The following is a 142,463-nucleotide window of genomic DNA, read 5'->3' as shown; positions in this document are numbered from 1 at the left end:
TATGAAACCACCCTGGCTTGTTCTATAACAACTCTCTTTATGCTGTGATCACCTCCAGACTGGCGACTCATCCCTCCCATAGTACCTCCATTTGGAAGGTTTCCATAGAGGCCTCTCTAAACACAAGCACAAGTAGCCGACGTTCGCTGTGTTGTGGGTTTTCAGACTTCACTTTTCATCCTACTAGTCACCGTTAAACAAGACATCAAGCTTATCTTTCACCTGCTCCGTCTTTCAAATCATTCTTTCTAACCACAGCTCCTCTTTGTGCATCACTTGCGCGGTCTGTTAGAGCTTTTGATGTAGTCATCTTACAGCAACTTTATCACTTCCTCCCCACTGACTCGACTGAAAAAGGAAAAAAGAAGCTGTCATGTTCACAGCCAGCTTGAAAGGCTGCTTTTTCAGGTGTAGAATTACTGTTGTTGCCAGTGTTGATGATCCAGCCCAGATGACATCACCGACTTGACAGGAAAGCACACGTCACATAGCAGCCTTTATTCTTCAAGGGAAAAACTTTGTGACATTCTGGCCCCTGTGATCGACACACTGCATCATGCTGTACAGCACAGATATCGTTTTGGCTTTGCATCTGATGGATAGTTACGTTCTATCCTTGCAGCCCAGTGAGTTACAGTGTTTAGCTAGATACACGTAGGACATTGTCGACACGTTTTTGTTCAAATGACTCCGCTGTGCCAGTTTTGATGAGTCACTTGTGACGTTTTCTGAGCCTACAGCCATGCTAGTGGCTCTGCACTCAGGCCCAGTGGTGCTTTGAGCAAAATGGTAACACCAGCATGCTACCATTTGCTAATTAGCACACACCACAAAGTACATGTGAGTCTGATAGTAATGTCATTAGTTTTGCAGGTATCTGGTCAAAAACCAAAATACTGGACAAATTCAATTTTAACTTGATGATAGCGCTAGATGAAAAAAGAATTACAATTTATCCTCAGTTGTAAATGTCCGAACCAAACAGAGACATTTCGCACAAAACCACAAATGTGAACCTCATGGCTGCGTTAGGGGAAAAGTCAGAGGATCACCAAAGTCATTAGGATACATTTTCAGGGGACCATAATTCTTTGCATAAAATGTCATGGTAATCCATCCAGTACCTTTTCAGATATTTCAGTTTGGACCAAAATCAACCAACCGACGGATCAACATTGCCCTCCGTACAGCCATGCCGTGACCTTGGAAATGTAAAATGAATTGACTATATAAACATTTTCTGCTTTCTGAAAGTGTAATTCTTCAGTTCTTTTGTGATTCTCTTTGTCTTGGCTCTTTTTCTGTGTTCAAAAACTTTGCAGAGTTGAAATACTGTCCCACAAATCACTCTGTACTGTAGTGACCTCCAGCACAGCCAGCTTATCGACCTGTCCTCATTTCACTCGTGTTTGGGGGAAGGATTTGGCCTCTTTCAAATAAATGCACTTATGTAACAGAACTTGTGTTTTCCTCTTTTATATACTGTGAAATATGCTTTGACAAGGTTAATGAAACAAAGAAATGTGGCCACAACGCAGTACTGTACTCCCAGTGATCTGCTTCATGCTTTCATTGTCTTCTTGCTTTGTAGTGGCTGTTGGCCAGACAGTGAATTCAAGGGCAATAGCTATTTTAACACATTATCGAAATCTGTGAAGAACTCCAGAGTTTTTACACTATCAGTCTTATCTTCCTTAAACTCTACACTGTGACTTGTGGAAAGTTATGAACAGAGAAGTTGGAAAGAAATTCAGAGATGTTGATGTACAGATGAGTACAACTCTCACTCATAATTATTGTTTGTGCTTGTAATTTGTTCCTGTAAGCTTTGTTGCTCATTTTTTTGCTGTATGTCCTGTAACAAATACTTTCATTAACACAACTTTCAGTCAACTTAACAAACAGCAGCATATTGTTAGAAGTACAAGCTTCTATTAAATCATTTCCCGTGTGCTGTAGGTCCCATTAATTGAACTGTAGTCTAAATAAAAATGAGAAAAGCCTGAACTTGAGCGTAGTTAGAGCAACACTTTGCAGGAAGACTCGCTGTGACCAAAATGCCCTTACAATTCAGTTAGACTTGCTGAATGGTTTCCTCAGAGACCTCAACCACACATTTTAAATCAGATTTTGATGGCAGCTAGAAGAATACATGACATTCAGATGGCTTTCCTCACAGGATTAGCAGAAGCCCACACACGTCACAGCCTTTTGTCTTAAAGGTTAACACAACTTTGAGCTGTGTGACAGGGAATACAGCTCAACCTCTCACCACTGCTGACTCACTAGTGGCCCGGCCAGGTGCGAAACAGACAATTGTGCGATCCCACACACACACACACACACACACACACACACACACTCCCACAAGTGCGTGCACACAGACGCACACACACATGCAAATGCACTTAAATGTGCAGACACACGCCATGCCCAAATGAGCATACATGCATGCACGTGTAGACACAGCACCTCATTCCCTCTGACCTGCAGACAGAGATACCTCCTGGTTGTGTGTGTGTGTGTGTGTGTGTGTGTGTGTGTGTGTGTGTGTGTGTGTGTGTGTTTACTCCCACTTTCCCCACTTGGCTTTCCTCTCATGCCACATAGCTATTGTCCTCCTCCCTCTCGCTCGGCTGATTGACTTCCTCTTCCTCTGAGTTGTCGCTAATGTCACCTTCCCTGCTGGCGCCCACACACTCATGTTATCAACAGCTTCTCATCCGGGTTACAAAAATACAGGAAGTTCCCCCGGGGGTCTCCTGCATGGAAAAGAAATGTCCATCTCTCCCTGTCACACACTCACGTGCATTCCACGCTACAAACAGAGACACGCTGCATGATAAGGGGTCCGTGAATGAGTTCAGGGATAAATTACACAGTAGGTGTTCGAAGATGATAACAGTAACTTTGGGAATCGGAGATAACATCTGCACTGGGATGTTCACACCTCCATATTCAACACCAACATAGACTTGAGCTTTGCCACAGGTTGAGTGACAAATGAAACAAGGTTATGCAGAATAAAAAAACTAGCAGATCAGATTTCACTGATTAATAAATTCTTCCAAGCGTTGAAAAGATAAGTGCTGTAATTTACTACAAAATTGTTTCATGGCAGTTAATCAATGAGCAGCAGAGAGAGGAGAGTCTTTCTGCCCAGACCTTGCTGCAGTTCAGTCATGGACGCTCTGTACTGCAATTTTTGGACACACAGTCCAGTTTGCTTTTTCTGCATGGGATAAAGCTCATTAATCCACATTGGCGATGGCTTACTTATGTAAGAAAAAAAAGGGGGCTTCCTTTGGAGTGCAGCTACCGAGAGATGGAATGAAAATCCTGCAATGGTCGTCTAATCCCAGACTTCCCAGTAAAAACATTCCACTTCCTCCCAGGCGAGATCCGGACTTGTTCGCATGCAGAGCTGAGGCAGGCAGAGGGTGGGCTGCGCCGACCAGGGGACAAGCTGGAGACAGACGGGGTCAGGCAGATGGGAGGAGTGGTCAGGTGCAACTTACAGGCCTGGGGAGACCACTGACATGAGGAGCTGCGCTGTTCTACCATGGACAGAAAGAAATGTGAGCAGATTCCTTCTGCTGCTGTCAGCTGAAGAATATTTTCAATACTTCATAAACACTGCTGTATACGACGCACAGCAACATTCACTTACCTGCTCTAGCTTTCAGGGTGAATAGTTTCGCTTATTGAAGAAGGCCAGAGGCTGTGCTACCATCACAGAAACCCTGCTTTGTTAGATTTTATGACTGAAGGAAACCATGTCCATACTTTCATGCATCACTTTACAGGCATCAAGAAAGGGTTTAGTGGCTTGACAAGCGGTAAGACCTGTTTAACCCCCTGTGAGAAACATTGTGGTCTGGTGTCCTTGGCGGGCTCCTGGTTGGCTGTTCTAAAATGTAGAGTTGGAAGATCCATGTGTATCTTCTTTTTAGCATCAAATTAAGCTGATGTGTTCTTACACTTTTACACTTTGGTAGTAATGTGGTTTTATTCACTGTTTTGCACATTCCCATTGCTTCTGCTTTTGATTATTTAATTAATTCATGTACTGGGAAAGGCTTTTGTACAGTATACCCTTCACCGATGAAGATTATTAAAACCTCTGTCTGTATCATCACATGTGAATAATCCTACATGATTATTGATTATGAAGTCTACAGCTTTGCTACTGGCTCTGTGATACTGTGCATCATCATGCGAACATTCTGATGTTTAGCAGGTGTTACACCTGTTCATATGTTCATCATCTTAGTTTAGTGTGTTAGCATGCTAATGTCTAACTAAACACAAAGTACAGCTGGGGCTAAAGGTAATGTCATTAGTTTTGCAGGGATTTGGTCATAAACAAAAGTATTGGACAGACCAAAATTCTGATCTTTGAAATTCTGATGATGGTGCTGGAGGAAGTTCATCCAAGTTATTACAATTTATCCTGAGGGGGACACAAATGTTAATACCAAATTTCATGGCAATCCATCCAACAGTTGTTGAGATATTTCAGCCTGGACTAAAGCCGACTCACCAACATCGTCATCCATGGCTAAAAAGCAATGGTCTGGTTTGGTTGTCTTGGAAACTAACATCAGTATAGATACAATTACATTGCTAATTGTGTGAAGACAATATCTCACAACAAATTAAACAGAAATATTGGTTGATAAATAGTCAATATATAGCTGTACATGTGGACCGCTTCATGTGCTGGTTTGACTGGTTCATGTGAGAGCACATTCAGACCTTTTGTCCCATCCTGAGGTTAGCCCTTTGCTGCCCACACAGCGCAAGCTCACTTTGCTCGCCTCTGCTCCCAAGGCACCGTGTCCTGAAAAACTGTACTCATGAAACAAACTATTACAATTTGTTCTGCCAAAACATGTTCACCTAAGCCAAAAGCAACCAAATTTAGATTTAAGACCTTGTACTTTCTGCCATGTAATTTACAAAATTGGGGAAGCCAATATTGTTAATTTCCGCAGTGGGCTTAATGCAAAACATATAAATAGATGCTTGCCAAATGTGCTTGTTCAGTATTTTCATGGATAAAATTAGTTTCTGAGAACTAGAATATTTTTCATTGCAAAAATCAGGAAACCCCAAAAATATTGTTCCAGCTCTTGGAACATCTTATGTGGTGTCATCTGGATTACTACTGTGGAGCGCAAATATGCAGTAGTAGAGCAAAAAGTTATTTCTAATTTCTGTTGCGTAATTTTATAATCTAGTCTGTTGCTATATAATCAAATAATTGAGCTTATTTTAAACAATCTGAGAGAGCCTTTGTGCTCAGATCATATCTATATTACCCATTATATACAGAGCTGACAGGACCACAGTGAACAAAGTGGACAAGTCTGGTAGAGGGAAAAAAAATGTTTGGGAGTGCAAAAATCCAGATTCAACCTCAGTTGCCTGACCAAAAAATGACATTTTGTTTACTAAAATAAATTGGCGTACAATTTTTCAAACATCAAGTGGCACCTTGGCATTTACATTTATTTTCATTCGTATTTATTCATTCTCATTTGCATGTCAGTAACCTGCAGGAGTTTCATTCTGGCTTCCCATTTCTAGTCTCCATCTTCCTTCCATCGTCTGCAGCATCGCATGCTGCTGCTTATTACTTACTCTCCGTTAAATGAAACCTTTCTTCAAAAATAATTCAGTAAAATGATTCTCTCCTGTGTCAAGACAGTGTGTCTGGCCAGAGCTAATTCAATAACTTTAAAAAGGCTTGATTGTAAAAATTAGTTGACAAATTACAGTGTTTGGCATTTTCTCCTTTGAGACGTACAGTATATTGAAATCAGCTGTGCAAGCAGCAACAGAGAGTGAAGAGTGTTTTTTGGCAAAACAGCACGTACACACACACACACAGATACACACACACACACACAGAGGAAGTAAATCCCCCACAGTAGGGGCCGAATCTTCACTTTTCAACACCAGTCTCTAAGCAAGAGAAGTCTATAAAAAGTAATTACCCAGAACAGACTGTGGTAACACTGCAGTTCACTGTGACCCGTTCAACACATCCAAATATTCAAGATTACTGTAGTCACATGAAATTAATATGATGTGACCCGATAGTACAAATCATATCAAGTATTGAAAAACTATGAACTATGAAACCAAGAATGGATATCATGCTGGTGTTGTGAAACCTGAAGATGCTCCAATAACACTTGATGTAAAACAAATTTGTACAGTTTTACACATGAATAACTATCAGATCAATGGCAGAAAACTCTTAGCATAAGGTCCACTTAGTCAAACATTTCCGGATCTGTTGCTGCATCTTGTGGCCTTTATCAACGTGTAAAGTTTGCTTATCGTGGAGATGGTTCAGTTATTATCACATGGGCCAAGTATGAGATTTCAGTCACGTGATAGCATATGTTTGGGGGGGAAGACATGATGTAACATCCTCATCTGCTGATGAAGGCCACAAGATGCGACTGAAAGTATACAAAAATGTCCTGTTAGTAGAGCTTTGTACTTTGTACTGTCAAATCTCCTTGTATTCTGTCTTTTTGTTATTACTGCATTTTATTGTATCATATCTCTTCTGTTCTTCTGTACATATATATCGATGTATGTATGCCATTTAATGCTAAGCACACTGAGTTCACTTGTAATGAAATGAATTAAATTGCCTTGCCTTGTCCTGAAAATGGAAACTGTGACAGTATCTCTGTTAACACACAACTTAAAATCAATCATCATTCAAATCATTTTTCAGAAATAAAAAAACTGGGACCATGAAAATAACAAAACTCTGAAATGAACTTGGCATTTCCCTTCAATAAACCCAGCAATGACCAGCATCCCGAGGAGAAAATCCTCATGTACAGAGGGATAGATTAATGTTCATCCTCCAGCATGAAATGATTTGTCAAGAGGAGCGAAACATAAAAAACAACAGGACATTGTGTCCCCGTGCAGTCCCAGTATACAGCAGTGTGAAAGGCAGATGTACTTTTATTGAGCTGATTATCCTCGAGCACATTGTCCCGCTGTGAGGGATGCTTGTGCCTCAGTTCCACTAAAGAGTGTCAGCACTGTAGCAGGATCCTGAGTGATGTCTATGAGGTTCAGTGACTTTTTGCCTCCCTCTTAGTTCAGCACATACTGCATCATGTACTAGTGGAGTGGTGAGTTTGAGGCCGGCTGACGACCTTTGTTACATCTTTTTGTGCATCGGCTGCAGAAATGCTGCAAAATTAATCTTTAAAAATGTGAGGATTTGTGTGATAAATAAAACACATAAAAGAAATACAGTTTATTCTAACCCTTCGTTAAAGATGAGCTCAAAAGCACAAGCAACCATGATAAATGTGTTTCTAAGCCCCCTTAGCTCCAAGGAATTTCCACAAAGCACTTAAAAATCACTGAGATTCAAACAGACGTAATGGCTGCATGTTTTCCTTATGAACAGAAAAAAGTCTGGAAAATGTAGCTGTTTCTTCACAAAAACAAATGAAATCCATACCTGCGTGTTTGAAGAGAGATCTGAGAAATGAGCCAAATTATTAAAAAGTCGAGGTCCTCTCTGGATAATGGGGCAGGATGCTCTGGCTGTGTAGTCCTCACCTGCTGGCCTGGCACCAAGCAGACCCAGAAGAAATTATCACGCAGCAGCTCGAATTAAACGGTCTCATGCAGGCAAGCTTGTTCCATTAACAGAGGACCACGGAGACAGGCATGTTCCACCGTGCTCCTGTTGTGTCTGAAGTTTTAGGGTACAAAGCTGGATGCCAATTAGAGGCTTTGTAATGTGATTTAGGTGGGAAGAATCTGACGTTTGAGTGTGAGTGTGGCGCCGCATAGAGCGGCATAAAACTTGTCAAAAGTAATGGAAATGATATGCCCTGGTTTCAACTCGGAAGAAAAAAGTTATTTTTTAGTTATTATAACATAAATCTTAGCTTTCTTTGCCAACTTCTACATTAGCTTTATTTCCCACAATGCATCAAGAAAACTGCTGGAGAAACAGGGTGTGAACTGGCAAAGCTGCATAGAATATCATCAATCATAGCATAATGACCACAAGGTAGAGCTTTTCTAGTTTGAAAAAGTCAAACTCTATATGCAAAATACCAGTCCACATTGTCTTGCACAAGTTTTACCTGGAACGTTGGCTATCAGCTGTAGCATGCTTGTCGTTTGTTTAATACTGACGTGATAACGGATTCAGAACATTCCACATCAGCGGCAGCCATCTTGGTTGTTTCCGAAAATGCCTCAATGGCGCTTAAACCTGCCCCATATTAGACAAATGGTTGTGATTGGCCAGACCTGAATCAGGCCGGATCGAAATCTGTCTCAACGGGAGGGGGGCTGGATGAATCTGCCAGAGCAAATAAAACATGAGCTCGGTTCTCAGGCTAGTTTCCCCTAAAAATATCTGGCTCTGCCATTTGGTGCTGTTGGTGTACAGTGGGGTAAGAGCTGCTGCCCGCTGTGGCTGGAAATAGTGCAGATGAGAGCGGAGAAAGTGATTCAAAGCAGAAACGTCAAAAGACACTAAAAGTTGACACCAACTGCATAGTCAGATGATAACTCTCTGTGTATTCACATAGTTATCTGATCTATTGTCAATATAAAATGATACAAAAAACAACAAAATGGGCAAAAAATTGAGGTGATACTGTCACTGTACAGTATGTATTTAACACTGTTGGAAAGGAAATCCAAGCAGCCCACCGAGCACTGAAAAGTGGTTATCCCCTACTTTCCTCTCACATTGTGGATACTTTCCACTTTTTCTGCCTAATGTGAGCCATGAGAGCATCAGACAATACAAGTGTGAGATAAAACCCAGACCCTGAGGAGCCAGTCCAGGTATATACAGCTCAGACAAGTGCCAACATGTAAAAGCAGCAATGTCTAGTGTGATGATTAAGTTCTTGAGGACGACATGATGGACCATGTTTGTCACTTTTTCATGTAACGAAACTCCATTTGCATATCACCAGATTACATTCAAAGATTGAACTAAATACAAATACAAATCAATCAATCCCGTAGGGGAGTTAAAATAGATGCTGAAAGATTTGACACAAAGCACGAGTGTATAGGTCTCTAAAAACCTGAGACCTTGGAGATAATCGTCATGATAAAACACTATTCTCATTTGTCAGTCACTTTCAGCGGTATGTAGACATATGACTGGGTTTTTGTATTCATGTCGCAGCTGATGTCGAAGAGTAAGATAGAAGGCTATTAAATCTCTCAAGGGAAAATAATGCAAGTAAAAAGTCTGCAGCACCGAGGGAGCTGATAGCATTTTTCCTGTGGATAGGAAAATGGAGCAGCTCTGTCCTACACCGCTGGTGGGAACGTCTGTCAGAAAGCCACAGCCGAGTCACATTAACTACCAGTTTTCCCACAATCTGGCCTTTATTAGAAGGCCTAATAGCAACCCTTGAATCAGGTAGATCTGAACTGCCCCACAGAGAGAACACTGAACACTGCCTAATTCATACAGGGCGGCCTAAAAATATCTCCCTGTGCATGACATGATGCCAAGGAAAGCAGTCAGTTCCTCAGCTATCACAAAGGATCTTGTTGATCTTGACAGTGGCAGAGCAACAATCTCCAGTTAATGTCAGACAGGTTAATAAAAGGTTGCTGGTTTGAATTCTTTATTCTTTAAAATGGAAGCATTGATCCAGACCTTTGAATCTCATTTGTACAGCAGTTCTAAGATGTAATGTGGCCTCAGTCCAGTTTGGTTTGGAAAAGGATCTGTGACTCAACAAGAACACACACCAAACTCTTGCACTCGTAACCCAGAGGAAAGCACCGTTCCCCGTTGCCTCGTACCACTTCCACCTTATTCATGTTGAGTCACAAAGCAGCAACAGCGAAGGATATTTCCCACCTTACAAAAAACACATTGTGGTTTTCTTGGAAGCAATGTTTGACTAAGATAAAGTAAACTCCAAACTGTATCACTTCCACACTTTCTTTACATAAGGCGCCAGTTCAAGTGAGTGAGTGCTCAGATTAAGTAAGTGAAATGTTTTATTTTCTGCATCAGTGTGGCAGCAAGGGTCCTGGTGACTTTATCATCCCACCACCACGCAGACCAACATGTGTGAATATGTGTGTATCTGGGCTGTCCACGTCCGTTATTGGATTTTATCTGACCCTGTTTTACTGTCCCAAATTCAACATTTACGGGGAAAATCAAGATGAAGATTGTAACATTTATATTTAGCTTTAATATTGAGATTCAGTTTTTGTATTCAAATTTAAAATGTACATTATTATTTATTTGAGAATACATTTTCACTATACAAAAAGATCATTAAGTGCTTTTTGATGGTTTTTTGGAACTAAATGTGGCAAAATGGAGCTTTATTTCAGCATTCAGGACTTTTACAATAAGGTGCACAAAGTACTGAGTGGCTACTTGGGAACGAGTGAGGAACACATCAGAAACAATCAGATTACTGGCTTGAATTTTTAAAATTCAAAACCTACTGACATGTTTATTAGTCATTACAAAACCTCAAAACCAGTTCTGAGATTCAAGAATTGCACCGTCATGCAACTGATCCTTTTGGCTTTCAGTATATTAAAAGGCTTGATTTGTGAGTTTTGATTATTTTAGAAGACTTATCACGGTCACCTTATATTTCTCACGGATCTCATTCCTTCCCTGCAGTCTCTCTACACCCATCGAGCCACTGTGCAGGCAGAACAGTGTTATCCTTCATCTTTGAGGGAATCCTCCGCCTCTTACACTGGCGGCCTGTAACCGTGACTCTCAGCCACCAGGGACCCTGACTGCTCCACGTACAATGGTTCAGTTTTCAGCATTGAGTAAACAGGGGATGTAACTAATATCATCAGCACAAAAATAGACTTTCCAACAAGTGGAGCGCAGAAAAGCAGCTGTGCATCCTGGGAAGACTGGAGAGACAAGTCTCTGGGATGCTGATGAGTCCCAGTATGAGCAAGTGAGGATTGAACTGCTTTCCAAACACATGGGAACCAACTTAAGTGTGAAAGGGAAAGACTATTGAGTGCAGACTGAGGGGCAAGTCGTTTGAAGTGCCCATGATGGATAGACTCGTAGAGGAAAAAACACAGGATAAACAATACGGTAACAGCAACAGACGGAAACGAAGTCAAGTGAACAGGAAGCGGTGCAGCTTCCCGTTCAAGATGTGAATAATTGGCGTTAATGATTCCGAGTGCTGAGAGGACAGTCGTTCACTGCTTCTTGGTATTTGCGCGTATTTATCAGTAATGCCCACAAACGTGACAACGTAATACTTTGTCATTTAATTGACATGTTGACTGTTTCACAAGAAAGGTTGCATTGCTGCTACGTCCTCTGCTATTGGATCTTTGCGAGAATCATCTTGCTTGATTATGCTTGATCATAAAAGCCAGACTTTCCACAGAACACAAATAAAGTGTATTAGAGGCACTAAAGTGAGTAACAGCAGGCCTCATATTTAGCAAAATAACCAATACTTTCCAGGGAGGTTAACTTGAAAACCTCTGGCACCACACATGGCGATGGGGGGAACAGAAAATGAATGCCAGACTTTTGCACCCAATTAAAGGTATAAAAAAAACGAAATAAAATATAGCACAAGAAAATGTCAACTAGAGTAAGTAATTACTCTAGTGCAGACCTGTTTTGGATCCAGAGTATGACCTTGTGTTATCATGCTTTATAGAGCTATATTCTAATGGACCAACATGACATTTGTTAGTAATCACATTCAGTAGAGACTATGAGAACATGGTAAGACCTACTTAGGCTTTTTAATGGACAGCTATTCTTGTTCATTTGCTTCTTTGAGTTGTATGTTTAATTAGCACTGACCATGGTAATTATTCTCCACCTGAATCAAGATTCGAATGGCCTTATTTTATGTTTCAAACTTTAAATCTATCGCGTGAGAGCCGAGAAGACGTCATCCACAGATGAGGGGGATTTTTGTTTTTTCACTGTAATGTTAGCATCAGTCGCGGTGTTCAGTGTCACCTCAAAGAGCTCAGGCCAAAGAAGAAGACATGAGAAATGCGAGCAGAGCATGGCAAAAATGATGTGACTCAGCTCGCACACGGTTGGCACAATGGCAGCTTTATGGCTGCTCACAGGTGGGCCTTTAAAGTTTACAAACATCCTCTATAAAGCTAAAGTGACTTTGTACTGACTCATCTTCACCAGAACTGTGCTCTGTGTGCACCTGCATGCTCACACGCTGGCAGAGGTTGCTAAGCACTGAAAGAAAGGCAGCTGTGAACATGCACACACACACACACAGACACAGACACAGACACAGACACAGACACAGACACAGTAACACTCACTTAATCTATAATCTACTGACAGACGTTTTTTTTTTTTAAATGTAAAAAACGTTGGAGCGGAGGTGAAGACTGGGCCAGGAGCCTCTACAGAGTTTCCTACAGGATTAGTGTCGGGCTTAGTGCAAAGTGAGCCGGGAGCTGTTCTTGTACAGAAAAACAGAAAAGGGTATGTCAATGAAAACAAAACAAGTAGTATTTCTCCAAACAGGCAGTTATCATCCCAGATGTAACAATGCTTCCCAGGACCCGAGCTGTTTACAAGCTCATGAATTTCTTAATGGAAAATATTTGCCCCCAACAAAGTCACCGCTAGTGCTGTTGGATGTGTTACTAAACGCCCGCCTCTCCTTTCCCACATAAAACCGCTGTCTCTTAATTGTGTCGTTTTCTGTTAAACCTCCTTGGATTATCATGTCTCCTCCACAGTCAGGTAGTACGGAGTAGAGGGGAAAAAAACAGGAGAATAATCTAGTGCTCTTCTTTGAAATGAACAAAAAACAAACAAACATTAGATTCTTGACTTCATTTTATACCTGCATTTTGCTGTTTGAGTGCCACAGACAAGGCTTTTAAATGCTTTTTCTAAAAGAAATAAGGTTTTTAACAACAGTATCATTAAATGTTTTAGCAGTGGATTGAACATCAAGAGGGTAATTCTCTTGTGCAATAAGAAAAGTTTTGTGGGACCGACAGACTGAAGTTCAAAAGTCTCTTTTCCTTTGCTTTGCAGTCGATTCAACAGAGTTGCAACCACTAAAGAGAAGGCCAAGCTGAAACAACTGCACCACTAATTTGCCTGGGCTGCTAATCAAAAGCGTATTATATGCTATTTGAATTAAATACTTTCACATTAGCCTCTACAAGGTCCTTTTTCACTGCGATACAATACGGCATTTCAAAAGAGACACGGATGAATATTCTCCTCTGACACTGTCAGTCTGTTTTTTTCCCTCTTCTTATTCAGATTATGTGACATCAGCTAACATAATATTTGCTTTCAGACCCATCTAAGCTTTTATAATGAATACAAATTCAAGCATTTTATAATATCTATATTAACCCCCACACTACTGAAAATGAGGAATCAGATTTATGATCTAAAAATCTGTTTGCTCACTTATATGCTAATAAAACATAATAAAAAGTTTCACCAACACGAATAATGTGGGAAGAAGAAGTGTCCCACATGCGGCACGGTGAACTTAGTGACAACTGAGTGAAGGTATAAATGTTTGACAGTCCTGATATTTAGTATGGTTTTATAAACCCTTGTTGTCAAAAATCTGAAAGAAAAGTAAGGAGATTAATATCATTATACCATAAAAACCAAAGCCTCCAACCAACCACAGCCAAGTATAAATAACAGGAAGAAAATCCACTCGTTTTAAATCAAATATAACTATGACTGATGGACCGTCGCGCTGCCAGCTGTGCATGTAAACCATTACATGTTGAAACTGCAGGGACCCGAAAGACCTCATCGGGGTCCAGTGAGGACATTTGCAGACACTGTGGTTTACGAATTCCCCACTGTGCACAAAGCCATCCTTCAATTCTGCTTTCCATGCAAGCAAAGCTGGTTTATCTGTCATCCTAGACAAGAATGCAAACACACGCGCTAACAAATACCAGGAGAGAACGCCATGAACATTACTGGTGGAGACTGTTGAACTCTTAATAATTAACCGAGGATTTTGAATGCACTCCGATGTTTGGTCAGAGTTAAGATCATCAATTTCACTGTGAGGTGAAACCAACTTATCAAACCCCTTTCTGGACACTTCTGGTATGTAAGGAGCAAAGAAAGGACACACACTTGCCTATTTCTATCTCAAACATACCTAACCCTACCAAATCTATTATTACGGCTATTAAAGTACACTGAAGTTAGCGCTACCCACGTGTTCCTGAGCAATATGTGTGCCAATTAATGCATCATAGCCCCAGCTCTTTCAAGAGCTCTCCAACTGGGCAGCTGAAATTTTAAATGTCTCAGGGAAGTGAACATGGATTTGCCAAGAATGCTCACATGAAAGGTTACAAGGACCCCTCTTGTTTTCGCTATCCGTCCCACTCACTGTGAGTGTTCGATGTGGTTTATACTGCAAAGTTATATAAACCCACGGGACCAAAGTGCTACAGAAAAGGAGTCATAAAAACAGCACTCATTTACTTTCCCTTTGACTCACACATATACACCAGCCACGCAAGAAAATACCTTTAGCAAGACTTTCTTGTCCCCTTTCTTCTAAATCTAATGATTGTGGACAGTAAGGAGTAAACTGGTCTCAAACTTTCCAAAACAGGTCTAATGAAAAGACTGAAAGATGTTGTGAATATGTGCCAAAGCCACTGCACTCGTGGTTTTAACTCCCTGATCAGGCACGTCCGCTGGACACAGTACGTCCAACTGAAAGATGATAAATCTCTAAACAATGAACCATTCACTAATTGTGACTGTATGTGCTTCATTTCCCTCTGCCTCACTCTTACCTTCCACCATTCAACATAAGATCCTGCATGTTGGTATGTGTCTTAACACCAGCTCTTACACTTTGAAGCTGCACTAATCAGTACTTCCAAGGATGGCAATGTTCTCATTTTTCAAAGTTCTTCACATGTCCACTCAGGTGGACAGCATGCGTTTGAGTTTTCAACTGAAGAAATATGTATTTAACACACCAATGAATAAAATGGAAATTTTAACAATTGTATTACTCCTTAGTTGTTACTTGATGTTACCAAATTTTATTTACCTGCTATTTACCTACTTTTCTCCTACTATAGAAGGATTGGCAAGGTATTCCTGCCTTCCTTTGGCCATCTTGGTTTTGAGACATTTGTGTTGCGCTTACAACGGCTGGCCAGTGGGTGGCAGTGTATGGTATGATGCACTAGCGTCCACTGTGATGGTTGATGTGCAACTATACCATTAAAACACATGCATATACAAGAAAACAGCTTTTGAATAGCTGTCCACCATAGAGACCACTATGCGTGAAAGGGTTAAATATCTCAACAGCTGTTGGACTATTGGCACATGCGTTCATGTCCACCTCAGAATTAATTGTAATGATCTGCTGACCTTTCCTCTAGCGCAGGTCAAAATTATAATTGTTCTAATACTCAGGTAGCTGTATTCAGCAAAATAGCACAAACCTGCTGTACTTTGCCTCCCCAACACCAAACAGGCTAAACGGGCTAATTAGCGACTAGCTAGTGAACATAGTGGAGCATTTAGCTGCTAAACAGCCAGATATTCCACTCAGGAGTTGATGGAGAACCAAACAGAGCTGAAAAGAGAGTGAATATTGGGTCAAATGAATACGAATGTTCCTCTGTGTGTGCTGGATGTATATATTGACTATAAACTGACTCTAGATGAGCAGTGATATGCGCTTAAACAACTTTTATCACTGCATGGAATAATGTGCGGAGAAGATGAATCATTGTTCTCCGGAAAATATTACGCCGCTTCAACAATGGTTATTAACCTCATTTAAGAGTAATTGTTTTGTCGGAGATGAGTGATAAGAGACAAAGTGACTGAGCGTGTCCTTGCTGAACGCATCTTTTCTCTTCATGTCACCTTTTAATTTATCTGCCTTATCTCCTATTTGTGGGTTAATATCCGCCCTCCTGCTAACAGAGACAAAGAAGAGAGGCTGTGGCCCAGCCTCGCCTTGTTTGCACTTCCCTGGCTCTCACAGTTTGATTCAGTTCTTGATGGATCTGTGGAAAATGCACGGCAACTTCACCAACTGCATAGAGATGCAGGAGGATATATTTGGAAGTTGTGAATGGCCTCTCTGTCTGTAGAGTCGACACTGAGTAGACTGAAGAAAACTCCCCATTCTGTCCACAGACAGCAACCATTACATTTTAGGCTTTTCAGCTGACTTAGCATATGCAGAGGGATTCACAAAGAGTGAAAAAGCACTGTCTGGCTCTTAAATATAGTTTGACAGGACACATGGAAGATGATGGACACAGTGTTGGCTCTTGCAGGGATTAAGCATACACCTTTTTGGATTTAGTCCGTCAAATTCACCCATTTACAAGAGGACACTCTTCCTAATATCTTCTTCCCATATGACTATAACGATTAACAGATGTTATGTTGAACATTGCTTACACACTGTGCCTTTGAGACAATGAACAACTGTCCCTCCCATGAACCGCAAATTCAGAAACTGAATAAGAGCCACCGGTCGTGTGACGTGAAATACACATTGAACTTGTGTACATGAGTGTGTTGGTGGTGTGAAGGATGGTAGATTTAAAGAGTATGTATTTACAATTCTGGGAACACTTCATACTCATACTTCATACCCATACTTCACAGTACAGATTTCATAATATAATTCAGGTGAAACCATACAGGCTTGTGCTTTCTAGAAAAATAAAATACATGGAAATAAATGGATGGTGAGGTAAGTTGAGGAGCTAGACATCTGTCAAAGGGAGACAGCAGAAGAGCAGTGAATAGGTGGCATTGTACACCCGAGCCTTGGAGAAGATAACTTCATTGGGAAGGTTGCTCTCACGCTGTGGAGAGGGGAAAATGGCTTCTATTGAAAGACTTTATTTATAGTCTCAGGAATGAAAGTCGATGAGAAAAGGATAAAAAAAACTTTAAATCAAGTATATGAAATTAAAAGGCGGTTGCCCGGGACTTATAGATGTTAGTTCATTTTCCTTTTCCACTGAATAAGATCTTTATCTAGGACTGTAAATCAAAATGATTTAACCCTCAAAGTCCAACTGAAATTAAATAACTTTTTTCTGCCACAGAGTACATATCCGCTCTGTAAATCATTTGTCCTGTGTTCTCTTTTGAGAAAAATCAGAAACCAAACTGGTCAAATGAATATTTGAGATTTTTTGGTTTCATGATGGTGCCCCCTAGTTTTGCATTAATTCGACGGAATAGTATCGGTATACATAAAAGGCTATTAAATTTGTACAAACTGTAAACTTCTGCATCTTATAACTCCAAGTATAATGAGAGTTAAATACAAGGATTTTTATACATGTAATAAGCTGCATATGTTGTAGCTGCGGCTAAAATACTCGGAATTATTATCTGTTATTCTGAAAAATTTAAATGAATATTTCCTGGCAGAAGTCAACTTTTCAAAGTCAACAGCGATTCAAAGTGCTTTAAGGCACAACACCAAAAAGACAAATATGAGGGAGATAAAATACATTAAAGCCGTAATAACTTCTATTTCTATTAATCTTATTTTTTTCAGCCACTTGTGGGCAACTCATGAAGCTGATATGGCAAACGTGCTAGCAAACAGCTGCCTATTCACACACGGAGCAATGTTAGCATTCATTCAAGGTCGTGTTTCTAACGTATGTCCTGTATTCACTCTCTCTGTTTTGGTCTCCACGAACTTTGACTTGATTTAAGCTGTTTAATGTTCCACTATGTTCACCTGCTAGTTGCATAATTAGCCCGTCTGATGTTGGTGCTGGGCGGATAACGTAAAGTTGATTCATCAGAGCGAAACATTGTCGATGAGGGCTGAGGCTGAACCAAAAACCAAAACAAGGAGGTGAAAGATGTTAAACAGCTCCCTAGTGTTGAGAGGAACTACAGAGTCTGTAATAATTCTCGGTGGGATCACTATGACCCATTGTTAATGTACAAACATTGATAACTGCAGCTTTAAAATTACACAAATCTCTTGAGATGAGGCATCCAACTGTTAGGTGGCGGTAAAACATCCAACTCAAGCATGAATTACAGTAAAAGTCTGGAGGCATTATCTTTGAAATAAAAAGAAAATAAATATCAGGCGACAATTGCACGCAACCTTGAACAGCTGGGAAATATATCTGTTAGCTGAAATGTATTTACTGAACAGCTGACTGCGGACATCAGTCGTGCAACTCTAAAAAAAAACCCCAACTGTTGTGTCTATTCTGTTGCAACAATTAAAACATGAGTCTTCAGAGCTTTTTCTTCTCCTGACACTGTCAAGGACATTGAATGCAGATGCAACTCCATCCGTGAAAGACAGGCTTGGGCCGCTGCCATTCTCAACTAAGCATCTAATTTTCCTGATATGGTACTTAGTTCCTCAGGGCCCAACCTGTAACATGGCATAGCTTTCTGGCTGCTCCCAGGCGGGGCTGCATGGCGAGGGAGTGGACTGCCGTGAGCCCACAGAGGGCCAACAGAGCTCCTGGATCTAGGCAAGCTTCCAGCCCCCAGCACGCACACCAGCCCATCTTCCTACCCCCGGGGCATTCTCACTGATGGCTTAGACTGGCTTTTCACTGTGCCATGATGCTTTCATTATGCTAGTTTATTCCCCGTTTTCCACTGCTGGGCATCTCTCCCATCTGCGTTCACTCACAGCGATCGGCCAAGCTGCTGAGGCTCTGGAAGACAAGGCAGGAAGGCTGTGTTTCAGTGAGGATGCACAGCGCTTTTACTACAAATCCCATTGCTTTCTCCATTATCCATCGCGGTGGTTGTGTGGTTAGGGTGTCTGCCATGAAACTAGTGGGCTGCGGTAAGACGCGTCTTGCCTTTCTTTTTTCTTCGAGCTCAACTTTGCAAAGGCAGGTCAAGGCTGTGCTGTACAGACCTCGATCACTGTATGAAAGTAGTTCATGTTGCCAGTGAGCGAATCATTTTGTAATTACCAGCATTGTTACTATCAAATTCTCCTCTCATAAGCACTTTGCATAATCCAAAACAAGTTATGTAATCAATCTTAATTGAGCATTGGGAAAGTGAAACCCACACATTTAGCTCAAGCAACTCAAATACACAAACAGAACAATGAAAAGAAAATTGATAAAGGCCACAGCTAATGATAAACAACTGGGTGCAGAGGCGGCTGCAGAGTCAGTTACAGAGGGTGCAAGATTGTAGATGCTGGTTTTGGAGTTGCATGTTCCTTGTGTTCTGTGTCCAGCTTATTTGTCCATCGCAGTATTAGTAAAATGTTTGGTTTTGTTGATTGTTTTATGTATTGATCAACACAGCCTCTCAAATATTTACAGATTACATGAAATCACATGACATTTGTGGTTGTCATGGTGGTTTTCATCAAACACACTTGATAACGTCATAGTAATTTACACAACAGGCTGTACGCAGTATATTGTAATAATTTGTATTAAACTAAAACATATTATTTTTGGGCGACATACATACATAAATGGAGTTGCATCGGAAGGTGAACAGAAGGATTGCAGTGAAGATGTGTGTTTCTGAAAAGGAGAAGGTTACTGCGTCTTTGACGTTGTCTACACTATCAACAATATCCACAGGCATCAGAAACTTGTGGGAGAAAACATAAGCAGAAAGTCACAGTTTTTGGATCCTCACACGCTGTCTCAGTTGACGCCCTTGTTCTGACTTACATTTTTGAGGAGGCCCTTTCCACCCTGCTAAATGAAGGACACTACTTCCTGCATTGCCACTGAACGTTGGTATTGGACATATATCATGACAATATGTACGTTCCTACATATTATCATTGTAGTGTCTTCGTAGCGTGTTGGGCCACCAGGAGCTTCCAGAGCAGCGTTGGTGTTCCTCGACACAGATTGTACAACACTCTACTGAACACCATTCTTCCGAAAGATACTTGATGATCAGATGTTTCCTTTCATTTGTCTGTAGAAGACACCAATAGACACATTTCTCACATAGTCATGTTTTCTTTGCCAGCATTTGACACAGTGCAGTAATTCATGTACATGATGCATATCACTGCTAACACCAAGCTCATTACTATACATTACTCAAGATGTTTTTGACCATAAGGATGCACTGGCCATGGAAAATTCGGCTGCAGCGAGAGACAGAGGTTGTGTACACTGCTGCCCGCAAAGCAACAACGCCATAAACATCCTGGCATCTGGCTTATGTTCCCATCATAAGCTACGCTCCAATTCAATTACCAAGTCCACATTCTGTGAGCGATGTTGAAGGGCTCTTGATGGAGTGCTATGTACATAACCCTGATTAGGGATTACGCATAGATGTGATGAATACCGCAAGACCATTGAGAAACACTCCAGCATCATAAATCAAAACCACAACGATCCACCAGATTTCAAGCTCTGTTCAGTTCTGGTCATTGGAATAAAAGCTGTATATAAAACACATTTTACAACATGGGAATTAGTGTAATGGTGAGAATTATGGCTTGTTGGTGTATGTGGGTATTTTTAAGACTTTATTTACTTTTCAGCAACACACACACTCAAGTAGACAACAAGAACTCCACAAAGAATTTCTATAACTTTCAACCTTATGCGTTAACTTTATCTTATCTTTAATTTCCACTGAACTGCTGGGCTTAAATGGAAATCAAGTGAAGCGACAGACTGAGGTCAAGGTTCATATGAACTATGAAAATATATTCTAAGATTTTACCTGTTTCCAACTGTATTTCCTATCCAAGTCTGAAATGACACATCTTCTTGGCCATATTGTATGACACAATAAAAATATGAACACATTAATTAGTAGGAAATATAAATAAAAAAGTAATATAAATATAGATAAACATTTATATGTCTACCATCTTTGTTTGGAATAGGGAACAGAGTCGCAACTTGGGAATTGGGGTAGATTTCTTTTTTATTGTGCAGCAGACTTAATATTTTTGGAGTCTAGATTCTGGAAATACTTTCAGAATTATATATGTAGACAAACGTTCAGTCGGTTCCCTTTGGTTCAGACTGAAATAGTTCAACTATTGAATGGACTGCTATGAAACATTCATGGTTCCCCTACGATGAATCCTAATGACTTTGGTGATCCCCAGACTTTTCTTCTAGCGCCACAATGAGGTCGACATTTGTGGTTTGGAGTGAAACGTCTCAACAACTATTGGATGGGTTGCCATGCCATTTGGCAGAGACATTCATGTCTCCCTAATGAGGAATTGTAAAAACTTTGATGACCCCTTAACTTTTCCTCTAGCACCATCATCAGGTCAAAAGTTTCATTTGTCCAATAACCTGCAAAACACATGACATTCCCATTAGCCTTTGTGTTTACTAATTAACAAATGTTATGCATGCCAACATGCTAAATAAGACGGTAAACATTGTAAATATTATACCTGCTGAACATCAATATGTTAGCATTGTCTTTTTGAGCATGTTAGCATTTAGTTCAAATCACCTCTGCCTAAATACAGCTTCAAAGAGCTAGCAAGCCTTGGAAGTGCTTAACAAGCAGTCGCTTGTTTGTATTTGATTGGCCAACAAAGTGCATTGCTGGATGCTGTCGCACTGCGCTCACAAAAGTTTCCCCCCTGGTCTACTTCTTTTTTTTCTTTTCTTTTTTAGCAGGCTACTAACGCATTAATCTCATTGAAATGAATGAGGAGGCTACATTTTTGACGCAGTGCTGTTGTCAGACTGAAGGAGGTCTTACAACATTTGACAAAGAAAAGGATGCTGGGAGCTGCTGCCGGACTAATGCAAGATAGATGTGAACGACGGGGACTGGATGCCTGATGGGGAACTTATATGAGGGCTACCACTGTGCAGCTCATATCAGATTAAATCTGCAATGGTATTAGCATGCAAATTGAAAAAAGGGGCAGTATTTCCTTTGGATTAACTGACACTGCCTGTGACAATGTATAAGTGCTACACTATAGACCTTATCATGCAGCCATGTGAAATACTGTAGCTGCATGAGTACATGCCTGTGGGCATCCTGAAGAAGGTCTCCACTGATTTAGTCATAGAAGTCATTAAAATGTGCTGTTGGTCACAATTTAAAATAGATTCAGGTACAAGCGTCACTCTGACACAGCAGAATTAACGTGTGAGAATGTGTCTCACACACACACACACACACACACACACACACACACACACACACACACACACACACACACACACACACACACACACACACACACACACACACACACACACACACACACACACACACACACACACACACACACACACACACACACAGAAATGGGAAAGTTATAGAAAATGCAGCTGGCTAAGATGCATACAAATTGACCTTTGGTTTTGTTTGTTTATTTGCTATCATTCTGTCCTCTTTCTGTACATTGTCAACACAAACGTGTCAGATAATATTAGAAAATATATCAGAAGAATTGTGCAACATATTTGAAACTACAAGCAGAAGAATCCAAAACATCCTTTATCAAATTTCTGATTTGTAGTAATGCAGCAGATTGGAATACGCAATGGCCATAAATTATCATTAATTTAATTGGTAACTGATGTAACATACATCAGAAATCCATCAATATCAATTAATGTGCCCGTATGAAGTTGATAAACTGGTATGAACCTAAAATCTCCTCTGTTTTTCATGATACAAACCTCAACTACACATAAAGCTAACTCGTTCCTTTTGGTGTGGGAGCTTGTGGAAATCATCCTGTCAGTTACAATATGAGATGAGCTCTTTGCATGGTTCTCATCACTTCTCGCCTCTCTAGTTGCTTCATGTTGGCCGAGAGGATATTTGCGGTAGCCCTGAAATCAGCAAACAAGTATGTGTTGTGATCCTGGAGCCTGTTAGCTGTGGCTGTGCTTCGGTTTTGAGCGGCGACATGCTCCTGCCAGTCATCAAGGTGTAACTCAGTCGATGTCGTACGTGCTGGTCAGCCATCTCGCTTTGAAGCAGCTCTTTCAAAGTAGTGTTTACCACCACTGCTGCCTCAAAAAAAAAGCTCAATCACTTGGGTTTTAGAGACATTTAAAATTGAGTAATTGAAAACACTTGTCTGTGTGAACGGATGTGGGCACCCCTCCAAAATGTATTCCTGAGATGCCTGGGCTGGAGACAGATCCAGATGGGTCTGAACTGAAACCAGATGGCTGGGTGAAGGGAACATAGCCTAGGTACTACTGCATGCTGCATACAGACGGACTCCATCTAAAGGTACAGGCACGGGGATTTTGCTGTGTGTGTGTGTGTTGGAAGCGTTGCTGCACGAATGCGAGTGTGTCCTTGGGAGGAAAAAATTGATTTGACAACATTTTTGGGGGGTTTTACAGAACGTCTATTGCCATCTCGTCTCAGTGTTGGAAACACGAATGACAAACGCTATACTGTAACTTACTTAGATAGTTTTATGAGACTGCATACGAGCAAGAAAATCCACCATGTAACTGTGGTGCTTGAAAGTTACACTCTGCTATTCTTAGTCAGATAACTTTGGCTGCAGCAGACACTTTGGCATTTAAACATTGGACTGATCCACAAGCATTAGATGTTCGACGGAGGAGCCGTGACATTGGATTTAAAAGGTCTGACAAAAAGAATAAATCATTGAAAAAGTTGCAAATCTCAAAATGTGCTTTTAATATTTCATTGGGTTCTTGAAGCGCACATTCCAGAGGTCATTTGCCAGACACATCTGTACTGTCTGTAGTACTGTGATACTATAAGTTTCCTTGGATTTTCTGTTGCTGAAGTTGTATTTAAAGGTGTCCGTCATCTTCATCTACGGTGGACGTTGCTCAAGCAAAATACAAAGTAAATCCCCAGTTACATTACATTGAAATAATTGTGGCTGCTGCAAACACACCTGTGCACCAGAGGATATTACCCACAGGCAGGTGTTTCAAACAGCCAATGCAAAAAAGCGATGAAGCTCTGGGAATGATATTGTACAGTTAGTGATTCACGGAGTTCTGTGAATGGCTCAGCCCTTTGGGAAATTGTGTGGGTCTGATGAATTAATGCATTTCAAATGCATCTTCAACAGCATGGCTCACGCATGTAGATACTTATTTCCACCATCTTACTTCAAAAGCATTCCCATTAAAAAATGTTTCCAATCAGACAGAAAACTGGAGCAAAACACACACAAGCAGCACACACAATAACAAAACCACACTTTCTTTGTCCTTGTTTCTGGTCTGCGTGAGCAACATCCTTTTAAATACCCTGAGGAGAAATTTGTCATTTCAGTTGTCTTACAGGGAGGCAAAAGTGCAGGAACAGAGCTGAGATTCTTGCTCAGGGACACTTCAGCAGGAGCAAAAATCAATGTAACTAAAAATGTTTTTAATGTGAATATAATCATTCTATATGTGGTATTAATATCTGCGGGTATTTGTAAACACTTCAAGTCAAGCAGGCGTGTATAGATTTAAGGTTGTATAAATAAGTTAAATTTCTGGGTTTGTTTTAATGGGTATGTCGTTCACTGAGGACTGGTAAGGTAAAAACAATGCCGGGCTCTCACACCAACTTTAACAAGTATGTGGATCCTGTACTTGACGAGAAGACAAGCTTGTCCTGTCACCATATCAAACCTCGGCAGTTGGATTCAAATGAAGACAGTGATAGGTGTAAGGGTTTTTCTTTTCAGTATAAAATATCCTGTAGATGATGTATATATAGAAAACATTTTAAAAAGAAAAGTGCTCTTCCACTCCTTATTCTTTAAACATGATCATTATGTTTCCACATTCTCTTGATTCTTACTCCCTTTGCAGAGCAGTGACTTAAGTAAACCATCTGCAGCTACTGTATACCTCACACCGGCGCTTGGAAAAATGTGAAAACATTTGTAGTAATTGACTTTTCTAATGTAATGTTTTGGTCCTAATGTGTCATGCTGCAGAGCTGCAGAGTGTTTTCATTCCAGCCTCCAGATGTATATGCCTGCTATGCTACTCGTATTGGATACACGTTCAGGAATGCAGATCCCCAGAGTTTTTGCGTTATGTTCAAGTCATGCAGACATCTGTTTGAGGAAAAACACCATCCATTCAGATACTACCGAGGAAGAAATTAATTTAACGCTCTTTAGAAAATAAACTGGAACATTACACCCTCCATTCTGGTGATGTGTCAATGAGTTTTTTTGTCAGTCTAAATCATACTTTTTCCAAGAATTGTGAATACCACAGGGCCACAATAAAATGAGTGCTCTATACACAGCGCTGTCTGCTAATTTCAGCCTTTCTGAGTGGTGAATACCACTTACAATGGTAAATGGGTTTAGCTGTTCAGAGTGCCCACAGAAACCAAATCTCTGTTTGGTTGCTCCACTTTCTGCTAACAATACAGATTATAACTGTGGTTTCAACAACATTGGACAGGATCATTTGATTTATGGAAGCAGTTTTAAAATATATTTTATGATTAATCATATTTCTCAGCACCCTGGGAATTTTTGTGTATTTATTTTAAGTTTGTCTCTCTTTTACCGGGGGAGGGAGGGGGAGGGGGGGTCCCTCTCGGCTGATGGCACCGCTGGGTGCTGTGTCTGATGGACAGATCCTGGTTCTCTCTGTCATTACTGTGCAGAGCTGCTGCTGCCCACAGCTCACCTCCTGTTTAAAATTTTTCCTCAACAATGAAGTGTTATTCTCATGTGAACACCACAAGCATCTGCCGCTAGAAAGCAAAACGCATTATCCCCCTGACCAAACATCACACATCGAAGCGCACACAGGAAATTCTAAATGTGGGTGCAAACACATCACCATTGACTGGTTTAACATGTGGATAACTTGGTTGTAATTATAATCCTACAGGAGTGTCTTGCATCATTTCCACTTCTCAAATCAGACAAATAACAAGGTTTCCCCTGCATCCCTCCAATACACTAGAAACACCAGAGGGTTTGAAGGTGTTGCTTTACAGTAATAGCTCATGTGAGCCAGTAACATCTGACAAAAGTCCCTCTTGTGGACACAGGTAGACTAGCACTGTCCTTCAGGTGACATCTTGCAAGTGCTTTTATATAACTCATTATATAAACTCGTTAAAAAGCTTTCGTGCAATATTTGAGATTAATTTGCTTGTGCTTGATAAAAGATCAACCTCCCATTTATTACACTAATTTCAAATTTCTTGCTCATAATGAGCTATCTCGTAATCCTATAATTAAAGAGGAAGTTGCTGTTAGGCAAACAGCAATAAGCTTAAGGCAAAATTCAACTTAGATGCAAAGTGACCTCTAATCAGAGAATCAGTTCATCCACCTCAATGTAAATGAATGCAAAACTCTCAAGCTGCAGCAGGCCGTTTTTTTTTTACTGTATGTTCTTTCTCTGTAACAGATTTGTCCTTTCAGTGAACTCTGCCCTCTATCTCCAGCACCATGCCAGTGCTGTCTGTTATATTTCTGAAAACAAGGTGAATCACCGTCTTCTACCTGACAATGGAATTCATTATCCTTTCCCCCCGAGAGGACGCAGAAGTGGTCTTCTCAAATGTGTTTGTGGTATGGCTACGCTCCAAAAAGGAAGAGTCTGCAGTGATGTGCTAACAAGGACGAGACCGACTTCCAAAACTCATGAATAAACTCTCAATTCACGTCTTCAGTTTCAGCTGAGACATACTGAAAAACCCCACCCACTTGAGTGAAAAAGCATAGGAAAGCAATAAATGCAAGAGCAGCGGTGCGTTCATGGCAAGCATGAATATCAGCTCAACATCTGACTCAAATCTTACATTGTTCAGATTGTTGTTTTTTTTAGGAGTGCTGACATAACCAATAAGCAAACAGGCTGGTCTTTGACATATTGTTTTCCACACCTCATTTGCAGGGGGGAGAACCAGCCATCACTCTGGAAACTCCTTCACAGAAACAGAGAGATGCTATATGTACAAATCTTGCGTTGGACAGTAAAACCCTGAAGGAATTAAATAAATGCACTCACAGTTCTCTGGTGTCTTTTGAAAGAGTCATCAAGCTGAGTTTCAACTTTCTAGATCCTCAAAAATCACATGTCCAACATGTAACTTCTGCACTTCAGGGACTGAGATGTGGATAATGATTGTGACAGTAGATAATAGCTCATTCATTAGGCGGTGACATTCATATTATCTTTCCATTGCAAAAGCTATTGGCACAGCTGGCAGAGGCCCACATTTGGATTCCCAAGCCAGAGTACAAGATACAGTAAGGTGCCAACAGCTTGACATCGTGCCCAACTGACAACGCTCTCGGAGGAATCAGGGTTATAGCACAATGATTGCCAAAGACAAACACAGAACACAGAAGAGAGACACAAAGAGGCCATTTCTGCTCTCTGAAACAGGAAAAGAGAAGTGATTTGTCATAACATGCAAGGAAAATATCACAAATCTTTTACTAATTGGAAAACTAATGGGGTGATTTGTGCTTGGCACACACTGACACCTGTAATGAACCGCATATCTGATGGCAAGAGGACAAGCTTGACGTTCGCCTGTTCACTTGATTCTGTAACTGAATATTTAAAAGCTATTTACACACACAAAAAAAAGGACAATTCAGCTTCCTAGCGTCTGATTCTGTCTGTAATAGTCGAGCATTGCACTGGGTGAAGAGGCGTGAGGCCTCCATGATTAATGATAGCTTAGAGTCCCACACATCATCCTCTGTATGCCGGCACGTGCAGCTGCAAGTTAGTGGACTCTGAGCCAACATTTCACTGACTTGGTAAGAAGAGAATGGGGAATTAGGTCACCAGCAATCATTCCCCACACTTTATGTCAACAGCACAGGTAGTTTATCTCCGCGTTCAGTAGTTAAAGCAACAATGGTGTCATCATTAAGCACGGTTCAGGAAAATGCCAGAGTGATAAAAAAGACATGTCATTTGAATATTCTGGGTTGATATTTGGACAAAGGCGTTTAAGTCTGGCAAAGCACACATCAGGTTGGTTAAATACACTTTGGTCTATTGGTGTGGACATGGGCTTTGCGTTTGTTGACCTTAGGGACTGTAGAAAACATTTTTGGGGGCTGAATCATAAAAAAGCAAGACCCACCACAGTGTTTTTCTTTGACCACAAAGGAAATGCACCACCATCCCACCAATATCTCAAAACCTAAAACAGGCAAAGCATAAAAACATGTAATGATGTACTTTTAAACATTAATATGCTTTATGGAATACAGGTAACATGTATAAACATTCAAGTGTCGTAGCAACGGTTTGGTTAACTGTGGAAGAACATATGAAAAGATGTGCGAGTGTGCATTAATGATCTGATTATATTAGACCAAGCTGGAACTGTACCTTCCTGTACTACTACTGTAACATTACCCTTCCAAATGTCATCAAAGTATTAAAACAAGTTAACAACTTTTCAAACTAAACTTGATAGTACAGATTGTATTATAGACTAATAGACATACATCTAAATTGACTGGCTAGTAAAAAAAAAAAAAAAGAGAGAGACAATGTTCTGGACTGAAATTAAATATAAATGGTATGAGGAAGAAAAACTAAAAGTTTCATGTCAGCCTGCTTAAAGGACAACACAGAAGAATTGCAGCATGTTTCCAATACGGACAGTCAGAAAACGAAAAATACAACTCTCATTCTATGTAAATTCTTTTTAGCATGAGACAACTCATCCATAAAGCAATTTATTCCATAAATCAGAGGCTAAGTGTTGATTTGTAATACTGTATGTAAGTCAGGAATCGCCTCATAATCATAGTGGCTGAAGCCAAAGTGTCAGGGTGAACTTAAAACAACGGAAATAGCCTGTAACATTAGTGATTTAAAAAGTCTATATTGAAATGAAAATATGTATTTAGCTTCTTAGGGTCATTAGGAGAAATAATGGCCGCATTCTTCATGCTGAGCTGGAAGATCTACAGTGTTGGCCGCTGTTAAATAATTTTATCAATTAGTAGTGGAGAGACCAGGACCACGGTCTAGAATACTGCGTTCTGATTGGTCCAAACGCAGAACTCGTAATGTTCAGCGCTCCCATATAAACCCATGCAGACTTGACATCGGCTCTATCTGTCATGCAAGTCAAAAGGATAGTGAGGGAGTCCAATGTAAAGAAATAGCTGGCAGCTCACTTGTGTTAGCCGACATCTCTTCTGTTTTTTTCGGCGCCGCAGAAGCTTTTTTTTTGGAGCGTCATTCTTATGAATTACACACAAAGCAGGAGGCGTCTCTTTACATTTAGTTGTATTATCTGTGTTGAGAGGACGATGCCTTTGAGGACCGGACTTTTTCTCCTGATGGTGCTGAACGCATCTGCATATGAACTGGATCAAAACGAGTCTTATTCGCCCAGGAGAGCACGCTTTTCTGCCAATAGCCCTTGTAAGTAACACACTGCTTCCATCTGCATACCTCAGAGTGCACTGCTTGCCTTTTTTACACACCGTTTCTACAATGCGCCTTACCTTTGCTCGCTTACTATGTGGAGATTTTTCTTCCTCATATATATATATATATTTTTTTGGCCTATGCAGCCTTCTCTGTCTTAGAGCGCGTTGATTCATGGAGAAGGCTGCGGGATTAACGCTGTGGGTTTTTTTTGCCGGTGTCCTGCCGGCAACAGATGAGCATGGAGCTTGGTGCTGACACCTGAGAGTGCAGGCTGTGTCATGCTGATAGTCTCTTTCTCGTGGTTTTTGCCTGCTGCATAGGTCCCACTATACAGCATTATAGTGGACTTGAGAGGGTTTTTCAGTGCATAAAACCTAAAGCTTCCTGTGCAGCCTTCCTGTGCAGCCTTCAAGTCAGAAAAAGAAGTAGGCTACACCATTGTATTTCTTTCTCAGTATGCCTCAGAAAAAGAAAGCTACACGTTTTGTCACTGGGGCTGTGCCTTTTGGACAAATAAATGCAACCCTATTAGATGACATTTCTTATCCATCAAAGGAAAGAAAAGGCCTGGGTCAAAATCTCTTGTAATAACCATCACGAAATGACACTGCAAATCATAAATCTGCGTGGCTTCATTCAAGTGGTGACTTTTCCTTTTAAACACAAAAAGGTACAGCCCAGTGATAAAAGGCAGTGAGTAACAGGGATGCTGGTTTCCCTTCTGCAGGAATTGCTTCATCATCACAAGATTTGCAGCTCACTCTCTGTATTTTGAGAACAATCTCTGGTCCCTGATGGCAGGCAGACTTTATCTGACTGTGCAGGTCAACATGGGGCCCCAGATTTGAAGTCTGCCAAGTAGGCTTAGGCTCCACGGTGACATTTCTTAATGGTTATTACAAAGGATTTGAGTCAGGCTGCTTGCCATCGCAGTGGATTCTTGGATGAAGAATAAGGAAAGCCAACTATCTGGATATTCTGATTTACAGATTATGTTTTATAGCTCTGTCTTGGTGTAAAATTTCAAGTCGGACTTAGCTGTGTTCCTTATGTCCAAGATCAGGTTTTGGAAAATGGACTGAATTGTTGTGGGTGGCTGTTTCATAGGTTTTACAAAGATGGGGGATCAGGGTTACTTGTGGGTTAATCAGCCTAATAACTATTCCAGTCATATGATGCTTCTGAAATGAATATGGCAGCGTTTTTTCTGAATATGTATTTCATTATGTCGATGTTCATTGGATCAATTCTGGATGTTTAACTGGACTGTGACATGTGCTTAGTTAATAATGAATGTAAAAGTGGTTTGGAGGCAGAGTCCTCAAATTCAGCTTGACAATTACGGCTTGTGTAATAATTGAGAACAGAGTCTGGTGGCAGCGTACTTTTGTGTGTGTTTGTGTGTTTGTGTGTGTGTGTGTGTGTGTGTGTGTGTGTGTGTGTGACAGCGGTACAAGTGTATGTTTGTGTGTGTCGACAGGCACGCCAACAATTTTCAGGAAACTCTTTGGTATTTCTGGTGCTGCTCATCCAAGCTCTGCTGAAAAGAACCAAACAGTGGAATATAGGTGCCTGCCAAGAGAAAAGTGCAGTTGTGCCAAATAGTGTCTGAGACTCTCCGAGTTGTAAGGTGTCCAATCTCCAGTCAAGTCACTATTTGCCCCGAGTGACTGTGCGTCTTTTGTGAATCACCAAAGTATGAAAATTCTCTTTTGTTCGCCGCATTTTTTTAGCCGAAACCCTGGCAACCCTTGTGTAATGAGCTCAGTGAGTGTGCAGTGATTCCCAGTGAACCCACTGTTGGCTCCCCTGCTGACGGTCCATTCTCTGTGCCCACAGCAGATGTGGCACGCTGTCTCAACAGTGCCCTCCAAGTTGGCTGCGGAGCCTTCGCCTGCCTGGAAAACTCAACTTGTGACACAGATGGCATGCATGACATCTGCAAGTCCTTCCTATACAGTGCTGCTAAATTTGACACTCAGGTATAAATTTTTATTAATTTCACAAAGCCTACATGCAGTATGCCATTCTCTCTGTTTCTACGTGCACATGAGCTGTGTAGGATTATATGGGTGTAACTGTCGGGGCAAGAATGTGTGAAGCACTGCTGTTTTTTTACAGGGTAAAGCATTTGTGAAGGAGAGCCTTAAGTGTATTGCCAATGGCATCACCTCGAAGGCATTCCCCACCATCCGCCGCTGCTCCACCTTCCAAAGAATGATATCTGAAGTCCAAGAGGAGTGTTACAGCAAGCTGGATATCTGCACAGTTGCCCGATCGAATCCAGATGCTATTGGTGAAGTGGCACAGCTACCAAGTCACTTCCCAAATAGGTGAGCCCTTTACTGTGCTATATACTTTACAAATACTTTAAAAAAACAACAGGTTGATCAAGGTTATGGTCCGGTGCACATTGTACATGGCTTGTTAAGTGGCAGTCATTTCAGAGTTTGAAGCTTGTGATATTCAACAGGCTCTAGGGTTTATTTCTCCAGTAAAGGAAACAATCAGACAGTAAATATAGCTGCTGTTCTTAAGTGAATGAGAGAGTGTGTTTCAGTCATCCCAAAAATGACAAATATACATGACTGGCATGTTGCAAATATCCCCTTGACCCTATTTTATGCAGCATAACAGATGGCTAAATTTGTATTGATTTCCATGTTGTGGTTACCATCTGCTTCTTACATTCTTTCACACAATGGAAGAAAATGAAACAGGAATATCAAGTTTGCATGTTTTCGTTCCTTTTGTTGTTGTAACACATGTAGGATTGCAGTTTGGGAGTGGATACAAAAGGCCTGGGAGGGCAGAGCACAAAGCTTAGTAGCGACTGGAGAAGGGATGGTCACTCCCATATGGATGACATCAGACGATAGAGCACGTGTTCAAATACTTAGAAATACCTGTGAAGATTTGAGCTGTCAGAGGGGTACAGCAGGAATATATTGTTGCCATGCAGTACATTTTTGTCCTTTTCTGCTTTCAGCTCTTAAAAAGACATTCTGTGATGCTTTGTTGTGTTGTCTTAGGTTTTATGGTAAGCTACTACAGAGCCTGATGGACTGTGATGAGGACACGGTGGACCGCGTTCGGACCAGCATGGTGTCACGGCTGGGCCCAGAGATGACCATGCTTATTCAGCTGCTGCAGAACAAGCCCTGCCCATCCACTGCTGTGGCTGCAGCTGCCGCCATCCCAACTGGAGTGGAGGGCCGTGGGAGCTGGCGCTGGTCCATGGGTCCCCATATGTACAAGATCCAGCCTAATCTGCGAAACAGAGACTCTGCCAGTCATTTTGGCAAAAAGCGCTCCGCCAGTGACAGCTCCTAACTTCCACTCAGATTCAGAAACTCCACACACTCCTCAAAACATCACGAAAGCTCCTCTATTCCCTAGGGGTGACAAAATACATTCCTCCGCTAGACTGGAAGTTACAGAAATATGCACCTCTAGGGAATGCCGGAACGCCCATAGAGTTGATATCAGAGTTTGATTGTTGTTATATTGTATATCCTACACTTTAGGCTTGAGAGAACCCCCCTCCCATCGACTGTTTTCAAACGTGTCCGCTCAGTTAGTGTTGAACATGTGACCGTTGCATCTGTGCAACATGGTCCTGCTCACTCCTCTTCACCTCCTCCAGCAGAGATGAATCCTTAAGATGTCTTTTGATGCCAAGCAAAAAAAAAAAAAAAAAAAAAAAAAAAAAATAGTGGTTCACGCCTCTAGAGCACAAGTCCGTACTAAAAAGACAAAAACACGATCTCATAATCCAGACATTTGTTCATGAATAGAAATCAGTAGTTGGAGTATTATTAGTTCATTAATAGGAATGGGAAATTATTGGTAGATGTATCTAATATTTCAGCGACGAGAACAGTCAAATTGTGAGCATGAGGTGTGTTTCATATCTATTTTCTGACACTAACATAATAGATAAATGTACTGTATACCAAGTTATCCGAGACAGCCATAGCTAGCCCTCTAAAAGAGAGTGCTCACACGGAGTGAGGTCTGTAGAGGTTTCACGATAACCTTTGAGAGGTGACCTTAAACTGACCAAAAAAACTACAAACTGCCCTGAATGCTATTCATAATATACCAAAATAGTGTATAACTATAGCACTTATAATTGTTTTGGGGTTTTGTTTTTCTGATGGCAGATGTCGCCATGGTCATGTGTTTCAAATCATCATCCTGCACATGAGGATTGTCCAGGTCATGGCCAAGTCTAACTGTCAGAAAAAGTCCATTTTGCATATCTTATATCCAGACACTTGTAATGCATATGACTGTTGAGCTCTACGGCATATGTGGGACCATGTTTAGTGGGATCTGTATCCATGTTCGTAACTGAGCGTGAAGCAGTGGTGTATGTGCAGTAGCTGATTAGCACGTTCACCGATGAGACTGAGAGCAGCCATCCTCTTGGACTGATGATCATCATTCTCTGAGGTGAATAATGTGACATACACACCGGCTTCCAGTGTCAAGATTGAGAATGACTATTTAAAAAAAAAAAAAAAAGCCTTGTTGGAGTGATATTTATTTTCCTACTATATTATTTAATGTTTTTTTTAATGCATTATCGTAATTTTAATTAGTTTACAGATTTAAAAAAAGCAGTTCAGTCATGGCTCCTATTTGAACATGAGCTCTATGCCAAAAAAAAAAAAAAAAAGTGAGCTGACACTCTGGTGACTGAATGGGACCCATGTCATGACTCTGTGCTGGCCATAGGGGAACAAGGTTGGTCATTCAAGTCAGGTGATCTACTTTATGGGTGTTACAAGGGACCACAACAAAACGATAGCTTCAGTTTGACACACTTTCTGGTTGGGTAAAAAGGTTGTCATTGCAGCTGCTAGATGCGCTTGTTCAGTGCTGGGGGGGGGGGGGGGGGGGGGGGGGGTTGTGCACATTATTGAAGATTGACCAGGTATAATCCCAATAAAACAAACACCAGCATCAAGCACATTTTTTGATGGTTCTGCACTTCTCTTCGCATAGGCTGAAATTAATTGTGGATATGTGGATAAATTCCAATCGCAGCTAGTGTCGACGGTTATCTTCATCCCTTGCATTTATTCCCTGTTATTATTTATTTTCTATGCGTCTGTTCTGATATTACATTGTAGAGAAAGAGATGGGAAAGATGCACTGATGAGAAATGATGGCATGCATCATGGGAGTCGCAAAATCTTTTTTTAAAGCCCCTGAAAACGTGGTTTCAAATCTGAAGTATTTTTTTAATAACATTAAATATTGATGACTAAGTAGGCAACAATCAGAATTGCCATCAGATTATGATTCAAATGTTGCTAAATCCTGATTGGTGCTCGAAAGCACGTGATGTCAAACCATGTCAAAGCTGTGAGATGAGCACAGAGAGAAATCTCTCATGTGAAATAATCAAAACTGTTCAAACTAGGGGATCATCATCAGGTTTACTTTTGGATGATATGCTTTTTGCTGTACATCAGCATAACAAAAAATCCCAGTAGACTTTATCCATTAAGCAATTCTCTTTCCAAAAGCAAAACAATGAAATCTGAACATTTTTGCAGATAACAACTAAGACTGCATGTTTCATGGCCTTCGGAGATCGAGACAATCATTCAGAATCAGTAGATCAGTACAGAGTCACACGGCCACTGAGAAGGGTCTTCATGCTGGTGTTTGTTTCATCTATACCTGGAAGATAGATGGTGGTTTGCCATTAACTTCAGTGAGATAATTAGTGGATTAAGTCTGTTTGGGAGCAAATAGCGGATGTTTGTGCACATTGGCAATTCAATATAGAGATTAACTTGGAACCAGGTCTGGGTTCAGTTCACTATTAAGCAGTTTGATACTTGAAAATTCAAACCTTGCAAAGCGGTCATCTTAAAAATTGTTTCGTAACAAAATTATTAGCAAAAAGGCTCTGCTTGCCTGATTTTGATTGCCATTACAGTTTTACTTTGACTTCATGAAAGGAGTTGAACCCAGTCCTGTTTGAAAGAAAAGTGAATTTATATATTGTCCTGGGTCGATAAGAGTGAAGCACAGACCAGAAAAAACGAGATGTCAGTGTCAATTTAACAGCTATGTTAAGAATTCCAAACTATGCAATAATCTCACATACAAAGGATTCACAGCAACACAGAAATTGACCTTTATTTCATTCAGTGCCGGCTGATGCTGTGTGAATAAAGCAGCAGCATGTATGCTCTCACACTGCACTCACAGTGTGAAGGCATTGCTCCTCTATATTGCTCTCTGTTTTCTGTGGTTTTTGTAAACTGGTGTTTCTTTTTGTTCTGTGAATATGATCATTTCTTTTGTGTCATTTGGGGCGAAAGGACAGCAGTTCTGAAGGAATCACTTGGGAAGTTAAGAGCTATAGTCACACTGTAGTATATCCTAGCTTACTATTTTATGTTAAATATGCACTTTGCATCTTAACCACTATAAAGGGCATTGAAACATTCAGCACATGTGCAATTGAGACATGTTTTATTTACCCAGTGAATGGAAACCAGTTTGAATATTTTGCATCCTGAAGGGTCAGGGCTTCTTCATGTACTATTGATACATATGTCTGTATCTTTGTTGTCCATGGGTAAATCCAAAACCCAACAGCTGCTGCTAAACTGTTACTTCCCTGTATGATGCTGTCCAGATGCCCCCTCCACTGTGGCCGCTCTGATCTGTCAACACACAGTGAGCTCAGCATCGGTCCACATTTACATTTAAAACATTTTAATGTCTATCCATGTCTTCATATTTATTTTCTATGAACATTCCTTGTGTCAAACATATTTGGCAAGGGCAAATTGACTGTTTCCTCACCAAGTCAAATGTAATGGTAATTTCAGAGAATGTACCTGTATACTGAATGTCTGTTTCGACGAGGACATGCCCAAGTTAGGTGACCCATGAAGGCTGTTAGAAAAAAGTATAAGGCTTTCAGTTTCTTTCTGTTTTTATTTCAAGTATAGGGTGCTTAAGGTGGTACGGGAGCATTATTAAATTGACCCACGGTGAGTTTTGTGAAACAGTTTCTCCTGTCAACACAAGAGACTAAAAGACTCCCTCACTTCTGGCACTTCATGGTACTCTTTCCTCTCAAGACTTGAAATAGATTGATAAATGTTGTGCTTAAACAAAAATCAAAAAGCTTCAGTGACTCGTAAAAGTTTATTTTGTATTCATATATATAAGTGACAGTTATTTTACTATCAGATTCAAAACGTTAGAGGATTTAAGGAGATTACTGAAGTTCCTGATGCTATGTAACGCATGATTGACCCTTGTGAATCACTTGCACTTTAAGATATACCCATATACATATATACCCATACTGTGTATATGTTTGGGTTTTTCCTCTGTACTGAAAAGTCATGAAAGATACAAATGCATCAATTGTGTGTCTTTTGCTGATCAGAAATAAAATATTTATCATATCTGGCATATGGTATGAAATATGTTGCTTTGCTCTCGTTTCGCTTATTTGGATCCATCATCGCTTGCAGATTTGCATCAACATCTACCAATTTAAAATGTCCTTCAGGCCTCTACATTCTGCCCGAAAACATTCAGAAAAGTGCTCTGACTTAATGACTTTGGTTTATCTATCAGCAAACACCGAAATGTGTTGTTTAATGGATGGAAGTTGATGAAAACTGAGTAGGGGTTTCCCTTCCTCTACTGGTTAGATAAGCCTAGGGATGACTGTATGGTTCACAGCAATGGCAGCACAAATATCAAGATAAAAGAAGCAAACCACCATGACCTCCCGGTTATTTATGAAAGTGTCAAATGTTGTGTGACCAAGACATGGAGTGGAGTTTGTTTTCTGAAACACTTTCTTTTCTGGATTGCTGATTCTCTTCATCCCCGCCCCTTCCACCAGACCACAAAATCTACAATAAATGTGTCACCCATGACACCATGATAATATCCAGGGCTATTAGCATTTCTAATTTCCTCAGCAACATGAAAAAATAGAAACAGTCCTCGGGTTGTCATCATTCCAAACACTTGGCACCAGCTTTCAAAGGGCTGCATCGATGTCCGTCAGCTGGCTCTGACCTCTTCACTCCCCACAAAGAAACAACAAGCTTAGTCCAGCAGGGCTTGGGGAGTGACAATCATAACCTCCCCCTGGGAGAATGTAGACTCAGAGACCTACAGGTGTATGCTGGGGTCAAGGTTGGGCTTATAAAATGCTATATGAACAAAAAGGTTAGCAGAGCACTGACATATTGAACATGCAATTACCGATTTTCTGGCCACTTGGGGGCAGTGGAAAGAAGCTATGGATACAAAACTGAAATATCATTTAACTTGATATTTCAGACTTGTTACTTACAGGTGCCTATGATGTGACCAATAGATAGCAAGAGCAACATTAGCATTCAATTGGAGTCATGTTTCTGGCCGCCTGGTGAGTCCAATATTCATCCTCCTTTTAACTGTTTTTGGTCTCCACCAACTCCTGCGAAAAAATATCTGGCTCTTTAGCTGCTGAATGCTCCAATATGTTCACCAGCTAGCTAACTTTGCCTGTCTACCGTTTGGTGCTGGCCAGGTAGTGTGCCGTGGGATTAAGGCTTTTTTCGCTGCCTGCTCTGTCTGAAAACAGTGATATGAGAGTGGTGAGAGAGCGAGCAAAAAACAGTTGCCGGTGAGAAAATCAAGCTGAAGGGAGCTGCAGAGTTGGTGATAATTCTCTGAGGGTTCATCACTACGGGCGACCCCTTTCCCATTACACACAGTCACATAGCTCTCAGCTCTACTCCCATTTGGTCCCTATATCCTACAGTTACAGAATATACTGTACAGCAGAGGGACTTCCTTTGTCCTGAAGGTTTAAGATTTCCTACTTTGGTCACATTAGACGGGCTTCTTCGTTTCCCTCTTCAGACTGTGACTTTACTTAGTGTGACTGAGCCAGTGAGCCACATGTGAATTCAAATCTATAATTAAGCTTCCCCTAAAGATTTTTTTTACGCATCCCTTTTTTGTGCTTTTGGTAAAGAAATGTTCTGTACAATGTATTGTGTACCCTGAAACTAACAGTGAATCAAATTCTTTCCAATGAAAGATAAAGTAGTTGGTCTATCACAAGCACATAACATTGCTATGGTCTACCACATCCCTTCGGTCTATGTGACAAATCCTGCAGGACCCACGAAGGAAGATGAAGGCCATAGAGAGCACCTCCCGATGAAAATGAACTTTCTTAAACTTGAGCACAAACGAGCTGAAACTGCAAAGTGCCTGTTTGGTTGGAGAGCCTGAGGAAAAGAGGGGGCAGAACGCAAGAGGCTCCATGGACGCTAATCTCAGTCAGAGGGAGATATAATTTCATGCCTATTTAGAGAAGAGTCCTGAAGGGCTTTCTCGTCAGCCGCTCTCCAGTCTCATGGATAGGTGATGCAGCAGCTCTGCACACAGATTCTATCATCTCCTTCTTTAAAGAGACACTCACTCTCGACTCATCAATGAATTTAGCACAAGCATGATGGACAGAGCAAAAAACGCTTTTGGATTTTTCCACATGGTCAGATTAAAAATCTGTCTCTCACTGAGTCTTTTTTGCCCGGTTACACAGCTACAGTTATGTGGTGGGTAACTTTTAAAGGCAATTGGGATGGAATTACTGCTTTCAACACACAGAAAAATCTTGTTGCCAGGAAACATTTGAACAGATTTTTGACCCCGTCTACTCACTTTGTTGCCTGTTGCTTGGACTGCTGCCGACTGTATCACCACCCTGACAATCACAACCAGAGCAATAATGAATAATGACGAAATTAGAATATAATTATGTAGATGCAATTCATACCATCTGCTTGTGTTTTTTTTTTTAATTTGACGTGAATGCCTTTTAAAGCTGGTAATGAAACAGTACTCCATTTGAGCGATCAGATACAACGTTATGGTACCTTCTGCTTTGTATAAACCCTCTGCACATGCACGTCTGCAAAATACATCTGCCTGCAATGCTCATAATGCCACTTGTATATGAAATAAATGCACGCATCTCTTACAAGCACACCTCAACAGCGTACTCCACAGTGGTGTACACAGCGCTGAGGAGTGATGTATGCTCTCCTTGGACAAACTGAGTGATCATAAATGACTATGGAGCTTCTGCCTACAAGCTGCAGGCAAGCAACAAACCCACCATTGTTTGTCATTGTTTTAACCTCTTGATCAAATTCTGAGGGAGGAAAGCAATGTATCCATAGTGCATGCATAGTGTCAGCAATTTGATGGGACAAATGAACAATGCACTGTGGTTAGTGCGGTGCAGCAATTGCCTCTCCCCTCTCCCAGTGTGTTTTATATTCATTATGTCCTTCTCTTTCCCATGAAACTTGTGGCATATTCATCAGCAGTGTGACAAATTAGATGTGCAGTGAAATGGAGTATGACTGAGAGCAGTGGAAGATTAGATCCACTCCAATCTTACCCAGCAATCACTATCCCTTCATTTCTGTGGGGAAATACCCAAGGACGGGAAAGAAAATTAGATCAAATTTTACTGAAGAAAGCGCTGGAGTGGCAGGGGAAAGAGATGAAACAGAGCATTTTCCATTTCTGCCAAAGCATCTCTAGATTTGTCTTGGAATCAAATGCAGTGCAGTTTTTTTTTGGTTCTGGATATGATGAAGACATTAAAAGAAACATTTACTCCTGCTGTGCACAGTTGCACGGAAATTATAGGTAGATGGATAAATAGTTAGTTATAGGTTCACTGCATTTTGCCACCATCCATTTTTTTTTTTCAATTTGCACAACACTATGCTGTTTGTGCAACCAACATCTGCTTAAGCCAATTGAGCATCATATTCAGTCACTTCACTAATGCAGTTGAAATGCTCTTGAATGCTCTCAAATGTTGCTTTCTCTCGCAGCACCCGACTATTTTAACAGCTCTCCAAATGAACGTTGAACGTTGGAAAAGACAGGCAGGTTTCACCAATATGCTTAAAGTCCATAGCAGTGACAATTTATGGCTTACCTTGTCAATTGCACTTGTCTTACACTCTGTACGATATGGAGGAAATGCTTAGATTCAGAGGAACCCACGGCTGGGCCATAAATGAGAAACTCACATGCAGGATCTTCCAGAGACAGACTTCAAGTTCAGTTCAAGTCTTAAGGAGAATACAGTTGACAGGATGAATAATTAAACTATGTGCAGTATATTGCTTGTGTCTACTTTGTTTTCATGTTAGTCTGAAAAGAAGAGACGATGAATTTGTTGCAGTGTGTCCTATATTGTGAATTGATCATAAAGTGTAAATTCAACAGCATGCAGGACATAAATGAATGATATTCTTTCACTTACTGATCATCAAGTGTGGATGAATTCATCCTTTTATTGAAGCCCTTGGAGTGAACACAGTGTGGCAGAGACATCTAGTGGCTGAAATCCGGTTACACCGATTTCTTTCTTTGTAATTCCATTTGAGATCCACAAGCGCTCCACACTTTCCAAAACATGCATAATGATGCAGCAGTCTGTCACATCAAATTTGCAATTCCTCATCCGCAGTTTTGTTCCTTAAGCAATAAATATAAAGGTATGTTTATTTAAACAACCACTCAACGTTGGCTGTTATAGACAGTCCCGTATACATACAGAAGGACAAAGAACATTTATAAGAGACATTCACCAGAAGAGTTTGACAGCTGATGCAGGTGACAGAAGTATAACTTAGCAAAATGAGTAAGATGGCATAAGATTATTATTAAAATGCAACCATTGATTGTGATATGGGTAATAATGACCAATGCATTGTCTGATAAGGTGGAAAGATTCCTTTGATTTTGTCATAGGAGTGCCAATCAATCCTCTTCAAATACAGACATGCTTCCCAAAGTAATGACCATGTTGCCATTATAAAAAGCCTCCTGTCTCCTTACCATAGAAAACAGGTGCGAAACAGTACACTACTCTGTTCTGCATCTCCAACAATATTTTATATACACTCTGAAAGAAGAAATACAAGCATATGAAAATCAACTTAATTACTAAACTCTCTTTCTCCATAGGCTCTGTGAGCATATCCTTCATTTTGTGTAAAGAAAATCTCTTTTTTGATTTTCCAGGAGGTCAGAAGTCAGCCTCAGCGGCAGAGCCGTATTTCATGTTTTCCTGATCATGAACACTTCAGCATGGGGAGAGGTGGATTTGGAGTGAACCTGTAGGTCCTCTCTAACCACCTGAGCGCACTGCTGCCTGAGATAGCATCTTTCAGCTTTAGAGTCTCTATATAAACCACAATGCATACCATATCTCGACTACTGAATGAGTCTACACGCTAACTGAAAAGTCTCTCTCTCCTGAATGGAAATGTCAATGTCACATAACATTTTGACGAGTATCTTTAGTTGCATGTGAAGGCTGGGTTCAGTTTCACTCAACTCTATCTCCTCTTTCAGCTGCTATCAGCCTCCTATTTTGCTGTATGATGAATTAGGGGTATTTTGTGGTAAACTGTACTTAGCAAGCTTCTTATGTTACAGTGAGGGGACAAATGGCGGAATCAATAGGAAAGGCTTTGATTTTAAGGAACAGGAGTCACAGAAACTCAGAGAGAGCATTGCTTCGAGCCCTCAGAGAACACTGCAGTAGTGATTAAGTAATTTAGCCATCAAACTGGACACCTTGAAATCCCCAAGGTGTCAAACAATTCACAGTTGACTTCAGAGTTTGAAGTTCAGGTTTCTCGGTTTGTCGGTATATGTAAGGTGTGCTTGTTTCACAGAATATCACTGTGGAGAACTTAAGCAGTGCATTAAGTTTTAAGGTTCTGTTTGTCCGTTATTTAAGACAAAACTTTCATCATACTGAGAGAGCAAGTCCAGGGAGCAGTATTATCACTTATACCACTGTATTCATCCATATGGGGAAAAAAACAATTGAACATCCATGTTTTCATTTTATATCTCACATCACTAGACTATTTCCATTTAATATTAATGTGTAAAGAATTCACTACTACTGGACCTGTATGGACCACCGGCACTTTGGATCACTAATAAAACCTGGAGATGGGTTAAACAGTTATGTTTATGATGAGACTGTAACTTCATTACAGGATATATTGTAAATATAAATATAATGGTCTCAAATCGATTTTATATAGCTCACAATTGTCTCAGGGGGCTTTACAATCTGAACAACATGACACTCTCAGACAGTCTGCATTGGGGTCAGGGAGAAAAAACAAAATCAATTTAAAATTTGTATACATTATCAGGGGAAAGTTTCCAATTACAAAACTCTCATAAGGGAACATGAATAATAATATTATATATTTCTTAATAGAATATTTCCCATGGGTAATTTATTTATCCGATGATTTACCCTCATATTGCTGGAGAAACACCTTGTAATAATGTAAAAACATGGACTTAAGTACTGCATAACTGATGAGTGACTCAATGATTTAATTACTAACCAGTCCCACATTCCACCACGTTGTTCAGTCATATTGCATTCATCAGTTTAGAGCTCAGAGTTGGAGATTAGATAAAGTCAACACTCACCCTTGTTGACTGTTTAAAGGTACAGTTGGAGCAGAGGAGTGTGCTCTTCTTCATCCCTTAGAGGAGACTTCAGGTGCTCCCAGCAGCACCCTGAGGAGTCTCCTAAAGTCAGCATCTGTTGGCCTTGAACTTCATAAAATCTTTGTTCATCTTTGTCAAGAAGGTTGTGAGGAGTTTACAGGTGTTCACAATAACACTGCAAGGTCTTCAAGTAAACATCTGCTATCCGTGAGATTTATTGCCGCTGGAGGCTCCACTGCCATGGAGCACCCTGACGAGCAGCAGAGGTCAGCATCCGGAGAAGAACCAGCGATGTCACAGCGATGATGGCAGGAGGTGCCATCAGTTACTCTCGCTTATTCGTAAGAGAGAGTAACTCTTATTGGTCGATGAGCTCACTGACTCTTTACAGACCTGGCACTGCTTTTAAGCAGATCAGTTCTTTTACAGGCGGAGAAACAGGATCTATTTCTGCCAGGTGTTGTCCTTGTTTCTACCGTCGCACTAGCAGGAATATGGACTGTTTCCACTACGGCCCAAACAGTAATTTGGAGTGCAAGGACTTTGAGAGCAGTCAAGATCAATAGTGAGGAGGCAGACGCAAACCCCAAATGTGGGTATTTATTGCAAAGAACACAACCTAAAAATCCCAGCAGCATTCACCAGGACCATGAGCAAAGAGCAGCCTTTTATAGTACCTCCCCATGGGTGCTTCCACAAACAGGGGTTCTCCTGTGGCCTATTTTACATATCATATCTAAATACAACAAAAAATCACTACACATAATAACAAAATATCTACACTGCACCTGTGATCCCGTTTATAGTTAATACATCAAAAACATACAACAAAGCTAGCAAACATAAATCTGACACATACTGCCCACCCCCCTACTCAATCCTATCTGGTGGCACCCTCCAGGAACACAAAGAGGCGTTTGTTTCCCCAGGGCCCCTTTTAATTGCGCACTCTGGGAGTTGGAGACAGGGGAGCACAGGTAAGTGTTTAGCATGACATGAATTTCACTCTATTTGTAATCATTTGTAGCTTATGGCACTTGCGTGACTGAGCCACGAGCTCTGCTATTTACACCATGACATTATCCTCCCACAGGTGGTGCAGCCGATCCAACCACCCCACGTCTGGAATAAATGACATTAGATCGCATGTGAAAAGTACACACCATCGTTAAAAGCAGAAAATTCAATAAAGGTTTTTTTCACAACAATAGTTTGTTTCATCAATATACTTATCATGTGCAGTTATTTTACTGTGCAAATATGCTTCACCAATACATCTAGAGAAACGGTTACTGAGAGGACCTTCCTTACAGTGTTGGCCATGGCCAGAGCGGGAACTCTGACTGTTCTTGCTGTAGGACAAACAGTAGTATTCTGTTTCTGCCATGGCCAGAGCCGCAGCAGCCACCGTAGCAAGCCAGCCAGCTGCGGTCAGACTGGTCCGCCTCTTAGTTCTTCACCAGTTACTTACTCACTGAAAACAGTCAAGTAGTTATTTTGACAAACAGCCAATATCAGCAGCCCTGGTAGGACTGCTCCGGCTACTGACTGCTGTCATTATGCCTTGTTAAAAAGTTAAAGCGTGGACATAAATGCAGTCCTGGATCAAGAATGTTATGCACTATATGACCATCCAGTGCTCCCACGCAGGTCAGGTTAGTTTAAAAAGCCTGCAGGTGTAAATGGGCTTTTCGGGTTCAAACATATTCAGTGTTTTTCATGTTGACTCACTGTAAATGATTCAATTCCAACTACTGAAAACTGCAAAGCCCATGGGCCCCAGACCCTCATGGGGGGCTCATGGCTTCAGGTTCGCTGCGCTGCAATTAGTTTCTGGCAACTGAATGACTTGAAAATTAGTTAAATACAGCATTCATCACTAAAGCACATTCTTATAAGGCAACACCAGCATTATCTACTGTTCAGGCCCCATCTTGTAGAGGAACATGTAGTTTTAATGCTTTTGCTATTTCTCTATATGTATTGTGGTATTATGGTGCATTTTACTGAATGACTTTGCCCAAGATGTGGCTTATTTTTGCTCCAGGGCCCCCTATGAATGACACCAGGCAACCTGGGAATCACGCCCCAAGAAATATGTACAGCTATGAAATGGGTAATATCAAATACATTAACAAAACAAGGCACACAGACTTGTTCACTAAAGGGCAGAGACATGATTTGAACATAAAGTTAAAATAGCAACTGGAGGTGGCTGCTGAGGAAGAGAACCACAAAGCTTATATTATTACAGACGAGTAAATACACAATTCATATCTTTTTACTATTTCTAAATCTTGTACTTGTAACCAAAACCAAGATGGCAGCAGGTTTAAGTTAAACCTCAGACACGGTGACCTCTAGTGGCACTTAAGTGACTTCTGCAGGACAACTGGGTTTACTGGTGTAGATTAAACCACAGGTGCAGTTTAAACAGCTTCTGTGGACACAGCAGTGGGGTGGATTTAGTTTCAGATTACAGTTTTAAACCGGTCTTACATTTTAACCAGCAGCAAGATAAGGACAGAGCACCCCATGGTTCACTTACACAGGTGCTTTGCCTCTTCTCAGGGTTGTGTGGATGTTTATTGGCTGAGTGGGACAATTTCTATTCATGCAATTATTTTCTGATTTCTCTGAGCTAAGCAAACTGCACAGGGTCTAACGAGCACAGGCTTATGGGTAATTAGCTGAACTATTCAGGAATATTAATATCACTTGGTCATTGTGGAAGAGCTGAGAAATAATTCACCCAACAATACACATGGAGACATATAAATAACTGAGTTAATATTAATTATTTATCCATTGATTCTTGGTCAAGTTTGAAAATAAACTCTTAGTGATATGACATAATATGAAATAATGAGAATCATACTGCACTTCATGCATTAGATCAGCACGAGTTCTGCATTGGCCATTATGTTACTGCGGTTGTCCAAAATAAAGGATCTATCAATCATTTCGATCAGCGCTTTGAAAAACTCAGAGCTGTAAGTGGCCTCCGTATATCCCCCCTGCGTCCTGCAGTGGGACAGGCCATGTCTGTCCTTGTTCCTGTCTGTGTGGACGCGCGTCTCGGCCTCAGTCAAGCATCGCAGGCTGGCGCCGCCGCCTCTCCACTTCCACAACATCAGGTATAAAGTTACTGTTTGTTGTGGCCTGAGAACACTAATAACGTGGCAGGAAAACAATGTTGATGGCAAAGCTGTTCAACATCTCCTAAGATCACTCAACCCCCGAGGACCTGCATGCGGATGAAGTGGCTTTACTTGGCCGACCAGAAGCGTGCTTTTGGTAGACACTGAATAAATGACTTTAAACAGGTTCATTAATCTGGGCTAGTTTCACTTGTTTCTGAGCACGCAAACGCCTTTGTTTCAGCACATTTTTCGGGCCACAAACTTTCTTTTTTTTCCTGACCGGCAGTATGTCTGTAAATCCATGAAAACAAAATGTATGTAAGAGCAGCCGGATTTAAAAAGAATCAAGTCTACGTGGCTTTTGTTTAAAACATTAAAACAAATCGTTAGACAATGTAGGATTGTTTTATAATTGGTCTATAATCCCCAGCAGTTTTGTAGGAAGCCAATACTGCGATGAAATACTCCCACCGTCAATGCGGTCTTATTTCTGAATGAACCCTCCTAATTCCACCCTCTCGCACAGAGCAGGGTGGATGTGATGGAGGTGATGGAGGTGTTCCTGTGTAAGGTGAGAAGAACAGGAGCTGTGCGCGCAGGCTGGGTGTTGGCCAGTGTTCTGGAGAGGGCTGACAGATATATATCTCTACCTTTGCTCTCTAGCTGGACGCAGGCCCTCGTTCATCAGTCAGTTAAGAGATACGTCCGGCGTGAGCACAGCGCGTGAGAAGGATCCACATCGTTTCACAGCCAGCCAAGAGGTTGGGGATGCATCCCGGTTCGACGACCACGACGCCCTTTTCGGTCAAGGATATTCTGAAGCTGGAGCAACACCACGACTTTGCGAATGGCTTCTTGATGACGCACAGGGGCATCTACGAGTGCCAGCCTGAGCCGTGCGTCTCCGGGACGCGGGAGAAGCTCGATGCTCACGGCTCAGCAGCAGAGGAGGAGATCAATGAGCAGGGTGAGGTCATGCATACACGGGTATACATATACAACACAGGTAGAAACACTCTGCTAATGGCTGCTTACTGTAGGTTTAGGCCGACGGACGGAGTAGGGCCTCGGGAGCGTGATGCACGGATCAAACACAGCCCACCGACCTGCCACATTTCCCTTTAAATCTCTCAATTTGGAAAATGATGAACAAGAATTATTTTGCCACCAAACATTCAAAATTGAGCCGTTACATGTATGGCAATCAAGATTTTTTTTTTATTAGCCTATTATTTGGTCACTCTAAGCAATTATTAGAATATTGTCGGTGGTCAGACGCACACAGGTTAAAGGAGTGCTCATTTTTCTACAGTTTCCACAGCTCCTCTATTAGGCTAAATAAAAGATCCAATTTTAACTGAAGGAAAGTGTAATAACTAGGTAAGTTTTAAACTACGTCGTCTTTCAAAATAATCAACTCAGACCATTTTATTAAATGCTTCTTTGTTGTTGTTTTTTTTACTTTTACTTGATTTACTTGTTTCAAACAAGTGGCAGGAATAAAAAGTATGTTTGTTTGTTTTTTATCTTGAATGTTAAAGCAACAAATATGAATATACTGCAGTAATGTCAAGTATGTCAAAAAGAATGAAACATTTCTCAGATTTGACTTTGTTCAGTGATGATGTAAAATGCTGGTATAGAAACATATGACATCTCCGTCAACAGATTCCAGAAAATAAAATGATTAAATTTGAGTTATTTCTATGTGTAGTTTAAATGTATAAACGATTTAGTGTTTGATAGCCAAATCGTTTACAGATTGAAAACTCAGTAGCCCCACGTTTTTACAAAGTTTGACTTTATCTGACTGGCCTCTTTTCTGATGTGCAGAGACACGCGGTCTCGACAGTTCGCCTGACTGTGACAGAGACTCAAAAAGCAGACCCAGACAGCGCAGGAAGCCCCGGGTCCTCTTCTCCCAGTCCCAAGTGTCGGAGCTGGAGAGGCGCTTCAGACAGCAGCGCTACCTGTCCGCCCCGGAGAGAGAGCACCTGGCCCACATCCTCAAACTCACCTCCACGCAGGTCAAAATCTGGTTTCAGAACAGGAGGTACAAGTGCAAGCGCCAAAGGCAGGACAAGTCTCTGGAGCTGGCGGGGTATCCCCCCGCGCCGAGGAGGGTGGCGGTGCCGGTGCTGGTGCGGGACGGGAAGCTCTGCAGCGCAGGTGCACATTCGGCACCTTATAATGTGACTCTTGGACATTACAATCCCGCGTTTGGATATGGAAACAGCAGCGTTTATGGCTGCAGTTATCACAGTGTGTCACCTACAGCCGCAGCACAGATGTCCAACAACCAGCTGGTTGATTTAACAGGTAACAGCGAGGGGCCCTTCAGCCACGGACACTTCCAGGCTTCATTACAGGGTGTGAGAGGCTGGTGACCGACGCGATCAAATATATCAATGTCTAATGTTGTTTTCTCGTATATTTTGTATGGACTCGTATCTGCTATGTGTTTTCTCTTGTCGAAAAAGTCAGAGGCAGATTCCAAATCATCTGATTGGTTACTCCACTGTCTTGAAGAGTCGATTCTTTATTGTTCTCTTATATCTTTCTTCGATTCTACATATATATTCACACTTTAAATTGCTACAAATCCTGAATTAAAGATATACAATTTAATATTGGCGACAAAAAGTTCACGTTATTATATATCAACGTATCTATAAAGTACTTTTTATATGCTACTCATTTGCTTCCATGGGTTAAGATGAAATCCTTTCTTTATTTTCCTTCAGTGAGAGTTATCATATTTCTTTTTTTTTTAATGATTAGCCGATCAGGAAGAAGACATATTTTGAAGTTGATAACGGTACTGGCCTACTTTTACAAAGACAGATGTTATAAATACTAAATATCTAATTTGACAACACGCATCGACCCTTTCCTCTGTTAGAAAGTGTCGCCCTAATGTTCCTCTTAGGACCCAGTTAAAAACAGCATACAGGCCCTGATTAGAAACCCTTCGGTAGGCTGATCGGTTGTAGAGCTGTCGTCTCTGCAGTTTATCAAAGAGAGCCATCAAAAAGCTAATGGCTGAAGTGACATCTGACCTGACAGGGCTGCTCTATCAAACTGAGCTCATTATTGTCCCATTCACAAATCCGCTGATAAGGCTGGAGAGCCTGTCCTGTCCCGGAGCTTTGCTTGGTAAACAAACCCGCAGACAGAGTGGCTCTTTAACTTTTCTGAACTTTCAATCAAACGGGAAACAGTTCCAGTCTGACCTGTCACTCGCCGACGGGCACTGCACTGCAAATATATATATGAATATATATATATTCTCAGTTTCATTCATTTCATGCTTTGATTGTTTGTCATAATATTACATGACAACAATAAAAAATGGAATAAAACCCACAATTTAAAATATCACATCCAAAGTTTAAAGTATTGCGTGGTTTAAAAAGTTATTTCGTCATGGATATTTGAAAATTGTAAGTCTATCGACCTGCAGTACGCATGCTCCAAAGTTCAAATAATAAATGAATTAATTGTGCGTCAGTGTGTCACCTGTAATGGACATGGACACTGAGCTAAAGGGCCTGGGGAGGAGAGAGGAGCTGAAGGAGCATCACAGATAAGGATGAAGCTGTAGACAGAGAGGAGACCAGAGACACTTCAAGAGATCAGATAATACCTCTGTGTGTGTGTGTGTGTGTGTGTGTGTGTGTGTGTGTGTCAGAGAAAAAGGACACTTTGCAGCAGATATGTTAATAGTGGGTGTGTTCTGAAAAATCCATGGTCGTAAAAGGTGATTGATTTTATCTGATTTCTTATTTATGCAAAAATAAGGAATTCAATCGATAACAAATATGCACCAATTTGCGAAAAAAGAATTAAAAAGTATTAATTAAATAATCCTATTAGCTACAATCTATAGAGACAATAGGCAACAAGGTAATAGTAATATATAACTGTTCACTTACACTAAAGCATTAATAAGCCTATTTTTTGTGGGGAAAAAAAGTAGCCTAGTAGTAGTTATAAGTAGTTATTTTTTAATGTGTGCTTTTTTAAATACAATTTCAGGATGTGGTCAGATTTTGCCATGTACAGATATGCACACGTGATCATTAGAAACAGAGTGGGCAATTAACGTGCTGATGGGGCAGAAAGTGGGCTGAGAGACAAAAAATAACAAGTTGCTGTGTGTGTGTGTGTGTGTGTGTGTGTGTGTGTGTGTGAGAGAGAGAGAGAGAGATGTGATAGAGATATGTATGAATGAAGGCAGAATCCCAAAATAAAGATGCTTGATTACACTGTTGCGATGAGGGTCAGTTTAAACAGAGGATGACGTGAGTCTGGCTATAAGTGAAAGACCCATTATGGTTTACTCCAAGAGGTTTGAAGTCATGCTGTAGTTACGTCAGCTTTAGACAGGCAGATATAGTCTCTGGCTATGTAATAGCTTTCAAATGCCAGTCTGATAATCTGGTGTTATGAGCTATTTGAAGAAGAAACTCAAATGCAAGATAAGTATTGACGGTGGATAATCAGACTCTCTTCAAACTAATCCTTTGGCAAAATAGCTCATTGTGTGGTTGTTCCTGTAGTTTGAAGTGGCTGCTGGCTCTGTTCCTCTGTGAGGACTTGATGTGTGGCTTTAAAGCTCCCCCTAGTGGAAGACTCCCACATCGCTTTCAAATGACAAAAAACTCATTAATGCCAACATGATATCACACAAGTAGGCTGTATCTTGTTATAACATAAGACCACATTCAATAAGATTACTGAAATAAACGAAAGATACCCAATGCAACCGAACAGTTTCTTCCAGTAAGAGAGCAGCATGCTGTAAATCATTTCACATTCACCTTCTATATAAAAGATTAAAATGGGGTGAAGAAGGAAATGGACACTGGGTGGGGGTGGATGGGGAGATGTTTTGTTTTGTATACTGTTGTTCTTTGACATCTTTTCAGATCAACGTTCTTTAAGAAAAAAATAATACAAAAGATTTTTGAAGGATTCATTTTCTCATCATAGAGGTTTGTCTTTAAACCTCATATTCACCTGTTCAATCCAGTGGCACGTTTGTTATGTCTTTACAATACATGGAGCGAAGAACTTGAGCAATAACGCAGGTGTAGGCCGCAGTATAATACAACGCTGATGCTGGGCAGATAAAACTCTAGTTACAACAGAGTCTCACTACTCGTCATCTCAGACAAAGAGACGGCAGGAAAACAACAGAAGATTGATGGCACAACAACTTTCGGCGGCTCAAAGAAAACATCGTCACCACATAGTATGTACTGTGGAAGACAAATGCCTTCTAAAGGCTGAGAGGTCAGAGGCTCTACTGTGTCACATCTGATGCAGAGCTATGCAGCCAAATATCTGTGCAATGAACGCAATAGATAGAGAGGAGATGTCATTGTTTTCAACCGAGAGCAATCATGTGGATTGTCTCAGAATAAGGGCAGAGGATGACAGCATAGTTGGTAGAGCCTTGTCATTGAACTGAGTGCATGTGTTTTCTTATGTGGCCAGGTGAATATGCTTTTGATGACAACCAAACGTGTGTTTCATGTGTTTTTTAAGTGATAATGACGTGCTCAACGCTTGAAATAAAGCTCTCAATTTTCAGTGAAATCAGAAAGTTGCTAAAATGTAATTTTTCTTCCAACTAGACCAACCCTGTATTCCATATTCAGTGCTGCACGGTCCAAAAATACACTTAAGGGCTTTAAAAACAAAAGAAAAACTGTGTCTAGACAGAGGGATAAAAGCTTTCCCTGCTTACAGTTCAACATACGGAGGGTCGCAGACAAAGAAGTCAAGGTGAAACATATCAAGCTGATGATCTTAATACTGTGTTGACAAGACAGCAGCTAATGCTTAAGAGGAACCTCAGTAGATTTAAAACAGATGGCTTTTTAAAATGATGATCACAACACAGGACAGAACAAACTTTATGCATATATTCATATTGTACATAAAGTACACAGGACTTAACATGAATGAAAATATGATAACAGAAAGTTTAATTAATGCACTTTTATCAAATTAAGCAAGCACTCATCAGTGTGCCATTGTGGTGCTGGCGACTGCTCCGTGTGTGGTGGTGGGTGCCAAGGAAGGTGGAGGAGTCAGCGGAGGCGGGGTGGGGGGTGACAGGGATCATGTTTGTCATACCTACATTCACGCATTTCCAAATGAAGCATGAAGTCCCAGAGGAGCACAGACACTGCCAGTAAACGTCTCAATCTCTGGAGAAAGTCAGGCTGAACCACGGAGAACAACAAATAAACAGCCACTGAGCAGCGACTGTGTCCGCCCAGGAGCCGGCCTCAATGTGTCCAACTCATTAGTGCTGCAGTGGGTATGGCCACCCACTCTGACCCCCCCCCCACCCCTCCTAATGCAGACAGAGTGGTCTCCCTGCAGACATCCTGGTTACTGCACTGAGCTGATGGGGCATAAATCCATTGAACTACTACGAGCGTTCTGTGTCTGGAGCAGGATTTTAGAAGTTGTGTCCACCTATGCAAAGAAAAACTCTAAAGTACAATTACTTTCTATATGAACATACATAGTTTGCCTACCTGATATTAGTTTGTTACCTAATTTTGTATGTCATAAAGTACTTTATGAACTGACAACTGAGTGTGTAGTATTCTGAAGAAAAAGGGAAATCATAATCACATGGGGCAAAAATGTACATATATATTCAATAGGCATATACAGTTAAACATATATAAATTATGCATTTTACAAGAAATGTGAGTGTTTTTTATGGGCATGTTATATGCATAGCATGATTTAAAAAGAAATATCAAAATTATTCAAACATGTAATATGAAAAGGTATAATACTTTAATAACATACATTATTATTGTTTGATGTCAGAAAGTCCCATCAAGTTGATCTGAGGCAAACAACTGAAAGTTGCTGAAGGTAGAATTAGACACTTGGCTACACTTGGCTACACTTGGCCCGCCTCCTTCACTTGTCGGTGCAGCCGGAATAAACCCGCCCCTGCTCTTGTATAAATTCAGACGAGTGTGTGAGGAGACACACTGCTTCACCTCCCGCTATAGCCCTCTGGCTCTGAGAGGCCTCTGATTTGTGGGATTACTGGATGGAAATGTCTGACACAGTCAAACCCGTGACCTCCTTCCTCATAGAGGACATCCTCTCCATTAAGGACAGCACGAGATTTAACGTCAAAGGCAGTACACAGAAGATTGACAGATGTTCACAGTGGAAAGAAGAATCTGATATGTTGTCGGAGCAACTCTGCCCTCAGGAGACAGCGTTTGGAGTGCAGACAGGTGAGCTCCTGCAGGCTGTCAATGACAGGAATGTGATGGCTAGATAACCCAATAAATTCTGTGTGTTTGACTTTGATTTGCAGAATACTGTTTTAGTAGATGGAATAAATCTTTGTGAGATTAACTATAGGTTTTTATCATGAGAAGTCGTTGCAATGTTGATGTAAAAATATAGCTTTAAGGGGGAAAAAATGCTTTTTTTATTCATGGTGGTTTCACTCTTTTTGAACCACCACTTCACAGCCTGATCTGCAGACTACATCATACTGACTGTTACAGAGTAGGTTCCCCCCCACTTAATGACCTGATCACATCTGTACTTCACAGAGTCTCTGGACACTTCCTGTCCCAGCACCTCAGAGTCCAACAGTTTTTCCTCCTCAGGGAAACAGAAGCGCTCCAGAGCTGCGTTTACACACTTCCAAGTGCTTGAACTGGAGAAGAAGTTTAACCACCAGAAATACCTGTCCGCCCCAGAGAGGGCTCACCTGGCCAGCACCTTAAGACTCACCGAGACCCAAGTGAAAATCTGGTTTCAGAACCGGAGATACAAGACGAAAAGAAAGCAGCAAACATCAGAGTTCTGTAAGGACGCGTACAGAGCAGAGGGACTGGGCCTCAGAGACGATTTGGTCCGCTCATCACTAATCACCTCCTTCTGCAAAGCTTACCAATACAGACCCTACCTGTGGGACTACAGTGGCCCCTGGGGGCCAACGTTATGGTGAAACTGAAATGATGCTTTATAATCATAAACCTGTGTTTAGTATCCCTGATATTTAGGCTCTATGTTCACTATCAAAGTTGATTCTTTGTCATTTGACTTTGTCATTTGAATCCAGTCTACGGCTGTGTGTTACCTTTACCCGTGTGCCTTCTAAGATTGTTTTGTTCATAAACACATCCTGTCATTTTTCATGCTTTGAGATATGAACGCGTTGGAGAAAAATATGTTGCACAATGAATCATTTGATCACTGAAGTCAATTGTAGAATTGTTGATTAATTCATTATTAAATTAATCTTGATACATTTTTACTTTTCTTTAAAGCTATGTGTTAAAGAGAAATACAGACAATATACAACATTACATGACCTGAAGATTTTGGGAATACAGTACCTTAGTTACAGCACAAATTGAACTTAGCTAATTTGTCACATATCCAGCCACAGCTTCAGCAAATGTAGCTCAGTTTGTTAACATAAAGAAACATAAAGAAAACTCTCAACCCTCAAATTGATGATACCAGCCTATCAAACCTATGTATGTAACAATCAGCTGTAGCTGACTGTGAAGCGACAGTAAACTATATGGTAAGAGTAACACTCTGATACTGACAATGTGAATGTTTTGCTGCAGACGTTTAAACTATCTGTGTGGAGTTAAACTCTGATAATACAGTAAAACTACATGAGACGATAAGAGGAGGCAGAGATGAGGGTGATGTTGTAAATGAGGGCCAAAGAATGAGATGTGATTCCTTTAAAGAGCCCCTGACCTGATTACACGGAGATAAACTGCTCTTCAGCCTTCTCGAGGTGACATCATGAGGAAAGCTGTGTGAAACTAAGACATTTTGTTGGATTTAAAATGACTCAGTGTGCAAAAAATCAAACAAAAAATATAAACAGATTAGTTCACAGAGAAATGACAGAGTGTAGTGTTTTAGTCAAAGAACAATAGGAACAAACAGGAAGATATATGAAAAGATAAAACTTCATCCAAATGGGAAAACTGGATGATTGAAGCAGTGAAAATTAAAAAGATGCAACAGAGAAAAAAAAGAATACCAAAAGAAACATTCAGTATAAAGAAGTATGCTGCAAGTAAGCAGCACTGTACTGTAGGAACAAATGAGAATAACCACTTCACAACTTCCAGATAGTCATACATGGAGTTTTAAGGCTGGTTAAAGTGCATCTTTTTTCAAATCAAAGACAGACTGCGTCAAGTTCAGTCAGAGGATGCCAGTTTTGATTGTGTCATTGTGGCATGAAGTAGTGAAGCCATAATGTGGCTCGTGAGTGTGATTATTGTAGTAACAGAACCTGTTTGTTAACATAATTATCATTCTGGGACATACAGAGGGTGAAAGAGGGTGATGGGAATAAGGAATTGGAACGGCATCTAACATTGTAGTACAAGGCTCCGCGGCCAGTGCTGCTTGTTCGTGAAAATAACACATTTATGGGCTATACAAAAATAATGTATGCAAACCAAATATGTTTTACTACAGAAGTTTTCTTTAGACCTTTAGACAACTATGTCAAATGAGTTACTTCAGCCACTTCATCACTTAAAACCCATTTTTCTGAGTAATAATAGACAATGATAACAACTATGTTGATTAGTTGCAGCATGATTATTTATTATCAGTAATTTTATTTTAATTAGTAAAAAAAAAGACGTGAATGAAAAAAAAGTGAAATTATGAATGATGTATATAATCACACTATGCTGTGTGTCAGCCAACCTTTACATTCACTGTATGCTGCTGCTACAGGCTAGAGCCTCCTCTCCTTAACGCACTACTACTTAAATGCTCTCCTCTACTGATATTTCTGAGCTGTTTAGAAAAGTAGTTTGCACTTTTTCATTTTGAACTATTTAAATAAAAGCTAAATACCAAACAATGCGGCCCAAGAAGTGAGTATAGCCTCATGCAGGTTGGCATGCCGGGCTGATAAGACGGCATGCAGGATTTAGTGCTTTACACATTTAAAAAGGTTAAGGCTAAGTATAGTCACATAACCAAAATGTGAGCAGAGGGATTGATAGAGGGAGACTTGAGACCTCTCACGTCAGGAACATGTCTGACTTGTACCCAGGCAACAAGTGCCAAAGGATTATCATAATGTTATTTTTCCTTATTCCTTGTCTCCACATTCTTCTGTTTTTAAGGGTTGATCACTCCTCTAACTTTTAGAATAAAATCAATTTATAAAACACAAGGAAAGTTAAACATACTATGGAATTTCTTAGAATGTCATGAATGAATAAAAAAACCCAAATGTGAATCTTGAATCTCAACGATTTCCCTAAACTAATGTGAGCTCTTATCAACAGCACCATTCATTCTAGGCCCTTGGAGTAAACAGGTAATTAGACATGAAGAGGGCAGATAGCATCTGTTTTGACGGCACTGAAAATCTGACAGTATCTCTCAGCGTCTCTCAGAGTCTCAGGCCGTATATGAACACGTTCATCAGATAAAGGAGCTTGTTGAAGGGTGAAGCTGAAGGTTAGAAGGGCTATTATTTTTTGCACTTTGCCATTGTTAATACCTGCACTTCCGCAGGCTCAAAGAGACACGGTACATTGACTCACAAACACAGAAGACTTAAAAAACACACTCTTGTCTGTTTCCGTCTCTGTCTCTGCACCACATGGATTAACTGGATTTGGCAAGTGAATGATGAAAAGCAGCGAGGAGGAGTTTATAACATTGCTGCCTTATCTCCTCCTCTATACTTGGATCATAGATTTTACGTGAAGATTTTCTGGGATGTGGAAAATAAAGCAGGAATAAATGCCAAGAAATGCAGCGTTAAGTCCCAAGAGTTTATCTTCTTTGTCTACACGTTTAGGGATCTGATGGTGAGATGAACAGTGTGGTCGTGGAGCCATCGTCGTGCTCTTCAAGGTGGCCAATGATGCTTTGAAAAACAAGCAGATCCTCATAACAGATGAGGAGAAAACCAAACCCCGACCACAAAGACGGCCTTTGTCAGTGCTCCAATATGCCGTGACTGTCTGACAAACTTGTTGGAGTTGATAAGGAGGTTTAAAACAGCCCTGATCTCTTCACATGGGAACACTCGTAAACTTCCTCGGGTAGTGTAACTGGATCCCTCATGTTACGGTACCAGTAGAGCAGCTGCCTTTCTTCTCCCATCAGCAGATACACTGCTGCATCCAACTCATCCGATGGTCGACATTGATTGTGTGGCCGCGAACAGTGTGTGTTTGTGTGTGTGTGTGTGTGTGTGTGTGTGTGAGAAAGAAAGGGAAAGAAACAGGGGGAAGACAGAGTAATTTTCCAGTGTTCTTATCTGTGGGATAAAGATATAAAGTAGTGGGGCAGTTTACTGCAGATTAAAGTGATTTGAGAGCAGTATGACAAGGACAGAGGACATGGGCTGAGGGGGGCATTCATTGTGCGCTTCAGATAAACAACCTGCTCGTGGACAAGGGCGAAAACTAAACACATCAGGGACCACGACGTTACGGAACAAGTGTACGTGTCCTGAGGCATGTTGGTTTGGAATAAAAGCTCTGCACTGTCTGCATCTCAATACAAAATCTGATCCGTCTGGTTTTTCTGCCATTACATACTGTATTGTGTACAGGACACACAGTTGAAATGCAGTATTTACCTTCATATAAACAGCAGAATAAATAAAACACAAGAACAAAACTTTGCAATTACTACATGGATAACTCTGAACAACATGAGGTCAATGAGGGCGTGCACGCATTTCACCCTGTACTTTTAATGATACTCGTCATTGGTGTTGTGTGACCACTCCCAGTAATGCAATGATTAGGCATATTGTTCTCACATGTATATTATCAATACACACTTTTTGTGCAAAGCAACAAGAATGCCTTTGTAAGCAAATACTGAGAGTTGATTAACTTCCTTAACTTTTGAGGGGCAGTTTGTTAAGTCGTTATGATGTAAGGTGTTTCGGTTATTTTGTCCACAGTATAAAGGGATACAGTATATGGGGGGAGACTTGAAGTGAATCCAGGTAAAAGAGATGTAATAGCTCAATGATTTTCCTCATTAAATCACAAACAATGAGATGTAGACAGAGAAGCAGAAGAGCTGCTACACTGCAGCAGAAAAGCAACATACTAACTTCAAAGCCTACATCTGATGTGTAATGAATATCTAAATGTTTTCTTTACCCTGAATTATCAGTGTTGGCAAAGTAATTACCTCCCACATCATTTTTAATCCTAGCTCAAGATTTGCAGGTGGTTCTTCAAACACTTTCCTTTCTATGAGAGAGAAATCAGAGCAGAGCAAACAGTGATGGCCTGATTATGAGATCATCATGTGTCTGAGTACTGGGTGACAGCACGTCAACATCATCTCTGCCTTTGAGGATTGTTAGCGTGTGTCCGTGATGACAACCTTTAAATGACAAGATACTGCCCTCTACTGGCTGGAACTGCATAACTCCGGCATTACACGTACTCATTATGAATATTCGCCCACAGCCTGTTCACTAACTGCTTCATTTGTTTTTAACCACACTAGCAGCGTTTTTATCATCCTCACACAACAATTAGTCATTCAAGTTTTCAGTGGTGACACTAAATCTTGTGAAACAAAAAGTAAACCATTTCACCCTCAAAGGAAATTAGGTTGACAAGTCAGATTTTCCTGATTTTCCTTCTAAGGGGTGATCAATTTGAACCTTATATCATTCATGCTAATTTTCCTCAAGGCTTTCACTCTTTTGAAATTGGTAGCACGGATCCCAACTGTAGTCAACAGCAGTGTTGTGCCTCATTTGCCTTGTTCGGGTAGAAATGTTGCATAGTTGCACTGGAAAGGAGGTCATTTGAAATTAAAGCTCCACTGACTTGTAAAACCCTCGGTGGTTGTAAAATATAAAAACAAACCAACGTCTAAAAGACTTGGACTGAGACAGGACGTAGAGTACCAAAGCAAATATTGATTCAGTTCAGAAACAAAAAACACAGCATTCCTCACTTGCATGTTTATTTCGGCTCCAGTGTTACATACTGTAGCAGCATTATCACAATCATTTCATATTTGCATGGTCAAACTTCCATTCCCGTTCCGGAGAAAGCACTCAGCAAATCATCCCAAACTCCCATTTCAATCATTTGTGCGTAAATAGCATAAACATATTTACATCATGGAAATCTCCACATAGAATATCAGCCCTCCTGTCTCCTTTAAAATGTAAGCATCTATTAGAAACACTATTTTGACACGTTAAAGGTACCTGGACACAGGTGTCGCAGCACAGTTTGGGGGATTATGATTCACTACTATGAATCAACAAGGAATGGTGGGAAAGGGCAAGCGGTGTTGACTGTAAGTATAATGCGATAAATCAAAAGCTATTCTGTGGATCCAACCGAAAAAAACAAACACAATGTGGGCAATAGACTAACCTAACGGTGATTAGACTGAATCTATGCTGTTTAAGCTGCTTTTATATTGCAGCTGACATAACATCTTATCCAGTAAGTGATCAGTAAATAAAAATGAGCCATTTTCCAAAATATTCATAATAACATACAATTTCCACTTTTAACTGCTTTTGCTCAAGTAGTTTAGTAGTCAATGAAACTTTTTGAGGAACAAATGAAAATGCAGAAGCAGCATTAAGCTCCAGACACATACAGAAAATAAGCCTCTAGAGCTAAAAGAGAGACACTGGAGAATTCAAGTGATGAGGCAAGTTATCGCCACTCTGAGTGGAAACTGTGGGGCAAAAAAGGTGGAATGAGCAATTCACAGCAGGCAGGCAACCAGCATCATAATTACAGGTTAAAAGTAAGATGCATAGAATACAATCCACGTCTTTGGTATATTAACAATTACCCTATAGTTCAAGCATAATAAATCTGTTACTAAACGGTTTGGGAGACCGCTGGAATCTGACAAACTCTATGAACTTTACCAAAGGAAAAAAACAACAACTCCGTAATTAAAAACAAATAAATCTGGCTGCTTGCTGGATTACATCAATATCTAGAGGAATGTCTTGACTACTGAATGGAAAATATTCAAGAGACTGGAGAGAGCAGTGAGCACACAGGAAATGTGTCACTACAACAGGACAAGTGGAAATAAAAGAAACAGCACTGCCTGCTTACCAACTGATTTGATCAGGCCTTTACTGGTCTATGGTAACAAAGAGTGCCCATGGTCGTTGGTCAGTTTCAAAATAATGTGGAAGTGTTACATTTTGGATAACAGAAAGTCTGCAAGTTTCAGCCAAATGTATACTCTGAAAATATTTTATATACAATCTACAACCTTTAGGTTCAAGATCAATATGACACACATAAACAAAAGCTAAACTTCACACTGGTACAGACACACATGAAGCTTGAGATATGACCACCATTCCGAGTAACAGCCTGATCTGATCCACCTCTGGACCTGCATAATGAAGTTTCACCTTCAAAATATATATATTCACGTTTTTGAATACATATAAACAAGCTGCCTTCTTTCTGCAACAGGTATGATTCTTTAAATTATACTATTATTGTGCATGACTCAGGAGGATAGCAGTGCTGCGCTTTAACAAGGCAAATAACTGGACCATTACGGCCGACATACCTTGATACTGAGGGAGAATAAAATCAAAATTGCTTCAGGCTGGCATTTGACCATTAGGTGCAGATTATAATAATAATAATAATAATTGGGGAAAAAAACCCAAAAAGCATTCATTTCAGTAAGCTCAGATTTGACAAATGTGACCAGTTTTGACATAAAGGCCAACTATAAGGTTTCATCTTACAACAGAAAAGTGCACTTCTTTTGAAAAACAACTTGGACCAAACAAAAATGAAATAAAGACTTTTTCTGTCGAAAACAAGAGGGCAAAAGAGAAAAAAAAGGTGAAGCAGCATTTAATATTTGTGAGGCACTTGGAGAGCGCAACTGTTTCGTTCGCCGTGGAGTTAAAATAAGGAATGTGTTGTGATGTTTTTTTTATAAATACACCATGAAATAAAACAAACAAACAACATTGTGTTTCTTCCGCATCCATAAAATGCAAGCCTCGGAAAGCTAACAAAATAAATAAAAAGTTCCAATATTAAGAACTATAAACATCACTCAAGACAACTTAATTATACGTTCGCCACATGTAGAAAAAAAGAGACTTGCAGTTGATGCGTTTGTGGAGTGGAGGAGGAAGAAGATGACCGTTCAACATTTCTTCATGTATCCGTCCTTTTAAGAATAGTCGTCTCTGTTGCATATCCTGCTTGTGCAACATCATCTTAACTTGAACACACAAAGACTAAGTTAAGTGCACAATCAGGAGTGCCATTCTCTGCCACTCCTCCACCATGATGACTTCCCTGTGAGACAATAACTGATGTTATTTCCTCAAACAGCACACAGTGAGCTCACGCAGCTTCAGGTGAGAGCCTTCTGTCGTCAGTTCCAGTCTTTCTTTCGTAACTTTCCATTACATCGGTCCAGGCCCCGCCTCCGATTCCAGCCGCTGCTTTGTCAGGAAGTACTTGAAGAACTCGTACACTGACCAGGCAATGGCAGTGGAGGGCATCTGGTATATAATCCGAGCTTGGACCCCTTTGAAGAAGGCCGCCAGACCACCAAGCCGGTACACTGTCCTGAAGGCGTTGGCCATTCCCGTTAGGTGGCCGCTGATGTTCATCGAGTTGAGCGCTACATTTTCTTGTGTGTTGAGCAGAGTTTTACAAACATCAAGTGGAGTGGTTATTGCTGCAGAAATGGCTCCTGCCGCTGCCCCCGACACTATGTGGCTGCCAGGGTGGTAATGTCTGTGGGGGTTAAACTGTTCCTGCATCAGCTCGTAGGTGATGAAGTGAACGGCCTGGAAAGGGATGTTCATGGTCAGCTGTGTGCTGTAGCTGCGGTAGAAGGCTCCCATACCCTCAGTACGCGTTACTGTTTGAACACAGTCCCAAAGTCCTCGATATGGCGAGTTGTACATTTGCATCCTCTGCTTTATCACTGAGCAAGGGAGGGAAACAAGGAGCAGTGTTAGCATGTTTTATCACATACATTTCATGCTTTACACTTAAATAACGAGGCAAGGCCATGCTGCTAAAAGACAATTAAGTGATTTGTTCCCCCTAAAAATTATTGTTATATTAGAAAAATGACTTACTTCTAAATATCTTTTAAATGTATTAACAGGCAAGCCAGACAGTTATTAATGATCATTATTATACCATTTATGAATGATACCATGGTCTATCTCAGGGGTGCCCAATACGTCGATCGCGATCTACCGGTCGATCGCAAAGGTAGTGTGGGTAGATCGCATGGCATTAGAAAAATAGATGTCAGCCTATCATCCATCCTCACTATGAAATTTGTCACTTGATTGACATACAGGGCAGCCAGTCTGACATCTGATCTTTTCTGACACATGGGTCACCACGCATGTGCGTACAAGCGCGCCAAGTGCGGCAAAATGCATCCCTGGCTGATTCCATTCAGTGCAAGTCATCAGAGTAAGGTAATGACAAAAAATGTACAGAGTTATATTGTGCAATATGGGTTCATGCAGTTATGCAAGGTACACCAACATATATTGTACATATAAAGAATACTCAATATATTTATAAATAAATATATGTTTTGCATTTTTATAGTAGGTAGATCATTTTGACTTGGTCATTTTATAAGTAGCTCGCATGCTGAAAAAGTGTGTGCACCCCTGGTCTATCTAATTGGCAAGTTACAACCAAATCCATCATTTCATTAGTTATTTTGTGCTGACCAGTACAGTCCAAGAACAGTGTTAATATCTGCAGTTTTAAAGGATATGGCAGGGATTATTCTACATTTATGTTATTGTCAATAAGTCCCATGAAAAGACTAAAACCAGCAATGCATTAGCTGGTCTGTGTGACCTCCCTCCTCTGTCTGTGCCAACCAGCTCCAAGTCCACTTGCTCTTACTGGATCTAAAATATTCAAATACTGGTCACAAGTATATAGTGTTCATTTTTAAATAAAACTAGATCATTAACAGCTGGACACTGTAGTTTTTAAGAAACTTAAATATTATACGAGTATAAAGTGCATGTGTGTATAGTGCATCTGTGGACTATTTTCGGGTGCGGATTAATCCACATTTGGTGCTCTAGTGAGTATTTACTGCAGCTGGGACTGTGTCAGACTAAACTACAGTTCCCAAGTACATTGTAATGAAGGAACATGTCACCCAGTGCAACGATTTGGCTCACTGTTGTTTTGGGTTTGTCTTTCTGGACAACAATGGAGCTGTATGGCACAGAGGAATAAAGCTTGTCAGGCATTGGACACCCAGATAATTCTTGTAAGTAGCATTAATTGATTGTTGGTTTTGATCTTCTGTTGACAACAAGAAAATTATAGAACAACGTCAACTTTATCCTTTTTCCTTTTCTCACCTTCAGCTGGGTTCATGACTGCATCGTGGAGAACAGTGGCCACACTACCTGCTAAACCTGTGAAAACATAAACAGATCTTGTCTAAATCAATGACTGTGTTTACAACAATATTAACATCAAATTCATTAGCTTTATTTTAGTTGAGGTCGAGGTTTGCATGCTAAAAAACAATTGGTTTGTACCGACATATCCGAGATAGCATGTTTGGATTGTTTATGTTTGGAATATGGCTTTATCCTTTCCATTGTAAACAGGATATGGCATTAAAATGACTTAACTACACTCCTCCAGGCCATGTAGCTTAGTCTAGTGTGAAAGCAGTTGGTATGAAAATCAAGTGATTTGTGTTGAGACGTGGGAACTTATACCATTGGCTAAATGGCTGTTGCCTCCACTCTGAATGACGTCACTTAGTGAGCGTTTGACCCGTTCATAGCAGGCGAAGTAGAGTGCATGGGCGGGTCCGGCTCCCATCATGGTGATGTTGAGGCCCCTCAGCGGTCTGAAGATCCCTTCTGTTCGGATGATCCTTCTCAGAGCCTCATACACACTCTTGTACTGTGCATTCGGGTCTGGCTGCAGGCTTTGCATCCTTGTCTGAAATAATAAAACACATACATTTAAACCGTTGTTTATCATTTGCTCTGATTTGGTTAGACTTGACAAACACAGTGTCCAAGTGCTAAAGCTAGGGCGTGAATGTGGACACCTGGTGTAGGCCAAACCATGATTTCTTGATGTATTGTTCTCAGTAATGCTGTCACATTGTTCTGACAGTAAGTGTACTTGGCAGCAGTGAGGTCCTGACTGAGTGATGTGTTTCTCTCCCAAGGCTGGTGTGGGAGGCTGTGGCAGCTCTTTGTTTTACTCCACCATGCCAAGTTATCTGCACACCACAAAGCATGTTTTTATATGTGAAGAGATCTGGGGCTGTTTCAGGAGATAGGCCAAGTCTATCTTCCTCAGCATGTTCCCATGTGTTTCCTTCCTTCGGCTTAACAATAAAATATCACTTACATTTCCGTTTGATACAGATTTGGGAACTTGGGACAGAAAGAACTTGGTAGCACAGTTCACGTTTTGTGTGACTGAATTTATGCACTACAAATCACATTGTTCTGTTGAAGAGTTAAAAGTGATTTTCTTTTATAGGCCAACTGATGGATAAAACTGGTTAACTAATTACAATATCAGTTTGCTCTAGAGATCTGAAGGGTAAATCATGTTCGGCACGAAGCAACTTACAGACAGTTCAAACTGTATCCTAGGACTGGGCCCTTTTTTAGAGATAACGTTCCTGATGCCTGATGATGAAAGACCCTTATGCACCAACATGGGTACATCTTCAGTAACCAAAAGCCAAATACTCAAAGCTTAGCCATACAAAATAAAATATATGTTTAACAGATGAGTTAAAGAAAAGATTAAACATCTAAAACCTGGTTAAAGTTAGGGAAGGGTTAGGGTTAGGGTTAGAAGATTAAATTTAGAGCAAGCATGTAAATTAGATCATCATTAGGTTCTCAACAGAATCTGTTAACTTTTGATTTTTCTTGATAATCATAATGTGAAACAGCTTTTTATTTACAGTACTCATAATGTCAAACAGCTAATAATTGCACAAAATTAAACATGAGCGCTGTCTGCATAAAGATGCTATTAACTTCACTGTGGTACCAAAACCATTTAACCAAAATAAAAAAGGAAACACTCCCATCTACTACATTACACTGTGTCTCATCTTTCTAATTTATATGCAGTAATTCAGCTTTTGGCAGCTCTGGCTCTGTGGCAGTTTACTAATCAACACTGCAGAAGAACAACTGCAAACACACACCCTTTGCTGCTTGAGGCTGATTCCAAATGTGCGCAACACCGATAAGATCCCCCTCCTAGCATTAGCACGGGCTACTCCCCCGCAAGTCCTCACTGTGTCTCCTTCTTTACTGGGAGGTTGAACCAAGTAAGTTAAGAGGTTCAGTGGGTTGTTAACACTATCCACTGAAATTCAATACACCAAGTCTTATTAAAAGCTGACGCATCTCAAGCTTGATGCATGTCACCAATTCATTACTTCACCAAACACAGTTTAGAATCTTTAACTGGAAATGAACGCATTGGAGTTTGTGTCTTTGATGTCTTAGATGCATCGTTTTCATATACCGTATGCTGCGAACCAGGATTCATTCCTTCATTAATCAGTTTAGATGCACTGAAATTTCAAAACAGGTTCTTTGTCAACTCCAGACACGGACTCATCAAACTGAATGGGAACCACGTCTACAGCTGTAAGGTGCTTGTGAAAACTTAAAAACCTCAAGAGGAAATTGCAACAGTGGTTTGTGCTTTCTCGTCTCTCTCCTGCTTTCTGCAGGTTTTTCTGCCTCTGGAGATGTAGAGTCTGGATCTATCTATGACTTTAAGCCACCTACTGCCCCCATGTTCCTGCTCTTTCCTCCAGCTTTCTCTGCCTGTGAAAAGGGAGTTTTTCCTTGCCACTGTCACCAAGTGCTTGCCCATGGTGGGAATTGTTGGGTCTCTGTTATTAAAGAGTACGGTCTAGACCTGCTCTATATAAAAAGTGCCCTGAGATAACTTCTGTTATGATTTGGCACTATATAAATAAAATTGAATTGAATTAATGAAGGCCCATGCGTTACTTTGGAAAGATGTACTGAACTGTGACACTGAAACAAAGAGGATATGGGGAAGTTTTTTTTTCTTGCAGTCCTGTTAATGAAGTTGTCTGTGCCACGTCAAGATTATTGTTGGGGTAGAGCAGCGCGCCAAATTATCAAAACAACACTACATTGTTAGAAAACAATAGCTGAGCAGAGCAGGAGGATTGCAGGGGCAAAGTTCACAATCAAACCAACCGTTTACAATTTGCTTGGCAGACACAAGCCAATTTTTAACAAGCTTCAAACTAGACAATCATTTCATTTAGCTACTGAACATTAACTTCAACAACAGGCTTTAACTTCAAGATGGCACTCATCAGCGAACAAATTCGTTTTTCGATTTGCCAAACATCAATCACACAAAGTGGTCAGGAGGGGTTTCTCGGTTTATGAACTCATGGTCCAACAATTTGAAAAGTACAATCATCATCTGTGAACCACTGCGACAGCCACTGTACTTGACTCCAGAGCATCACCTCAATAACTTGAACTTTAATCAAGAATGACGTTGTTCAGTTTTGCGAAAAGCTAAACAATCTTGGGCAGTAACATTATTACTATTATTATTACTAGTAATTGTTATTGCTACTTGATGTGCAACTCTTTTTGTGGTGAGTTTTAGACAACAAATTAGAACTGACAGACTTTTTTATCAAAATGTACTCAAGGTCAAACTTGATCTTCCTTGAGACTCATGTGAGTGTAATTGACGTCAGAAGATTATAGTATATTCATTATTTTCCTACCTCCAAAATATTTATTTTATAACAGTTTAAGAAAGAAGAAAGACTTAATAATAAATTGATTTTTACATTTTATTTTTACTGTGCATTAGGGCTGCAACTCACAATTATTTTCATTATCGTTTATTATGCATTTTACTTTCTCGATTAAGACATTTTGTACATTTTCTAAAGTGTTTTTTGTTTATTTTGTACATAACACAGTTACCTCCCTTTCTACAATCACTACCCCATTGCTTTATTGTTCATGCCACACGTGTTTATTTTATATATACGCATATCTGCTGTATAAGTACTTACTGGGAGCAATGACAACACAGTTAAATCTTATCTAATAGATGTCTAATAGATGTCTTGGTGACGTTTTAAATAAAGTGTTAATTCAATCTTGTAATCCCAGACATTTCAATAATAGTTTTCTGTTGAAACTAACAGCCCAGCAAGGATACATTGGTCAATGCATCTATGAGTGACCACAAAAGTAACTGCACTACAAAGTTTAGCAACATTGTTTAGCTAAGGCTGTGGTAATATGTCTAGTTTTAAGTTTTAAGATAGTTTGACATCTTTTACAAACAAGCCAGGTACTTGACCTTCACTTACCCTACGTCAGTATAATAGGACAAGTCTGGGTAACTCATTTCACTGTAGGGGGGGGACCTGTGAAACCCTGTGATAGCAGGGAGACGTGTTTACATGGAGCAAAACGAGCTCATGATTAAAATGACGATAACTTTGTTAAACCTTAACCTTGCGTGTGTGACATTGGTAAATTAAGGTTACACTGGGTGTTCAGTAAGCTTGCTATGTTAGCAAAGTTAATAGTTATATCAAGAAACAAGTGAAAAAATAGTAAAGCCGCGACTAATTGCCGAGTTTAGCTAACACATGGTATTTTTTATTACGATTTATTTTTTTGCTAGCCCGCTTAACTGGTTTGTTCAGTCTACTTGTAGCAAGAAGGTTGCCTTGTTTAAATTAGCTAACACTGAGGCTAACTAAGGATGGGCAGCTTGAACATTTTATTGCTAACGTTCGTTAGCAAGCGATAGCAAGCTGTTTGAGCAGTTAGCAGTGCTTTGTAGCTAGTTAGTGAATGAGCAGTAGTCGCAAAACAAATGTGGTTTTCTGCTAAGCTGCCTCTGTGTACGTTACCTTGACAGAGTCCACGGGGTACATCACCGTGTGCTCCAGTATGCCAGCCACGGCTCCTGCTGTCATGTGGGTCGTCACTGAGACATGAGGTGGCAAGCTCTCGTAGTCACCGTCACCATCAAAAGGTTCATCGTCTTTGCTTTTGATCTGCGACATCTCCAGAGTTGCCACCACACGGTCCGAGCTCAACTCCATGCGTGTTGAGCTCTCCCACTCGGTCTTCTGTGCAAGATAACACTCAGAGAGGTGTCGGCGGCATGGACAACCACAACACCATCTCTACTTAGTGGAGTTCCAGCGCCCGTGTGACGTTAGCAGCCGGGGGCGTGGCTCTCATGAATATGGACCAATCATTTTCCAGATACTCAACAATCGGGCGGGATCTTGGTTTGAGGCGGCCAATGAAAAGTTTCCGTGGTAGATTCCTCTGACACTTCGCAGCCCTGTTGTGTATCCCTGCTTGTCTCCGTTTATCTGAGAGAGTGTTTGAATGGGTTTGACATAAGTGTAATCGTACAGTCCCGCTGGAATAGATAAGTAGGTTTGGTCTCCTTATCAGGCAGCATCTGTTCATTAATACACTAGAGAATTCGTGGTTTCCTCGCGCTGAATATGATTGTAGCAGTGGTGGAAGAGATATTCAGATGCCCACACTATTTAAGCAGAAGTAGTAATAACCTACGACACTATAAGATTACTCTATTACAAGTTAAAGTCCTTCAATGTTTTACTCAAGTAAGTGTTATCACACTTCCTACTTTACAGGTTCAGATGAATTACTTATTCAACTAAATTAGCTCAAGGAGTCTGTTAGAGACCAATCATCTTAATGAGGCTAAATTAATGACCACACAGTTTTCTCATTGGATCTCTTATTATTAATAATTTATAATATGTTTTTTGGCTGTGTCATCCTGTCTCTTGTTCCAGGCCAGAAGTTTAAATTTCACCTTGATATCCAACTGGGTGCCAGTTTGTGTTATAAGTTGATTCGACTGAACATACAGTCCACTGTTTACACTACAGAGAGAGAGATCTGAGCATTTGTTGGTCAAAATATTTGATATGTAAATTATATTATTCTATTTAAGAAAGTAACACAGTGTCAATCATCTTTACAGCGAATGAGTTGGACTTAATCTGTTAACATTGGCTGAAACATAAGCCCCATACACAAAGCACACAGTGGGTGTGTCGGCGAAGCTGTGTGGCGTGTCAGTGACTCAGCATTAGAGGAACCATCTTAAAGAGCCACTTGTTCGAGCAGTGCTGTTGCAGCTGGTATTCACATGTTCAGCAGACAAACTACAAACATAGTAGTATAGTGACCACCACTTTGTCATATACTATGTGACACACTTAGAGAGTTGAAGTTTCTCTGTTCTTTACTGTTGACTAAAAGGCTCAGTGTCAGCAATATGACCGTTAACTGGGCCATGTATTCAGCCTATACTGTAAAGCAGTACAAGCAAGTTGAAGAACTGTGAACATGTTTACAATAACATTTTTCCATCCAAGTGCAATAATATACTGATTTTATTATTTTACCATGGAAGCTGCAACAAATGAAGGCTACTAGTGGGGACCTCACAGGACGGTCTAGTGTGTCCCACGTGCAGTATCAAGTATTAACACCTCACACAGAGTACATCAAGTGCCGGATGACTGGAAAGATCCATTGATCACTATCTATTACATATTACTCCACAAGTGGAAACATTTCTCAGCAGTTATGGCAAAACTGAATATGGTGAGGCGCCTAGATGAAGACATTCACTCATCTAAAGTCAGCAGTTTACATTCTCACTACTTTATGCCATTTCCATGAGAAGCAGCCTTTGCCGAGGGTCACGCACCATTTGTTTAGTCTGATCTCCCCATGAAAATAAACAGCCAGACAGGTATACCATAAAACCTTTATTACTGAATTGCAATGTGACAACATTAATTTCGCATTCATCTGTGCAAACTTTTCACTAGACCATTTTCATATAAATAATGGGGCATGTGCTCTCATATACAATCCCCTTACAGCAGTGATATGACAGCTTCTGAAAATGAAGCCCAACCTAAATATATGCAAAGGTATCCAACTTAAAAGTCAGATGACCCAACACAAGGATTTCAGCAGGGCTTTAAGAGAGACTGATACTCTCGACAAAAGAGCAAATGTGTTTTGGAGAGAGTTTCCCAACAGTGACAAGACATGTATTGCACTAGTATAGCTATTAAAGGCTACTTGTCTTGTTGAGGCAGAACAATTTGGGAAACACACACACACAAAAAAAAAAAAAAGACCATTCCAGCTGGAAAGTGCATCTCAACTGCGTTACAAAGTGCTCCCTCCACTAATTATAAATCGTATTGCATTTGAGGTTTCTGTAGAAATGGCGAGTGCTTGTACCATTTAACAAATATAAAAACAAAAAAGAAAAGATGTGATCATACACATATAAAAGGCATAAAGAAAGGCAAATGCCCAATAAATTGCCACCATGGTATATTTGTCCAACTTTGTGAAATTGAAAGTATAAACTACATATTTATTTAGCCAGCAATGTACCGTTCTGTTTGTCTCTTTTAGAAATAAAATAGAAGACACCTGGAGGCAGTTGCCATTTGATTTTGACTAAATGTGGCAGGCAAGAAAAAAAACACATTTCAATATTAAACAAAATAACTGCAACACAAATATTTTCATGGCTCAGGTAAGCCTGAAGACTCACATAAGATCTTCCTCATTTGTCCAATTTTCACTACCATCTGTTTCAACTTGTAGTAGGGAGCAGCCCTGTTTTCAGGGTGGAAGCCTTCAAAAGCACACTGAACAGGCAGATGGCCTCAGAGAGAAAAGGAGTGAAGGTTGGCTTTTGACAGTCAGACATGCTTTCCAGACTTTATGCTCTACAAAGTTTAGAGGGTGACAGGGAGTGTGGGCGAGCCGAGGCCGTCTTCCAACCACGGTACGGAGGAAGGCGAGCAGCGCTGCGCTGTGCGCCTATGGATGCGGCGGAGTCGCAGTAAGTACAGCATAATAGACAACAACACAATGAAGAAACAAGCCAGGAATAAGTAGTGGTTGTTGACAAAAGAGAAGCTGTGCCGCCAGTGAGAGTGTGCTCCTTTCAGAGTTTCCTGCTGGATGTCCCTGGAAGACGCAAAAAACACCCAAACAAACCCACACATATTAGACCGGCTTTGAACAAAGAGATAATGTGTATACTGAAATTCAGTCCAGGGCCATGTTCATTATATGTTTAGTAAAGTTAATAGATGATCTGACAAGAATCCTGATTTTTCAGAAGCTTGCTTTGAATTGCAGAAAAGTGCAGTTTCTTGTCCGAGCAATGTGTCGTGAGGCTCAAACCTGCTAAGTAAGCTGGATCAGGACCAACTCTTTTTTTTTTTTAAGGTTACCACCACATGTGGACAGATATGAAGGCATTATTTAAGAGTAGTCCATTAATAAATCACCATGATCATGAGATTGAAAGATACCTATTTTGTTAAATAATTACTTAAATTGTTTTTGTCTTTCAGTTTCATTTCTTGCACTGGAGCCTATAATTTGTCATTTAATAGAGGCTTCGACAGAGTTGCGTTTCACAGTCAGGATATGTTTGACACCAGTGACATTCCTCAGCTTTAATTTACCTTCTGCTGCTGAATGCAGTAAAAAGCTGCTGTCCCTGTAAGCCTTAGTGCTATGCACATTACCAGCCAATCCTAAGCCCTGATCATTGTTTCAACTCTCCACTGTGTTATCAAAGACAGCTCTGAAGATTAACCAACCATTCCTCCACTTACACTGAAGAACAGATTTAACTAGATGGTATTTAAGACGATCTTTTTCGCTGGCTCACATTAAGGCTTGATTATGAAGTGACTGAGAGCTCGGCACATGTGAGAGAAAATCTATCTTACCTCAAAGGCAGAAACCGTGTTCTGTAAAGAATAGCTCCAAGAGTCCATTGGACCTCCTTATCATAGACCAATAGCGCAGTCTTCAGGTTTTTATAATTGGCTGGGAAAGAGAAGCCTGAGTGCAATACTTCATACATCCATGCTGATTTAAAACACTGGTACCTGCAGACATAAACATAAAGCCATTGATAAACATTCTTGGCCAAACTAGCAGACATCTCATCTTTAGTTAAGCTTTAGAAGCGGTTTGATAACCTGACTTACTTCAGTCTGTGAAGATCAGCATGCGAGGCATACAAGCCAGAGTCAAAGCGTTCCCTCAGAATCTTCCACTGGGTGGAACAGTAACTCTGGAAATGTTAAATAATAACATCAGGAACCAGTGATCAATAAGTAGTACATTAACCTCTGTTGCTCCCACAAAATACTATCAAAACTACAGAAGCATCATTCAAAGGCCAATCAGGGATCAATTTTGCCAAATTAATATGTATTAACAGAATATTGTATTCATTGATTCTGAAAAAAAGGCTTTGTACAAAGTTTATAACTATCCTAATCCAAATACTGTACATGCCATTTACTTTAATGTAAGTAAACCAACAACCTTACAAAACATAAAAGGCGTGGTGGTCTTAAAATCCTTGTTTCAGATGGAAGTGAAACAGTTTGAGGAAGAAAACACTGTATGTCTTACGAAGGGAAGAATAAGTAACTTGTTGAGGGTATATCTGGCACGCTTCACGAGAGTAGATGTGATTTTTCTATGTAGCGTTTACCTTGGCAGCCCGGGCATATTTGGAAGCGTTATAATCCCCGCCCATGCACAGCACATCCTCCGTGCAGTAGTAGAACTCAGAGAAGCCGTAGAACTGACTGTTGCTGTAGTCGATGGCTGGCTGGTAGATACCATTAAGGGAGGTTTGGGTCTCGTTGGTGCGGTTGAGGAACGGCTGGAGAATCTGTCTGCACTGGTCAAAGTCTCCCGTGCCTCGCAGATGGAGCTTCTGCGTAGATGGACCGATGTCATCCTGCAGGTCTGTGGGTAAACAAGGGTCCAGGAGGGGAGACTCGGCTGTTTCACCAACATGCTGATCTAAGAGCCTGGACAAATCAGTAATACAGTGTAAAGACACGCAATACTGTGTACTTACTGGTGGGAAACAATAAGAAATGAAATCCAGCAATTAGATCTGGCTGTGGATCTCACTTGTTTCGAGTGGCAGTATTTCTGATGAGGCTCTCCTCATATCTTTGGCGTGCTGCATTTCCTCCAAAACCCAGGAAGGTGGACACATAAACACGATAAACATGCTCTGTGCGATGTGCGTCACACCCCAGGTTGAACTCGGCCAGTAAGTTCTTGGCAACTTCCTCCTAGAGAGCAAACAAACATCAGCCTGGGAATGGCAACACCCTCATAATATGTATATATATATATATATATGTATATGTATATACACCCATGCATATCCATATACCTGTTTAACATTTATAGATGACAACAGTGCTGTCATGAAACACATTAAGTGATACCACTTAAGAGTAAAACTAAATATTGTTATGTCTAGTTTAATGTATCTCAAAACATCAAAGAACAGAAGCTGAAACTATCTAAGAAGATGACAGTGAAAATTTAATTGAACATCATGTGGTGTAAAGAAACAAACGAGATGAGAGCAAAGAGGACAAGCAGCGCATGCTAAACCTGCTACTGTACATAAATCACTACCACACGAACAAAATTTCTTTGCAGACAACTTCCATTGCATTCTACATGAATGACTTAATGTTCTCAGTCCTGCTATAGAGTCATGCAGCAGGCTTACAGTACGCCTTCAATAGTGATGAATGGAGAGCAGATCATCTCCACGGGACAAAAATGGTGCATACAGGTTTAACCAGGGAATGACAGAGGTTGGAAGGAGGGAGAAGAACAAAGGGTGAGTGACAAAAAAACCAAAGACGGCACAAAAACAGAATTGGTTGTGGATAATAACCTGCTGTGGAGAAGCAAAGCTTACAGTTTTGGGCACTTCGTATGCGATCTGTGTGGAGACCCCGCCCATGTCCAGGACACCGGCAGTCCTTTTCCTCACCAGCGCCTCCTGTTGATCGCTGCCTGGGACATTTACCTCCACTACAGCTTCCCCATCTTGAAAGATTGACAGGAGACAGGTGGCAGAGCCAGGCAGGGAGGGGATATAATGTGACTGCTGTGTTGCTACATATTTGTTTTTATGTTTGAGTGGACTTCCCCCCCCCCAACTTGGTATGCATGTTGTTCATTTTGTTCAAGCAGATTGTTAACATGTAACATCAGCAATTTAATAACAAAAAAACAAACAAAAATGTACTTTTTAAAACGGTACACTGTTGAAACACCACTTGGGCACTTACCATTGTGCACATGGTTAAACCTTCCGAGGACAAAGTTTATTCCAATCCATGCATAGACACCTAAAGCAAATGACGACACATTGTAAAGTTAATATATAAACATTTACCAGCATCGTCAATCTTGCACTACTTTTAAATTAGGGTATACAATGCAGTGGAGAATCTTAAACCCCCTAATTTAGGAAATACTGGTTTGTTTGCCACATCAATTTGTCAGGAAATCTTTCAACACCCAGTGATGAATCAAAACTATTGCGCTGTATTAAATATGTTATAACATAATAATTGATAAAGTCACTGCAATATATTTCAGTAGAGCATACCGATTTTCATTCCTGTCTTTTTTAACTATTCCTTTTATTTACCTTCCTGTTTTCCAGAAATCACTTCCACATGGGAATCAGAGAAGAGGAAATTGAAGTGGACTGGGATGTCCGTTCGCAGATCCTCAAGAAGTGCTTCTTGTTGACTGAGATTAAACAATCACAGAAACTTCATCAGAGAATGCATGGCATATAAAACATCAATGCTTTCAGTGTAGCTTAGTGCTGTTTAAACCTGAACATTTCTTTCAGCTATATTTACATCTGGGGCTTCTGGAAATAGTGCGAGTTTACATTATGCTCATTAAGCCCAACTGTACCTTTCAGGAAGGATTCTCATTCCAGCTGTGCACAGGATGTACAAGGGTGTTTCTTGGTGCTTATTTTTGGGAATGTGTTGGGCCGCAAAGCTCAGCAGTGGATAGATATAATCACTGGCTTTCTCAGGTGTTTTAGCCAATTTGGAGATACCTACAAGGAACATGAAGACCAACTTACACTGTTTTGTCTTACACTATGTTTAATTATTTAAGTAAACAAACAGTGCAAATTGTTTAATATGTAATGCTCTTTTGTTGCGTATCTTACCCGGTTTGATCTTCATGACCACTGGCTTGCGGTGTTGATCCCTCATTTGCTGAATGTCCAGCAGTTCATGGGGATTACCATTGTGCCGGGGCCAGCAGTACACAAATACCCTGGAGCCGCTGCTGCCACAGTCCACCACCAGGCCATAGTTCAGGTTGGGGTTGCTTGTATCAGTTGCATCCACATCAGTCACCCTTGCCAAGTGCCTTTTGGACAACAAGGAATTGTTCAAATAGTATTGCCTGTGTTCACTATAACATAAGAGCTTGGAGAGCAGCTGTTAGTTTACCTGTGGAAGTGGTTTTCCTTTCTGATCCAGCTGCCGGGCCCCTTTCCAGTGACAAGCAGCAGGTAGAGCAGTCCTATGAGGCAGAACACCAGGCCGATGAAGAGCAGCTGTCTGAAGGAGGGTATCAGGAGCCGGGGAAGAACCTGGGATGACAGGCTGAAATGCCACGAAGCTGGGAAAAGGCACGAAAAGCTGATCCTGTCAAGAGATATAAGGGAGGAAAGCCTGAGCAAAGTATGGCCAAAAATGTCACAGATCTGAGAAGGTTCAATCTACATTCCCAAACTAACCTTCCCATGATGCGGATTGTCTTCTGCTTGTTGGTTAGTTATTGGTGTAAATCAAGAATCAGTCTGCTGAAGGAGGGAGATTGGGCTTGTTCAGCGGCTCCATCCCGTTTCCCTCACTTGTCATCGTGACCTTTTTGGGGGGGAAATATATATAAATATTAACATTCTGCGGCTAACATTTGCAAGACAACTTCTGGGCTTCTGTATGAGAAAGGCCGAGCGTTAGACGAAGTGCTCTGACTAGTGAACATGACGGTATGTTCTCGCTTCTTTGGGATATGTCGACGTTGTAATGAGCAATTTCAACGTATTTAAACTGTAAACAGAAATGAGCCAAAGGACGACAGAGAAACACAATTGCTAAAAAAAATAAAGCAGGTAACCATTAGCTAACGTTAACGTGAGTATTTTCAGACGTCTGTGAAGAGAGACTGTCGTACGTGTTTAGCTGTTAACAGTTAGGAAAGAGATAAAGGACCTGGATTTTAACATTTTTATAATCGTCACTGTCAACACAGCAAAGTTATACGTTAGTGGCCTTTAAATGATTTCATACTTACAAACAAAAAAGTCACAGTCCCCCCCCTTTGGCGGAAGATTTCACATTTCTGAGCTGCCAGATGCTAACCGCTGGCTAATGTTGAGCGAGTATGTGGCAGGTCTCCGGTGAGTGACGTCGGCGTCTCGAGCACGGTGTGGTTGATTTTGATCTCGGCGTTGCCCGTACAGAAAGCGACACAATAGATAAACCCAAACCGCCCACCGTTCCTCTTCTTCTTTCCCATTTAATAGCGGGTTGCAACCAGGATTAAGGCGCATTACCGCCACCCACTCGCTGGAATGTGGACCCGGAAGAACAACTTGGTAAATCACCAGTCCAGTTTCTCCTAAATTACTAAATAAATAAACTGCTGTAGATTAAATAAACGTGTCAGACTTCTTTCAGTCCACCCGTGGTTCCTCTTTAGTGTTTCTGTTTCCAGAGTATGTTTGGCTCTGTTATGATGCATTTTCCACAGACAACTTTTATTCTCTCTCGTTTCATTCACTTGTTAAACTTGTTATCTCAAATTATCATACATATTCTCTTATGATACATTTTATATTATATATATAACTATTTATTTGCATTTGTTGTCATTTTTCTCTTACATTCTGAATTATTATTCTTACGTTGTAAACCTTGTTCGGTACGCTTTGGCAATACTGTAACAACACAAAACATGCAAATAAAGCACATCTGAATTTGGATGCTTGCCCATTAGATGCAGTTTCATTCAGTCTGGTATGCTCCAGCCTCACTCGTGTTATGATTTTCACTTCTTTGGTGCTCATTCTCTCTAGTCTCTTCTGAACAGAGGAACAATAACAGTCAATATTTTCCCCCTTTCTTTATTGCATATCATTAGAATACCATTTAAAGAGGTAGCAATCTGGCTACCTTCTGTCAAGTTCATATCAGTTTTAAAATCAAAGCATTGAAAACTAAAATGAGTCTACAGATGTATTTCTTATAATTGTTAAGTGATTTTACACTGATTAGTGTTCTGAGAGGACATAATACACACCACAGTGTTCATCACACATAAGTTTGGCTACATGTTGCCTGTTCAATTCACCATTACCTTAGAAAAACATGATGATGACACCATACAGAAGATACAGTTTGCAATTCCTATAAGGCACTACAGGAACAAGCCCCACATGTTTTGATTTTAGATAAAAAGTATTTAAGCCATATTGCAATCTGTCAAATCAACCTGTGTCTGTAGGTTACAAAATAGAGTTATAGAGTTGTAGTCATACAATAATGTAAAGCTTTATTTATCCACCTTCAGCAGTGTTGCTCCTGTATTGGACGCTGCTCATCTCTTCACTACGACCAGACAACTTGGACTTTACTGAACCTCTTGGAGTCCAACCACTCAAGCTGACTGATTTTCCAGCAGTAACTCAAATCTACATACTTGAGTCTTTTGCTCCGCTGCATCACACTTCTCACTGTCATCATCTTCACATCTGTCCGCGGCAGCTCAATGTGTTGTACCCGACCAAGTGGCCTAAGAGGTAAGTCTGCCGAATCTGCAAAGGGATACAGGTCCACCTCCACTATGCGCAGTACATCCTGTAAAACGCAGTTCAGAGGGCACGGCAGGGAGACCAGTGAGAGCTTCTCCAGTAAAGGAGAACCAGTCAGGAGACACTTGAGCGACCTCTTCAGGAACATCCAGGACATGACAGGCTTCATTTGGCTGTGCTCGTAGGAGAATCTTCAGGGGAATGAGAGACACAAAATAAATGAATAAAAGAAGATTACTTTTATAGGAAGTCAAGGTACCTTCATCAAATTATGATTGCGTTGGATGCAGTGGGTTGTGCCTACAGAATATTTGAAGTGTATTACAATTTATTTTGATTGAAATTTTGTGACCTGTTTCCACAATCAGCCTTAGAGACAAAACTAAGGCAAAATAACAGGTTATTGTTAAAGCGTGTAACAATGTGCTGTGTTGTATGCATGCTTTAATGAAAGGGTCTAAACTCATTATGTGCTTTGCATCACATCTGGTTGCTTGTTTTTAGCTCTTACTTTGCTTTTGTTTTGTATGCTGCTGATATACCTTTATGATGCCGGATTAGGAGGAAAACAATCTGTCAGTAGTTCCTAGTGTACTACTACCTAGTCCACCTCAGCCTTACTTGAGTGTGAGAGAGCAGAGGTTAGGCAGCTGTGGAAGATCCCGATCGTCCCACTGACCATCCTCATCCTCTTCTTCCTGTGACGTGGTGGGAGGCTCAGCAGAGATGAGCAGGTCTCTGAGTCTGGGACAGGCCTTGATGACCTCCAGTAGAGGGGTGTGAGGGCTGGTTTTCACCCCCTCCAGGGTGACAGAGACCAAGGAGGAGCCTGCAACCTGCAAGGCAGGAAAGAGATCCACCAGAGGGCCTGGGTAGTGTACTGAGAGGCTCCGCAGCTGGCCTGACCACGTCTGAAGGCCTGCGGCTAACAGGGACCCCTGGCTTCTTCCTCTAGCATCTTCATAATTATCAACGTTCACAGAGATGGAGTAGATGTTTGGACACAAATGACTTAAACTGTCCAGAGAATCACATGATAAGCCCTTGACGTCCTTTAGGTGCAGCATCAGGAGTTCATCACCTGACAAAACTCTTCCTCTCCTTTTTTCATCCGCTTGGTTCTGAGAGCAACTTGGCCCTTCATCTCTACCTATATCTTCCTCACTCTCACTACCATACGCCTCCCACAATATTCTCTCCTCCTCTTCACCTTCATCTTCCTCATCTGATGCTGCTCCTTCTCTCTTTTTCCCCCAACTGTCCATGCCCTGCCTGTGCCTCCACTCCCTCCACACCTCCCCCAGCCTGGGAACTCCTTCTCTGTCAGCGAACTCATCTGTCTGGCCGAACTCTCCGTGCTGGATGAGACAGCAGGCCTGCTCAAGGCCCACCATGGCCACTCTCTCCAGACAGGGCAGGGAGAGGAGGAGGTAGGCTGCTGCCGCCACAGGGTCTCCCTCTTGTTCCCCAAACCCAATATCCAGAGCGAGCAGACTGCTGAGAGGGGGGGGCGGCGGCGGTGCAGAGAAAGAAGGGGAAATAAAAGATTCGGATGTAGAGGCGCAGCATGAAGATGACTTAGACGGACAGCCAGAGGACGAAAAGGAAGCCCCACCTCCAAGAGGAAGTAGTGCAGCAGGGGAAAGTAAATGACAGCGGGATACATCCAGATGGCGCAGCAAACGGCAGCGGTGGGCAATCGTCCTGATTACACATCTGTCACAAGGTGTACCAGCCAGGGAGAGCGAGCGCAGGGCAGGTAGACAGCAGAGGGTTTCAGACAGGACCTTTGAAGGCAGCTGCTGGGCTCCAGATAGGTCCAGACTCCACAGACCCTGAGACAAAAAGGAGGAAATAGAAAAGGCATTAAGGAGTAATAGGCTGGACACAAAATATCAAAAGAAACAAAACAACTTTTACTATCATGATCAGATTAATTGTGTCTACAACAAAAGTTTTTTTATTTTGGGAGCTGTAATTTTTGTCCTATATAACCTATTGTCATGCAAAATTATACCATAGAAAAAAATATTATTTTAATGAAAAATATTGGCTTCATACTCAGACACAATGTTTAAAATATGAAGGATATGCATGTAAGGTGTTGATTGTGCAATCAGGGCCCCACTCATCAGAGTAATATTCTTAATATTTTTGGACATTCACACATACAACAGTTAACAACTTTTCAGGTCTCACATTTAGCAGTAATCTTCCAAACTGTGGGATACACGGACATAAAATACAAACCAGTGAGTTAACAGCATAAAAGTCAGACATATTCCTCTTATAAATAACTGATCCAGCATCTGTGCAGCTCACTCTATTGCTGAAAGACAAAATATACAATAGCCATGTAGCTAATGAGGGCAGAGACATGGAGACTGGTTTCCATCTGACCTGGCAACGTGCAGCTATGTGGGGACAGAGGGCGGAGGTGACCAGACCAGGACACCTTTCCAGAGACAGGCTACGGAGTTGGGGGACCAGCAGGAGGTGGAGGGCTGCCCGGGACAACTGCTTTCTGGTGCACAGCAGCCAAGTCAGCTCTTCGACCAGTTCACCCGCTATAGAGATGTGTTGTAGCAGGATTAGAAGTGATCAATCACTCTGTAAATCACTTCATCTGTACATAACGTGGAGTTGTGAACATTGTTTGAGTACATGAAGAAGAAAAACATCTGCGACCCCTGACTCTAGCTGAGAGTAAATAAATGAATTCTCCTTAAGGGCAGACTTTAATTTTCATTCATATCTCAAGCATTTTGCTGATACTGTGAATCAGTATACTGCAGCTCACATGGTTAATGGACATATTACCTGTAAGAGAGGGACACAACATGTGATCATTAAATAAACCCACACAAACTCACGCAGTAAGTTGAAAGGCCCCATGATGTGTCTGAATGAGTAATGGTCCAGGTAGTTGTCAGCATAGTCTTTCACCCACACTTCCTTCATGTTGTCAGCGAGGCTCAGCAGACACAGCCGCGTCAACGAAAGGACAGAGCCATCTTCATCTGTCTTCCTGCAGCTCCCCATCCAGTCCATATGCCTCCTCATCCTCCTCCGCACGGGCCAAGCCCTCGCCCCACCACGTTCACCCGCAGCCCGAAACAGAGGCATGGCCGGACAGCAGTGGCTAGTTTCAGAGATGATTGGATGAACAGGACAGAAAAGACAAAAACAAAAACATATTTCTGATACCAAAAATGATGTTTGCTTTTTCAGACTTTCTTTACACTTTACGCATTTTTTCTTGCAAATTACTGAATTATTCTGACCTCTTCTAAAAGATAAAGTAAAAAAATAAATTAAACAAAATCACTTTCAATTGGTCATTTGCAACCAGTGATGAGGTTTCAAAGGTAGACATTGCTTTGCCTTAAAGGGACACAAGTAAAACAAAATGGGAATTAATGGTGTAGACTATGAAACATATTATGTAATTTATATGCTATTATACGTTCTCATCATCTTCACCATTATCACAGACAAGCTTCTGTGTACAAATTGTACTTGTGTAGGAAGATGGGAATAGAAAGGAGTTCACATAAATCCTGTCTCTCTGCCTCTCGTTGAGGTCAATGTTCACATAGCAACTATTATTTTTTGTAAAATAAGAAGAGACATTGTGAGGCACTAGACTGTGTAATCCCACTTGTATACACTATTCATGACTTTTAATGTCCATATCAAGTGAATTCAACTGAGCAGAGAGAGATCGATCCATTCAAGAGGAACATTTCCTGTTGCATTTAGACCTACCTGTCAATCAAGAGATTCTTTAGGTCCAATAAGAAAGAGGACAGGTGTATAAAGCAAAAGAAATGTGTAACAACTTTTGCTCATACTCGATCCACAGAAACACTTCCTGATTAGTTAGCTTCCTGAATATTACAGCCCTGAGTTTGGTCTCCCAGGCACAACTTCCTCTCAAGCTGTACGGGCTGTTGCCAATAAATCACGGGCCAACCTTGAACCCTAACCGTTGCCTCAATCCTAAATCCAGCACACGCGACTAGTCTACACACATTGACAATTCGTTTGCTTTAGCGGCGGGGCACAGCCAGAGAGGCAATGTCTCCCTGAAAGACTAAGCCTAGGGCAAAATTCCCCAATTTCAAAATTGGAGCTATGTTCAAAGCCGATATGCAGTTTCAAATACGTGACCCATAACACTCTGAAGGCTATTTTGCAGACTATAATGTTATAGGCAATGTATTGATAAAAGATGACATTCAAAACTGAAAAAAATCAGTGACTCCCTATAACTTTAAAAAAAACGTGCATATTCACATCCACTACGACATACAACTTCTGCAACATTTAAAGTTACTGAGAGAATTAAAATATGTGTATTTTCCCCCAAAAAATACAAGAGACAACAAACGCCCTCATAAAATGTAAGATGAAAGTGGCTGGGCAAGAAAGAATACAAGCAAATATGTTGGGGGCTCCTTAACCTTCATATTTCCTAGTTTCTACTTTTTTATTACTGGCTGCAAATAAACATTGGACCGTTAAGTGAGAAAATATGTTTGTAATTTGGGTAACCAAGAAGAGTGGAGGTATGAGATACTGTATGAGATGCATTTGAAGTGTCCCCCTCTAGTGGCTGTGAGTGGCAGCATGGCTTCTTCACCTCAGTGCACGAGCTTTAATGGTCTATTTGAAGTGCAGCAGGAGGACATGACTATAGTCATCTTCACGTCTCTCTTCTGCCATCTCACCTTCTCAGCTGTCTGACCCAGATGGTGAAGATCATCTATTAAAGAAGCTGTTGAACTGGTCTGTTAGTGGGCTGGAAGGGTCAATGGGCATTTTGTTAATCTATCTTTTACCTACATCCTGGGTTATGAACCCTGATCAGCAACTGCAATAACTGCAGGAGAGATAAACAGCATAAAAAAAAAGACTTGATGGTTTTCGTCATTTTAATGTCCCGTAATGTGACACGTCAAAGAGTACAGAGTGCCTTTTACGTGTACAATTTGGTCTCAGAGTGATATGTTGTGATAAAAATTGGCTATATTTCAGTAAAAATGAAAGTTAAAAAAAAGTAAACTTGCCTTAAATACATTCTAATTTATCAAGACAAACAGATCCATTCAGCAATCAGTCCATTTCACTTCCCTTCATTTCCCAACATTCATAAGACATTTTGTAATAGTAATATAAAGTGTACATAAGTGTATTTAATTTGCGTGGCCCTTAAAATCAAACAATCGCAGTAGTAAAAGCATTTGAATTGGTGAGTAAAGCTAAGGTTAAGATGACAAAACTATAAAAGGCACCAGTTTGCAATTTCACTTTCCACTCAATCCAATCAGGATATGGATTTTGAGTCAAGTGTTAGCACTGCTAAACGTTACAATAAAATGATATACAGAGAACAGTCCCATAACTGGAATGGTAACTTCAAAGTTTGTAACATGAGTCCCCACTGTTGTTAAGGCTGCGACCCCAGCAGAGTCCCTAGAGTTTCCTTGTGTTTTCCCCTTCACTGTGATCCCGGTGCTCCTCTGTCTCTCTTTGTTAATGGCTTGGGGTTTGTGTGTGTTGGCGTGGGGTCCTCATTCGTCCCTCTCCTGGCTCCCGGCTCCGCTCTCCCTACACACCCGTCTGCAGGCTGCTCGCCTGTCTCTCATAAGTTCACCTGACCGCAGTATATCTAAGATTGTTGTTTCAACCTCAGCGGTAGCTACGCTCAAGGCCAGTTTCCTTTCTAAGTAGATTCTGTATCTTTGTGTTCTCGTGTACTACGTCTCTCCTGTGTCCCTGGATCGTCACCTGCATGTCTGTCTCTGTCAGCCCGCCACACTTCCCCTCACTCCCTCTGCTCACAGCCAGCTCCTCCATCACCATCACTCACTCCTGCTGCCATCGGATTCCACTTTCCTGCCACCAGGCCCCATGCAAATCCTCACCAACAAACTCCATCTCCACCCTGTCTGTGTCCTGCCTTTGGGTCCCTCCTCCCTGTCTCTGTAACAAATGTAGACTGTTTAACAAACTGAGTCAAACTGAAACCGAGTCCAGAGCCTTTGTCATTCAAAACACCTGGATGGAGTGTACAGTGTAAAAACTAAATGAGTTATGATTATAACTCAAGTCAATCTCAGTCTTCTGATCATAAAACAAAAAGGTCTACAACAATGTGTACATGAACAAAGAAGATGTAAAAAGTGGTTTGTTAATCAGCAAGTTCTGACGCATGAATATGTAAGTATAAGTATGCAAAACCTGGTAGAGCACCTATCAACCCAGGGCCCTTTGCTGCATGTCATCCCCTCTCTATCTCCCACCTTTCCTGTCTCTCTCTGCCACTATCCATTTAAGTCAAAATTTCCCGTTTCAAAGCCCAGTAATTACCCTTAAATACTTAAAGAACAGACTGAATTCGAGCTCAGCTGACCACAGTCTTGTATGTCATTAAAAGGACATCGCCCGTTCGGTCCTCTGGATTTCATTTGATAGTTCAATGATAATTTCCTTCCTATTTGTATTAGCATCAAAGGAGAGTTTCCAGCTGAGTAAATATTGTATGTCTCAGATACACATGAATTCTGGTAGTTAAAATCCTCTTCAAGCTGACTTTCTTTTAGGCCGTGAGACGAGTGAAGGTGTGTGGAGGGCCGAAGCGTTTACTCTGGTGTTGGCTCTGTGAACGGTACCACCTTCCTCCCGGCCACAAACACCTCCAGTATGTTACGATCGTCACCTGTCAAAGAGGACGTAACAGAGACAAACATAAAGTAAATGGTGAGCAGCACATTAGAGTCTGCAAAGTCTGGACAAACAAACTGAACTTAACACTCACCCAAATTCAAGAACTTTTCCAAAAGAATCTGAAATTGAAGTGATAAATTAGCTGAAATCAAATGGTCTGCTTTTATTAATTTGTGTGTAAATGTGTATAAATAGATTTAAGGCAGTGCCCCACTACCAACCTTTGGTCCATCACACTGGATCAAGTCGATGGGTCCACCAGGAGCAGCTACATTCACCCTCAGGGCATCAAAGTCCTTGCCCACTTCAAAGTTCCCTGTTTGGTCATCCAGGGACAAGGCTACAAACAAAACACATCACATAAAAGAAGCTGTTGTATTCTCTACCCGCCTGTGAAATTGCAATCAGTCATCATTAAAAACGTCTCGTTCCCACAGCTTCTTGTGTACTGAATCAGGCATTTCTGCTGCAACGCTTTAATTCAGAAAGACCCTTCTGCAAGAGAAATCCCTGCTGGTGGAGAACATGACTAACAAAGAGTGCTTGATGTCTTCATTGTAGCTTCTACACAGTGCTACCTGTTGTTTCTGAGTGACAGCAGCTGCTTTTGTGTCTAACCTTGGCTGCCTCCCAGCGTGGCCAGTCTGAACACCTCCTCAAAGGTGAGTGTGTCGTTTTCTGGGTTCTGGATGGTCAAGACTTTGGAGGAGTCCAGAGCTCTCCTCACAGCATCCAGCATAGAGGCCGAGTAGCCGCCCGCCACGTCTGCCACGGCGCAACAAACACAGACCGGATGGATCAAATGAAGACGAGCACAGACACGCATTCACAAACATGCATGGTGGGTATGAAAAAGCAGCATGTCCATTTCAAATTTTCTGATTTCTGCTACTTCGAGGCCTGAAATTAAAAGACCCTGTGACATTTAAGATTTAGATTACATTTTTTTAAACATTCAGTTGGACATTTAAACCAGCAAACAAAGTGATCAGCTGCTGGTCAGATGACCTGCATCACTAAAATGATAAAACATAATTTTACTCCTTCATTATAGTGTAACAAACTTTGTCAAAAGTGTCTCCGGCAGTACTTAGAAGTGAAAATGTGCACAGTAGCTCTGCTCACACCTGTTCCCAGCCCCAACTTCACTTTGTGTTTCAGGACGTTGCGGACGTTCAACACTCCACTGCACAACCTGGGAAGATGGAGAAAGAGAGGTGACTAATACAATGAAACAATGATCAAAATAATTGCATATTATTTTTCTGGTAAGTGATAGATTCAGGACTATTAAAATATTTTGCTTCAGCACATGGATCAATAAAGTTTCATCTGTTGCATATCTTTGCATTATACTGCACTAGGTGCTATTTTAATGTAAAATTTGTGTTCAGATCTTCATGGCATTCGGCCTTGAGAAACTTACGAAATGTTGGAATTGGGACAGTGAGACAAAGATGCTCCTGTCTCTCTGAACAGAGCCAACTCTTCATCAGTGAGGTGGCAGCCATGGGCCATCACTGTCTGTGAATCATCATCATCATCATCACGAATAATTTCAACAACGTTCAGCATTTTTATCAGCATTTATATTTATCCACAGGACGTCTGTCTGTGTGTGTGACTGTGTCCTCACCTTGTCAGTAAGCAGGTTGCATTTGTGATACACGTCTGTGTACGACTCTGATTCAGGAAACAGCTCCTTTACGAGCTTCACTTCCTCAACGTTTTCACTGATGTGACTCTGGAAACAAACATACACATGTCAGGAGGCCAAACGCTTTTCTGCAACATTTGTTTTTCATTATTCCCTGTCAGCATTCTGCCTTTGAAAATGGAGTGTGTGTATTTATTTCATTGTTCAAAAACCCCACAAGCCCAACACTAAAACGGTCTCTATGGCAACAGTCCCCTGTGGACATAGCCTGGTTTGGTTGCCACAGTGAGCTCACCTGAATGTGCAGGTTGTTATTCTTAGCAATTGCTCCCAGTTGTCCGAGCAAAGCTCCTGTGCAGGATGGAGCGAAGCGGGGAGTCACCACTGGTTTCACGAGAGGGTACTACCCAAAAACAAAAAACAGATGAGACAGTGGAGTAACAGAGGATGTAACCAAACTTGATTTTTTTCTTACATCCTTGAATTGTTCTGTTTATTGTGTCATAGAATCTTACCTTTTTGTTCAGGAGCTCTGCAATGAACCTTGAGAGAACAAAACAATGATTGTAATTAAGGAAGCCACAATTACAAAATCTTCTACAATAACTAAAACTTCAATGCAAATTACATCTGCAGGGGATTTTGGTTGTAAATGTCTCTGTATAAAATGGATATGTTTATAGTTTTATTGAGGTTTATGAGGCAAATATCACTTCAGAATCAGGTGCACGTTCTCTGTGATGTGCATACGTGTATTTCTAAAGGTAATACCTAAATAGTAAAAGGGAATTTAAAAGTCAAGGCATGTCAATACAAGAAATGCTATGGTTATGCTGACATTTTCCTTACTCAGAGAGACAAATCTAACTCCCTAAAGATGAACTGTTCCATGGTTCATTGACATGTACATCCCAACTATCTGTTGCTCTCTTTTTCAATCTATTACTTTAAGTGCTAAAACTGATATGTGTGATGACACACATTGACTAAATTCAGTGTAACTAAAGTTGTTGCCTCCAGGAATGTTTTCTGACGAAACAGCCTGTTCTCACACAAGTAAAATCCCCAGCATTATACTGTTGAATGAACTATTATTAATGTTACATAACGCTTTGAAAGGGCACACATGAGCCTCACTTCCTGTTAGACACGGTTTAAAATACAATGGATTTCAGTGTAATTTCACTCAATCAACTGTACACTGTATAGGTAGAGACATACATAACATGCACATAGGTCTTCCAACACATCTGCTATACCCTGTATTAAACACTTAATACCCACCGACAGGTTTCCTCTTGAGACTCCTGACTGGTCTCTTTGTAATGTTTCACAGAGTTGTTCCTGTCCATGCACACCTTGCCCACCAAGGCACGCTGTCCAAAGGCATCTGCAAGAAAAATATGAATAGGAATATGAATAAACATTAATCCGTTAATACCATCAGAAATACTGACAGGGCCCCTCTACAACAAAGGAAGCAATAATGGTGGAACTGCCATAAGGCCATTGTCAATTCAGTTGTTATTGGGCATTATTGGGGCATAATCTTAATCTAATTTGCATTTCATTAAATTGCCAGATGAACCAATCCATTGACACAAAGTGAAGCTGAGACCTAGTGGCCCTCTTTGCCAGGCTGGTAACTCAGTCTCGCTATAGGGCAGTTTTGGGATGAGGAGGAGCATTGAGGTGTGATCAAAAGTTCAGTGGGAATGATGCTTTCAAGTCGATATGAAATAATACACCTTTTTTTTTTTTTACAGCAGAAAGTTGTCATGTGGTAGCAGCAGAAAAAAACCAATAACATTAATGATGGCTCTGTTCCATGCAGCCCTATTAAACCTTGCTGGTGAGCCAGTATGCACAATACCAGAAGCCTGACACTGGGACAGCAAAGTGGAATACAGCCTCTGTAACGTCCCGTCCTGTTTGTCTGTTTTGTCGTATTTTTCATGTTCCCTGTTGAGTGTTGCACATTTCCTGTTTTATTTTGTAGTACTTACCTCTCCTCGTTTCAGACACTTCATTTCCTGCCCTTGCGTGTTTCCCGCCAGCACGATTACCTGTCCCTCATTAGTTACTCGCCTGGGTGTATTTAGTCTGTGTTCTCCCCTCCTTCTGTGCCAGTTCGTCCTCCGTGATAAGCGTTCCAGTGTTATTCTTAGTGTCTCACGTGTTTTCTGGATTTTTGATCATTGGTTTGACTACGCCTCTGCCTTGTCTGACTGATTGCCCGTGTACCAAACTCTGCCTGTATTAAGTAAAGACGGAGTTTTTGCTTTAAACCTTCCCTGTCTGTGTTGTGCATTTGAGTCCTCCACCTTGTGAGCCTGTTCGTTACAGCCTCAATTAATGTTATTAGTTAAAACTGTGCTTTCCCACTATGACATGTCAAAATGTCTGCTGTGAAAAAGGTCTATGTCCCAGTGGAACATTTCCACAGTAAAGATGCGTTATTTGTACCAACAAACAAATATCGGGTCTTGTTTCACCTGTTAGGTTGGATCAAATTACACCTTAATCATTCTGTCATTCATTCATATCATTCAGTTCAGTCTGAGCAGAGGCCTAATAGAGCTTTAATCACAGCAGGAAAAGCACAGGTGTAATTGATAACATCAAAAATGACTGCATTCCATTTAGGTGAGCTAGTCGCTGGACCCTGGTGTTTGGCTGGCTCACAGACATAGCTTAATGGAACACTTAACAGAACTGAGACATTGTTAATGAACAAATTTGGTTTCACCTTTTCCAGTTATGACAAGTCAAAATATCTGAATGTCTGAGGTGAAAAAGGTCTGTTGAAATCACTCCTGCGAGTATACAGAGTCTTTACTATAAATCACCTGCTAGAACAAGGGAAAGAACCAGGACAGAGGATTTTCGTGAGAACACCATGTTATGTTAACTATTGGCAATGTATTAATAGTATAATTATCATTAATACTGTTGACTGAACCACATATCAGTAAAAAAACTTGACAGTACAGATGGTGTGTGGTTGGGAGAGGGGCGCACGTGAGAAGTGACACCCACCCATGTTATGTATAGTAATAAGGTTCTGCTTGTAGTGTAGTGTAGTGTTACAGACACTGTACATGATCAGTCACTCAAGGACTGTGAGAGAGCTTTGTGCTACTGTGACCAAACATTTCCAGTCAAATCAGGCAGAACATGTACACATATCAGATTTCCCCGGGACCTTGAACTTAGGACCTTACAAGATTCTTGCCTGAGAAAATATAGAACTTTGGATTTTGTATCACAGAGAAGAAAGTAAGCATGAATCTTAAGTCTATGCGGAAATACGCTTGCATTGAATAACAGTTTTCTACGAAGTGGAACAGGACAAAGGTGAGGGTTCAACAACCTTGGGTACACAAAATGCCTGCGTAAAGCTGCCAAAGCCAGTGCTCAATTCGGTATGGTTGTATCGTTACACATTTATGTGAGTGTGTGTGTGTGTTTAGTATTGCACAACGTGACACCCAGTCGATAAGGACAAGACATAAAGGTGAATAGTCACCAGACCCAGTTAAGACTACCAAGGCAAAGAGGACCATTCTGTCTTTACAGAGTGTAGAAAAACATATCCGCTGATTGAAGCACTGTCAGTTTAAGGATAATGAAAGTTATGAATAACAGACTTATATTACAAGATGTTTCCAAAATTTGTATTCACTTTTTAAGCAATAGCCTCCTCGTGTACCAGATTTTACCTGCCATGAATACATATGTACTGTACGTATGAACTGTCAACATCACAACCACCCACAGGTCACCTCATTGCTCTGAGGTGATCATTTTAAACTATTTTACAGTATATCATGGCCTATACCAAAGCTCTTCTAGTAACGTGCAACAGCGGCAGCATTTGACTTTAATTGTCTCACAACACTTCCACACTTCCACACTTTCGTTTCTGACTTCCAAGTCCACGGTCTACATTACAGATAGAAAACACTGAAGAGGGCCAATGTTTAAAAATAAAAGAGATTTAGGTCAAAATGTGTGTGTGTGTGTGTGTGTGTGTGTGTGTGTGTGTGTGTGTGTGTATGTGTGTAGGACATCTTACTTGCTATCTGGCCCAACAGGAGAGAGGCATCTGTATGTATAGTAGCAAAGTAACATGCAGTGGTTGTTCCGTTTCTCAGGGTCCTTTTCTGTAAAGCACAGGGATCATATTACAGGATTAAGACGACATTCAAACATTTTTTCCCCTTTTCTATACGTTGTTAAGCCCCTAAATGGTTCACACCCTTCTCAAATCATTGGCTGTGTGACAATAGAGGGGGCCTCACTTAATTTTTCACTTTTGCAATTGGTCCTTAGGCAAATTGCAATGCCAGGGGTTAGTTACACACACCACACCTATTATTCTTGTAGTGTTCCCCAAAGCTCAGTTTTGGCTCGCTGCATGTCTTTAATGCACAAAGTGTGGCTGATGCACAGCAACTGTACACATTTTGATGCCCACTTATTTCATCATGCTAACAAACTCACCACTACTGTAGTGTAGACCCTGTTGGCAAACTCCAAGTCCTTAAAGCGTGACTCCACAGGGAAGGTGTAGGTATTGAGCCACTGCAGTAATGGCATGTCCAGGGCGGTGCCGGCATAGCTGTACTGGGGTGCATGGATGTGGGTGTCCACCATTCCTGGTATGAAGAATTCACTGCAGTGCAGCAAGCCATGAAAATAGTTCACACATACAGTATTGTTTTTTATGGCCAATGCAAGAAATAATGCAAAGATGCACACTCATGTTTTACTTTCTAGTGGTTTAATAAATATGACTGCTGATGCAGAGAAGACCTGGCGTTCATCTCTGCCGACCAGCGTCACCAAACAGTGTTACTGAAGTAATTTAATGTCTAGCCCTGTAATACTGATGCAAAATTCTTTATATTCAGTAATTAATTGATGTATTCTTCTTACTGCTGTGCCAGTTGAATGACTTCAGGTGGACTGAATCCAAAGGTCTGAGACACACTGTCTAGCTCCGCCCCTTTCCCAATGAAAGCAATCTGATGGCAGAATGGAAATCAGCTAAGAGCTATTGGAAGAAAACATGATTATATGATTTGTATGTATATGAGAGTAAGCTGTGAGAGCTGAAAACACCATATATGTTTGCTTAAAGAGGCAGTTTTTTGTCCCCAGGGGGAGGAATATCTGAAGTGCAAACCACAGTGTATTTAACATTTAGCTTACAGATTCATCAACAACTTCTATAACAAGATACATGACATTCTGTATACACTTGATCCACCTCCTTAATAACCAGCCTATGATTTCCACAATGGGCAATACTGTGTTTCCTTATTGATAACACCAGATGTTTTGTGAAGAACACAATGGATTTTGACTTCTTGGAGATGAGCACAGAAGGATCAGCAGTCAGCAGGTTCCCATTTAAAGCATTTATTATCTTTTCTTTCAGTTGAGTCAGGTGTCGTCACGGAAGAAACTACTCACTCAACGCACTCAGGAACAATCCATCTCAACCAAAGTGCAAACACTAAATGAACTCAGTGAACCTGTGTCAGCAGCCTAATGAGCCCACCTGAGCCAGCTTCCAGGGAGGGTGCTCCTGGGCTCCTCAGTCCAGCAGTCAGAAGACCCCCACCTCCAACACCAGAGTCTGGAGTATTCTGTGTTTCTCAGGATGGCTCACGGATGTGGAATGAATTTTAATCCCACTTGTTGTATTTGAAGAGGCCACTTCAGACTGTCATTAGGGATTTTGTGTCTTAGAGCTCAGTGTGTGCCAAATTGTGAAAGTTGCTCAGCAACAGCTCACTGTAGTAGACAATTAAGGTATTATCTAACAGATTTACGCCTTTAACGTATTTTACACCAAACGGTGCGAATGTTGCCTTTCTAGGAGTAGCGACAGTGAGCTGTGGATATTTATGAAATTATAGACAGCAACCAGGCGCGTGAGTCGACGTGTGAGCTCGCGGTTTTGTTTTCAAAACCACGAATAGTAAAGCTTTTTTAAACACTTCTAAATACGAGCAAACGCTGTTTTAGATCATTTAGAATTAGACAAACCTTCCCCTCTGTATCCACTCCCAGGAGCGCATCTTCCAGGACCTGCAGCGCTGTCTGCTGGGTCGAGTGGATAAATGTTCCCCTGTAGACGTGCGCAATTTGGGTGGTGGGTTTGTTGGAGTTTGCCATCCCTTCCACAGATCAGTCGGAGTCGAGCAGTGAGACACCTACAACAGTGTGCCGGTTATTTTGTCCTGGGGAAGCTCTGATCGCAGAGACGCACAAGGACTCACGACTCCACCTGACGGCAAAGACAATCTGCAGCCAATGAGAAGATAGGGTGTGTGTGTCTGTGCGCGTGTGCTGGGGTTTGTCCGATCGTCAAGTTGTTAGATTTAACGATACACCGGCCGCAGAGTCACCGATACTGCGTGAGTCTGTTAACAAAAAAAAAAAAAGAGATGTTTCCAGTCTTTGCAGTCTTTCCAGTTTTTGATTTCCAGCTGATGGCACATACCGCTCGTTATCAATGTTTGTATCTCAGAGACAGGTCAGAGTGTTGGTGTCATGGTGTCACTGAAATGAAAGCAGCAGCTCAGCAGCTCAGTCTCTGCACACAATGTTTGGTCAAACTCGTTAATTGTAACCAGTTCAGCAACTTGTGGCCAACAGAAAACATTTTCCTTGTTTGGTCAATGTCCTTTAGGTGAAACGATCTCTAGGTTGAGAGTAGCTCCGGGACCTGTGAGTTCCTAAGCGCGCACCAAATTATTTCAATTTACAGGTTTTGAATTCCTGTCGGCCTCAATGCTGATTCCTGCAATCAAACTGCACTTTGGGTTGGAAGCTGCAGGGAGAGAAGGCTATATATAGATAGCTTGAGAGAGGACGTTCTGTGCCATCTGTCTTTCAAGAGTGACAGCAGCAGGTCTGTGTCCAAACATACATAAGAGGCCACGCAAAATAATATCAACACTTCCTCAAGAGCCAGTCAGCATTTAGACATGTACAAAATCCTCATTTCTCATTCATTTCCGGTCACGGGTTCCTCTTTGTCAGTGCACATCACCCAAGTTTGGCATAAGTTGTCATGGTGTTTTGAGACGTGTTTCCTCATATTAAAACGTGTTTCGACAGCACTTCACATTCCATCTCCATAATAACAAGGTGATTATGGAGTGGTTATTGCTAATGTTAGGGTTTAAGTTTCGTAATTGGGTAATAATGGAGCAGAAGCATTTGGGAAGAACATATCAGAATAGTGTTGTTAAAAGAGGCCAAATTACAGCATGATGGGGTAATGAAAATATAGTAGCTACAATACCTTCACAGCCACAACTGAAATTTCTCTTCCCCTACTCTTCCAGACGTTCCACCTAGATTGGACTAGATTTTATGTCTTTATTTGATAGTGATAGTGGAGACAGACAGAAATGGTGGGGAAAGAGAGTCGGGGTATCACATGCAGCAAAGGGTGAGCACAGTGGGGAATCCAGGGACTCGCTGCTCAGTGCATTTGCACCCTCACCACTCGGCCATCAGGTATCCCTGCATTCCTTCTTTTGAAATGTGTCTGTTTCTTTAAACACTGTATCTTGAAACAGAGAGGAGTTTCCGTGCGCTAACACAGCTTGAAAAGGAGAGCATCACCCATTTCTCCTTTATTCCCCTCTTATATTGTCTTTGTTCACCCTCTGATTAACATTTTAAGGGTTCATATTTTTCCAAAACACATATGTATGTCCAACTAAGTAGCTCACACACTCAACAGTGAAAAGTATAATGAGGATGAACCCTGACTTTGACGCTCAGTATACTGCAATGCAATTCAGCAGAACCACAACAAAAACTGAACATTACAGCCCCCATCAAGGTAGAATGTATAGCAGTGCTGTTGTATTAGGCTGCATTCGGTTTACCTAGTAAACTCCCCCTCACTCTCTCCTCCTTCTCCTCTCTTGTACTCAGGCTTCTCTGTGCTGGACCATCAGGACCTGTCCTGGGATGTCTCTCTCCCTCTGTGTGTTTGTTTGTTTGTTTGTTTGTTTGTTTTTTTCTCCTCTCTGTGTAAATGCTGCCGTCCTCTTTCCAGGTCTCTATGGTGGAGAGGAGGTGGTGTGGCTCAGACTCACCTGAAGCTGCTCAGCTGTCCTTTTCACTTATGTTTTACTATCCACATTTTGTCATCTTAACTGTATATACTATGATTTTCTGTTACAAATCTATTTTGTACACCTGACACCTATTGCATGTCTGTCCGTCCTGAGAGAGAGATCCCTCCTTTGTTGCTCCTCCTGAGGTTTCGTCTCTTTCTTCCCCGTTAAAAGGGTTTTTTGGGGGAGCTTTTCCTCATTCGGACAGAGGATGCTGTATGCTATACAGATTGTAAAGCCCCTTGAGGCAAATTGTGATTTGTGAAACTGAGCTATATAGATAAAATTGACTTGACTATGTCATCTGGGTAATTTGGACTCAGCAAAGTTACCCAGATAGTTCAATAAACCAGTTAGCTGGGACAGACTCCAGCGTCCATATCAGGTCAGAGTGTTGAACTTTCAGTCATGAGTGTATAAGCAGAACAAAGCCATGTGAGAAATACATCAAATGAGCTCAGAGATTAATCCATCCATGTCACGATGTCCCATTTCCTAATGAGGAAGTAAGGTTTGAAATATTGCCACATTCTTTTAAATGTATTGACCCCACATGATGATTACAACACACACTTATTTTATGTATACAAAGCACTCTTTTTTTCCATGTAACTGCAGGCTATTCAGTGGCGGGAAGTGTGAAGAGTGGCTGCAAATAATGAAGAAAAATGTAGAAGAAGAGGGGAAGATCAAAAGTCTAGCCCAAAACAGTTATATTCTGGTACATTTAGTACTTTAATACACGTAATATGTCTACCTATAGAATATCTATTTTTTGTTATACTGAGATGGGTTTCTAATATTTATTCTACCGTCACTGATATAAAGGCAGTGGCCAAAATATTAGAAATACTTCTCATTACAACACAATACAATTAAACAACATCAAAAACTACAGCCTCCAAAACCATCATAAAGTTGAATAAACAAAACCTGAACATTATAATCGTCATGAAGGTAGCATTTATTGCAGGGCTGTTGTATTAGACTGTATTAGTTTAGCTAGAGTGTAAATATAGAACATGAGAGTGCATGATAGGGTCAGTATTTCAGAGTCAGTTACCGATTTCCTGGCAAAGCATCTACTTCTGCTTTTAGGGCTGCTGATACTTCAAGGCTTCTATACATAATGTACAGAATTATATATATAATATATATATATATATATATATATATATATATATATTATATATATAATCTCCAATATCTCCATTAGGCATCGTTTGTGAATGGGTTTGTGAAAGTGCAGCACATTGTACAGCCCATTCATCTTCATTTGCAGTACTTTAAATAGAAAATGATACATAACCATCTGAAATATTCCTGATCATCTGGTAGCTTTTGTCTACTCCACTGCCACAGTGATGACGTCAACTCATCACCTCCAGTTTGTGCATCAAATCAGCAACACTTGTTGATTTTCCTTCATTAATTTGAGTATGGTCACATCTCAAACCTCATTCTGAATTTTATGAGAAAACTTGTTTTGCATATTTGTAAAAAAAAAAAAGAAAAGGAAAAAGAAAAAAAAAGTCTTTAGTCTTTAACATTGACTCGGGATACATCTGGGAGCACATCACACTTGTCCTGTGTCTTCTTTGGTACTGAGTTACGATCAAAATCCTCTCCATCATCATCATCATCATCATCATCATAATCACTGTCCAAATCATCCTTGTCCTTCCCTCGTCCACGTCCTTTCTTTGTCTGTTCACCATCTTCTTCTTGCTCTATCTTGTCCTCTTGTGAGTTTACTCTACACAGTGAGAGACAAACAAAATGAGTCAGTGTCAACTGTTGTCATATTTACTTGTACTCTTACAAGAAAACAAAGGAAAAGTCCCTCAGGCCTTGTTTCGAAAGTCATAATGTAACCAAAGAAACAGATAAAATGATACATGGGAATAAATGGATGCCAAAATGTTGAATGAAAATAATTTGTGTGAAGGGCATTAAATGGGGAAGTAAAGACTGATGCTAAAATGTTGTCAATAACTGTAGTAATTTCCAAGAATCTGCTGTAATGTATCTTACTGTCCACAAGATGGCAGACTTGCAGTAGAATTTACTGTATGCGCTTGATAATGATGAAGAATACAAAGGTTGACTTTATCCTACCTCCTGATAAAGAACACATGTACAACAATTCTTACAATCGTTAAGATACAACGTGAGGACATTTGAAGGGAATGGCTTTTTTTTTAGTCACTGATGGCAAGAAAAACATGCAATTGGCTACATTGAACAGAGGTAGATTTTCAGTAGATTTGTAAGCAGAAAGGTTGATCATTTATGTACGGTAAGAAGACAAAATGACTTAGTCATTAATCGTTTGTATGCATGAATCTCCACACACAAACACACTCGGACCACTCACGGAATAACGATATCCTCTTTCTTCCCACACTTGCAGCAGATCTCCAGCTGAAGGGAACAGGGCTTACAAATGATGTGATACGCATCCTTCACCGTCTTTTGGGAACACTTGACACTGAAAGAGGAAAACATGCACAAATCAGTCATCAATTTCCACATTGGAGCCAACTACAACAGGCTTTTGTTTCCAACACATCCAAAACACTTTACTGCACATATACAGCCGTGTGACACACCTGCAAAGACTGTATGAGTCTGACTGTTGCATCCCTGAACTCAGCTGATAAAGCAGAGGTTTGTCATTTTAACAGGAGATTACTGGATATTTTCAGGACATCAGGAGTTTTCCTGAGTGCCAGCTGACCTGACCAAACTAAAATGTCCCATGCTGTTTGGTGGTCCCGCATGTGGCAGACAAATCCATTCAATCAGTCTGCTCCTTTTAATCAAAGTCTGCCCCTCTGTGTCAGAGATTCTGGGATCTCAAAGTGATGCCTTCACATTTCTTATGTAGCCTAACCAGAAGCCAAAAATCCCCCTGTGTAATCATTTTATAACGTTATGAAATGAGGGGGGAAAAAGCTCATCTTAGCTGTTGTGAACCTGTAACCCCAAGTGTTTTGGTTGATAACTTAATACACTGATTAATTAAGTGATAAGTATAATTATAATCCACGTTGATTCTCTTGCTTCATCCTTTCCTCACTAATCGCTTCAGCATCAGTTACTCGCTTGTTTACTGCAACAGCTCGGGTCAGTTGAGATGTGTGCAGTCATGAGCAGTTGTACCAGTGCTGCTACTTTTCTGTGACGAAATGAATTACTGCCATACACAAGTGTACTCACCATTTTCGGGGCTGTGTTAGTGACTTGTATTTGCTGTACTTCACTTTCCACTCAAGAACACCCTTACAATGCTGACAGAGCCCGTCGTGGATCTTTGATTTGGCCTTCTACAAATAACACAAGCAGAGACATGGTGGAAATGTTAAAATAATATTGGCATAACATGGTTTTGACAAAACAACAGTTTGGCAGGTTTTAAAGGAAATGCATTATCATTGACGAGATTGCTACAATGCTACACACAATGCACAATGCTAACGTACAACAATATCGTTTCAAGATGGTTACTGACAAACAAAAGAACACAATAACACATTGTTGATTCTATAACAATATATAATGTAACGTTAACTCAACAGTCCCTTTAGTTGAACTCAGTACTCGTGCAGACTGGCTACACATTGGACATATTACTTCCAAGGTTCACACACCTTCACTTGTACAGTCGCCCCATACTTGTCGTTTTTGAAGGCAGCAGAGTTTTGATGCTTCTGGCCTCGCGACCGAGACACATTACCTTTCTGAGAACTCATCTTTTACTCCACTTTTTACATACACATGTTGTACAGGTACACAAATCCGAAAACCACGCCAGAGAGAGAGTGAGAGAGAGCCCTAACCCGGAAGAAATACGAGCACGTCATGAAACGTCATTGAGGTCAAAACACGGAACCTTCCACTTTTCTCAAAAGTGTTTAAAATATAATTATATAATAATTATATAATAATCAAGACAAAGAGTAGATTGTTGGAATAAAAATATTTTAAAAAATCCTCAGTACTTTTTCGCATTGATAAATACACTTAAATAAAATAGTTCTAGGTCAATGACGTCACCTGAGTGAACGTTAGAAAAACTCGATCGGTGCTGATTGGACTGTGCGTCGCGATAGTAATCTCCGGTTGGTTCTCCAAAATGTCAATCAAAAAAAAGGCAGCCCACTCCGCGGCATCGACAGGGACCGCCCATATATTTCCACACTTTTTACCATTGGTGGGCTAGTTTCATGAACCCTTTTGCTATTTGTCCATAAAGCTGTCAATCACGTCCTTTCTTTTCCTCAGAGGCAAGATAACAAGCAGAGTGATATTCACAAGGAAAGCGGTGATGTTTCGAAGGCAAGTGATACTGCTGAGAGCTGTTTGGCAAACCACCACGGACGTGTGACAAGAATTTAGTACATTTTAGACCTTAATCTAATTTACCCATGTCGCTGCTGAGCTCTATACACTTGAACGTTTTGAATGAATCGATCTCGTTATCATTCAGGACCATATGTTGAGAAAACAAAAGAAAGAAACGACAGTTTCGGAGGCTGTCTGGACCCGGAGGACGACGCGGCTAGCCAATAGTAACTCCCAGCTGAAGTGCCGAGAGGATATACACACTCCAAGTGACATCGCTAACTAACAGGGCACGTAACGGAGGATAATCTTGCCGAGGATAACGCTGTCAATCTCCTGGCGTCGAGAAGAAGACAAATTAGTTTGCTTGGTGCGAAGATAACACCTGACTTGGGCGAATACTGTCACCTCAAAATAGAAAGAAAAACAAAACAAGCGCCCAGCCGCCGTCCAGGTAATGTTGTGATCATTTCCCCCTCTGTTTTAATAAGGAGCACACGCACATTTTGCATGGATAGTGTTGCTGGCTAATTGGCCCATCACACTTGGCAGTAAAGTGTGTCCAGCCACTGGATCTTAAACCTCCACAAACCAGCCTAGAATCACTGTAATCTCGCCGAACACATTGCTGCCTCCACCACCATTTTACAGTAAATCGCTGCGGGGCTCCATTCTGTCTCCATGGCTGGAGATTATGGACTATTTTTGGGGGAATATGAGAAGCAAATCGCCTCCACTATGTGTTTTGCTGCTGCGTGCTCCTTTTTGGATGTCACTGCATCGTGCAGAAGTGGCATTCCTGGATTGCACGTGGCTATAAAAAGTATTCAGCTCAAATCACCTCAGGCAATTATTTCTTGAAGTGGCACACAGGTAATTAAGCTGAATTGGAGTCACCTGTGTGTTATCAAGATGCGACAAGTGAATTTTTTTTTTTTTTAGCTACACGTGTATCTGGAAGATCCAACAGCTGGTTGGCCAATTTCTTGTAACGCTGTCATGAAGATAAAGGCCTTTCCAAACAAATCCATTACAAGGTTGTTGAAAAATCAGGGAGCATGATGCACAAGAATATTTCCAAGGCTCTGGATATCTCAGACTAGAACATTGACAATTAATGAGAATTGCCATTGATCATGTTTGCATAGAGTCAGGGATGGAATTGTCATTTCTTACCTCCTAGGACCTTAATTGGAAATACAATCCACAACACATTGCCATATCCTGACAGCGATCTGCTTTGGCCTATTTAAAAGGGCACGTGTAGTTATGTAGAGTCAAATTACAACCCCCCCACCCCATCTCTTGTGCTGGCCACTGCAAGCACCTGGGACATCTAAAAGGTAGCCTTAGGTTGGGGTCCAGGTGCAGGGTGAAACAAGAAAGCCTTTTAAGTCAATACTGTCTGACTTGTTGTTGTGGATCCAATCAGGGTCAGGGTTATATCTCTTTTTTTTTTTTTTATAATCCTGGCTGAAGAGAGCCATGCACTCTGGAGAGGGGGATTGATGGTGTATAAAAAATAAAAGGGACAGCAGCCTGGCTTTAGCCCCTAGTCCTGGAAACCCCCTGCTCTTCCACTCAACAAAGACAAGTATTTATATTCTTGGAGAGAACATCATTCAAGAGTTCTGTGGCACGAATTTGCTCTTGTGGTGTTTTCCTTGTGATCAGTCTGCAGGGGATGCAGTGGCAAGTTAGTGCTTTAGGGAGCCCAGATGCTCCTGTTTGATGAGGCTGTGTCGTTTTCTCTCTCATTCTTAGTTCTCAAAGGCAATTTTTACATTTGATCCACTGATGAAATGTATTTGCTTTCTATTTTAACCATCCTCGCTCTCCCTTTCACAGTGTTTTGAAGATGAACCACTTATCCCTCAGCGAGCTATGTTGCCTGTTCTGCTGTCCACCGTGCCCCAGCAAGATCGCCTCGAAGCTGGCCTTCCTGCCCCCAGAGCCCACCTACAGCCTCATGTGTGATGAGAGTGGCAGCCGGTGGACGCTGCACCTCTCCGAGCGCGCCGACTGGCAGTACTCGTCTCGTGAGAAGGACGCCATCGAGTGCTTCATGACACGCACCTCAAGAGGGAACCGCATTGCCTGCATGTTTGTCCGCTGCTCACCCAGCGCCCGGTACACTCTATTATTCTCTCACGGAAACGCAGTGGACTTGGGCCAGATGAGCAGCTTCTACATTGGCCTGGGTTCACGCATCAACTGCAATGTCTTCTCCTACGACTACTCTGGTTACGGGGCCAGTTCTGGGAAACCCTCGGAGAAGAACCTGTACGCCGACGTAGATGCTGCCTGGCAGGCACTCCGTTCACGGTAAGGAGAGATGATGATGATGGGAGAACCTGTACACAGATGTTGGCACAGGCTGTAGAGAAAAGATGCAGTGATTTGATTAGTAGTGATGAATGCATTGATATTAGAGGAACTGACTAGCTCACAGACTCTAACCTCTCTAACTTGTGATTCCTCACAAGTGCTGTTCCTCTGTACCCGGCACTCAGAACCTGAATTGCACTGTGCTGTTGTAACTTGCATGCTGTAAATGGTCTCATAACCCAGATCTTAAGGGGAACCTTCCCGTTTAGTGCATGACAATAGCTCTAGCCTGAGTAGTTCCTGTAATCTGTCTTCTACATATTGCAAGTCACAAATTAAGCTGTCAGCTGTGTAAACGGTGAGGACAGTCACATTAATAGTAGTCTGACTCACAGGATGTAGGCTGTTGGGATAAGTCTGCCATTGGCCGACTATTTCAGTCGGCATTCTCCTCCCCTTCCGCTATCTGTGTGTTACCGTTTTGCGAGGGCACCGTCGCTTCATCCTGGGCTTTGTGCCGTCCAAGGCGGTGATTGGTTTCAAGAAATACAAACAAGCCAGAGCGTTTTTTTCCCTTATCCCAGAATGATAATGCGTTGAGTCAGACCTTTCTCCGAAGTGTAGAGATATGTCTGGCTATGCAAGACTATATTAATAGCAACTCTGTTCATGCCATTCTCAGCTTTGCATTGGTAGCGAGAGATAATGAATACCTACAATGGCACTCTTCCTTGGTTTTCTCTTGCTGTGAATGTCTGCAGCTGTGGGGAAGTTTGACCAGTAAAGGTAAAGCTGATGTAAAGTAAAAAATGTAAGGCGGCATGAAGGGACAACAAGAAGAGTCGACAGGAGCTGGGTGGAGGGATGTTAGATTGGACCTGATAAAATCATGGGTGGAGATGGCGAGGAGTGGTTTAGTAGGGGTGACATGATGTTCTTGTAGGCGATAATACAGAGCATGTTTTCTGTGATTATGCTGGCCAGCCATATGTAGGTGTGAGTGGGTGCTCTGCTGCATCTTTTTGCTCTACAGGCTATGAATAGACTATTTATTGGCCGATATTCGACCTCTACTGATTGGCTATCTGTGATTTTTCCACCTCCGTAAAACGTACTTATTCAGTGCTTCTTGTTGATGTCTGCATTCATCTGTACTATCGCTTTGTAATGATAATGAAGCGAGCAAAAACCCCTGGACTGTGGGTGTCTTTACATGGTTTTACATTGCAGATGATCAAGAGGAATTCGACGTTGAATTCCTGCTCTGTTACAGTGCATTAATTCATGTCATTTGAAAAAATCTTTTTCTATTTCACGATTTGCAAAACTTAATGAAATTCTTAATAAAACTACACCAAAAAGGACATTGTATGTGGATAGATGTTGCTTACTGAATCACATATGGTCTATCACTACTTACTGACTCTCCTCTCAGCTTCAGTCCCCTCCCCCAGATGTCTGTCTGTTTAACCCCACGTCCCTCACTTCCTTCCATCCATCTCATCATATCCTCCTTTTGTCCTTTTGTAACGCCATAGGCATTGTACTCCATGTCTTTGGGACTGGTTTGCCAGGAGAGGGACAACATTTGTCGCCTCTGTATTGGGGTCTCATAAACATTCAATATTTGCACGTATGTAGAGCTGAAACAATTAGTTGAGTAATCAATTTGTCGATCATTGATTGGCAACTATTGTGAGAATCGATTTTCTTTTTCAAGCACAAAAGGCCAGCTTTAAACTTCCCTAGTATTTGATATGCTTGTAAACTAAATATCTTTGGTGTTTAGACTGTTGACAGGACAGAGCATGTAATTTGAAGATGACCACTTGGGTTCTGGGAAATTGTGATGGAAATGTTTCAGTATTTTCTGACATTTTATAGACAATGGATTGAATCAAGGAAATGGTTGACAGATTCATCATTCATTCATTCATTCATCATAATGAAAAGTGTTAGTTGCAGCCGTATACACACAGCCACACACCTGTTCTGACAGAGAACAGGATGTGGTGGAGGAGTGTACAATGTTTGTGTGAGTGAAAATAATGTCATCATATTTGTGCCTATTTGTTTATGTGGATGAGGGGGGAAATAAAAGTTCATCCAGTAGGCCTGGTTGTTTTTGTATACTTCCTGCTGGAAGACAAACAAATGACTAAGAGAGGAGATGGGGAACGTTGGCTCAAGAAAACTGAAAAGGCTGAAGAGAAGAGCCAGTGCTGTGCAAATCAACCACAAAGAGGAAAAACTAGGCTTCTAGTGTGGAGTGCCCCTCCTGTGTCAATGCTGATGTGGGTGTATGTTCTTTCTGTGGTAAATGAAGGTGTTGGCACTGCAGAGATTTAAAAGTGCTGATGGATAACACTGGTGGGGCCGCTGGCATCAAAGTTAGTGTTTCCTAGCTGCTGACTTTTGCTGTGGATCTCTGTCAGCACTTTTACATTTTATACCATCTCCCGTTTCACAGAATACACTGATTGGCCTTCTGTAAATAAGGGCCTTTTAAAATAAGGAAGCTGGAAAGTTAAACAGGAAACTCTTGATCATAAAGGATGTGCATACAGGAAATAGGCAACTGACGTGAAGAAGAACCTGCTTTTCTGGTGGCCAGACGTGCGTGCGTGTGTGTGTGTGTGTGTTCTAATACATTCATTTGCTTTAATGTTTCTGTCACTGGTGTTTCACTTTAGTGTGCTTCATTGTCATGAAACCCATTCTTTCTTTTTTCTTTCTATACACAGCACCAGACTACTACAGAGAAAAGAGTATGGCTGCTGTGTTGTTTTTCATTCTTATTTTCCAGATGACCTACTCACTTGTTGTTACACCAAAGATCCCACACATAGCTGCGATTGGTGCAGAAATTAGCTTTGAAATTTCATTTGATATTATATGATCTGCAACAGAACACACTCTCCAAATGATATCAAAATACGCCTTGTGATTTGTGTGTAGGGCAGGAGATGAACAGCAATTCATGACATGAATGCAACTGTTGGCTACTCTTTTTATGTAAACTCATTTATATCGTTTAGATTAAAATTTGCCTGGCGTAACTTATCTTCCCCCGTCTGTCTTATACACACTGTGTGGCCCGGGCTCTGTCTTCACTGTCTGTAGGGATGCATGATATGAAAATCCTTTACCAATAACTGATCCTTTCTATGGTCTTTTTCATTTTATTGCAGTACGACACATCTAGTTTCCACTAGGGAAATTATTTGAGCGGAGTAATTCATACTTTAACTGTAATGGTATGCAGATTCCTAAAAAGCATTGCTTCATTAATACCTGTTTTTATGTGTGATGTATTTTGATCTCTGTGTGATGCACAGTGCATCCTGCATATGACTCTAGTTGGCAAAATATTAGCGGATTGTCTGAGTAAGCTAAATTTGACCTTGAATAACAGCACTGACATCATAGTCCAAATCCACATTGGCACTACCTAACTTTTACACCTTGATTGGGGGGTTGCTATTCGCCTACTAGTGTTGCTGAAGGCTTCGGGGTAGTAATAGCTGTAATAACAGCTGTTTCTGTACATTATGTTAATCAGCTGTTACGGGCACAGAAGGTGTACATCAATCTCAGACACTATATCACATGGCTTTGTAGGTTAATCAGGAAAGAATCCTCTTCAAGATCAGATGAGAGGCTTACAGGAAAAAGAAAATAACATCAAGAAGCCCCAACTTGCGTGCATGCTGTCCCATGCCTTTTGTAGTCCAATGGTTAACAGTCCCTCAGTGCAGTTAGACTGAGTTCCCTCTGGCTCTCGCAATAAAGACGAGTTGAACGGGTGAGATGACTGAGCGCTTGTTCTGTCTCTGCAGTGCTTTGTTGTGCATTCACACAGTTGTAATTAAGCTGTCTATCAGTTTTAATAATGCACAGATTCACACAGTCACTAATAAAGCATTAGGTCTCTGTATAATACAGGAATAGGTCATGAGATACTGAGGCAATAAAGGGTCTGAAGTCAGTTTCTTTCTGATGGAGGGGGGGGGGGTACTGTATGCCACAGAGAAGAGAAAGAACCACAATGTCATGTCAGCTGTGCTGCCCTGTTTTGTGGCTGACACATTAGTAATAAAGTCTTACCAAAGCTAAATCATTACACAGCACTCAAAAGCCAAGTTTCAAGTCTGAATGCCAACTTGTGATGACATTTTTTTTTTCCGGGGATCCCCATTCTACTCATGCCACAGTAAGAGAGCTTAAAACAACATGTCTGTCTGAATATATATGTGTGTATACGTGAAAATGCACTTTCCATTTTTCATGCAAAGATAAGAATAAGGCTTGACATTAGAATATATACCTTTTTTTTAATGCAATCCATACATTTGGGACTATGGACACTTGGAAGAAATTGGACTGATGGGCTGTCACAGGGTTAATGTGATATGGCTGCTTTTATGGTGCACAAGTCCCTTGTCATGATGGGACTGGACACGCAGACATCCTTGGGATGTTCTTTTCCTTACAACCAGAATGTTGGCAATTTAAAGTAAGACCAAAGGCTACTTTGAATACTTTTCTTGGCTTAACCAAATGACAAGCGTCAATGTAAAGTCTGTGGTTTGAATACCTTGATCACTGACAACAATCGCCTTTATTGCCATGTGAGTGTCACTCTGTCTGTCTGCGAGAGCTCTGCTGTCTCTCATGGTACAGTATATATTATGTTAATGGTCCCGCTGTCAGGAACATCAACTGCTTATGTTGCTGCACACTAGGGTTAGGAAACAGAAAATATGATGGAAATCTCATGCACAGTTTTTATGAATATTTCTGCATAATTGCTTGCTTTTGTGTACATCACCTTTTTTAGTGTGGAATCTTCAAAGCTGAGTGTAAATAATGCCCCTAGCATCATAATATCTGCCTTTTTGACTCCGCTGTCCGTGTCTGATGGTCTGAGGGCTGTGCCAGATTCCTAATTGACTGTCTATGTGACAGAAAGAGGGTACAACCCAGCCTTTTGACCCTGCTGAACATGAATCAGCTAGATTGTGTTTATCACTTCAAAAGGCCTCTCTGCATGGCCTCGCATTAGTCGGCTGCCTTCATCCCTCATGAATGTCTCTCATGTCAGATCAGACGCACAGCCTGAAGAAGAGAGTGGCTCTCATATCTTTCACTTTCTCAGCTTGTTGCTCTGTGTCACTTTCTTTTTTTTTTTTCTGATTAATTGACATTTTGAACACACACCATATCCTGTTGTCTTCTGCTTCTGTTTAGATTTTCTGTCTCATCCAATCTTTTTCTGCTTGGATTCAGCGGTCAGCAAAATTCACATTCTTCTCCTGAGTTTTGACACACTTGTGTAGGCTGCGTTCACTTTACTTCAGTCATATGACAGAGGGCAGCGACCTCTTCACTTTGCTAACTGTCTAACCACCAAAGTGCTCGGCCAGGCACACGTCACACACTACTCCTGTGTTCTTTTGTTCAGCCACGGTGGATGAGGCACTTCCTTCACCTGAACAGGGAGTGGGGCCAGATGATTGAGTAATTGTATGAGTCAGCAGGTGTACACACTCACACCTCCATTATCATACTAAGGATTATACTAATAGAACGGTATGTCAGGGTATACTGTTGCTCAACATTAGAAGAAATGCAGCATGAGAAAAAGGTAGGCTTTGTTGACTGAAGAGTGACCAAGCTGACGAAAGCCCACTTCCTCCCTTTTGACGAAGGGTTTATGTGTGTGTGTTTTCCACTACAGAGTGGCACTGTATCCTTTTTTCTTTTCCCTCTGAGATGGAGGCGGGCCAGCAGTCAATCCTGGTAGTCTAATATTGAGAGGTAGCCTAGCAACCGATTTCCAATGAGCTTTCAGACCGAGGTCTTCCCACACTATAGCCAATAAAAACAAACCCCAGGAAAAAGTCACTTCCTGGTCAATCATCTTTATTGATCCAAATCCAAACGCCATTTGTCTTCTCAGACATTCCGTAGTACGGAGAAAATCTCACAAACATGGACACATTGAGGCTGATGAATTGTTTACTTTTCTTTACTTGAAATACTTGGCTGCCGTGTCAGTCAGTTGGGTGGAGTGCGATCGCTCACCTGACTGCAGAGCAACAGGAACAAAGCTTAGTGATGGTACTAACCCATTATATACTTTTGTCCTCACATCTTGATGTAATTCACTCTTTACTGAGTTTTTGTATGCACATTGAACCAGAAACAGATCTCAACATTAATTTATTATCAAGACAAATGGGAATGTGCAAGTAGACAATAGAAGGAACTGAGAAAAAGCTGCTAAGCATAATAACATTTCATTGGAGCGCTTCAGTGAAGGATCCCCCTGCTGTAATGCAGATGGTCCACTAAATGCCTGTACATATGTTCAGGATATCCTAAAATATCTGTTAGTCATGTTGACTGCTATGGGATGAGAATATTTTTGGTCTTCAGGGAGCAAGAGGTGGGCAGCCAAGAGGGAGCGAGAGACATAATGGGGGAACGAGGGAGGATGTGATGCATAATAGATTGGATTTGTGTCAGGAGACTAAATTGATGAAGGTCTGGGGGAGGGGTGTAACCATGGAGCATGACTGGTTATGGCTTGGTGAGGTCTATTCAAGCTGAAATGTGATGGAGTAAATTGTAGGCTAGTGTTGGCCGGTCGGGGGGGGGGCTGGTTGCAGCCTTGGTTGAAGCCTGCCGTAGTGCCTTTTTTAACCCAAGTGCAGCTGCGGCTCTGCACTGCGATCCTCCTCTTTGTATGGCCTTTTCCTGAATGTGTGAGCAAAAGCCGCAGCAGTCCATCTAACAGTGCCAAGACAGCCGGGTGGGTTAGCGGTTAGAATGACCTTGTCGTAAGAGGAAGGTCACAGGTTCAAGCCTTGCATTATTCATTGTGTTGATAAGTGAGTCATTGACCCCTACGTGCGCGATGTTGGTGTAAAGCTGTAAGCAAAGCATGCCAAGTTAGGTTTGGGGAAAGCCTTGCTGCAGTCACTATCATATCCTTTTGCCTGATGACTAAACTGTCAAATGGTTTCAATTTAGCCTGTATTGACATAAGGTTTACATTGTAGGGACATCCATGTGGGGAGTGTTTATGCGTCTTAGGATTGGCCAGGCTGTTGTGGCCTGATATGGCAAAGAACATTGACTAGATAAGCATAAACAAAACAAGATAAGCATGAGTAGAAGGTAATAACAGATAAAGGTGTACTTGAGGGCTACATTGATAAAACTGTTCATAACAGTAAACAAATGACGGACTGTTGTGACAACAGGCCACACCTACAGGCATTGCTCTCCACTGTTCAGCTATACAGTGGAGTTATGAGGTCTAATGAAACGCACCCATTCAGAATTTGTTATGAGTGAATGCTCATCTTAGTTAATATTGAACATCTATTCCTAAATCAACAGTGGCAGGCATCCCATAGATTGTTTGACTTCTTCTTTTACTTGTCTGTCTTCCTTTCAAGATGGAGTTCACTGCTCTTGACAGAGAAGAATGGGTTTGATTTTTACTGAAAGTGCTTTTCCCTCGAGCTCTGTTATTACCTACCTTACATGTTGTTGTCTGTCAGCTGAGCTTAAGCCCTGCAGCAAAAAACTCACTTTACTAAGTCTTGCTATGCCAAACAATAGCCCTTTTTTTCTTTCACTTATTGTTTTTGTCAAATTAACACTGAACCAGGTCAAAATGGGAATCTAACCTGTATGCTCATCATTGTTGGGCCTCTGGGGGGGGAAAAAAATGTTGTGAATTTTGCTTCCAGGGATGTTGCTTTTTATTTTAAACGTCAAAACCCTTGAGGCTTTTAATAACTGGTCCAAAGTGGATTCTCATTAATAGTGATTATGTTTTTTTATTTTGATGATAAATCATTAAGATTGCACTGAAAGCACAACTGGCATTTACTCGCAATGGTAAAACAAAGCTGTGTGTGGCAGTTTTTTTTAGAAGCATTTAGTCTCTAATCGGACACTTCAGAACGGTCTGAGACAGTTTGTAAAAAGACTTGATAATTTGGCCTCCTCCTCACTGTCCTTCATCTCCCCTAAACAGCTATATTATGTTGTATAATGGAGATAAGCTTCCAGCCAATGAATTGTGTTTATTTTGGTCAGCCAACCTTGAGAGTTAATGGTGCTGTTAACACTACAGCACCCAACAGTCGGCAGTCACACTTTCCCATGCTATGCCAGTGTTTTCACCCCTATTTATACTCCTTAAAGGCCAACGGACACACCAGCGGTAAACACTTCCTATATACCTGCTATTGACTCTCTGCAAACTGTGTCTGTGTATCTACATTTCCATCATCTGTCTACCTGCACTTAAGTTAAGTCTGTTGCCCTTTCACAGAAACAGGGCTACATTACTGCAGATCTCTTTCTTTGTCTGTGGAGTTCCTAATTATAATAATCCATCACAGCAGTGTAGAGTGGTGTTACACTTTGGTGTTCATGTATTGTTCATCACTTTGTATTACAGGAGTGGCAGAGGCTGTAATGTCAGTGTTCCCAATTTTTAGAGTAGAGCAGAGATTTTGTCTGGTTATGGCTGTTAACTATGCACTCCCCAGCAGTGCAGCAGTAGAGACAGTGATGCAGTGTTCTCAGACTAGGTTTCAGGTTGTCAGCTGACTGCTAGCTAGCTAGCGTGGGTCACGTTCTCCATAATCAGCTGTGGAATGCCTTCTCTTTTTTTTTTCCCCCTCCCTCTCCCAGTTTCTCCCTCACCCTCAATCCAGTATTAGTGTCTGTCTTGCTCTCTTTCTGCTTGTTTTGCTCTAATTCCCCCCTCCTCCCCTCTGAATCACAAGACTACAGTGGTGGTCCTCTCTGTTCAGCTGCTTTTGAAAAGCTGCAGAAAGCCACTGAACCATGGCTGTTTCCCGTCTTTGTGTGCTTGTTTTAGGGGACCGTATAATCACTGAGTCACTGTGGCGTGGCGTTTGAGCCGATAATAGAGCATGAGTAAGTCTCAGTTAGCACACAGGTGTCTGTGTGTGTTTGCGTGTGGAGCAGCATGTGAGTGAAACGAGAGCATGATCAGAGACTAATTGGCTGTGAGAGTGTATTTACTACGTGATGGGTAAAAAGCAGACCTTACCTTTTTTAAAGAATCTTAATTACAAAAAGTTACCCTTTAAAGCACTTAAAGAAAATCAAATTTTAACACTAACTAGAAAAAGCAAATGTTGTTTTTTGGAATCCACTATTTTGCCAGCCAAGCTGCTTTTTCTAATTAACAAGAGGCCTCACTGGAAGCCTGCCAGTGTCTGGTAGAGCACACTAAATGTACCCGACTATGTCTCCACTAGCTGTGTAAATATGCTGTTCATGATCAGCAAAAGCTTGATATTCAGATATTCTGTGTCCTGTCCAGGTATGGCATCCGGCCAGAGAATGTGATCGTGTACGGCCAGAGCATTGGCACTGTGCCCTCTGTGGACCTGGCTTCTCGCTATGAGAGCGCTGCAGTCGTCCTCCACTCCCCGCTCACCTCTGGCATGAGAGTGGCCTTCCCCGACACCAAGAAGACCTACTGCTTTGACGCCTTCCCAAAGTGAGTGCGCTGTTTGGACAGATGGCATATGTGAAAGCTAGGCTAAATGTATCATAAACATGCACAGAAAGGCACACGGCCAAGTGGCATTTCAAAACACAGCATTGTATGAAGGTATTTGCAACAGGAAAACACACACACACAACCTCACAAACATGGACATAAAAATAAATGGATGTTGTCATGATGTGTCAAATCAATGGAATTGAAAGGAAAGGAATTGTTTTTCTTATTAATGAGTCAGTGCTTAGAAATATTCTCAATAGCTCCCTCTGGTGGTCAGTTGGCAAACTAGCTCTGCCACAATTTTCAACATGTATTGTCTTTAAGGCTGTATTTTACATCCCTACCTACCTAACTCTCTCTTTTCTTATCTTCTTACTCCAAAGCATCGACAAGATTTCGAAGGTAACGTCACCGGTACTGGTGATCCACGGTACGGAGGACGAGGTCATTGACTTCTCCCACGGCCTGGCGCTGTACGAACGCTGTCAGCGCCCCGTTGAGCCTCTCTGGGTGGAGGGGGCTGGACACAATGATGTGGAGCTCTACGGACAATACCTGGAGAGACTCAAACAGTTTGTTGCACATGAGCTGGTCAACTTGTAGAGGAGCTGTGAAAAAGGGTGGAGAGGGAGCAAGAGAAGAAAGCAATGGTTTTCAGGAAAGGTTGGATGATGGAGAAGGGGTACAATTTTTTTTTTTATTTTTTAATGGAGTGATGCAGGTAGAGTCGGTGTTTGTCTGTGTAGTATTGACGTTTTGGTGGCTTCTCTCATTATTGAGTACATCTCCCCCTTGGAGCTCCAGTTTGCCTCGGGCCCAGAGCCTGTCAGTACCGTCCGGTCCACACGCAGCAGCTGTGAACTTACAAGAACCCATTGGTTGTTTTTTTTTGCTTTCTAGATTTTGTTTTTATCATATTGAAAATTGCACATCTTGGAAGTGCGTGAATGAAAGAGGAAGTAGACAATGTGCACAGACAACATACTATGTGTACATGCAGTATATGGAAGAGTGTGTGAGTGTGTCACATTTTTGCTGCCTTTTTGAGAAGGACATGGTCCACAGTTCTTAATGGACACCTCTGGTCACCTTGCTACAAACTGGACTGGACCAGAAGTGGACCAGACTCTCTCTAATCCAACTGAACTCCATCTGACTGTGAAGTCGGGTTTGGTCCTACACACTGCAGTCACCATGACTTTCTTTTTTTTTTTTTTGGATTAATGTTTATTATATTTTTTTATATTATACATGATATTTGCACGTATCAGCTGTCACTGAAGAACTATACAAGACGAACTGACATATTATCTAGCTGTGCCAGTGTTGCCAAATGTTTAGTATAATATATTGCAGAGACTTGGACGAAGAACTTTGTACAAATAACATCTAGAAACGCCTCCAAAGCTCTGTTAGCTATATTCAGTCTCTACTTCCCTGTTAAGTCTTTTTAAATGGTACAGTTTAATGTTACAGTCTACAAGAATATGATGCAAGAAGGGCCTCAGTCAGCAGCACATGTAACCGGTTAAAAGGCTGGGGCTGTACGTCGTTGACCAATAACGAGTGGATTGTTTCTTCGCACTCTTGTCCTTTGAAAACATTGACAACAGTCAGTTCTTCTGAGTTTACCTCAAAGTATTGTTGCTGTACGCTGTACTCGATGAACTTGACGTTCTCAGAAAAATGAAATGCTGGACAGACAAAATATCTGACCCCTCTTTGGAAATAACAAGTATTTGCCTTGATATAGTAACTATTCTGAAGCCCAAAGTCTGTCTTTGGGTCTGAAGATAAATAATGTATGTAGTTATTATTACAGATCTCTCATGTACCTGAATCAGATCTTAGTAGATATATTTAAAGCTACCGTGACAGCAGCTAACGGTCTCATCAAGACTTATACCACTAATGCCAATCAGGACTGAATGGTGAACATTATTAACGCAGCTGATCTCGACTCATTTTAAGTTCAGAAATTTAAATGTTGTATTTTAAGTTATTGAGAAGCATTTACGTCAGCACATTTGACATGGAAAAATGAATGGACTCCAACCTTGGTTACTCACTCACAATACGTGTACTGGGACAATAGGTTATGTCAGCTTAGGTGGCTCAGCATTAAAGGCCTCCATCATGGATATAATGTTTTGTTTTTGTCTTAACTTTTATCTTTTGTCTGCATGGTATTTCTGGATTCATTACTGTCTGTTGATTTGCCCTTTTCTAATGCTGAGTGAGTCAAAGCAAAGCATTAACCAGCTGATGACTCCATTAAGGCACTGTCAGATCCCCGAAAAGCAAACGTCAAAGTGCTACTGCATGCCACGAATGGCTAGTTTCTCTTATGTATTTCTGTTGTTTCTTATACAGGCCAAAACATAAGAAATCGTAATGAATCATTTTCTTATGGGTATCTTTAATACCTGTTTTACACTTGAGCCTGTGTGGGTGAAATGCTGTTGGTAAGTGACAATTAACCAATAAGCCAATGGGTGCTACTGTAAACCTTCAGGTCTGATTACTCACAGATTGAGAGGAAGCGAAGATCTCTTGATGTTTGTCAGATTGACCAAGATCCAGATCAGGATTGGTAACTGTTGTTTGTCAGGTGACGGTCTGTTATGAAAACGACTCTTTTCACAACTCATTTGTCTTTTAAACAAGGTTATGCTTTCTTTCATTTTCACTTTGTATATAATATTTGTACTGGACATGTTGTCATTTTCCTTTTTTCTTTCACAAGCTTTTGTCATCTCAACTGTACTTCTTACTTCTCTAACTGTTGATATGACAACTATTAGACCATGGTAGGCCATCATTGTGGCTTTTCAGATGACCTTTGTACTGGTCACTTTGACTAATGTCATATCTGATTTAATTAGATTAATTTTGTACAGCATATTTCCATACAGAAGGAACTTATATGTAATAACAATATTAATATAGTAATTCTAACATGGATAGAGAAAATAAAATGGTATTTGAGAAGCCCAGTTTGTGCTTGAACTGTTGATTTTGGGGGGGGGCTTTTTGTGCTTCTTCCCTTTAGGTCCGTCTTATAGATGAAGATGGGTCATCTCCTGCCATGTAAAGTGATCGCATGCTTTTTCATGTGATTAAGACTGGACAATACAGTAGTGGAGTCTTCCTCCCGAAGTGACAAGGACTTGTTCTTATTGTGATGGGAATGGGCTCACGTTCTCATGATAAGAGAGTGCTTCTGTAATGGCAGAGATGTGAGCAAAATAGGTTGATATCAACATAACTACTTCCTGCACTCCTTCTGTCAGGATGACTGTCATGACCAAGACATTTTAAACATCCAATTTCACAGGGATTACTATGTGTTAGCGGTCTCATGCTTTTTGGAAAACTAATTTCTCTGGTCATGTCGATCTTTAAATCTGTAAAAGCTGCTTTTCTGCCACTGAGTAGAATATAGCTCAAATTATTTCAATGTTTAAACATTTCCATAACTTTGGTGGTTGATGATGGACACCTGTACAATTCAATGAAATCCAACACAACAGCTACCGTTGTGGGTCAGAGGCAGATAAGGGTGTGTATAGTGGTATTACTGTATGTTCATAATACTGCACCATCTCTGTTTAGATAATATAGTAGAGGTTATCATGTTCAGCACAGTGCGTTTCTGTGGTCCTGCGGGACACTGTTTGGTACTTTCCCCATGTTGAATTGAAGAGATGGTATTTCAAAGCGGACTCCACGGGAAAAATGTCAACTTGATACAGCTTGAGGTCATGAGATCAACTCTGCTGCTTAGACTTGGTACAGTAACAGTATGTGGATGAGGAGATGATTGGAAGATTACAGAGGTTATGGGAAAGGATGTGGGGGACATCCTGCAGTGTGACTGCAATTAAAATGAGGGGCGTAAAAGTATTTGTTGTATTTCTAATATTATCACTATCATTAAATATTATTATTATACATATTCTGGTCCCTGTCTGCCTCCAACATGGGAGAGTAGTAAAGTATTTTCTCTTTCATACCAGCAGGCGGCAGTGTGGCTCACGTTTAAGCCCCTCCCCTCAGTTCATGCTGCTCAAGTGCTCCTGTTGGCCAATTCAAGACTCCTCGGAAACCCCCTATTTCCTTTCATTAAGTCTAAAGGCCACATAATAAAACTTCAGTGTTTGTTTTGTCGTATGAGAAAAGAAAAAACAGCTAGCTTGTGCTTCAGCTACAGCATCATAAGTGTGCTTGGGCAGGATTTTTTTCTTCTCTGTTACAGTGCTTTCACACTTCACTGTTAATTTCACAGCTTTAACAACACCTAAATTGTCATTATGGACATACTAAACACCATGACACTCTGGCATAGGACTCATTTAATTTCTGGCAACAGAGCACTGTAGTAATATTGCTGGGGGTTTACAAGCAGACTCCTGCACCAAAGTGGCCACATCTTGTGTACAGTTTTTGGTAGGATTATATTAATGATTCAGTCATGCTGGTCTTCCTACATCAGCTTATATGATCTATGTAAAATGACATTTAGATATACTAGCCACTACTACTGCTAATAAAAATCATAATCATAATACAACTACCATTACTTCTACAACAATGACAGCTACTACTGCTACAACTCTTACTAACCCTGGGGTCATGTCCTCAGTATTTATTTCTGAGAATTTGTGTGTTACTGATATAACTGAAGAGTTAGTTAAATTAATAATACATTATGAAAAATCCACATAATGAAAAACATAAAATATATTAATTTTTGGTGTCTGGTCAAAGTTTTCTGAGGGTGAAGAGATGTGTTTTGAGTTGGACTCGTGACCTTTAAAATCCTGATTGTGCCGTACTAGTGCGAGTACTAGTTCTAGATAACAAATTGAATGGGTAGTGGAATTTCTCTATACATGAAGTGGGTGGTTATGTACAGTATATACATATCTATATACGGCATGCATTATATAATAATAATAATATGATATGATTCCAACCTTTATCATGTGATCGCCATACTATAAATCTCATGTGACTCTCATTTGTCCGACAGCAGGTAAACGCATCGCCACTTCCTCTCTCGCAAGCCGCGCCTGGTTTCCTCTCGGTGGGACAGGGGGGCTGACCGACGGGCGGACGGACGACAGCCCATCAGCAGAAAAAAACACCATGTGAAAAAAAAAGAGTATATAAAAAGGGACACGGAACGCGAAAGTTGCAAGAGTGAGAAGTTACTCGTTCGTCTCACCACCGCCGGGTCAGCGTCTTTAACGGCTCGGCAGAGAGCGAATGGACAGAGCGGGAGAGGAGCAGGACAGTCTCACCGACGGTAACGTAGCGAGCTCACCGTCCGACCGACCGTTTACATTGTGTCCGTGTCCGTCTGTCAGCCGTTTGGGGTGAAAGGGGATTCACCGGGTGACACTTTGAGTTGAGAGTTGCTTTGTTGTGAAGGGGCTTCTCGTGAGGGCTAATAAGCTGGTAAAACGTGACAATTAGTGTTTTTTTTGTGTCTAAGCTAATGTTTAAAAGTAGTGTTCAGTGTGTTGCTACGTGTCCCATCCGTTCCTTAACTGTCAAAGTGGAGAAAAGCCGAACATCTGTTTTAATATTACCAACTTAACCTACTGCGTAACTTATGCCATACGTTGTCCAATAGGTTCTTCTTTCGTGGTGACTAACTACACAGTACCCTTTGACAATGTAGTAGCAAGTGTTTCTGTGTGATGTGGAAGGGGCTTTAGCCAAAACAAGCCCATAAATCATCATAAGTAATAAAATCCTCCAGTTAACACACCTTTTTAACCTCGATGTCGCTCAATGTGGGCCGACTCACTCTCTACGCTTACTACAAGTGTGGTAGACCAGTAGTAAGAACGGTGACAGCGCTGTTTCGGCTTATAGTTTTGAATTAATGTAGGGAACACGTGGCTTACTGTTTGCTACACTGCCAATGTCGGTTTCCAAAGTGAAGGAGGATTTTACAGCTGAGGAATGTGCGATGGTCTGTCCCGGTTTGACTCCAGTGTTTCCCCCCACATCTGTTTGATATTCAGTAGCTCTGAAATCAGGCAAATATGAGAGTGAAGGAGGGGACGAGGTTATTAAGAAATACATGAGGTCCATGAGAAGCAGTGCAGCCTTGTGATCAGTGTCTTTTCCAGAAGTTGAATAGCCCGAAGGTGAGTAAGTCCACAAGTCTTTATGCTCTGACAGGTCAGTTAGTAGCAGCTTGGCCCTTTTATGGTGAGGAATGTGAATAAAAACATAGCCTGAGATAGGGTTATAAAGACTGATGCCCGGGGGGATCATCCCATCACAGGGCTCCCACTGAGTCTGTCTAATGCAGGGCACAGACCGTGAGAGTATGAACATCCAAAAGAAAGTCTTAATGACATTTCAGTTTAGGTTTAGATGGAGAATTATCAGCTAAACCCTGAAACGAAGAATGATTCAGAAGCTGTAAAGAGGTAATTCAGGTTGAAGTGGGTGAAACAGCTGCTGTTGGGCCTAGCTTAGAGAAATGACTGAGCCCTTGTTGAGCAGTCCTTGATTGTACATTGCTTTGTTTATGAGTTGAAGAGGTTTGTTGTGCTCGGGGCTAAAATGATGACAAATTGGCTTGGCAAGACAATGGTCGGTTTTGTGTGTCTGTGGGTTGGCAGTGCACGGCAGCGCGTGTGCGTGAAGCACCGATACACTCTCGGATGATTTTGAAGTCTGAAAGTCATCACTTTCAGGGTGTCTTTGGATTGAATGTGCCTGTCTTGTTGCAGTTTTGCTCTTTTAACAACCTCTTAAAAAGACAAATCAAGTCATGTGGCCAGAATCTGATGTGTGAAAGCTTGAACTTGCTGACGTTTTATTTATGAAGACCTGTAGTAGAAAGCTGTGATGTCTTTACAGTGTGTTAAACCGTGTTTGCGTTAAAGAAAAGTGCCATTGAAGCCTTTTTTTCTGCTGTGTCATTTCCTTTACCCCTGTGTGTTTGTGTGTGCAGGTGGGTGCCCATTTGACCTTTCTGTGTGTGTGTGTCCATGGCTTCAGTTCACTTTGTGCTACCTTCTCCGTTTATGTGAAATAAAGTGAGGACAGACTCGAGCTGAAACACTCCTCCTTCCCTACTGTAATTGGTGCCATCTGTTTTGGCTGTGTTAACATAGTCTCAGGAATGTTGCGATCCATTATTCACAACCTTCATCGTTACTGTGGACAAGAGCAGCCAACGTCACTCTGTCTGAGCCAAACTAGCCAGGGGATAAGCTGACTGTTTTTGAGTATGTTTTGCTGATATTAAAGTCTTCTCAAGAACGACTCCCAGGATTTTTACTTGGAAGTCCACGAGTGCTCTTTAATGTCTTCTTCCTCATTCTTGACCTCTTTTGCCTGACCTCTTTTTATTCACTCCTTTGTGTCTCATCCCTTAAGACTTCATTTTACTATTCTACCAACTTCTGCCGTGTGGTATCACTGTGCTTACAATGCTTTAAACTGTGTGTGATTCAAATAATTGCTGACAACAAACTCTTAATAGACAAAAATGAGTCCAACGACTTCTGTTCTGAAAATAATCAGTTTCACACACTCCCTCATTGACTCCCAGTGTAACATTTTTTTTTTTCCTCCTCTCAGGTAGCAGACACATATACCATGCCGACGAGTGATGGCCCCGGCCGCTTCCCGGTCTTTGTGGCCCCGCCCCATGGTAACCACCAGAGGTCTCCAGGTTACGTCCCCGGACGGGTGGCCCCGGTCCGCTCGCCGCCACCTGCCAAAGCTCCACCACCTCCACCGCTAAAACCTCACGGCCCCCCGCCGGAGCGACGAGCCACTTTCAACCTGTCAGAGGAGAACCAGCGTAGAGAGCGAGCTCAGAGCCTCCAGCAAAGAAAGAACACATTTATCTGTTTTGGAATGTCGATCGGGGCTTTCTTCCTCACACTCATCCTCATCCTTAGTCTCACAAGTGGAGAAGTGTTAGATGGTCAGTGTTACAAATTGAAATATTTTATATAGATCTCTTTAGGTAACCCTGCTGTATATACCATCCGTGTATATTTTTGGATATGAGAAGTATGAGGTTCTCTGATTTGTTACTGATTGGTCATGTTTGCAGAGAATTGTCCAGACCACAACCCATCACTTAGTAGCTGGAACCCAGGCCACCAACCAGAGAAGGCTGTGGTTATCAGGAGGGGACATTTGTTTAGGTTGGATGCTTCTGCTACCTTCCATTCACTAACCATCCAGTCAGGCGGTAAGCACATCAAAGTGCATGATTTGTTAAGTAGCATTTTGAGTTGGAGCATTGACGGATTCACATTTTTTAAATATGATAAGTGACATCGTTCAAGTTCAGTCTATGGATGTGTGGGTGTAATGTACTCATAAGAGCTCATGTTTGTCTCTGCATTTTCACAGGTCGGGTAGTTTTTGCAGACAATGCTGACGGCTCCAAAAACATAACCTTGAGAACACGTCACATCCTTATAGAAAATGGTGGAGCCCTTCACATCGGTGCTCCCAAATGTCGCTACCGTTCTCGGGCCACCATAGCCCTTGTGGGCCGCTCTGACAACAAAGCAATCCCTGAAGTGCCTGGCCTGGGCCGCAAGTTCATTGGCGTCATGAGCGGTGGGACTCTGGAGCTACATGGTACTGAGAGTGTTTCCTGGTCATTGCTGACCCGAAGTGTCCCAGTCTCCGGTCTGGCCACAGGGGGTTACGCCTTTCAGAGGAACTTCAGCCGAGGTATCAACTTGCGCGTGGTGGACCAGGACACAGCTGCTGTGCTATTCTCTGAACGCTACGACACACACGACTCTCGTAATGACAGTCGGCGGCTCACCCAGTTGCTGCGGTCCCTGCCGACGGGCCGCATCGTCACACTGGCTGTAGGAGACTCGGCTGTCAAAAGTCTTTTGGATGAAACCAAGAAGGCCATTGAAGAGAAGCTCGGCAGCAGCTTTGTCCATGATCTCAAGTACAGGTAAGTAGTTCCAATGTAAGAAATGTTGTACAGACATGTAAATGTTGTATTCAAATCAAATACAAGAATGAAAATACACATGGATTGTTTCTGTTGCTTAACTGAATGAAAATATGCATGCATTGGTTTGTGTCTCAGCTGTGTTGCAGAATGTGCCAGCTCTTGGAGAGTTTGTATTGGTTCTCCATGGTGTGTTGTCTTTGAAAGTCTTTGGGAGTGTTTTGTTTATTCCTGGTCTCCAGGGGCTGATAAAGGAGGTTAATGTGTTTTTGTTGAACCACTAAAGTAAAACTCCTCACCTTTGAAGCCTCAACACTTGGACTGACAATACCAGCTTTTTGTACCCTCCCTGGAAAAATGTCCCTCTTCATGTATCTTTCTTTTCATTTGGGATGTTCTCTTGAACTGTTCCTGGTTATTCCTCTTCCTGTCTCTGCTAGAAACAGAAGAGGAAGTGCGTACCGGATAATGGGGTTAGAGGGTTTCCAGGATTTGTGCAAAATGTGGCGATTCAGGAGATTTTATGTTCATCATGCTTATCCCCTCAAAAGGACAAATACTGGAAGTTTGGTGTAGTCCGGTCCATGCCAGCTAATGCTTTCCTTAAGCTCATAAAGTGAGAGAACTGGATTTTAGCTTTACATGACATTGGATCCTCTGTTACTGTCACTTAAACACATGTATGCACACATGTGTTTCTTTCAATGGAAAGTCTAAGTGCAGCATTTCAATCTGAGTTATTTGTAGCTCGGCCTGGTTTGGTTCTTGGTTGGCTGAAAAGCCAAGTGCTACGCCAGATTCTCCAGTGTCACATTTCGCCTCTGGGGGTGGGTGCCAAGCTTTCAAACAAACCCCCTCAAATCCACACCAGAGTGGTTTAAATGGATCAGACGGTAGAGCCCTGCATACGTTCAGAGGTGCTTGTGTGTGTGTGTGTGTGTGTGTGTGTGTGTGTGTGTGTGTGTGTGTGGACCAACAATAAGTTAACAGTGAGCACTGTCTTCTAATGCTTTCACCATTTATTGGAGTGGGGATTTTTATCTTAGCTTTCTGTGGATTTGCTTGTGGTAGGGGGAAACATATGGCACACCTTTTATGAGAGAGCATGCAGTTTAATGTCTCATTAAAGTCACACTATGTTAGACTGAGTGATTTTAGGCTGAAAGAGATGGTAAAGGCGTATGACCTATAGGATTGAGCGTAATGATAAAGTGTTCAGTTTATGACAGGTATGTTGCTAAGAAATAGCAGGGAATGTAGCTGGAACATACTTGGAAACCATCTGTCATGCTTTCGTTTTTTGTTTATTTTGCATTAGTGCTGTAACACCACGCGTACCTGGGTGTCCTAGGGCATGTTTCATGAACTTGTTTAACCTCTGTGATCTATAACTTATCCTTGATTTAAAATAAACAATAACAAGCTAGCACATTATTCAAATACCTTTGAATTTCTATAGGTTGATCTCGGTGGCGTCGACCATCCTTCCTGGCACAGATACATGAATGAGTTGGCTCCTGCTCCTGCCTTATGCCTGTTGACCCAATCTGTCTTTAATCTTTGTCTCTCAGGAGAGCACTCACACACACATAAACACATTGTTCATGCCGGTCTGTAGTGAATTCACCTCTGGCCTCCACACTTTTGCTATTTCCGGTCAAACAATGAGGTTGTTAAAACGCTGATGAACATCAAATCAAGGATGTTGCAAAGGGAAACAGTGAAACAACCACTCTTACTTATTTCCTTTGTGTGCCTCAAATATTTGCTCTCATCTGTGTTTGATTTATAAAATGCATATCAGCAGCCTCAGGATAGAAAGATTCCACAGCAGGAAAACCCACAGAAAGCCACACACTGGGGCTGTAGCGACCGAACAGAGTGGATCCTCAGATTAATTCTGTATCAGTGGGGTGCGCAGTGCCGGGGATCAGGGGCTCTTTCATCTACAAGAAGACGTGTTTCGATTGTGATTATGTCAGTGGGTGCAATCATTATTATGAAGAGAGACAGATATTAACACAGAGGCATGTTGGAGTTGATAGCATCACAAATTGCTGCTAATATTCAGGGAGACTTTGTAGGTAAACATTGGGATTCTGACTTTGGTTGTTGTTTATTTTTTGTGATTTAATTATTGCAAAGATAGATCTCCAAGGAGTAGATGAGTGGCAGGCTTTACAGTATATCCATCATGGTGCGTGAATAAATTGAGCTGGAGAGGTAAGCGTAAAGGTGAATTTAGGATTGTTTACTGTGTGTGGAACGGGCCAAGCAATGCCCTCAGCAGAAACAAAAGACTTTTGCTGAGATTGTTTTACTTAAGTCTATCAGAATGTACTGTCTACCCCTGATATGATCCCGCAGGTTTAAAAATAGGCTCCCGAATGGTTAAATGGTGTGAGAAGGTCATTTTATGTTTCAAGTGTTTAAAGGTCATGCCATAGTTTAGAACAATGATCTTAGAATATTATATCCATGAATAGCAAAAAGGCTTTAAGCTTGTTTTAGCTAATGCCAGACAACAAAAAAAGAAAGAAGTCATTTTTTAGAAGCTGAGAGCTTGACATTTGAAACATCCAAGGCTGCAAGTCGCAGTACACTGTCTTGTTTTAGGTCAGACGCCCTCAAAAGCACGCCCAATCCCTTTCGCCATCCACTCCCTCAAGCTCCTCTACTCAAATTATTTCAGCCTCTCCTTTTTATTTAATCATTGTAATCTCATGCAAAAATGATTTTCTTGACATTCCTGCTTTATAAGATAGTGTGCAATGGAGTAAGAAGGGAGGACTTGGAGCAAAAGTTGGATTTGAATGAAGTTCTGGATGTGGCAGATACACCCATTATTCCTCTGAGTCATTCCTGAAAATCCTCTGTCCTCATTTTAATAATCCCTCGACTTCTCCGATATCCTTTCTTTAGTTTACTACCTCTCATTGTCTTTTTATTATTACATGACATTCACTCTGACATTCAGTCGCCTGCACCTTTCTCACCTCCTATCCTGCCTCAGACTCATTACAGGCATTTGGCCTACAGGGCTTTACACTAGTGACTAGTTTAATCTCTTTTTCAGATACCCTGTGCAAGTGTCTGTCTTTTATGATCTATAGTATCTATAACAGTATAGACTAGTGGAAGGTGTTTGTGTGTGTGATCGACACATCTTCACCCTGATGCCTGACTCACACAGACACAGAGAAACTTTATCATGCAGTTTAGGTCACACCCTTTATCTGACAAGCTGTCACATCTGTTAGACATTATGTTATTATCTTGACTAATGTTTCATTGAAAGCCTCCTACACTGACACTGGTCCACTAATTCTGGTGCTGCCTCTAGCTACTGCAGCTACTATTACCTTTCAGCGGCTTAACATGTTGGTTGGGGTCGCCTGTCACAAATAATGTCTGGTGCACAGACAAAACTACTGTTAAATAGACTATATGAGGTACCATTAACTTTTCAGTGAGCCTGTAAAATGATTAAAACACTGTTTGTGTGTGTTAATGCACAAATGTGAGCCAGGTAATAGATGAATCGAGTGATGTAATAATGAACCAGTAACAAGTGTTGACAGTGAGTTTGCAGTCACTTTCAGCTACACTTCAAGGTCATTTTCATCATCCAAAGAAAGTCTATGGAAGACGTGAGGCTGAGAACTTGATCCCTCGATGTTCTTTGATACGGATGTGTGAAACTAGTATAGTACATGACTAGTTACGTCTGAAAATGACTCCCTCTTTTTTCTGTCTCTCTCACACTTTTCTCTTCATCCCTCTGGTCTCTCCAGACAGGCATGGGCTTTGGTCTCAGTGGTAGGCGGTGGTAACACGTCATGCTCAGAGGACGTTAGGGAACATGAAAACCATGACACAGGAGGGAGAGCTCTGGCAAGACGGAACTTCACCGCCGTGGACGGAGTGGGCTTCTCGGTCAGCGCCTACAGCGAGTGGAAGAATGGTAAGAGACGGTTTATAAGGGAATCAATATCAAAAGCAGCTTAACATATATGGGTCAGTGTTGACAGTATCAGCCATTTATTTTAGTTCTTAGTTTGCGCCTTCTGTCATTTCATGTGGGTTGTCTATGTTTGATGCTATTTGTCTGTAGTTATTCACAATAATAGGCTTCAGTATCATGGAGGCTGTCCAGGTGAAATGGACAGGTTTCTCTAGCTTTGAACGGGTAAAGGGTTTGGAGGGGGGAAGGATTCGGTTTACCACATGCCAACTTACAGATCAATCATCTGGACATGAAAGACATTCTTGTAACTGTGTGGGTGACAGTGTTTTTGTGACCACACCGTTATGACAAATCGCAGGTCATAAAGCAGATGTAAGTGTGTGTGTGTGTGGTTTGGGTGAGGCTGTCTTTATTTATTGCGGCTGTGCGTGCCCACACCTTGTAAAATACATTTTGACGCAATTGTGCTGTGGATCATAAAGTGTAAAATGATAACATTTCCTGGGGTTCTCTTTCCTGTTTCCTGGTTTTACAAAATTATTTTGGTTGATATTGCCCACAATTGAACTGTATTAACTGCTGTTTATGTTCAAAATCATGGTTATCTTTAATTCTTTAAACAAGGTATAATCCATATTTATTAAAGATAATAAAAATGCTTCAGAATTCTGCTCTGTGCTGTTATATTTTCTTGTCCCTCATGTTTCTTTTTCAATTAAGTATTATGTCCCCCCAGGTTTCCCCATCTCAGGCTTCCAAGTGGATGCTGTGGACCAAGTGGTGCTGAACTTGCAGGATGAAGTGCAGCAGACCTGGCAACCCGGGGATCAGATTGTGGTTGCCAGCACAGACTACTCCATGCACCAGGCTGAAGAGTTTACCTTGTTGCCCTGCCCTCACTGCAGCAGCAGGCAGGTCAGGATACAAGGTGAGAAAGAGGACAGTGGTGCGTGTGCATTGAGAGAAAAGGTTTGGTTGCTATGGCTAGCTTCATCTGTGTTAGTGCACCACAGAGTCTGAGGGCCCACTTCTTTTGTGTGTGTGACTTGTAGACTGACTCCAGGTTTGTACTGCAGGTTCTATTTTGAGCTGTACAGTTCCTCTAAAATGTGTTGAAGAACAGAAAGAATAAGGAAGGAAGAGATATGGCAACTACAGTACAGACATATTTCATATTAGAAAGCTTATGAGAAGACTCGTGACCAATGTCGTGCCAACACCAGAAGAAGACAGAGAAAATCTTACACTTCAATATAGTCAATAAATGTGATTAGCAGATGTGGTGTTTCCTGTCCAGCTGTTACAGTGATGTAAGATTATTGGAGGAGGCTAAAAAGAGATTGTCAGCGTATGTTTTGGTAACGTCATCTTATAATAACCACAGTGGCTGTATGGATTTAGAAACATCGCCTCTGCTTCACATCCTCTACCTTCTTTTTCTCGTCTAATGTCGTTCTCTAACAATCTGTTAGTTACTTATTGTCCATCTCTCTATCACACATATTTCTTGATCTCATTCCACGCCAACTCCCTTCCTGGAGAGAAGGGTGTATTTGTGTGTGTGTGTGTGTGTGTGTGTGTGTGTGTGTGTGTGTGTGTGTGTGTGTGTGTGTGTGTGTGTGTGTGTGTGTGTGTGTGTGTGTGTCTAATTTTTGTGTTGCTTCCTCGAGGAAGGGCTGAGCAGCTGGAGTACTGCTGTGCGTTATCATTGGCAGCTGTACCCTGTGGGCAAGGGTACTTTCCACATCATCGAAGAGCTGATTATTTAGTGTTTCATATGACTTTGATTACTTTTGCTTTTACTTGTCTTATTATTTCCGTTGGTTGGTTTTGGGGCGTGGGTAGTCGTTTATATTTTAGTGTGTGCTGCCAGGCATACTTCCTGTGGTTGACAGTTGGAAGCACACCCTTTTCAGAAATATAATACCTTAGTTTAGTTTGAATGCCATTACCTGTTTGTTTCAACACTTTATATTAAGCTGGTATTTTGATCAAAAGGGCTCAGTATGGCTAAGAAAGGTTCCAAAAGAACGTGAAACCAAATTATGTTGTTATGTTATTAAGTACAATTGAGTTTCCTCCAGTGTTCGTTGTATTTTCTGCTTTCTTGAGATGGAATACAGTGAATGACATTTCTAATCATACACTATTAAGTGTAAAAAATAATGCCTTGCACCTTTTTTGTCCAATTGTGTACCAGATGTTTCTTAGTTGTCGCATATGACCAAGAATCTACCTGTCTGTTCTGCCCAGGGAAGCCTCAGTATAACCATGTTGGAGAGATCATAGATGGAGTCGACATGCGTGCTGAAGTGGCTCTGCTCTCCAGAAACATTCTCATCTACGGAGAAATGGAAAACTTGTGTTACGGAAACAACATGTGCCAGTTCTACAACCATGACACCTATGGAGGCCACATCAAGGTGTGCCTTGTGTGCCTTGTGTGCCTTGTGTGCCTTGTGTGCCTTGTGTGCCTTGTGTGCGTGTGCGTGTGTGTGTGTGTGTGTGTGTGTGATTTTTATAGCATAGTCCCTTGTTTATACTGTGCTTTATGTTTGTATTTGCTGATGTATGAATCTGCATGTTTCAGCATGACTTAACCTTCTCATTAAAGGTCACTGTGTCTGCAGTAATCTGCATGACAGTTTCTGTACTGCAGAGCTAAAGTGTTCATACATTCTATATTTCTATACCGTCTTAAATGAGAGGGGTCATTCATGTTCCTACTTCACTTTGTTATGTGAAGTACTACTGCTTCTCTCACTCCTGTTCTCTCTCTCTGTTTTTCTCTTCTCTGCCACTACATGAAGCTTTTATTTTTATGGCTGACACTTATCAGAAGATAACACTGACGACACTGACGCAAGTGGCGCATCAAATCCTCCCTTGCCTACATGGGTCTCTATATAGGCAATGAGTTCACTGTAATTTGGTTAATGATGGTACAATTTCATTCACTTTTGTGGAAAATACACAATAACATTCCTTAGACTCTATGTAACTGACCCCCTTGTGCTAAACAAAATCCGCTCTAGCCACTTTTGTTTTCTTCAATTTTTTTTTACCATATTAACTGTCTCCAACAAAAATACATCCACTTATATTACACAATATGCCTCTAAAATGATTGACCTCCCCACCCCCAAATTAACAGACCTCAGCAATAGAGACATCACACATCACGTACTTTCTTAATCCATTTTTCACACTACTCCCATCTGAACATAGATATAACTCTTTTGGTAGTCTTGTCAGTCTGTTGTGTGAATATGTATATATGCATGCAAGAACTCAAGCATATGTGTGTCTTTGCATGGATGCGTACACAGCAAGTATTCATGTCCTAAGGCATCATGTGCAATGTAAATACTGTAAAAACGATTAGCTTGTTATCTGTGTGTTGTTTGTGTGTGCGTGTGTGTGGAGGAGTTACAGTTAGCTGGAGGGATTGGCCAATACCTTCTTAACAGGAACCAGACTGTGTGGATTATGCCATACCCACAAAAGGACCTCCTAGGGAACATTATACAGCATATTTGTATTGGAATATTTGTTGGCGTTCATGTTTAACTATTGGCTGCGTTTTGCATATGTGCATCCCTATGTGTGTTTAGCTTTTAAGTTATGCCTCCATAACTTCTATCACATCTCTTATTCATCAAGAGGAACATCGGTGGTTTTGGCGCAGTTTGACCCTCTGGAGCATGATGCCAACGAAGCTATAGTTCATATCCCAGTGGGATCATAGACAAACAGAAAATCATACTTTAGACTTAAACCTTTAATTGGACCAGAGTGGGTCGGCAGTTAGCCTACTTTTGTGGCATAATATGAACCTTGTGTTACCCTCCACAAGGCCAGAGTGATTTACTTTAGCGTTGTATAATAGCTCATTGTTCTTGCTTGATCTATCGATTAAAATCACCATCTCTTTGGCGACTTATTCTCCACTCTTGCCTTTTTTTGTTCTCTCTCTCTCCCACCCCGCCAGATCTTTGGTAACTTCTCATCAGTTCATCTGTCCCACGTGGAGCTGAAGAACATGGGCCAGCAGGGCGAGAAAAGCCGCTACCCCCTCCACTTCCACATGTGCGGGGATGTGGACCAGAGGGGAGGCTACTGGGAGCCCACCTATGTGGACGGACTCTCTATACACCACTCCTTCTCCCGCTGCCTCACCATCCACGCCACCAATGGTTTGCTGGTTAGTAAAGTGTGTGCGATGAGTCTATAATGTATGTGAGGACAAAGAAGAGACAGATGAGGGCACATGAAAACATCTGTATGTTTGGAGGATGTGTGAGAGAGCCCTGACTAATAACTTCCATGTGAAGTTAGCTGTTGAATACTCATCAGTTACAGCCTCCATCACTGGATTACTGTAATGGCTTGTTTCCTCCTTTTTCTTCCTCTCCCTCTCCTTCTTTCCTTAGTCTCTCTCTTCAAACCATCATGTCCCATATCTTTCTCCACCTTAGAATTACCTGTCTAGAAATTTATTTGGAAAGAGGTACAATAGTTTACAATTAGTCCCCTGTAATTAGTCCCTTACTTTGGACCACTGTAAATGTTTTTATATACTTGCTGGATTTGTGAAATCATATGACATCTTCACAAAAGTATGTCTGTCAACTGCAAAATCACAATGTCTTTGTGTGTGTGCGTGCGTCACACGGTGATGGGTTAACTTTTGTCCTTGAGGCCATAGGATTGTAAACATTCTTCCAAAGCTGCATCGAGGAAACAAAGTTTTGAATAACATTGTTTGACTCGCTGTTTTTCCTGTTTCCCCTCTGGCACAGTGACCATGTTAATATTCTCTTTTTGTGTATCCTCTTCGACAGCTCTCTTGATACCATCATTCTCTACATAGCTTCAGATGGGTTTAATAAAACATGGTCTTTGTATGGAAATCTTTGCAGGAATTTTAAGTATTAAAGAAGGCAGGCACATCTAGCAGTTGGAACATACTGTATTTTCCTAACTAACAAATGTTGTCTTAGCCCTCTTGTTTACCAGGATTTTCTGCATATTTCCATTGGGTGTAAACTACCTCTTCCTTGGAAAGGGAAAGATTGCCATGAATGGGATATAGTACTGTGTTTATTTTTCTCTCCTGTTGAGAAGTGTAAAAGCTCTAAAAAGCCTCCTTTTTTAATATCGTGTGATCTTCTTTCATTCTCCCAGGTGAAGAACACTGTAGGCTATGACACCTTGGGTCACTGTTTCTTCCTTGAGGATGGGATTGAGCAGCGTAACACTTTCTACCATAACCTTGGCCTGCTGACTCGACCTGGGACTCTGCTGCCCACTGACCGCAATGACACCCTCTGCACCAGCATTAAGGACAAAGTCTACAAGGGCTACACTCCCTCACCCAGCACAGAGTGCAAGTAAGACATTAGGAGAATGACTCTGTATGTCTCTGGCGAGTTATATGACTACAGAGCAAAGCGATAAAACAGTTTCTGCACCATCATCAAGAACATGTTTATGAGTAGTTACGGTGCATTGCTCAACAACCACAGCAAGTCAAGAGCTTGTGTTTGATTACTTTACAAAACTGTACAGTTATTTAATTGTTATCAAAATGTGGGTGTAAAAATCAATGCTCTACCAGTGTATGTTGAAGTTTACACACCCATCAGAGTAAATAAAGTAGTCTTTACAGTTTTTAACTTCTACCACAGATCCATAACTGCTCTGTAAGTACTCACACTGGTTTAAAATGATCATCTCAGAAACATCAATACAGTACACTTAAAGTTTAGAGTGTTGTCTTTACTTTGTCACAAATTATCCTGTTGTTGTAGTGATGTTGGTAATACAGACAGTGCAGACTTTCTGAACCACCATCATGTACACATGGAGGTCCAATTGCATTCATATCAGTGAACAGAAAGAGGCTCTTTCTTATTATCATTTTAATATAAAATGCCTAATACATCCACCAGCAACAGCTGCAATTCAGAGAACCTGGGGTCTTGTCAAGAATAAGACTGAGGATAATTATAATGACAGAAAATAGTGGGGGCAGTGCAAAGATGCTTGCCAAGCCCTGAGCCAACATCTTGACTCGAAGTAGCTTGATATTTATGAAGGGCAATATAGTAGACACTGAAACTACTTTATCTTTGAAAACACTAAACAGTGGGTCCAAATCAACACAAACAATTTGTGCCACTTTTAAATCTCCCACAACTCTCAGTCAAGTGTCAGCAGTGTTTCTGTTATATACATTTTCCTTCACTTTGAGGAAGAGCAACTGGAACATTGACAGGATGTCAATCACTCACAAAGTCATTACAACCAAATAAACAACAGCGCGAGTACAGCATTTTCTCCTGAGGCAGAGTGACAAACAGGGCAGAGCATAGTTGGACTGGCCGTGGGGAGCACCGGGAGAAATCCCGGGGGGCCGCTTGAACAGCCTATTATACAAAAACAAGAGCGAGAGAGATGCGTTGTCGGCCCGCTTTGATTATGTACCAGCCCACATGCTCCTCCTCAAGATCCTCAATATCAGGTCAACTGTTAGGTCAGTCTAGGTTCTGCAGCTGAAGGCATAAGACAGAAGACAATAGAGATAAGATAAGCAAAGTTTGCTAGCTGGCTATTAAGCTAACATGTTCAACTTTTCATAAAGTCGATGCACTGGTCATTGTCATCATGAACTGACCAATCTCAGCCTGAATAGTTATGTATGAATAGTTATGATTATTGACAAGTTAATACTTTGCATTAGCAAATTAGAGACAACCCTGGTACAACAACCCCCCCCCCCCCCCCCCCCCCGCCGCTGCTGAAAAATATCCTAGAGGAAACACTGGTCAGTGTGGCAAGCCTTGTGAGATAGTGCAGACGTACCCTGACAGAAGACAGAGGGTCCATGTCCATGTGAAAGAGATACTGTAGTTAGAAATATAGTGTGAGAGAGATATTGGCGGGGTGGTTTTATCCATGCAATAACAACCCCTACTCTCCACGGGATGTTTTTATGTCGTAGCAAGAACAAGAAAAGTGCCTCTTTGAGAGAAGCAGCAAGGCAGGAGTTTCCGTGTGTGTGTGTGTGTGTGTGTGTGTGTGTGTGTGTGTGTGTGTGTGTGAGTGTTGGCAGAGCTGTGCCTGTCCAGGGTTTATGTTGGAGAGGTGGATTATTGAGGGAATTTTTAAAGACCACAGGATTCTTTGATCTCTGTCTTCTGCTTATTAGTCATCGTCTCTGTTATGCCAAGGTTCTTCTTTTTAATATCTTTTTCTGCTTGCATGTCTGTGTGTGTATGTCTCTGTCTTTGTCTGTGTGTGTGTGTGTGTGTGTGTGTGTGCGGTGGGGATGTTTTCCAGGGCAGTTTCAACATTCTGGATCGCCAACCCCAACAACAATCTCATCAGCAATGCAGCTGCTGGTTCTCAGGTAATAACATCAGAGTTATATGAGAAAACAGCTTCAAAATAACTTTTTATGAATGAATGATCAACAAGAAGATCCCCTTATTGATATATGAACTGTGGTGTATTACGTGAAGCTGCACTGGCTTTGGTGTTCCTGAACTTTACACAATGAAAATGAAAGATTTTTATGCTCATAACAAAGTGATCCATCAATGAAAAGGGATTTAACAGGCTTTAGTGTCTAATAGAATATGAGAAAATAGAAGACGAGGGGAGGGCTGTGTAAAGCACTACATATTGGTAGGGGGTATGCATGTGATATTGAGAATGTCTGTATATTTGTTGAACTGTAAGCTTTAATGAGCTATTGAGCTCATATTAACTCCTATTCCTTCTGTGGGGCTTGTAGTATGACATCCTGGCCAGTTCTGCTCATTGTTTTTGTATGTTACTTCAACCCTTCTCCTATGGATGATGTATGTATGAATCCAGATAAGGAAATTCCTGCTGTTGACCCCACGTACCATAAACACGATTTGTCTCGTTTATCACATCATTTCTCTCCTCTTCCTTCCTGTTCCAGGACGCTGGCATATGGTTTGTGTTTCACAGCTCTTCCACCGGAGACTCTCATGGGCTGGTACCAGAGACCAAGGCAGAGCTCACTCCCCTGGGCATTTTTTACAACAACCGTGTACACTCCAACTTTAAGGTATCATCAGTGTTGCTTATTTTAAGCTTTTTTTTAATTATTATTATTGGTGTAGGTTCAAGTCAGTGTGTGCTTTCTCCCCCATATACAATATACCAGGTTGTGTCAAGCCTTAAGGTGTTGTCTCTGCCTTGTTTTATAGAGACAGATATAGAGAGAAAAATACAGTGTTTATAACTTGTAAAAAAAAAAGCATATAATTCTCTGCTTACTCACTTGGTTCTTGCCAAAAATGGACACACAAACACACACACGACTAGGCTCCACAATAGTGCTCTGTTGTGTAATGACAGAAGTCGGGCAGGTGAACTGTAAGTTCTTTGTTCAGCCTGACCACAGCAGCCTCTCTTATAGAGGAAGGAGCCCCGAGCTTCAAGACTATACCTCGCTTATACCACAGGACCAACTCAGAGCACAGGTTTCCATATACATATGACATACACACAAACACACAGGCATATTTCATTTTCCTTTTTACAATTCATTTTTTAAACTTATAAAACTAATTCATATGTTATGGAGTATGTAAATATACGTTACACGTTCATAGACATTATAAATTATTCACAGGAATTCTGTTTACCACTTTTCCTGCTTTCCACAGTACCCTGTACAGCATTGACTCTATAACTGTGTTAGCCCAGGATTTAAATTTAGTAATTTATTATTGCCTCAGGTCCCACACTTTAAAATATATTAGTAGTCTTGTTTATGTCAGTTCAACAGAAATAGACCTGTGGCCCATCCTGGATCTCTAACCATAGTTTTAGAGAAATTTGGTGTTTGACTGTAATCATACTCTCATCTTCCTAGGCCGGGCTGTTCATTGATAAAGGAGTGAAGACCACCAATGCTAGCGCTGCCGACCCCCGGGAATACCTGTGTCTAGATAACAGTGCCAGGTGTGTATGTGTGTGCAATAGCATTTTACATTTTGAGAACTATAGAGTCTGTCATTTAAACTGTGTAAAGAGACATAATATCTCTCAAGATTATTTTGGACATCTCGAGTAGTTAGGTGTGAATGTATGTAAAAGTAGTGACTAATAACTGACCAGTGTCCTGTATATGTTTTTGCCTATAACTTATGATGGGTGATCGTAGGCATCATGGTGTACATTTACACGATGTAAATATTAAGGTATTTGTGGTTTACTATGTATTTGTTTAATGCCACTGTCAATGACTGTTTGTGAATTAAGTTATTTATAGCTCCCCGCTCTATATCTGCTAGGATATGGCCATTGACTGGGATAGATAGATGGCTTTATACTCTGTCACTGCATTTAAGTGTTAAGGTCTGGAAGGTTTGTGTTGACAGAGAAAACAAGGCTTCACAGATAGAGTTTCCTCTCTGCAGCTCCTTACCCAAATACAGCCCTCAACTAGATGGAAAAAATCTTACGTGTCCACTGAGACTGCTGGCCATGCTGTGTGTGTGTGTGTGTGTGTGTGTGTGTGTGTGTGTGTGTGTGTGTGTGTGTGTGTGTGTGTGTGTGTGTGTGTGTGTGTGTGGTTATGAGGGGGAGGATTTTAAATGTTAAAATGCAAAAAAAACACTAAGTGTGAATCTTACATAAGAGAGAGAGGGAGAGAGAGGTATATTGTGTGATTGTAAAGGACATTAGATATTAGTAGTTCCCAGAGAATGATTCCCTCTGAGTTATGTGATCCTCTGACCTTTCATCTAGTGGCACATTCATATTTCCCCTTGACCAACACTTTGGTCCATGACACAGTATTTTAAAAACTAACAACCAGATTTCCTTAAACTTTGTGGATATTCATGGTACCCAGAGCATAAATACCAACCTGAAGGTGAGCTCTGATCTGAATTGAGTGGCATCATTAGGCTGAAAAAAAGAGGATGAGCCCTGTCCATTTTGGAAGACAATTTTTGGTTTGTTCAAATTTTCCTAATCTAATGGGCAGATGGCCATAAATCTTTTCTTGGCACATTCGTGCTCCTTTTGTATTTAATGACACAATGTCCTCTTCTGCAATGCCACCCATAGTGCGCATTGTGGGGGACAATGAGCATTGAGGCCGGCTGTCTCCAGAGTTCAGCAGTGGGGCTTTTCACTTTTAGTCTACTTATAAATTATGTCTGTGCAGATTTATAGCATGATGACATTAGGATTATCAGGTCCGTGAGTCACTCGTAACCCCCCAAAAGTTGGCTAAATTTATCTTGTGTGTGTGTGCATATATGTGTTGTCTTGTGCATTGACCTTCATGAGGACCACATGTGCGGAAAAATAAGTGGAAAAGATTTGGTTTGATGTTGTAGTGACGGAGAAAGCTTGCGAGTTAATGAATGTAGTCAATGGAAAATCATTATAATAGTAACGTTTATGTATTTACATGTGTGTTTTTTTAGATTCAGACCACACCAGAATGCTGACCCTAGCCGTCCTCGGGTGGCGGCAGTCGTCGACACTCTGATCTCCTTCAAGAACAACGACCTAGGAGCGTGGATACGGGGAGGTGACATCGTCATCCAGAACTCTGGGTGAGGCGGCTCATAGGCCATGATGTGATTCCTGTAATGTCCTTAAGACAGGGTTCTTACAACGTCTTGAAAGTTTGGAAAATGCTAACAGTTATGTTTTCAAGGTTAGGCTTGCATTTGATTGAAGATTGATTTTCAACACAATCTGGTTTCAAGTGAGTAAACCAAAAGCTGTACGAACCCTGTTTAGAGAAATAAGGACTGAGGATGTTTCTGATGAAAAATGAAAGGATGGTCCCAAAAAAGGAGGGGGGGGACTGGGATGTTGCCAGTTTGTGCTGGTAGTATGATGTAATCCCACCACAACTCCCTATAATGACATCATTCACTGTTTGTAACATAATTTTTACCATTTGATCCAACTTTATGTTCAACCTTGGATTGATTCTCGTTTTTGAAGTGCTAACAATGAATTATTTTTATGAAGTACCAGATATCATTTTGAATACATTATCAGATGGTTCCACTTTATTCGATAGGTACTTTGATGAATTCTTATCTTTTTTAATCATTCATTTAATGCATTCAATTGATTCAAGTGATAGCAAAATTCTCTCACCTCATGTTATTTCATTCACTTGACATTTTGTAAGACTAACTGTTCTTTCTCTGAACAGCTTTGCAGACAATGGAGTGGGATTATCCTTTGCCAGGTGTGTACTTATCTTAATCACTCTGCTCATACAGCCTTGTGATTTTATTCCGCCATATTTGCCTTTCTTCTCTCCCTGCCAGATGAATTGGCCAAGAACCCCTCATGATTGATAGGTACTGAGCAAAAAGCAGACACTTTAAAGTTCCTGTGTGGTCACAAGCTGCTCTTTCTTGCTTACCACAGTGCCTTTTCTTCCCTTCTGCTTTCATCCCTAAAAATCATAAAACATTATAAACATGTTCACATATGTGTATGATATTCTTTAATGACTGTATATATTTTTCTTATTCTCCAGTGATGGCAGCTACCCTAAGGATGAAGGCTCCAGCCAGGAGGTGACGCAGTCTTTGTTTGTGGGTGAAAGCCGAAACAGAGGGACCAATGGAGGACAGAATAAATACTGGGGCCCAGGAGGGGCTGATGCAAAGATGAGGACACTGCCTAGAAACAGGTGAGGGGCAGCAAACAGAGGGAGGGATGAGTTGATGAAAGCAGGAAAGGAATATGTGAGGAACTGAGGGAAAAATCTGAATCAAGTTCTCGAGTTCTCTCAGGAATTACAGGGGATGGTGTTGGAGCAGTTGGCAAAGGAAAATATGTTGGGAAAAACAAACAAGGAAGAGAGAGCCAGCGAGGCAATCAGGTAGTTGGACAGATGGACAGACGAGGCTGCTACAGCTGCTTCAAGCTGTGGTGGACATGTGAAAGGAAGTTCTGTTTTGACTGACTTCCCTCCTGTGATATTTTAGGCACTTTATGAAAAACTGTGGTGGCAACACTTACGTGGTTTCGTAGAAAGGTATTACTCATTGTAACATTTGATTACTTAAGAGTAAGTGGGTTTTTTTCTCTCTTAAAAGATTTCATGCTTCTTTGACACAGAGCTCCCTTTAATCTCAGCTAGATGTCACCGTTTCCTTCATTAGCTGTGTAGCTTTTGATCATCTTTGGAAGGGAATATATGAAGATCTCACTATTAGAGCTCCCACTGATGAGTAACCTAGACAGATGTTTGACAAGAGCAAAAGTGTGTCGGTCTCGCACAACTAGTCTCTCATTGACAATGCCTTACATAGGACTTCCACTATGAGGACGTTTATAGAGTCTCTCCATCCTGTAATGCCATGTCAGACTAAGTGATCAGTCCTAATGAGAGCCGAGTTTTGAGCTTTATGTCCCCTCAGGGACTCCTTACAGTTCTCTCTGTCTTTCTGTCTGTCTTTCGCTCTCATTACAGAGATAGTTAAACAAGAGGAGAGCAACAGAATACTATAGACTGGCAAATAGCTGCCTTTTTTTAGTTTTAAAAACCCAGGTTTATGTCAGTTTGTGACCACTGTCACCACTGTGTACAACTTTATAACCATTTTACAGGCTTCCTGACCGCACTGTGACATCTGGCTCAGTCCATTTGTCTGTCGTCATCATGGTTACTGCCAGAGGTGCTGACACTCTTTTTTTTTTTTTTTTTTTTTTCTTGCCAGAGAGAAGATAGTTCCATTGAAATGGATGGATAATTTGATTTACTTAAATTAAAACACAGGTTCAGTAAGGTTTCAAAAATAGCAATAACACAAGACTGCCAACTTAATTTTTTATTTGTGGGACCTTAAATCACTTTGCAACACCCACATTATGAAAACAAATTAAATCAACAGTTCAAGCTTAGATTCATCTGAGGGCTTGTAAAAACTCTAATGAAAGGTATGATGCAGGAAAAAATGTTAAACTCTTCTCCAACACATGTAATTATTATCCAAGAGCATCAGTCCAATTAACTTAACCAATTTTTTCCATATATACAATATTATTTGTGTAATATATCAGTTGCTCTGGAAAAAGGTGTCAATTCTAACTTTGATTCTATGTGTGGTCTGTTTTGCTTCTAATATTTTATATGTTCAAATAACATTTACCACTGTCCTACATTTGCCATAATATCTACATTACTAATGTAAATTGTAATGTAAAATTGACTCAAAGCCCATATGACCAAGAATTATGGAGCATGTCATGTCTGAGGCATTTGATGTCCTGCTCCCTCGTGAGCTCATGGTCTGGCTGAAACATGTTGGAGTTTTGGGTTTTAGCCACTCCATGACTAAACCCTGTGGTCGTCCATTTTAATGATGGTCCCTCTACTCTGTTAACTTCATCTGTATTTTCTCCCATTTATTTAGTGCTGTCAACTGTCTTGCCTAATCATGGACTATTCCTTCTCTCTCTCTCTCTCTCTCTCTCTCTCTCTCTCTCTCTTCACTATAGGACGTTCCCAATCCGAGGTTTCCAGATCTATGATGGTCCGGTGCGGCTTACACAGAGTACATTTCGTGGATACATCCCTACACCAGAGCGTTATACCAGCGCAGTGGGATTCAACTTGAAGAACACCTGGCAGCTCACCCCACGAAACAACCTATCCCAGCTCAACTTCCACTCCACTGTGAGTAAACATCTTGGTTTCATAACACTACACTTGAGACATCATAAGCACACTACACAGTCAATGTTTAGACCTGTTAACACTGGGGGTCAACATAGAGCTGTCATGTGACTCTTATGGTCCTGTTTATAACTCTGTATTTTGGTCAGCTCTTTTTTCATTCTCACTTCCTTCTTCTTTATCGCTCTGTTGTTTTCTGCTCTGCAGATTCACTGCTGTTGGAAATAAAGTAGTTGTAGTTATACATTTTATTTTACTTTACCTTTTCTCTCTACCTTGTTGTATGTGTCCATCCTCTTGGTACACCGGGTCTGACGGTTTCCTCTTTGGCAGTTTGCTCCTATTTGTTTGTCACTTTGATCATTGGATCACAACTCAGATCACAGTCACGGAGTTGAAGGTTATATGGAGCATTAGTTAACAGAAGAAAGGAGAAGAAAGGGGGACCCCTTTTAGAGTCAGGCCTGAGTCAGGTTTAGAAACCATTGTAAATCACTGGTGCCCTCTTGTGGTAGTACAGTACAGTGCAATGCCTTTTCTTAAATGTGACACACAACTCAATTTACTGTAAATGTCTTTCTGTATCTTCAGCTCACCAGACCTGATCTCTTAAACTATAATGACTTTGCTTTACTCATCCTAGACATACAGTAAACATTTCCAGTCCCTTAAATACAATCCCTAGAAAGTGAGTAAATAGCAGCTGCATTGGAGAGAGCATTGAACACCCTGAATCGATATATATACTGCTAAAATGTAGATGGTGGCATTCACAACACTCTTTGCAAATAATATCCTCAGGTGGGTCTGCGGACGTTCTTTGGTCGCCCTGGGCAGTGGTTCGAAGAAAATGACCTGGACGGTGACAAAAACTCCATCTTTCACGACGTGGACGGGTCAGTAACAGGCTACAGAGACACCTACGTTGGCAGAGCAGACAATTACCTGATCCAACATCCCGGCTGTGTGAACATGTCCCAGTGGAATGGAGTGATTTGCAGCGGCCGCTACTCTCAGGTACCGCATGTCAGGGTGTACATCTCATTCTTGTTGTTCTGTCCTTCTAATGAAATGTGCACCCTTCCTGACCCTTGCACTCTACCACATCCTCCTCTCCCTTTAGGTGTACATCCAGACCCAGGGAGCCTCCAGCCTCAGTTTATCCATCAATAGAGATGAATACCCTAATGCTCCTCTGCTACTGAGGGGGATTAACAGCCAGGGGGCGCTGTCTCAGCAGTACCAACCCATTCTGATGATGAGCAAGAGCTACACTCTGCACTGGAGTGGACCTGCGCCCAGAGAGGTTGTCCTCTCTCTCATCAACTTCGACAAGTGAGTAACAAAAATCAGCAGCAGGTGTAGATGTGTGTGTGTGTGTGTGAGACCATGCCTGCTGCAAGTCATGGCATTTCTCTAATATCTTGCAATTTTGATGGGGAAATGAGGATATATTTATCTCTCAGAGAAAGCCAAGGAACGACAAGATTGTTTTAATTCCTTATGTCATTTTTCCCACTCAGAGATGACTGGGTGCTAGTGGGACTCTGCTACCCATCAGACACCACATTTCAGATCATGGCCGACATCAACGATAGGCAAAACAACACCTTTGATGACATCACAGACTATGGCACTGTGTCATCCCTCGCAGAGCTGGAGAGGAGACCAATGGAGAGAAAGTACTATTTTGATCGAACTGTTGGGTGAGAGAACAAAACCCAATCCTCTCAGTTTGCTACTTTTTTCAGTTTTTCTTTTACCCCTCTCACACACTCATTGCAGTATGCTCAAAAAGAAGGAGCAAGTTAACCTTTGAGAGTTTTGAGACTTTGTTTTTGACTTGCATTGGCCTATAAAGGTCAACCTTCTCACACTGATGGCCGAGTAGTATGAAGCATGTCATCTTTCATCCCTTTTTATTTCTCCTAGGCTCTCTGGTTTCTGAAAGTTTATTAAACTCTGTAACTCTTTTTCTCCTGTCTTCCTCCCTCAGCTTGTTGTGGCTCTACCTTCGGGCCCGGCATGGTCGTGACGGTCACAGCTACTGTTCAGTAAAAGGCTGCGAAAGAGTGAAAGTCATGGCCACCACGTCCTCCAAACAGACCTGCAACTGCACAGCGAAGGCCTACCCCAAGTACTCCAAGACACCCTCAGCAGTGGTGCCTATGCCAGCCCTCCATACACAACCCTGCAAAGGCTGCGGTGCTAAACAGGTTTGTGTTGCTACATTTAAGATGACTTCCGTTCTGCCGCTTAAAACACAAGCCACCACTGTTGAGCAATGTGTCTCTGTCTCAGCTTGTGTTTTCCAGTGAGCCATGGACTTCCTACCTCCAGACACAAGTCAAGTCTCTCAGCAGCAAAGAGCAGCTGAGAGGAGATAACCGCTCCTTTATCACTGTGAGAATGCCAGGCCTCAAGTATACATTATCATATCTATATGACTTGAACTTGTGAATCAGGGTTTATTTAGCCTATTTCTTCCTGTCACCTGCCAGGTGAATGAGGTGACCATGCCCTTCTCTCAGCCTGGGTATTTCCTGGTCTCAGTGGATGCGTGCTCTGGGAAAGTCAGCAAGAAAACCTCATTTGCCAAGATGGACGCCAAAATGGAACAGTACCTAAAAACTGGAATACCAAAGAGGTGAGCCTGGGAGAATAAGACCACACTGCTCACACAGTCTGAAACAAACTATGAATGTTGCATAAACATACACCAGCCAAGAATATCAGAATTATGCACATTCTTGCTTAACTTAGAGACATTTTTGTTTCCTCAACAGGTCAATAGTGCTCATGGCAACACGAGGTCAACCTGAAGGCCTGGTTGGTGTAGCACCATATCTGGTCTCCTTTGGTATGGCCAAAGCTGCTGATCTGCACAGTAAAGGTCAGTGACATGTTTCTTTGTCAGTCTAGTTTCTGTATTTTGGGGCAAAGTCTCTCTTCCTCACACTTCCTCTTATTGCTACGTCTCACTGCAGAGAGTCTGGCACTTTGGGGCTTCCAGGGTAGTTCTTCACCCCCTCCATGGGTCTCGCTACAGGCTGGGCAGGGGGATGAGTTCCTGGGGCTGCAGGAGAGGTACTTGCCCCTGGGTTTGGAGGCATACGGCTGTACACCACCTGTAGCTCAAACGCGCAAAGACCTGGAGCTACTCAAAAAAGCCACAGGACTACAATGACCAATGTGAACTACACAACTGAACTACCCAAAACCCTCTTGCACACAGATACACAAATACACACAACCAGCTGATGAATGTGAACTGCTGAACCTTTAATTTATTAACAATGGCAAAGATATTTACCAATTTCAAGTGGAGAGAAGGAATTTTATTATGAACGGGGTGAGTATTTTTGTGTGTGTGTGTGCGTGTGTATGTGTAAGTATGCCATGCGGCTGTTGAGTCAATGCACTTTCCTTTTTAAAGACACAACTTGCCTTATCAGCCAAAGTGATCAAATAGAGATTTAAAACATCCTGGTTGTTTATCTTGGACAAAAACAAACCCAAAGTAACCTTTAACATCTACCTGTCAATCTTATTATTTATTATGTAGTAAATGAAAACAGAATGGATTAGATTGAGTGTGAAAACAGAACACGATGCATTAGATACACACAGGCCAGGAGGAAATTATGAAAATAAATTGCATTGTCCCTGAAGTGAGACAAAGTTCGATTGGAACTGACAATGAAATGAGATGGATTAGATGTGCTCAGGTCAAAGGGAAATAATGAAAATAAATGCCATTGTATCTTTGAATTTAACAGCAATATTAAGCAAAAATTGTAGTGTAGTGTAAAAACAGCGCCAGCAGGTTAGGTGTGTTAGCGATTAAGATTATTTGATGCAAAACACCTATATTTTAAGTCACCACAAGCCATATTAATATTTAAATGGTTATATAGACATATTGTAGCTTGCAGTTAAATTCATCTGACTATCTTGTCTTTCTATCATACAAAAATTCTGTTGCATAGATAAGTCATGTCGGCAATTTCTCTCTCACCACCAATCCTCACACACATCTTTTAGCTTTTTAGTAGATGTCTGTAATAACTGAATCTTTGGCAGGAAAACCTCCGCTGATCATCGTGCAGCTGTACAACGCAAGATTTTAAGCACCTTTTTATGGATTCCTACATGGACTTACTGGATCTTTTATCTCATATCTTCACAGTGATGATGTCTCAAGTGCTGGCCACATATGGAGCACAAATATTCGTATATATTACTTTTTTTTTTTTTTTTTTTCTCTCGAACAGAATTGAATGTTTTACCTTTCATCTGCCTCATTCAGGATCTTTTCATGTGCATTTTTGCCAAAACCGTGTTTAGATACAATACAGGGTGCCTGTTTAGAGTTGGTACCTTGACTGTGCAGTAGTGAGCAGCAAAATGCATACAGAGCATATACCAGCTGTGAGGTATAAGGCTTTATGTTGAGACTTACAGTATATAATCTTTCAAAGGGTGTTTGGATGTGAGCAGGGCTCCCCCACTGAGCGATGATAAGTACCTATCTGTGACTGTGTGTGTGTGTGTGTGTGTGTGTGTGTGTGTGTGTGTGTGTGTGTGTGTGTGTGTGTGACTGTAAGTATATGACTGACCATGTGAGATAGAGACATAGATCCTCTGGAAGACAATTACCTTGTTGCCTTTTAACCACTCTACTGTTAAAAAGAGCAAAAGAACGAGAGAGAAACGTTTCCAACCCTTGCCTTTTGTTCAATTGATGCTTTGAAGATGCACAACCAGAGAGTTCTTTTTTTTAATTAGAAGTGAGCTTTGTAAATATGGTGTTTAATGTTATAACTCAAACTGTACATGTAATGGAAATGGAAATCAAACAGGTTGTCAATAGCATGTGTATTTACTGTGTTTTTGTTTTTTGTCAATTAATAAGTCATTTGAAAAAATGTAAGCCGGTTCTTTCAACATGGA

At 41.2% G+C, this 142,463-nt stretch overlaps 10 protein-coding genes across 10 annotated transcripts; 5 read left to right on the top strand and 5 right to left on the bottom strand.

Moving 5' to 3' along the window:
• Positions 1 to 29,243: 29,243 nt before the first annotated feature.
• On the top strand, positions 29,244 to 32,766 carry stc1 (stanniocalcin 1). Its single transcript, XM_070904642.1, has 4 exons — positions 29,244 to 29,424; positions 31,273 to 31,415; positions 31,555 to 31,766; positions 32,466 to 32,766. The coding sequence occupies exons 1-4, from the start codon at positions 29,244 to 29,246 to the stop codon at positions 32,764 to 32,766; spliced, it is 837 nt and encodes a 278-aa protein (XP_070760743.1).
• A 14,156-nt stretch (positions 32,767 to 46,922) lies between these two features.
• Positions 46,923 to 48,541, top strand: nkx2.7 (NK2 transcription factor related 7). The gene is made up of 2 exons (XM_070905010.1): positions 46,923 to 47,121; positions 47,988 to 48,541. The coding sequence occupies exons 1-2, from the start codon at positions 46,923 to 46,925 to the stop codon at positions 48,539 to 48,541; spliced, it is 753 nt and encodes a 250-aa protein (XP_070761111.1).
• Positions 48,542 to 53,199: 4,658 nt separating this feature from the next.
• nkx3-1 (NK3 homeobox 1) lies at positions 53,200 to 54,438 on the top strand. The gene is made up of 2 exons (XM_070904770.1): positions 53,200 to 53,440; positions 53,768 to 54,438. Exons 1-2 carry the CDS (start codon positions 53,248 to 53,250, stop codon positions 54,166 to 54,168), a joined length of 594 nt encoding a protein of 197 aa, XP_070760871.1. The 5' UTR covers positions 53,200 to 53,247; the 3' UTR covers positions 54,169 to 54,438.
• A 6,737-nt stretch (positions 54,439 to 61,175) lies between these two features.
• On the bottom strand, positions 61,176 to 68,375 carry slc25a37 (solute carrier family 25 member 37). Its single transcript, XM_070904777.1, has 4 exons — positions 68,181 to 68,375; positions 63,970 to 64,198; positions 63,601 to 63,657; positions 61,176 to 62,171 (listed from the first exon to the last, which is right to left on the bottom strand). The coding sequence occupies exons 1-4, from the start codon at positions 68,373 to 68,375 to the stop codon at positions 61,642 to 61,644; spliced, it is 1,011 nt and encodes a 336-aa protein (XP_070760878.1). The 3' UTR covers positions 61,176 to 61,641.
• Positions 68,376 to 70,091: 1,716 nt separating this feature from the next.
• On the bottom strand, positions 70,092 to 76,644 carry entpd4 (ectonucleoside triphosphate diphosphohydrolase 4). The gene is made up of 13 exons (XM_070904371.1): positions 76,555 to 76,644; positions 75,995 to 76,124; positions 75,705 to 75,902; positions 75,416 to 75,621; positions 75,148 to 75,298; positions 74,870 to 74,973; positions 74,505 to 74,564; positions 74,105 to 74,259; positions 73,315 to 73,481; positions 72,884 to 73,208; positions 72,369 to 72,454; positions 72,105 to 72,266; positions 70,092 to 71,328 (listed from the first exon to the last, which is right to left on the bottom strand). Exons 2-13 carry the CDS (start codon positions 76,000 to 76,002, stop codon positions 71,094 to 71,096), a joined length of 1,857 nt encoding a protein of 618 aa, XP_070760472.1. The 5' UTR covers positions 76,003 to 76,124; positions 76,555 to 76,644; the 3' UTR covers positions 70,092 to 71,093.
• A 612-nt stretch (positions 76,645 to 77,256) lies between these two features.
• Positions 77,257 to 81,199, bottom strand: LOC139283802 (uncharacterized). Its single transcript, XM_070903843.1, has 5 exons — positions 80,947 to 81,199; positions 80,474 to 80,640; positions 79,652 to 79,908; positions 78,695 to 79,570; positions 77,257 to 78,264 (listed from the first exon to the last, which is right to left on the bottom strand). Exons 1-5 carry the CDS (start codon positions 81,197 to 81,199, stop codon positions 77,871 to 77,873), a joined length of 1,947 nt encoding a protein of 648 aa, XP_070759944.1. The 3' UTR covers positions 77,257 to 77,870.
• A 1,797-nt stretch (positions 81,200 to 82,996) lies between these two features.
• Positions 82,997 to 92,753, bottom strand: gda (guanine deaminase). The gene is made up of 14 exons (XM_070904779.1): positions 92,523 to 92,753; positions 91,404 to 91,492; positions 90,969 to 91,140; positions 90,541 to 90,628; positions 87,747 to 87,852; positions 86,978 to 87,005; positions 86,758 to 86,865; positions 86,442 to 86,549; positions 86,232 to 86,329; positions 85,933 to 86,000; positions 85,424 to 85,570; positions 85,027 to 85,145; positions 84,897 to 84,924; positions 82,997 to 84,797 (listed from the first exon to the last, which is right to left on the bottom strand). Exons 1-14 carry the CDS (start codon positions 92,649 to 92,651, stop codon positions 84,721 to 84,723), a joined length of 1,365 nt encoding a protein of 454 aa, XP_070760880.1. The 5' UTR covers positions 92,652 to 92,753; the 3' UTR covers positions 82,997 to 84,720.
• Positions 92,754 to 95,343: 2,590 nt separating this feature from the next.
• c4h9orf85 (chromosome 4 C9orf85 homolog) lies at positions 95,344 to 98,414 on the bottom strand. Its single transcript, XM_070904790.1, has 4 exons — positions 98,269 to 98,414; positions 97,838 to 97,944; positions 96,993 to 97,106; positions 95,344 to 96,371 (listed from the first exon to the last, which is right to left on the bottom strand). Exons 1-4 carry the CDS (start codon positions 98,368 to 98,370, stop codon positions 96,152 to 96,154), a joined length of 543 nt encoding a protein of 180 aa, XP_070760891.1. The 5' UTR covers positions 98,371 to 98,414; the 3' UTR covers positions 95,344 to 96,151.
• Positions 98,415 to 99,087: 673 nt separating this feature from the next.
• On the top strand, positions 99,088 to 111,461 carry abhd17b (abhydrolase domain containing 17B, depalmitoylase). Its single transcript, XM_070904532.1, has 4 exons — positions 99,088 to 99,416; positions 100,811 to 101,287; positions 110,673 to 110,852; positions 111,242 to 111,461. The coding sequence occupies exons 2-4, from the start codon at positions 100,821 to 100,823 to the stop codon at positions 111,459 to 111,461; spliced, it is 867 nt and encodes a 288-aa protein (XP_070760633.1). The 5' UTR covers positions 99,088 to 99,416; positions 100,811 to 100,820.
• Positions 111,462 to 118,490: 7,029 nt separating this feature from the next.
• Positions 118,491 to 140,762, top strand: cemip2 (cell migration inducing hyaluronidase 2). The gene is made up of 23 exons (XM_070904477.1): positions 118,491 to 118,824; positions 118,957 to 119,097; positions 119,262 to 119,829; positions 123,624 to 123,793; positions 124,533 to 124,724; positions 126,050 to 126,219; positions 127,788 to 128,000; positions 128,984 to 129,189; positions 131,141 to 131,210; positions 131,772 to 131,900; positions 132,714 to 132,802; positions 134,281 to 134,412; positions 135,030 to 135,065; positions 135,363 to 135,518; positions 137,333 to 137,510; positions 138,312 to 138,527; positions 138,634 to 138,845; positions 139,034 to 139,216; positions 139,507 to 139,726; positions 139,812 to 139,913; positions 140,012 to 140,157; positions 140,297 to 140,403; positions 140,498 to 140,762. The coding sequence occupies exons 1-23, from the start codon at positions 118,491 to 118,493 to the stop codon at positions 140,695 to 140,697; spliced, it is 4,170 nt and encodes a 1,389-aa protein (XP_070760578.1). The 3' UTR covers positions 140,698 to 140,762.
• The last annotated feature ends 1,701 nt before the right edge of the window (positions 140,763 to 142,463 follow it).

Source organism: Enoplosus armatus, chromosome 4 (genome assembly GCF_043641665.1).
Source record: "Enoplosus armatus isolate fEnoArm2 chromosome 4, fEnoArm2.hap1, whole genome shotgun sequence".
NCBI classification, from domain to species: Eukaryota; Metazoa; Chordata; class Actinopteri; order Centrarchiformes; family Enoplosidae; genus Enoplosus; species Enoplosus armatus.
Note: the sequence above shows the minus strand (reverse complement) of the source record. Positions and strands in the feature narration are given on the sequence as shown.

What these genes read in the sequence shown, in the direction of transcription:
- nkx2.7 (XM_070905010.1), top strand. Translation starts at nt 46,923, where the DNA reads ATGCATCCCGGTTCGACGACCACGACGCCCTTTTCGGTCAAGGATATT. An exon ending in GGAGGAGATCAATGAGCAGG is followed by an intron (nt 47,122 to 47,987) that starts GTGAGGTCATGC and finishes TCTGATGTGCAG; the next exon opens with AGACACGCGGTCTCGACAGT.
- nkx3-1 (XM_070904770.1), top strand. Translation starts at nt 53,248, where the DNA reads ATGGAAATGTCTGACACAGTCAAACCCGTGACCTCCTTCCTCATAGAG. An exon ending in AGCGTTTGGAGTGCAGACAG is followed by an intron (nt 53,441 to 53,767) that starts GTGAGCTCCTGC and finishes TGTACTTCACAG; the next exon opens with AGTCTCTGGACACTTCCTGT.
- LOC139283802 (XM_070903843.1), bottom strand. Translation starts at nt 81,199, where the DNA reads ATGCCTCTGTTTCGGGCTGCGGGTGAACGTGGTGGGGCGAGGGCTTGG. An exon ending in GGGGCCTTTCAACTTACTGC is followed by an intron (nt 80,641 to 80,946) that starts GTGAGTTTGTGT and finishes ACATCTCTATAG; the next exon opens with CGGGTGAACTGGTCGAAGAG. An exon ending in TCCTCTGGCTGTCCGTCTAA is followed by an intron (nt 79,571 to 79,651) that starts GTCATCTTCATG and finishes CCCCCCTCTCAG; the next exon opens with CAGTCTGCTCGCTCTGGATA.
- entpd4 (XM_070904371.1), bottom strand. An exon ending in AATATGCCCGGGCTGCCAAG is followed by an intron (nt 72,455 to 72,883) that starts GTAAACGCTACA and finishes TAACATTTCCAG; the next exon opens with AGTTACTGTTCCACCCAGTG. An exon ending in GCTGATCTTCACAGACTGAA is followed by an intron (nt 72,267 to 72,368) that starts GTAAGTCAGGTT and finishes TTATGTCTGCAG; the next exon opens with GTACCAGTGTTTTAAATCAG.
- stc1 (XM_070904642.1), top strand. Translation starts at nt 29,244, where the DNA reads ATGAATTACACACAAAGCAGGAGGCGTCTCTTTACATTTAGTTGTATT. An exon ending in CTGCTAAATTTGACACTCAG is followed by an intron (nt 31,416 to 31,554) that starts GTATAAATTTTT and finishes GTTTTTTTACAG; the next exon opens with GGTAAAGCATTTGTGAAGGA. An exon ending in CCAAGTCACTTCCCAAATAG is followed by an intron (nt 31,767 to 32,465) that starts GTGAGCCCTTTA and finishes GTGTTGTCTTAG; the next exon opens with GTTTTATGGTAAGCTACTAC.
- slc25a37 (XM_070904777.1), bottom strand. Translation starts at nt 68,375, where the DNA reads ATGGAGTTGAGCTCGGACCGTGTGGTGGCAACTCTGGAGATGTCGCAG. An exon ending in ACCCCGTGGACTCTGTCAAG is followed by an intron (nt 64,199 to 68,180) that starts GTAACGTACACA and finishes TTATTATTTCAG; the next exon opens with ACAAGGATGCAAAGCCTGCA. An exon ending in CAACAGCCATTTAGCCAATG is followed by an intron (nt 63,658 to 63,969) that starts GTATAAGTTCCC and finishes ATGTTTTCACAG; the next exon opens with GTTTAGCAGGTAGTGTGGCC.
- abhd17b (XM_070904532.1), top strand. Translation starts at nt 100,821, where the DNA reads ATGAACCACTTATCCCTCAGCGAGCTATGTTGCCTGTTCTGCTGTCCA. An exon ending in TGGCAGGCACTCCGTTCACG is followed by an intron (nt 101,288 to 110,672) that starts GTAAGGAGAGAT and finishes TGTCCTGTCCAG; the next exon opens with GTATGGCATCCGGCCAGAGA. An exon ending in TGCTTTGACGCCTTCCCAAA is followed by an intron (nt 110,853 to 111,241) that starts GTGAGTGCGCTG and finishes CTTACTCCAAAG; the next exon opens with CATCGACAAGATTTCGAAGG.
- cemip2 (XM_070904477.1), top strand. Translation starts at nt 118,491, where the DNA reads ATGCCGACGAGTGATGGCCCCGGCCGCTTCCCGGTCTTTGTGGCCCCG. An exon ending in ACTAACCATCCAGTCAGGCG is followed by an intron (nt 119,098 to 119,261) that starts GTAAGCACATCA and finishes GCATTTTCACAG; the next exon opens with GTCGGGTAGTTTTTGCAGAC. An exon ending in CTACAGCGAGTGGAAGAATG is followed by an intron (nt 123,794 to 124,532) that starts GTAAGAGACGGT and finishes ATGTCCCCCCAG; the next exon opens with GTTTCCCCATCTCAGGCTTC.
- gda (XM_070904779.1), bottom strand. Translation starts at nt 92,651, where the DNA reads ATGGCAAACTCCAACAAACCCACCACCCAAATTGCGCACGTCTACAGG. An exon ending in ATAACAACCTGCACATTCAG is followed by an intron (nt 86,550 to 86,757) that starts GTGAGCTCACTG and finishes GTTTGTTTCCAG; the next exon opens with AGTCACATCAGTGAAAACGT. An exon ending in GGAAAAGTTCTTGAATTTGG is followed by an intron (nt 84,798 to 84,896) that starts GTGAGTGTTAAG and finishes CCTCTTTGACAG; the next exon opens with GTGACGATCGTAACATACTG.
- c4h9orf85 (XM_070904790.1), bottom strand. Translation starts at nt 98,370, where the DNA reads ATGAGTTCTCAGAAAGGTAATGTGTCTCGGTCGCGAGGCCAGAAGCAT. An exon ending in GGGCGACTGTACAAGTGAAG is followed by an intron (nt 97,945 to 98,268) that starts GTGTGTGAACCT and finishes TGTTATTTGTAG; the next exon opens with AAGGCCAAATCAAAGATCCA. An exon ending in AAAGAGGATATCGTTATTCC is followed by an intron (nt 96,372 to 96,992) that starts GTGAGTGGTCCG and finishes CTCACTGTGTAG; the next exon opens with AGTAAACTCACAAGAGGACA.